At 39.9% G+C, this 144179-nt stretch overlaps 2 protein-coding genes across 4 annotated transcripts; both read left to right on the top strand.

Moving 5' to 3' along the window:
• The first annotated feature begins 71376 nt into the window (after window positions 1-71376).
• On the top strand, window positions 71377-97825 carry LOC113047466 (zinc finger protein 501-like). The gene is made up of 2 exons (XM_026208852.1): window positions 71377-71432; window positions 95210-97825. Exon 2 carries the CDS (start codon window positions 95404-95406, stop codon window positions 96961-96963), a length of 1560 nt encoding a protein of 519 aa, XP_026064637.1. The 5' UTR covers window positions 71377-71432; window positions 95210-95403; the 3' UTR covers window positions 96964-97825.
• A 1934-nt stretch (window positions 97826-99759) lies between these two features.
• On the top strand, window positions 99760-104291 carry LOC113047477 (uncharacterized). 3 transcript variants are annotated; one of them, XM_026208862.1, is made up of 6 exons: window positions 99760-100733; window positions 100822-100864; window positions 101625-101897; window positions 102010-102167; window positions 102496-102570; window positions 102986-104291. In XM_026208862.1, exons 5-6 carry the CDS (start codon window positions 102501-102503, stop codon window positions 103963-103965), a joined length of 1050 nt encoding a protein of 349 aa, XP_026064647.1. In that variant the 5' UTR covers window positions 99760-100733; window positions 100822-100864; window positions 101625-101897; window positions 102010-102167; window positions 102496-102500; the 3' UTR covers window positions 103966-104291. The 3 variants fall into 3 exon arrangements, with proteins under 3 accessions (XP_026064647.1, XP_026064646.1, XP_026064648.1); XM_026208861.1 differs by having other exon boundaries at window positions 99760-100864; XM_026208863.1 differs by having other exon boundaries at window positions 99760-101742; window positions 101834-101897.
• The last annotated feature ends 39888 nt before the right edge of the window (window positions 104292-144179 follow it).

Here is a 144179-nt window from a genome sequence, read left to right as displayed (position 1 = left end):
AGAATATATATCACTAGCCACAACCATACAAGAGTGTCTCTATCTTAAACAGCTGTTAAACAATCTTGACAAATGTCAGTACTCCCCACCTAAGGTATATGAAGATAACCAAGGTACAATAGCTTTAGCAAAAAATCCTGTAAGCAGGCAAAGATGCAAACATGTAGACAGACATCAAGTATCATTTTATTAGGTCTACTGTAAATAATGGTGTAATTAGGTTAGAATATTGTCCAACTAATGAGATGGTAGCAGATGTATTGACAAAGCCTGCAACCAAGTGTAAGTTGATGAAGTTTGCTGCATTTATTTTTGGAAAATGATGTTACATATATTAACAATGTGAGAGCAAGTGGGGGTGTTAACTATGTGCTCTCAGATTGTAGTTTTGTTTTGTTTATTTGATTGAATGATGGAACAACTGTGATTGATTGTTAATGTGGGTGTGCACCTGTAATGTTTCAATAAAAATCACCTTGAGTGAGCGCAGCTGTTGCGGATATGTGCCAGCGCCGATCCAGCACCGCCTGATCATCCCGTTACAGATACGTAACGGGTGCGTGAAACGATTCCGCCTACCGGAGCTGTGCCGGATGTGTTAAGAATCCGCTTAAATCACCACTGGATTGATCTTTTGCCTTATTTTCGGCATTTTTGTCATACTAAAACAACGTGAACAAAGTTAACAAACACATAATTAATGACCACGAATTCATATATTTAATTATAAAAAACGAACAACAAAGTCATGAACAAAGTCAACAATTAACACAAAACACAGTCAACAACATACACATAATTAATGGATAAAAAAACGCACAGGCTATAAACACAACGTGGAAAAAATAAAACATGCACTTAAACAAATTCACTATAGGTGCTGTGGCAGCTGTTTCTGTTGCTGCTCCTGCCGCTGACGCGCCAGTCTCTCGCCCTCCTCTCCTGTCCGCCGAAAGGGCAAACCACCTAGCATGCCTCCATATTTCAGCTTCAGCACCTGGAAAACAGCATAACTGATTAGGATGAATGAGACATTTGGATCAGTGCTGGTCCTACATGACGACAAAACAGGCAGACGTATATTGCATTTGCTCAAAATGAAGATATGCCCATCCTTCTTGGCCTAATTCTATAACAATTTGTGCATTAGTTGATGGAACTGTAATAAAATAATAGCCTAATAATAAAAAAAACTGGTCATGTAAAACTGAATAAGACAAATTAACTATGTAACCATTGAGGTTAAGACGTAGCCCCAATTAGGCCTAGTAATAAAAAAGAATAAGAAGAATAAACAGAAGGCATTATTGTTGGTGTATGCTGTTTTACGAAGACGTCAAAACTGGAAGAATTGAATCAAAAGAAATCTGTGCGGGAAGGATCGATTGTCATCCTCTTTTGTATGTCGTTTATACTCGTACTTCTTAGCGAGTAAAAGTAGGCTACTTCACTCATCTCCCTACTACTAGGGCTGTCACTTTTGTGAAAAAATCATTTTCGATTTTTAAGACATAAGTGTTTATTAAATCGATTTTCCGTGTCTAAAAAAAAAGACGTTTCCTTTTTCAACCTCGAATAACGGACGAACGTAAAGAGAGCGCTGGAAACGCACAAGTCAGCAATATTTCTTGGCATGAAGTTTCGTGCAGAATAACAGCAACAGGAGTGCAACATTCTCAAAAAAAATATATACAGAGTAGGCTACTGCCATAACAAAAGAAAAACATTGCTGCAGGTTTCAACCGGCTGCATTTATGATTTAGGCAATTCAGAAATCTCCAAGATTATTTTAAATAATGATTCAATCCATTTCAAACAAATTCAAAAATGAAATTTGGACTTGAGAAACAAGCCATGTGTGTTTTTTTTTTTTTATTGAACGTAACCGACACTTAGGCTAGGTGCGCACTAGGCAAGCATATTAAAATGCGCAAAAAGTTTTTTACTCGTCTGGACATCGCTAAGACTAACTTTTAAAATTCAGCACATTAGCGCAAATATATGCTATGATATTAAAAAGTTGATTCGGTTATCCTATAATTGGTCTATTCTGTGCTACACTCATAGCGCTATAGCAGATGCGGCTTTAACATAACACAGACTGGTGCGCAAATAACAGCCTGTAACTGCTATCTACCAAGCAAACAGCATTTCACTTGCACGTTTCACGAGTTCACATCTACGTATATTAATACCGTAAGTTTATGCGTATTTGGCGTGCTGTCCAGGTGGAGGGCTCCGAGCTCGGGAAGTGGCCCGAACCCAGAGTACTCCCCCCGGTTGTGGTAAGAGTAGATGGATCTATAAGTGAGGAGAAATGGGGTGGAGGAGGGATGCTGAAAACGGTCAATGAACAGAGATAGGTTCTGCTGTCATTTATACCTTGTCATGAGTTGATTACTGATTGGTCTCCACTTGTGTTAATCAGGTTAATGAACTGCGACTGTTCCTCCCGAACTTTGTTATAAAACAGCATTTCACGAGTTCACATCTACGTATATTAATACCGTAAGTTTATGCGTATTTGGCGTGCTGTCCAGGTGGAGGGCTCCGAGCTCGGGAAGTGGCCCGAACCCAGAGTACTCCCCCCAAAACAAGAGAGCAAAAGGACAGCCGCCGGACTACGAACCCCCCAAAACGCAGAGATTTGGCGGGCTGACGTTTTTAGAAGTATGGTCATTGACCAGGAGATCTCGCAATGCCTCTGGCAGAAGTAGAGGAGCAGGCAGGTCCTGTTGGTTAATAGTTGAGGAAGAAGCGGTTACGATGTCGGGAAGACAAGCTCCACCGTCTGCCTGCGAGGTGTAATGATATATTGACTAGATGCGTAATGTGTCCTCTGGGAGGCTGAGGCTCGCTGGACAGATAGAGGAAACAAATTATATTCCTGCGTCCACTGGGAGACTGAGGCTCGCTGGACGGGTAGAGGAAATGAATAGGTATTTACTGCGTCCGCTGAGAGACTAGCGCTCGCTGGACAGACATGGGACACCAATAGATATTTCTGTGTCCGCTGGGAGACTAGTGCTCGCTGGACAGGCAGGGGAAACTAATAGATATTACTGCATCCGCTGGGAGACTGAGGCTCGCTGGACAGATATGGGAGACGAATTATGTCCCTGCGTCCGCTGGAAGACTGGGCTTGCTGGACGAAGAACAGGAAGAGATGGATGCATACTGCGTCTGCTGAGAGACTAGTGCTCGCTGGACAGGCAGAGGAAAAATAGGTATTTACGGTGTCCGCTGGGAGACTGATAGCCTGACTACGACAGACTTCCTACTTCCGCTCAATTTTATTTCGCTTCTGTACTCAGTCTGATACAGCGTCAGAGCTTTCGGTTTGCCACCGGTCTGGAAACAGCCGGGCCAATCAACGAGCAGAGGGCGGGCTGAGAGCCGTGACGTAGATGCTAAGCACAGAGTTTTAAATTGTAGGTTAGAGAAATCGAAAACTGAAACGACCGCGGAAATGGGAAACGAGACACGGGATGCAATTCGCTTGTTATGGAGAACATTCAACTCTTTTTCAAACTGAAGCCAGAACAAGAAGAGTGTTTAACAACAGATTTACAGTGGAAGTTCAATCATAGATTTGAGTTCGATGCATGATGTCTGTGCTTCGATGCGGCTGTACAGGCGCATAACATACGTCATAACTAAACGTATCTGATTGGCTTACGGGTAACCAATGATTTTAAACTTCAGACAAGTGCCCCCTAGCGAGAGAGAAAACACTTCTCTATTATGCCATTGCAGACTCTGCTACTTCACTTTGCTTCGTAGACAGAGTCTGGTATTACCAGGCTAGGAGACTGAGGCCCACTGGACAAACAGAGGAAAAATAGATGTTATTGAGTCCGCTGTGAGACTAGTGCTCGCGGACTGCTAGAGACATAGGTATTTTCTGCGTCCGCTGGGAGACTGAGGCTAGCTGGACAGACAGAGGAAAGAAAAATAATAATGAAAATAGATATTTACTGCGTCCGCTGAGAGATTTGTGCTCGCTGGACGGACAGTGGAAACAAATAAATATTTACTGCGTCCGCTGAGAGACTGGTGCTCGCTGGACGGGCAGTGGAAACGGATAAATATTTACTGCGTCCGCTGAGAGACTGGTGCTCGCTGGACGGACAGTGGAAACAAATAAATATTTACTGCGTCCGCTGAGAGACTGGTGCTCGCTGGACGGACAGTGGAAACAAATAAATATTTACTGCGTCCGCTGAGAGACTCGTTCTCGCTGGACGGACAGTGGAAACGGATCAATATTTACTGCGTCCGCTGAGAGACTGGTGCTCGCTGGACGGACAGTGGAAACAAATAAATATTTACTGCGTCCGCTGAGAGACTGGTGCTCGCTGGACGGACGGTGGAAACGAATAAATATTTACTGCGTCCGCTGAGAGACTGGTGCTCGCTGGACGGGCAGTGGAAACAAATAAATAATTTACTGCGTCCGCTGAGAGACTGGTGCTCGCTGGACGGACAGTGGAAACGAATAAATATTTACTGCGTCCGCTGAGAGACTGGTGCTCGCTGGACGGACGGTGGAAACGAATAAATATTTACTGCGTCCGCTGAGAGACTGGTGCTCGCTGGACGGGCAGTGGAAACGAATAAATATTTACTGCGTCCGCTGAGAGACTGGTGCTCGCTGGACGGACAGTGGAAACGAATAAATATTTACTGCGTCCGCTGAGAGACTCGTGCTCGCTGGACGGACAGTGGAAACGAATAAATATTTGCTGCGTCCGCTGAGAGACTGGTGCTCGCTGGACGGACAGTGGAAACGAATAAATATTTACTGCGTCCGCTGAGAGACTGGTGCTCGCTGGACGGACAGTGGAAACGAATAAATATTTACTGCGTCCGCTGAGAGACTCGTGCTCGCTGGACGGACAGTGGAAACGAATAAATATTTGCTGCGTCCGCTGAGAGACTGGTGCTCGCTGGACGGGCAGTGGAAACGAATAAATATTTACTGCGTCCGCTGAGAGACTCGTGCTCGCTGGACGGACAGTGGAAACGAATAAATATTTGCTGCGTCCGCTGAGAGACTGGTGCTCGCTGGACGGGCAGTGGAAACGAATAAATATTTGCTGCGTCCGCTGAGAGACTGGTGCTCGCTGGACGGGCAGTGGAAACGAATAAATATTTGCTGCGTCCGCTGAGAGACTGGTGCTCGCTGGACGGGCAGTGGAAACGAATAAATATTTGCTGCGTCCGCTGAGAGACTGGTGCTCGCTGGACGGGCAGTGGAAACGAATAAATATTTACTGCGTCCGCTGAGAGACTGGTGCTCGCTGGACGGACAGTGGAAACGGATAAATATTGACTGCGTCCGCTGAGAGACTGGTGCTCGCTGGACGGACAGTGGAAACGGATAAATATTGACTGCGTCCGCTGAGAGACTGGTGCTCGCTGGACGGACAGTGGAAACGAATGAATAATTACTGCGTCCGCTGGGAGACTGGTGCTCGCTGGACGGACGGTGGAAACGGATAAATATTTGCTGCGTCCGCTGAGAGACTGGTGCTCGCTGGACGGACGGTGGAAACGAATAAATATTTACTGCGTCCGCTGAGAGACTGGTGCTCGCTGGACGGGCAGTGGAAACAAATAAATAATTTACTGCGTCCGCTGAGAGACTGGTGCTCGCTGGACGGGCAGTGGAAACAAATAAATATTTACTGCGTCCGCTGAGAGACTGGTGCTCGCTGGACGGACGGTGGAAACGAATAAATATTTACTGCGTCCGCTGAGAGACTGGTGCTCGCTGGACGGGCAGTGGAAACGAATAAATATTTACTGCGTCCGCTGAGAGACTGGTGCTCGCTGGACGGGCAGTGGAAACGAATAAATATTTACTGCGTCCGCTGAGAGACTCGTGCTCGCTGGACGGACAGTGGAAACGAATAAATATTTGCTGCGTCCGCTGAGAGACTGGTGCTCGCTGGACGGACAGTGGAAACGAATAAATATTTACTGCGTCCGCTGAGAGACTGGTGCTCGCTGGACGGACAGTGGAAACGAATAAATATTTACTGCGTCCGCTGAGAGACTCGTGCTCGCTGGACGGACAGTGGAAACGAATAAATATTTGCTGCGTCCGCTGAGAGACTGGTGCTCGCTGGACGGGCAGTGGAAACGAATAAATATTTACTGCGTCCGCTGAGAGACTCGTGCTCGCTGGACGGACAGTGGAAACGAATAAATATTTGCTGCGTCCGCTGAGAGACTGGTGCTCGCTGGACGGGCAGTGGAAACGAATAAATATTTGCTGCGTCCGCTGAGAGACTGGTGCTCGCTGGACGGGCAGTGGAAACGAATAAATATTTGCTGCGTCCGCTGAGAGACTGGTGCTCGCTGGACGGGCAGTGGAAACGAATAAATATTTGCTGCGTCCGCTGAGAGACTGGTGCTCGCTGGACGGGCAGTGGAAACGAATAAATATTTACTGCGTCCGCTGAGAGACTGGTGCTCGCTGGACGGACAGTGGAAACGGATAAATATTGACTGCGTCCGCTGAGAGACTGGTGCTCGCTGGACGGACAGTGGAAACGAATGAATAATTACTGCGTCCGCTGGGAGACTGGTGCTCGCTGGACGGACAGTGGAAACGGATAAATATTTGCTGCGTCCGCTGAGAGACTGGTGCTCGCTGGACGGGCAGTGGAAACGAATAAATATTTACTGCGTCTGCTGACAAACTTGTGCTCGCTGGACATGCGGGGGAAAACAGAGCAGATAATATATGTATAGTATATATATATTTATTTATTTATTTATTTATTTTATTATTTTTTTTTATTTATTTATTTATTTATTTTTCTTTTTTTTTTTTTTTTTTTTTTTTTTTTTTCAGCGCGTCCGCACCGCATCGAGTTGAAAATATCTCAACTTTTCAGAATGCCGCAGCGCAAGAATATCAGACCTGAACTAGGAAGTTGGTCACCAGATCACAGGGTAACCAGTTAAACTGCATGGAGACACCGGAGAGCGCCTAGATGTTTTCTCTGAGGTGCTCGCTCATCGCAGTTGTGCTGCCGTGGTACACCATATCGGTTTTGCAAAGGGAACAAAGAGCCATTTTATTTGTCCTCTGTTTAAAGTATTCTCATAATTTTAATAACAGTGGTCTCGGTTTGTGAAGAAAGTTGCATTCTATAATTCGCAGTATGCCATTATGCGAGATGTAAACAGTGTGACGCGTTCACGCATTTCACACGCGTCAATGTATTTTGTAGTCGACGTAAACGATGATGTCGACGCGTCGTTGCAGCACTAATTAGTGGTGGAAATTATGATTCTTTCTAGAGATTCGTTCATTTTCAGTTCATTCACCAAAATGATTCATTCAGATTCGTCCAGTGATGATTTCTTCGTTTTACGCAAAATGTGCCACCAGGCGGAAAAAAAAAAGAGTGTATTATGTCTTAAGTCAACGAACGCGTTCACTTGTTACAAAAGCTGATCTGGCTTTATTAAAATGTGTGTGTAATCGCATTCAATATATAAAGTCTAATTGAGTTGTTCAGATGAACAAAGCACGAGGTTTCTTGCCTAATTAGCATTTTAATTGTTTGGTCAAACAGTTTGTATATTATAAATTCACATCCATAATCGGGGATTAAACCTTTCTTTTACGGTCTATGGATTAAACGTGGAGTTGCTAAATATCAAAACGAGCGTATGTGCACAGTACTGTACCTATAACTGCGCTTTGCATTTTCGAGATTGACATGCTAAGTAGCAGACTAACCCGGTTTACTCTAATTTCGTTCACGAACAAGGTAAGCTATGTGCCAGTTCATTTTCATTCACGAACGACATGTATCCGTTCATTCAGTTCGTTCACGAATGACATGTGTGCCAGTTCAGTAATTTCACTCACGAACGATAAGATCTCTAGATCTAGTTCAGACTCATATGAAACTAGTTCATTGAAGGGCGTATTCGTTACTACATTCAACGAATCACATACTCTGTCACCTCATACTCGAAGGCTATCGGCTCGAGGTTGAGTAATTCTTTGACAGGATGAAATGGTTGTTACCCGGTTCACTGAGCTGCGCATGCGCTGCTTATAGCGCCGCGCTGCTATGGAGGGAGAAACTTCATTGAACGAGAAATATGAGTCAGTGGATAACATGAGCGATTCGTTCACCTAAAAGATTCGTTCAGCTAAAAGATTTGTTCAAAAGAACGATTCGTTCATGGACGACACGTCACTAGTCCTAATGGATACATTTGGAACACTGGTTTCACGTTGTAGTATAAACTGTGGAAACAGAGGCTTCTGAAAACTATGAATGTCATTATACAATGAATATCATTATGTCTGTAAAACATACCAAGACATGATTATGGCAATAACATTAATTGCAGTTATGTGCTATTCACTTCCAAGCAATTCTAAAGATATTTACTTGCATGCTTTTCATATTACAGTCCTAGAAAGACAACAGAATTTTACTCACACTGCTGTCCTGCGGCAAAACGAGGGTAGTGATCACGCCAGTAGATGGTGAAATATGCCCCTAAATAAATTGGTCCTGCCAGAATAATTGAATGAAACTTATGTCTGTAAAACCTCAGTGAGGTTTAAACGTGCACGGTAAGGCAGGTAATATCTTTGGACATTTCCGTGTGGATGATGACTACGTCATAGCCTCATTTAACAACTTTAAGCCTCCTTTCCACAGCACACGGCATTTGGAAACGATTGTCGCATACTGGTCGTGCAGCAACTGTTACCTTGACGTGTTCAACATGGTAAAATTAATAATCAGTGTTGGGCAGTAGCGTCGCTACAAGCAGCGAAGCTAGTTTGACTACATTTCTCAGTAGCTTGGTCGTAGCTTCGCTACTTTCTGAATCGAATAGCTTTTCAGTAGCGAAGCTACTTTTACCAAGTAGTGCGGTAGCTTCCACACAAGCTACATTTCGCAAGCATTTCTGAAGCTCAAACTCAAATCGGGAAATACAACTGCTAATATCGCTGATCCTGGATCAGTAGTGACGCTCTTGTTCGCGTTTAAGGTGGATAGCAACCAATCATCTTTATGATGCATTACCGCCACCTTCTGCTCCGGATGGTACCACTCCTTGGCCAGTCACGCAAAAATTATTTGATGAAATGATGGCATAGGATGAGGTCGGAGAACATTTAATCCCGAGGAGTGAGTCGCCGTGGCCGTACCTCGACAAGTACATGACACTGACCGAGATAACAGAGAGAAAATATGTTTTCAGATGCTGCTTGTAAAAATTAACAGGGTCCCCCTTACGATTATTGTGATATATTGTAATATATTATTTTCCTTTTTATTTCTAATATTTATAATTTAAATACATTTAATAATAGTTAACAAGATATAGGTAATTCTGACCTCGCACCGATAGATCTGATTAGAATACATCACATCCGGTCGGGCGTTCGCCCACGGTCTAATCGTGGAAGTGTAAATATTTGTACGCATCCGAGACTCAATTTGGATCTGAAATTCCACATGCGTATGTGATCGAATCTCCACGCGGCTCCCGCACTACTTTCTAGCCGAAAACCTGTATTTAGCGTCTTCACCTGAAAATGTATTAATTTATGATGCACGGTCTGTGCCGCTAGAGGAGGCGGCCTCAAACTGCGCCTCGGCCGGAAAAGCCGCGGTGAAGGGCTGAGCCGCGGCGGGAAGTGAGAGAGGCCTGCTGCTGCTGCAGTAGGAACTGAGGAGCGGGCTGGTTGGGTGCCTGCTGGAGCTGCGATTCCAGCGCTCAAAGAGAGCCCGGTCTTGATCGGATCGAGCGTGGTGTCGAGCGAGGTAAGCTCGGCTTGCACGGTCTATTGGCCACGACGTGTGGCTTGGCGAGAAGAGCAACTGTCGCGATGACGTTTGATGGTGCTCAACTGCCGTGTTTAATGATCATGGGTGTCAGAAAAAGTAGCATTTCTGAAAAAGTCCCCGGTATGGATCTCCTTGCTGGAAGGAAAATCGGGTCTGTGATGAGAAGACAGACAGCGCGAACCGGGATGCTGAAAACGGTCAATGAACAGAGATAGGTTCTGCTGTCATTTATACCTTGTCATGAGTTGATTACTGATTGGTCTCCACTTGTGTTAATCAGGTTAATGAACTGCGACTGTTCCTCCCGAACTTTGTTATAAAACAGCATTTAAGTAACAGACAGTAAATTAGAATAAACGCATAAAAATAGATGTACATAATAAACACAAAGACACATAAAAACTTACTTGTGGTAGCCTAGCTGGTCAGATAAATCTCCGTTGACAGCTTGGTTTGATGATATTTTTTATTCTTTTTTGGCGCTTCTGATTGAAGTCCGTAGTACGGATGTGGACCGTATCTGCAAGATGACAGTCAAGCGAGACCCAACGTTCACTTGGCACTTTTGGCGCTGTCGCAAAACAGACCTAAAACGGAGCTCAAACGGACCAGTGCTGTAACGGAGGTTATAGCATCACAAAATGTTGCTGTATAGTTTTTAAACACTGATAATATTGCTCAGCTTAAAGACAATGCATTTATCTCATGCTCTAGATAGAAAAAAAAAAAAAAAAAAAAATGCAGACAGCTTGAAAATGTTTATTCCACGGAGTTCTTCACACAGTTTGAGATAAGTATTTCGGATGTGGTCCACATCAGGTAGTCTCTGACAGTCTATGGTCAAAACAGTGTTGGCTCAAATCCGTTTTGCAGATGGGCCAGAGCAGTTTTTAGCCCTTTTTTAAATGCAGTCGGCTCAGATATGTTTCACAGATTCGGGCCACACCAGTGTAGCCTATGTGAAAACAGTATCGGCTCAGATTCATATTGCAGATCTGGACCAAATCAGTCTCAAGCCCCTTTCACACTGCCATTCCGGCAAATACAGGGGTAAAGTGTTCCTGTAATTGTTCCCTGGTCGCTAGATTTGGCACTTTCACACTGCCAGTGATGACCCGGTACATGTGCGTGCTTTCACACACAACCCTTGAAGATCCCGTAACGACACGTGACATCAGCGCGTGACGTGTAATGTACGAGTCGAAAACGCTTGGCACGTTATACTTTAACTGAAGCAAGCAAACGATCTCGGCGTCAGCGCGGAAAGTGAGGAACTAACTGATCTCTGCTTCATTACAGTTTGCACTTATGTTTTCGTCGCGAATGTTGATCTTCCTTCAAAACAGCCGGTAAAAGAGTCGCGCGATAACGCGCGTCATCACTTCGATACGGAATTAGATCTGGCTTTTGTTCACACAGCGCTCGTTCCGGATCGATTACCGCAATGTTACTAGGTCCCCGACCCGGGTTCAATTCGGTAATCAATTCCGGGACGTGGTTGCTTTCACACAGAAGGCGACCAGGCAATGTTACGGGAATATTGCGGGTCCGACGTGCAGTGTGAAAGGGGCTTCAGACACAGCTAATGTCTTTCGGTTACCTATGGGAAAAGTGATCTGGGCCAGATCTGTAAAATGATATAAATACTGAACTGATGAGAGTTAGAATGTTTAAGCTGAAACCTCTATCTGGCACGGATCTGGTTCACAATCAGAAAACGTCTCTAAGATAGAAACGGAGGCAAGGGGCTTAAAACGGATCCGGGCCAAATGTAATTGCTATCTGGGGAGAGAGCGTGAGGTTGCCGCTCGACTGTGACCCGGGGCTGCTTTGCGTTCTCAATTACTGGTTCCGCCACTCTTTATTTATACTACGTCATTTAATCAAAATAATCGTGGTTGACAAATGAAACTTTTGAGGAAAATTACAATACATATAAGTTACATACAGCACAATTGTTAAGACCCAGACATCAAAATTAAAGACTTTTTAAGGTATTATTTCCAAATTAATAAATTCAATGCTTTTAAGGCTTTTTTGGACCCCGCGGGAACCCTGTACACACCCCCACCCCCACGCGCGCGAACCTTACCACCCACCGCCAATGTATGCTCCACCGTTGCACACACACCTATGAGATACCTAACACTATAATACATATTATACACATAATATCCTTTCACCAATTAAGACTTATTAGTTACTCCATAACATATACAAGTAGAACATAAATGTTATACAATTTCTGCAATCACTCCGGACATTTTGTACTGGAGGCATAGCCCATGGAAACTTCTTCCACCTGAAAATCTTGTCAGAAATAAAATTTAACTGAGGACATTCTTTCTAAATAAATAAATCAAAACATTAAATAAATGTGCAAAACCAGCAGTTATCAATATCAAAATCAGTTTGCTTAAAACAAACAACTTTTTTTTTAAATAATTTTCCATGCAAAGTGTTTAAACTTGCATTGTTTAACTTGTTAAAGGTTGCAGATTTGGCTTTTTTAAGTAGTGCATCAGTGAAAGTCTCTTTGTAACAAATGCTGCCTTTGGAGGTAATCATGACTTTTTTGTCACCAGAGAACTAAACATCTCTGTGCTCACATTAATAGATTATTATTAATGTTGAAAAGAGCTGAGAATATTTTTTTTCATGTTTTTTCTGGGAAATAAATTGAAAGAACAGCATTGTTTGTTACTTTTTTTTACAGTTACATTTATTTGTTACATTTATGTTACTTACATCAAGCTTTTTAATGGTATAATATTGCATATTGTTATTGAAACTTCATAATATATTTCACTTAATTATACATTTAGTCAGGAATTATAGTTTGGAAAAAGTCTAACTAGTAAAATGTTTATACGTTATATGAAAACTAGTACAAGTATATAAATAAATAATAAGAGACTTACTCGTGTTTATGATCTCTGCTGAATAAAGTGCTTCATTCTTTTTTTCTGAGGAAATCCAAATCTCAAATACTCAACCATATCACATTTTGGGGTGACTTATATCTTATTCCTCTCATCGCGAAGCAAACAGTAAAATAAAAATAAAAACTTTATTTAACTTTAGAATCTGAATAGAGCGTTCAGCGCGGGGGCGTGGTCGAATTAGAAGATAATGAAGGGAGACGTGAAAAACGGACATCGCGTTGTTTTCATATGGATTACTTTATCACAGAATATTTGTTTTCGGCGGCACTTGTTTAGTTTAAAAGTAGACATGTCAATCTTTCTATAGATATCTCTCTCATGTCTCTTCATTGAGTATTCACTGAGTTACAGTTCATTTTAATGACGTGTTTGTAAATGAATATCACAGCAGACAAAGGCTGCAAACAGCACACCTTCTTTGTTATCTTCATTTTATGTGCACAAAGTTTTGTTGTTATTATGTCTGCATACAACTAAAAGTAGCCGCTATACAGATTCGATTTTGCTCTTATCTGTACGATCAAAAACTGAAAGCGTAATTTAAGTTCTTTTCGGGGTTACCAGGAGAAAATGACTCATAACGCGTATACGCTTTAACTGACTCAAGAGGGTTGAACAGAACACTTCAAAACGAAAGAAAACAGACTGTTCTCTGCTTATGTAACATTAATCCGTATGAAATGTGCATTTCTCTGGCGCGTTCACTACTGCGAAGATCGCGAGACAGCATCGTCAACTTTATCTTTGCAGTCGATACGACATTGATACAGAAAACACATGTTTATTAATAATTATATTCATAAAATATAAAATATTCATAATCATTACTTTTGCCGGTTCTTTGTGACAGCTTTTAGGTGCGTTATTGGCAGGGCCACCCTTACATGTTAGCCTACATGAACGCGTGAACTGAACTGAGCTCGTCACAGCTGGACTGCTTGTTATGATGTCATGTCAAGGTAATTTTTAATGTCCATAAATTCAATTAGGCTAAACATAGCCTAACTGTTACCTTTATCTTGCGTTAATCAGCACCTGACCTGTCTAAAACTTTTAGATTTCAAGCAGTTCCACCACTTTTCTAACTGCCAACTAAGCTTGTGGATAGGAGGGGCAGGTGGGCGGTGGGTTAACATGCACCACTCTGATTGGCCGAAAGCTTTTCACTCCACGTACTCGCTGTGGATCAGCGGCAGAATCAGCGTCATAGATTGCATAGAAACTGAAATCGCCGAAATGCGAGACGCAACAAAATGCGTACCTAGAGAGCAGCGAACCGTACAAGCGTACTTATGGGTCAAAATGCGTGCAGAGTACGAAAAATGCGTACATGTTGGCAGGTCTGCCTTCGGATGCAAAAGCAGCCCAAAAATTTTCGACATTCTATCAGAAGCAGTTTGCTGGATCTTTTCGAATAATTACACCATTCCCCACCTCATTCACCTGCTGGATGATTTTTAAATAATTTCGCCCCCCGAAGCCATACCAGCGGCACATTTCCTTACGGCCCAAAAATTCTTTTACAAACTCGGAATTCCTATTGCTCAAGAGAAAACGATGGGTCCGGCCAAATCCATCGAGTTCCTCGGGATTAGATTGGATTCAGACAAATTCCAAGCATCCCTGCCCAAAGAGAAAATCGACCGAATCATCTTAGTCTCATCTACCCTCATCGACAACCCAAATTGTTCTAAACGTGAACTACTATCCCTGCTGGGACACCTAAATTTCACTTTGCGCATTATTCCGCAAGGCCGCCCTTTCATTTCGCACCTCCTCTCGCTAGCGTCCTCCGTCCCCGCACTAGAGGACCGCATTTCTATAACCCAAGCATGTCGCAACGAACTCAAGTTATGGTTAACATTCCTAAACCAATGGAACGGCCTATCTCTTTTCTACCACCACCTCGTTTGGTCCCCAGACGATATCCGATTGTTCACAGACGCTGCCCCCTCGGTTGGTTTCATAGGATTTTACCAAGGTCGCTGGTTCGCGTCTCCTTGGCCACCACAATTACAGGATATACCTCTGTCCTCTGAATTATTTGAGATCTACCCCATAGTAGTAGCAGCCTTTCTGTGGGGAAAAGAATGGACCACTAGCAGCATTCTGGTGCATTGCGACAATGATGCAACAGTGCATTGCAATAATAAAGGCTGCTCTCATTCGCAGGCTATAATGCCTCTTTAAAGACGCCTCACCTGGATCTCAGTGTGCGACCAATTCATCTTAGTCGCCAAACACGTTCCGGGCTCAGAAAATCAAATCGCTGACTCTCTCTCTCGCTTTCTGTTTCAGAAATTCAGGACGCTGGCTCCAGGGGCAGACAATTTCCCAACGCCCGTTCCTCCATATTCAGAACTGATATTCCCGTAACACATCCGCTAAAACCCCTCCTCGACACATCACTCGACACAATCCTCCAAGCAGTTTCCCCCAGAACCCTCCAAACCTACGTGACCGCGTGGAGATGTTTTAAATCATTCCACATATCCTATAATTTACCATTCCCAGACTTTTCTCTCCTCACAATCACTTCATTCATATCGTACCTTAACAGCATCAAGAGCCTGCAAGTTGACTCTATCAAAGGGTATCTGAGTGGCATTAAATTTTTCCACAAACTGATATATGGCGCCCCCTCACCCGAGATAAATAATTCACAAACCTCCCTCTTAATCAAAGGAATTCAACGATCCCAGCCAAACCGTCCCGACACCAGACAACCCATAACATCAGATATCCTCACCCAATGCATTTACACCCTCCGCACCGGCTACCTGTCTCTCCATATCGCCCGCACTTTAGATGCCACGTTCATTTTACCCTTTTTCGGTTTCCTTAGATGCTCGGAACTCGCCATCACCTCCAAATTCGATCCTAAAACCCACCCCACCATCTGACTTATCAGTCATAGACAACGAAACCATATCATATTAGATTAAACAAAGTAAGACAGATCAAACCAAGAAAGGCCATTTCATTTACATTTTCAAACTCTAATCACCCATTCAACCATTCCAAGCCGTTCTGGCATGCCTCCAGTGGAGAACTTCCCAAGCTAAATCCCATCTCGATCCCCTATTCATAGACGATTCCAACAAACCAGTCACCCGCTTCTGGTTTCAGAAACATCTCGAATCCGTCCTCCAACACTCAGGAATCCCAGCAAAAAACTTCTCAAGCTACTCTTTCCGCATTGGGGCAGCAACCTCAGCAGCTCAAAAAGGTCTCTCCCAGCAGCAGATCCAAGCTTCTAGGAAGGTGGTCCTCAGATGCCTTCCAAAGCTACATAAGAACAAACCGATTCCACATCAAAAAAGCCCACCAAACCCTCATCGAGTAAACCAAAAAAAAAAAAAATAAATAAATAAAAAAAAAAAATATATATATATATATATATATATATATATATATATATATATATATATATAAGGCAGCTTTGATCAGGACTGAGGTTGAGTAATAGATTTATAAAAAACTTTTTGAAAAGAAAAATATTTCTGATACACTCTTACAGCAGTTTAATTTATGGGATGATTTCATCCTGAACATAACGAAAGGTTAGTGAATTTGAACAACTACGCTTTGCATTTTGTACTTTGCAGATATTTTCCAGATTATTTGAAATAAATACCTTTCAACAAGACTATTTGAGGACGTCTGTTCAGGAAGCTGCTGGGTGTTTCGAATTCTTTCAATTATTGTATTAAATCTTTCACCCATATCTTTAATGTAATCTCTATTCGACGACATCCTGATTCCCTTCGCTACAAAGTCAAACCTCATGCCAAAGCAAATCTAGGTGGCTCCAGACGAGTGGGGGAGGGTAGCCCTCTGATTGGCTGTCACTTAACAAGCAATTTGATAGAGAGCACAAAGCAGTAGAAGAAAGCACAGTTAATTTACCGTCAGCTATGTGCAATATTTTTTCCCCATCTTAATATTTAATCCTTGAGAATATGAATTATATTGTTTGTTTAATGCCAATTATATATTAATTAATATTTGATGTACAATTTAGACATTATAGAAAATGCCAAGCCATGTTTGAGATAATAATATAAAATATATATACACACACACACACATACATATATACACATATATAATAAACATCACCCTAGCATAGTGTTTTATAATTTATACAGATAACTGTTATATAAAATGTAATAAAAATTATATAAAAATATAATAACAATGTTAGAATAATATATTACCTTATTTATTACTTATATTAGTGCTTCATCATTCAAGATTCAAAATTGTTTTTGTCATGTACCAGTTATGACACAACAAGCAGTGAAATTTAGGCCTGGAATGATCTTTTTAGACTTTGCAAAAAAAAAAAAAAAATAGAAATGTAAATACAATTGAAATATACACAATATATTAAACTACAACACACATAATTGTGCAGAGATGAAAACAATGTGCAGTGAAGATGAGTTGCATAGCTAGCTTATCACCAACAAGTGCAGTGCGCAGGGAGGTATTGGATAACCCTACACTAGCAGAGTCTCTAAAGTGCAGTGTGTTTAATGTCCATTTTTAGTAGTCTGATAGCATGAGGGTAGAAACGCCTCCTGATCCTCTCCATTTTTGCAGATTGTGGAAGCGTCTGCATGACTGTAGCAGATTAAACAATGGGTTTCCAGGGTTGGTGGAGTCCTTGAGGTTCTTTAAAGCCATAGACATACATTTCCTGGTGTTGATGACTTGCAGAGAGGGTAGAGATGTTCTGGAGATGTGCTTAGCTGAGAGCACAACGCTTTGCAGGGCTTTACAATCCTGGGCTGACCCTGTTTCCATACCACAATGAAATCTCACAAATAAATATACAGGTGTTTCTCAATAAATTACAATGTCATGGAAAAGTTAATTTATTTCAGTAATTCATCTCAAATTTTTAAATAAATTCAATGCACACTGACTGAAGTAGTTTAAGTATTAGCGTCTTTTAATTGTGATGATTTTGGGTCGCATTTAACAAAAACCCACCAATTCACTATCTCAACAAATTAGAATATGGTTACATGCCAATCAGCTAATCAACTCAAAACACCTGCAAAGGTTTCCTGAGCCTTCAAAATTGTTTTTCAGTTTGTTTCTATTCACCTTATTCCGCCCCGCCCACTTTTAATACTTCGCATTTCCGCATTTTGTCATCCGACTTCCGCTAAACCGATACGGCACGTCCGGTTACTAGTTTAGTAGTTGTACGATTGTTTATAGCTAGCTATAAATGTGGCGAAATGACAAAGAACGTTATGTTATAAATTGGGAGCACGATGAAAACGTCTTACGACGATAAAATGGTCTCAAATTGTCCCATCCATCGACGCTGTTAACGTGGGTAATGTTAGACGATATGAAGAAGTGGCCAGAGTTAACCTTTAAATTTAACTGCCCTGTCAGGAGGAGTTGATGGAGCAGCAAGGAAAAATGATTAAAAAAATGTACCGAGGCTTACCAGTATTTACAGTGAGACAGTGGGTCGTGTACTGTTACACAGCGAGGGTTTTCTCGTCTTTTTAAAATTGAACGTGCAACCAGCCAGTCGAGCAGTCTAAACCTCTCAGCGTGGTGCTGGTTAGTTTTGTGTGTGTGTGATGTTAATATACATGAAGTTATAAATGTTTAAAAGTATAATAACGTGTTTGATGACCATCATCAGACTAAGTATTTTGTCTAATAACTTAATAGCACAGTGGAGTAAGGTAAGTGAACGTTTATCAATTACATATTAGAAAAGGAGGAGGCTGGAACTTGGAAGTGAAAAACGCTGTATAGCCAGGTATGCATAATGATTAGGCAGATTTTATTTTACAGATAAAACAAGCCAAAAAAAAGATTATATATCACTTATAAAAGATTAAATGCAAAATTAATAGTTAAGATTGGTTTGGTTTGGAATTGGTAAATTTTACCAAAAAAATATGAATAAGAAAATCAACTTGCCTCTTAATTCTACACAGTGTATATGCAAAAGGTAAGGTAAAGGTAAGATTTGGTAGGTGTACATCAAGTCTAATCAATGAATAAGGTTAATGTCAAGTGTAATAATAATGAATGATTCTGAAATAAGAGAACTGTAAAATCTTTGAAATGTATTTTAGGTTTGCCATGTTCTGTACAGGGCTGAGGGCCTGTAAGCTGCTCATCTGGGTTGCATCACAGCAAGTTACATGTGCCACACAATCAGCAATTCTGTGCCAAGACTGTAGCTAGACTACACACCTTTTATTTTAAGTGTATGCTTCCTCGTCTCAGATGAGTTTCAGGCAGGTGACCTGCTGCTTTCAACAAGATATTTGCAGCTTTGTAAATAAGCAGGAATGAGACTAATTAGGTTAAGGATAGGATATTAGGTAATTGGGATGTGATGTAGAGGGTTTGGGTGAAGACTAACTATATGAAATAAGTTGTTTTAAATCAGTTGTGTTAAACAAGAGACAGACTGTGATTTGTTTTTTAGAACATGGATAATTTAATTTAAGTTGTATAAAATCATTTGTGATGTGTTGATCAGTGTTTGTTGTTTTCAGGAAGCAAGAGACACCTTCTACTGACCATCCTGTAAAATTTCGACATTTAATTTCCATATGTAATAAACCAAGATGGAATTAACTTGCAAACTTGAAATGAGTTATTCCTTCAAATCAGAGATTAAAGATGAAAAAAAAAGATCAAATTAAGATAAATAAATAAAAACTATTTACAGCAGGTAATGTCAGGTGACACTGTAAAGGTTCATAATAACTATTACAGCAGGTAACTTTTGGTGACTTTGTAAAGGTTCATAAAAATAACTATCACAGCAGGTAACTTCTGGTGACTTTCAGCAAGATCAGGGGCATGTGGATCTGATCACCCTCTGATCACAGTTGTCCACTGCATCACTGGCGGTCATCGATACATCTGTGGAAATAATTAAACATTTTTACATTAGTACTTACAATGTATCATGAGAATTAATATATTATGTGACCCGAACTTAGAACTGTGTGTGTGTGAGAGAGAGAGAGAGAGAGAGAGAGATGCATTAGAGACAAAACAGTATACACACTCTTAACTGTAGTGTTCAAACGTAGGTCAGGATCTGAATGAGAAATGAGGCTAGCTGGCCTGTTATCACCTGCAGTTTCTGTAGCAGGAATAATGTTAGCTGTTGTAATGTACTATAATATCTTGTACTACCGTAAATATTAAATAAATAGGTGGACAATGGTAATCATGGAACATTCGTTGTACTTTGTTAACTACCTGTTACTGATCATAAATGTATTCATAGAACGGACTTCATAAATCTAACGTTAGGCGAGCAAACACATATCTAGTTAAGGTTAGCTTACCCGAATCTGACAACCTTTTCATCCCCCAGCGTGACCTCTTTAACGGGACATCGTAGTCGAGCCATTTCTCGGGGTAAGGGTGTTCGTCAGTCGCCTTCCCGTCCATGAAATGGTACGAACACACATAAGAGCGCTTGGGTGGGCGCTTCAAATTTAGCGCCTTCATCCATTTCCTCAGGTGCTTCTCTTCTTTAGGTGGTGGGTGTAAATTGTAAAGTGCACCACAACACTCCGACCGCTTCACAATGTTCATTCACATAATGCATTCACAATGTGTTCGCTACATCGTTGGTGCAATTGTTTTTTTTAATACAATTGTTATGCAGCCCCTAACTGAGCATATATCATACTTCTGTTCGTTCTGTTATCTAGCCAGCCACTAGCTTAGGTACGTTACATCCGGTCCCTCAGCCGGAAGTAAGATGACAAAACGAGTCCAATGGCGGCACCGTTGTTGCCATGGAAAATAAGGTGAATACGCTTCAAAATCATGGGGAAGACTGCTGATCTGACAGTTGTTCAGAAGACAACCATTGACACCCTTCACAAGGAGGGTAAGCCACAAACATTAATTGCCAAAGAAGCTTTCTGTTCACAGAGTGCTGTATCCAAGCATGTTAACAGAAAGTTGAGTGGAAGAAAAAAGTATGGAAGAAAAAGATGCACAACAAAATTCATAGAACCGGAGCCTTATGAGGATTGTCAAGCAAAATCGATTCAAGAATTTTAGTGAACTACACAAGGAATGGACTTAGGCTGGGGTCAAGGCATCAAGAGCCACCACACACAGATGTGTCAAGGAATTTGGCTGTAGTTGTCATATTCTTTGTTAAGCCACTCCTGAGGCGTCTTACCTGGGCAAAGGAGAAGAAGAACTGGACTGTCTTCCATTGGTCCAAAGTCCTCTTTTCAGATGAGAACAGTCCTAGAGTCTGGAGGAAGGGTGGAGAAGCTCATAGCCCAAGTTGCTTGAAGTCCAGTGTTAAGTTTCCACTGTCTGTGATGATTTGTCATCTGCTGGTGTTGGTCCATTGTTTATTTAAAAAAACAAAAGTCACTGCACCCATTTACCAATAAATTTTGGAGCACTTCATGCTCCCTTCCTTCTTCTGACCAGCTTTTTGAAGATGCTGATTTCATTTTCAAGCAAGATTTGGCACCTACCCTCACTGCCAAAAGCACCAAAAGTTGGTTAAATGACCATGGTGTTGGTGTGCTTGACTGGCCATTGTCAAGAGGAGAATGGGAAACAAGAGACCAAACAATGCAGATGAGCTGAAGGCCACTGTCAAAGAAACCTGGGCTTCCAGACCACCTCAGCAGTGCCACAAACTGATAACCTCCATGCCACGCTGAATTAAAGCAGTAATTAAAGCAAAATGAGCTCCTACTAAGTATTAAGGACATGTACCATAAATGAATATATTTTCAAAAAGGTCCAACAGTTCACTAAAATGTTTTTTCTTTAATTGATCTTAAGAAGTATTCAATTTTTTTGAGTGAATTGGTGGATTTTTATTAAATGTGAGCCAAAATCATCACAATTAAAAGAACCAAAGACTTAAACTACTTCAGTCTGTGTGCATTGAATTTAATTAATACACAAGTTTCACAATTTGAGTTGAATTAATGAAATAAATGAACTGTTCCACCACATTCTAATTTATTGAGAAGCACCTGTATATAATAAGCTATATTACATATTGTAAAATTATAATGTTGTGTGCTCTCTTTCACGCCCACTGAAGCCTTGTCAGTAGATCACACTTCGCTGAAGTGAACTAACCCTGAAACAGAAGCCGTTCTGGAGCAGGTTATCTTAAGAGAGCAACTAGGGTTACTTACATACCTGAAAGTAACTTCTGATTTTAGAAACCCCATAGATGTATTGTTTATTATTATTGTTATTATTATTATACATCTGTATGTATCAGCTGCCAGAATTTGTGCCAGGAGTCACAATCCTTTGTCTCTGGTGTAAACTACAATTCTTTTATAAAAAATATTTGATGACAGGTATTATATACCAGCAAGCGGATGCAACCTGAATACGATTATAGGAGGAAAACATGGTTCTTTTGTGGTTACCATGATTTAACTATAGTAACCATGGTTTTTTGGTTTTATTTGTAGTAAAACCATGGTTAATTTTCGTAAGGATCCTTCATTATCGTTTATCATTTCTCATAACATGGACAAACGTCCACAGCAGTCACTTAACTAAGCTGAAAAATAAGAAAAATTACACATGGATGTAACACTTATCAGAAGTGATGCGTTGGGCTTCAAAAATATAACCCACCATGTCTTTGCATTATGGAATAAATGCTTTCTTATCAGACTGAGAATGTTCCAAAGCAACATCCCCAATGAAGTCCCAGCTACGACTAGGAGGAGAGCTGCTAGGCAGAGCATCATTAGGATTTCTTTCATTGAAAATAGCGGGGAGCATCTCATCACAACACAACGTAAGTGCTTTCTGTTTCTAAAGAGACATTAAATGTGGTTATTTTGTGACCATTATTATCATTATTTGTGATATCCATATTTTATTTTCATGAATTTTTTCTCTAAACCGGTACAATGGTTAAAAAACTAGTTGTGCCATTTTCAAAGAATGAGAGAGCATTTCTTCAGAAAATTAGGGAAGCATTTCCGATAATTGGAGAGGGTGGAATTGAAAATCTGCAGAGTTGACAGGAGGAGAATACCTCAATACCTGTTGAGCTGAGCTCAGTTTGCCCTGCAGTTATAAAAGCATGTCCACAGTTTGGCAGGTCAGCGGTATATGTGAGGCTTAAGGTAAGAACAACAAGTTATTCTACTAAATATTATATCCCAAATACATTTTTATGCTATAAAAACAAAAATGTATTTATTTATTTTTGCTGATCCTGCATTGCTTTAACTGGGATGCCATTACTATTGTTGCTATTAATATTCAATTAAAAAGAAAAGTTGTTTTAAAGACTATCCTGCCTTTTATTCTTGACAGAACACCTCCAGTTTGGCTGGCACACAACATGAGAGCAGCAATGAGGTGAACTGTCAAAGCAGTACTATTGTAAGTTTTTCTCACTTTCTTTATTTACTTACATACTCGTTTCTCAGGACCAGAAAACCTGAGCTCTTTGCAGCCGCTGTTATCAGTGATGTGGCTAGAACCAGATCCTGGATCTTTATGCAAATGGAGAACTGGAACCTCTTTTTTTTTTTTTAAGTTCCCAAATTACATTAGACTATTAAATGGTCACTAGGCAGTCCTAACAACCTGGCAACATACAGATCCAACCTCTGACTTCTATATTAAAGCTTCCCAGAATACAGTTTTATTGCTCACAGGATGCTTTTTCATATTTTATGGGGCTAGAGCTCATTAAATATCAAATTTGTTTCAGATTTTTCTCATTAAATTGCTTATGAGAAAAAAATATACCGGTACACAAACAAGGTAATTGTTAATAAAAGAATAGAGCTCTGGAATTAATGCGGATAGCAAAGTATTTGGTTTTCGGGGGAAAATAAATGTTTTGTGCTCATCAGGAAGCTATTAGTATTGTAACTAATTATATTTCATTAAAAATAAAACTTGTTTTAAAGACTATGCTGCCTGTTTGACAGAACACATCCAGTTCGGGCTGGCACACAACATCAGAGCAGAAATGAGGTGAACTGTCAGTTTATCTCAATTATGATTCTTCAGAAATACATGATCAGTTTATTTATTACAATATATCCCATATGAAATGCTTAAGACAAACCACCTCTTTTCAAACTGTGACTGTTTTATAAAATATTCATTCTAAAGTGTAAAATATAAACTTTTTGTCAGTCAGCAAGAACAACAAAATAAAAATACAAATCTGTATTCTGATTTAGTGTAATTTTTTTGATAGGATCCAATTTGTGGAACCGTAGAAAATGTAGGTAATGCAGGAACAAGTAGCAAGGTAAGTAACCAGCATTCTCATTATCTATCAGGTGAAACATATTTATTTGTAGTTTGCTATATGCTTTAATTAAAGCATATTATGTTCTCAAAATAAGATTTTGTTTTGGACTTTGTGATTAACTTTGAATAATGTTATAAACTTAATAAATGTAATCATTTTATTTATCTGTTCATTATGTTTAAAGGATCATCAGCGGCGCCAGTTTGAATCCTTTGAACAAAGGCGAAGACAGGTATTTATTTATTTACTTTTTTCTGTTTTAATCAAGTTTTCCTGTATATGATATAATGTGTGTGTGTAACATTTATTTTTTTTTTTTTAAAGAAAATTGCTGAAAGGAGGGCACATCTATGTCAAATTGTTGAGCCGGAGCAAGGCTTTGCAATACAGTTTCAGTACCCTGATGGCATCAGGAAAACAAGGAAATTTGTTGAGTCTCAACCAATTCAGGTATTTTGTGTTAGCTAATTTGTAAGTTCTTTCTGCACATTTAGTATATTCAGTGTATAGTTCTGATTTGTCATTTCTATATTTGCTCATGTGTTGTAAAGGATCTGTTTGCCTTTGCTGGTTCAGACGACATGGCCAGTGAAGTATTCCGTGTACAGCTGTCCTGATCACCGAACACTTTACTTAGTACTGTTGATGGTAGCCTCTCAGATCATGAAATTAGTAGGCCCTCAACCTTATATGTGCTTTGGATGTCAGGTGTTCAAATAGAGGTAAGTTCAACTTTAAGGCCCCATCCACTACTGCGTTTTAGTTTAAAAACGGAGAATTAAAACGAATACGATCTTCGTCCATACCAGCGTTTTAGATGTGTATTAGAATTTATCTCCGTCTACATTAAAACGACTGAAAACGTGGATCACGTGACCATTCTCTAACTTTGGGCATGCGCATGCCGGTGTAAACACAACTTCATTGATAAAATTATCCCACCATGCACTGGTTCCTCCCGGCTTAACCCAAAACTGACACTCCATGTACGGTAGATACCGCCGCTGCACACGGGAATTGTCACAGATCGCTTGAATAACAGTTTGCCTCTGGTGCATGTAGGCAGTTATAGCATTGTAAAATGCAGAATTTACTCGCACAACATCTGCTAGCATAGATATACGCCATGACTGATGACACCCAATCATAGAGCCGAGAGTGAGCCTCTACTATGTCATCGTTTCTAAACTTCTCCGTTTTGGGTCTCCATTTTTGCTGTATTAGTGTGGACGGGAGGTGCAAACGTAGCAAAAGTTGCAAAAGTAGTGTGAATGGGGCCTAAAACATCCGGGGGTTTTTTAAGTGCAAAAACAACAAAAATGAAATAATTATAATGCATTTTAGGAATTAATTGCATCCAGTGTTGAATCTTCAACTGACCAACTGGTTGCTACTCAGGACTTAGGAAGCATCCCAAGTCCCCTCCATTTCAGTGATCAGGATGTTGGCTTCTACCCCTGCCCTGTTCCAGCTTTCTCACCACCAATTGACAATTCTTCACCATCGTCACCGCCATGGTCTTTGATTTCTCTTTTCCCTTTACTATTGCCACATCTCCTAGCCCAGTGGTCTTCAAACCTGGTCCTGGGAACCTGCCGCTCTGTACATTTTGTCTGTATTTTTTATTTTACATATTTGATTCAAATCAGCTTGTTAAGTGGAAGCTCCATTAACTGAACCAACTGGTCAGATAAGAGATAAATACAAAATTTCCAGAGCGGTGGGATTGAAACCGATTGTTCTTGTTTGTAAAAATGAAGATTACACACAGATTTACTAACAGCTTGCTCCAGCGCAAACCATCTTTTGGGGTCACAAAAGTACTGTCAGGATTTACCAAAGACACGCAGTGAAAAAAAATTATCAATTTATTGGTATTTGTGCCATTATTTAAAGGCCAGAAAAACGTGACTCATTTTGCACCTGCTTTGTCACACATACATGATTATCAGTGGCTTTGATGTGGTGTGTTCAATAGATCATCGCTTTCCACTACCAATGGCACTTTTATGGATTTGTGCTCTCACGCTAATTTGCCCTGTTTAGTAAATCTGGCCCTAAGTTTAATACAGTTTGTTGTGTGGAATTGTGTCTAGACTAAGTAATGCAATTAATGTAGTTATACTAAGTTATGCATTTTTTTTTTACTTTACAGTGAAGTTTATGCATTAGATTCTGAAGATGAGGAGGATGTGGTGATGTTGACCTCACCTGTTTATTCTGACAATGAAATTGATGTAATTATGCATCCATACCTTTAAATAAATTATACATTTCTATTAATTTATAATAATAATAATAATATTTTTTTTGTTATTGTAATGACTTAGGATGACGTTTCTGCTGCTGACATCATCAGAACATTTCAGAGGGAAAATCTAAATTTGGAAGAAAGGGTGATTGTAGTGGCCAGAAGGAGGAAAATTCTTCATAGTGCATGTACTGCACTGAAAACTAGCTACTTTGCATGGCACAAATCCCCACAAATTGAATTTGTAGGTGAAAGTGCTGATGACTATGGGGGACCTAGCAGAGAATTTTTCAGGTTGGTCTTAACTATTTATCATATGTATGTAATAATATATTTATCAAATATTATTTGATGTCAACACACCATAGCATAGAAACTGGTGCCATCCTGTGTCTCAATTATCAATTGAATATGGTTTAAAATATGACCTCATAGTACTGCAATATCAATATTACAGTAATATTGTGGCAGTGTTCCTCTTGTTGCTTGGCCAACAGTTTTGTACCCTGCAATGGACTGTTTTCTTTTTCTTAGCATAAGCTTTGTGATAATGTGTGTGTGTGTGTGTTAAAAATGTCACAGTGTCTGGGTTGTTGTTCCCCGGGGTTCCACTAGATGTCCTCCTTCTCACGGTGTCTGTCCCAGATCACTTCCTGTTCCCTTATATGGTCACCTTCCTCCTTGTTGTGTAATTGATTGTTTCCCCAGCTGTCTCCTGTTTCCCCATTATCCTTCTGTGTATAAATACCCAGTCTGTCTTAGTCTGTGTTACGGAGTCCTTGTTCAAATGTTACAGTTATTCATGCCCGTCATTCTTGTCTTGTCTTGTCTTGTCTTGTCTTGTCTTGTCTTGTCTTGTCTTGTCTTGTCTTGCCTTGCCTTGCCTTGCCTTGCCTTGCCTTGCCTTGTGTTAGTGTCTTGTTTATGTTTTGTTTTGATCTTCTGGTTTTGACCCTGCCTGGACTGTTTACCCCTATGGATTATCCCAAATAAACGACGTACCTGCAAATTGGTTCCTTCTCCTGTGTTTCCCGTAACACTAACATGACAAAAAATGTAACTTAAATCAGTACTACATGACCACAATTATTTGGTGTAGCCGTGTATGAAATTTAAAAAACATATTATGGTTAGCTGGCCACTATTATCCAAATAAAACGTGACAGTCATGTTTTTTTTTATTTTGCTCTGATAATTTGCTTTACAATTATTATTAATAAGCACAAAATGTATGCTTTCATTTCCATATCAATTCAATTATTTAATTGTATTTGGGCTTCAGTCAAGAACAGTTTCTGTCAGACGCGTCTGATTCGAGAACCGAGGAGGGCAATCATCCCAAATGAAGTCATTACGTCGAGCGCAGAAGAACCGGTGAACCGTTTTCTTCAACTGGTTCTTGACTTGTGAATGAGTCAGTCTTTTGTTCGTTATCTGGCTCGGCTCGGTGTTCATCTTCAGTTCTCTCTTCACAGCAGTTCAGTCAGTGGACTGTTTGAGTGCATGCATTACTCCGGGATATTGGTTTGTTTGAACTCACAGGGAGTGTCAGCCATGTTAAACAGGTTAACAGCTTAAGTGATTTGTGGATTAATGTGTATTGGAGACGCGAACCGTTTTAAATGATTCAGTTCAATTTGGTGAACTGGTTCAAAAAGATCCAGTTACATCGAATGATTCGTTCACGAACCGGATATCCAGACTGCTTTGATTTGAACTCTCTCTCACAACAGACACGGAAGAGAAGACAATGTTGAATAAAATCGTAGTTTTTGCTATTTTTGGACCAAAATGTATTTTTGATGCTTCAAAATATTCTAACTGACCCTCTGATGTCACATGTACTACTTTGATGATGTTTTTCTTACCTTTCTGGACATGGACAGTAGACCGTACACACAGCTTCAATGGAGGAACTGAGAGCTCTCAGACTAAATCTAAAATATCTTAAACTGTGTTCCGAAGATAAACGGAGGTCTTACGGGTTTGGAACAACATAAGGCTAAGTTATTAGTTAAATAATTTTGATTATTGGGTGAACTAACCCTTTAAAGTGTGGCCAGAAAAGGCCAAAGTGAAATGCATATGTGTGTGTGCCTGACATTATGTGTTGATGTGCCTGACTATGTGTTTTTGGGTCGCTGGTGGTGGAGGACTGTGCTTCTCCTCCTCCTACCCCCCTCTCGATCGCCAGCCAAATACAACCAACGCCTCAACCATTGCTCCACCTCCTGGTTCGTAGATTCTCTGCATCCAGGATTTCTCCGAATGGCTTCTAGAAACAAACAATTAAAATATATCATGGCAGGTTTCAGAGTTTAAATAAGACTTTTTAAAGGCAAGTAAAGACAGGCAATGCCATTTAAACTTAAATTTCATTTAGGCCAATCAAGTTAAGTCCCATTCTTTTGTTAAATTTATGTGACAGACTTAAGGGAAAGGATAGCATAATTTGTTCATACAGTTTCTTTACCACTATAAAGTTAAACAGACCAAGACCTTACAAAAGAGAGGTATACATAGCTTGACAAGCCAGACTATATCATAATGTTTAGTCCAGCCACGAACGATAGACTAACACCTCTTTCACACATTCATGGTTATTTTGAAAAACTAAATACATTTATCTGCATTTATGTCCTTTGATAAAAAAAAAAGATTTGCCTCTAAAAACGGTGGCCACTACACTGGAGGAGACTTTATTCACCCTGTATTGAGGGGTGGCAGCTCATCGAAGTGACTAGGAAGCTGGTAAATGAACCTTAAAATGTTGCCTGGTACATCTAACCAACACTTTTACCTGTAACAACATTTTTGACTTCTAGGCCCTGGAATGATGTTTTGCCATGGAGGCCTGTCCAATTGATTTTGCAGGCCAAGTCATTCTGAAGAAGCATCTTCGTGACCCTCCACACAGTGTCCTTGAGGGTCACTCCCCCAGCAAGGCCCAGTGTCAGCACCTGGAAAACAAAAAACAATTTTTTTTTTTTGAAAATATGAATGTTCATTGCAGAGAAAGCAAAAAAAAAAAAAAAAAAGTTCAGAAAAAAAATCCTTCTACTAATGATAAAAGTTTATTTTAAAATTATTACCAAGTCCTTTCTCTTCTCTGGGTTTGTCTTAATGTCGCGGTCCAGCGCCAAAAGAGACTCAGCATCCCTCAACGGCAGGAAACTTCCGTCCATGTGGTGTAGGTGTAGAAGAGAGATCCTGAACAATCTGCAGCAGATTTCTTTGCATATCACACATCACCTCCTGCTTGGCAATGATCTCTCGTAGTCAGAGCCGGATTAAATAAATGGACTACACTAGGCAGGCTGCATTTTTTGGGCCCCCCTCCATCGATGTTATTTATGAATTGAAATCTGAAACTTACCAAAGTTACTAATAAAAGTTAATTCACATTTTACATAGCCTAGTCTTTGGTTACAAATTGGTTGTGTTGTATATTAAACAGTCTATCAGACTATTTTTTGATATTCATTATGTATACGCCATTACAAGGCTCTATTAAATGCTATTAAATTATAGGGAAGTCATGGCCGCAGGAAAATTGTAGGTGGGGGGAGTGCATGTACAGTGCTCTCTCCACCCTCAATACCACATCTTAGGTGCCCTTGAGCAAGGCATCGAACCCCCAACTGCTCCCTGGGCGCCGCAGCATAAATGGCTGCCCACTGCTCCGGGTGTGTGTTCACAGTGTGTGTGTGTGTGTGTGTGTGTGTTCACTGCTGTGTGTGTGCACTTCAGATGGGTTAAATGCAGAGCACAAATTCTGAGTATGGGTCACCATACTTGGCTGAATGTTACGTCACTTTCACATTCACTCATCCATTGGGAGTGTCATTGTTAAGGCAGTAGTACCAGTAAATAACCAATAGGTGTCAGTAAACTATGTAAACAGAGCAAATAAGATAATATCTTAATAGATAAAGATTATATTATTTGCTCTGTTTACATTTAATCAACACATTCAATTAAGATTTTCTGCAAAATGCAATAGCTTACAACAGTGGTTTTCAACCTGTTGCTTCCACTATTCGAGCTGGCTGATTGGTTTAAGAATAAACCACCAATTTATATTTTTCTTGCATATGCTACAGAACAACAAATTCAAACATGAATAAATGGCTGTCAACATGTTTCCTCCTGACCACTTGCTCTGCTGACTGTCTACCCGATGCCGAGCTCTGCCTGAATCTGGTTTTCCCGTTTTGCTGAGCAGTGCAGCCAGAGTTATTTTCTGTTCGTTGCCAGTTCATTATAGGGCTGTGCGATTAATAGAAATAGTCATAAAATCAGAACCAATCAAATTGCAACAAAACAGAACAGACTGGGCATATGCCTAACTCCAGGTTCACACATTGTCGATGCGCCTTTTTTACGAGCCCATGTTAATGGATCAGAGCGTTCACACTGCACGCGCTAAAAGGCTAGAAATAAAAACGTGCGAAAATAATTAATATCTAGCACATGAACATAGATTGAGTTGTGAGCGCACAGGACGCAGTTTGAGTGACAGGAGACATGTTTTAAGTGCGCAAACTCTCTCCGGGTTTTCGGGCCGTGTCTCCGGGCCTGGCTCGACCTCTGGCTCTGCTGACTCGAGCAGGTGAAAAAAAGTGAAAGTGACATTGACATTCAGCCAAGTATGGTGACCCATACTCAGAATTTGTGCACTGCATTTAACCCATCCAAAATGCACACACACAGAGCAGTGAACACACACACTGTGAGCACACACCCGGAGCCCGGGGGAGCAGTTGGGGGTTCGATGCCTTGCTCAAGGGCACCTAAGTCGTGGTATTGAAGGTGGAGAGAGAGCTGTTCATGCACTCCCCCCACCCACAATTCCGTCCGGCCCGAGACTAGAACTCACAACCCTTCGATTGGGAGTCCGACCCTCTAACCATTAGGCCACGACTTCCCTGTGTTAACGGTTCACAGCTGTCAGACGGCTGCCCAACAGAAACTTCTGTAAAGCCCCCCGCTGTCTCTTCTTTTGTTTCTCTTCATTTTTTTCTTTTTACGTTTCGCCGCACCCGAAAGCATCTTGAATGTTAGCCTACTCAAAACACACCTGCCTGCTAGCTTTGTTGTCCCGCTCTGACCGCCGCTGAGGTCTCCTCGGACTTAACTGGCTGGCGCCTCTATATAAATACAGTCATGGGCTGGCGTTTATGTGACGTAATGTAACAGTCTATGGTTAAGATAAACATCGTCACTATTTTTAGTTAATTAATATATATTGATATAAATTGTAGATAGGACATTTGTACATTTTATTTTTTATTATTATATATATATTTTCTTTTTGTACCTCTGTCTGGGCCCCATCCCGCCAATCGGGCCCTAGGCACGTGCCTAGTTTGCCTTTGCGTTAATCCGGCTCTGCTCGTAGCAATGTTGAAACCAGAACAAAAACGGTTAATTCCTTGCCAGCTGTAACATAGAAATGTATTGTAAATGGAAATAGAGCATAAGGTCTCACCAGAGTGCAGGTCCATCTCAGAAGCAGCATGAGGGGCAAGATGGAATGGCTCAGGAGTTCCATGGTGGCGAGACAATTGAGAGGGAAGATGGTAGGATGGCTCAGGAGGTCCAAGGGCGTGAAACAGCTGCAGAGAGGCAAATTGACTAGCTGGTGGAGATATTTCATCTGATGAGGAAATGGCATCACGCAACAGTGATGGCAGAGGTGGAATGGAGGGGACCTTAGGGAGGACTGGTTTGCGCGTCACAGGCTCCTCATCAGACTCCTCCTGACTCAAGAGGAAGCGCTGGTTTGGTCTTTGAAGAGAGAAAACTAAAATTTACAACCCTACAGCAGTGTAAGGCCCATTTACACTGCCTACTATGAAGTAGGGCTGCAACTAACAAAATTCTAAGAAAATTCTTAGAAATGTGGGCGTGTACTCTTAAATTTAAAGAAAAAATCCTAGTAAAGAAAAAAGTAATTCAGAAAGCATCTTAAGCCTTAAAAGAGGTCTTAAGGTCAAACTTGTTAGGAGCACAGACGAGGACTTTTCAGAGGCTTAAGAGTTTCTTTAGCAGAGGAGAAAATGGCAGAAAGACGAAGAGGCAGAAGAAATGGGTTGCAGACAATGGATGACAGTGAGTTAATAAGACACTATAGATGAGATCGTGCAGGGATCATGTTTGTGACTGATCTTATTAGAGACGTGCTAACATCTCCGACACAGTGCAGAAATGCCATAGCGCCAGAAATTAAAGTAATCACTACATTATGATATTTGGCAACCGGGAAAATATAACAATGTAATAGTGATGATTTGGGTCTGTCACAACCTTCTGTAAGCAGAGTGATCACACAAACAATTACAGCACTTTCAGAACATCTTATTGTGTCGCAGTTCATTTCGTTTCACTGGACATTCCCACCTTGCAGGCTCAAAAAACTGCATTTATGAATATAGCAGGCTAATAGGTGCGCACGAGCAGGGGGAATGAACCGTTAATAGTTTGTGCTATACGCTCCCATGTCTGCTTCTTGTCCCTTGCTGTGAACCCTGCGTTTTTGGCCACTTGACTTCAACGCTATGTTTTTGATTGTGAACTTCAGACACTCTACGGATCACCTGAGTTAGAGGGCTGTGTGGTTTCCTGATCATTTTTTTTTAATGTACACAGGTAATTTTCAAATGGAAACCCAGAGATCACATCTAAATGACCATGAATCTTTACATCATCACTAAGATGAATCAACCCATATATATTGTAGACAACAAACTCAGGACCATACAATTTACTAAAGTGCTCCACAAATGACACAAGTAACCTTTTCACAAAACCATTTAGAGCTGAACAAAGGCGGGGATTGGCTAAAATCGAGATGGCAACTGATAGCAGCATGAAGTTGTTATACATTTCCTCAGGTAACACACCCCTAAGAACAAGAGGACCGGTGTACAGAAGGAACTGCCTGAGTTCAGTTGCCTTCCACCTTAGTCTTTCTGCCAGACTCCTTGGCTTCCTAGCAAATTCAACTGGGACGAATGCCTTCAAACTTACCAGCTTTTCAGAGATCTCCTGCATGTCACGACCCGAACGACGACACCGAAGAGGGCCAGAACTGCCAAACCACAAATCTAAGAGCCTCCTCATTACTCCCAAACAAACCAAATGCATATAATCATGAGGAAACTGACTGACCATTCCGATACCAGTTTCAAGTAGAGGGTAAACTGCTATGTGATGTTCCTCATCTGTGCCCCTCGCAAATGACTCATCAGTCCTATCAGGAGCACTTACCTCTGGGAATGTCATGCGGTGACTAGTATAAACACCTGGCTGTAAACACTTATCACATCCTGCATAACCTGAATGGCCTTTCACCTGTTTGATAAAGGCTCTAGCAGGAGCATCACAAATGACCAAACTTACCTTCAGAAACAAGGTTTTTGAGCCTATGACAAATCCCTCTCTCAGCATTGTCAATTCTTGAACAAGGGCACCAAGATAATCTTGCAATGAAGTGGGTTTAGTCTCACCACAAAACAAAGCAATTAACAGTGGCCTGCTGGAAACATAATCTTTGTGACGCAACATGCCTAACACTGGCCAGAACTGAGTCGAGGAGCTCTTAAACAGCGGCGATCCATCAAAATTAAGCTGCAACATGAAAACATTTCTATCTGGAAATTTGGACAACAAATACTCAAATGTTTTGCGAAACATGTTCAAAATACCAAAATAGAAAAACACCCCACCAGCCAACCTTTCCAGAGTGTACCTGGTTGTCGTTTTTAAAAGGGTTCTCCCGTCCTTTGGAAGAAAGGGGTGATGCACTCTATGGATGGACAGAAGAGCAGACAATGGCACTAATGAAACACCATACTAAACAGCCCAGTTAGACAGAGCAGTGGACAAATCTAAAGGAGGAGAAATCTCATCATCCTCCTCATCATCTTCAAAGACCTCATCCTCACTCACGTCAGTGTCCATAACTTCACCAAAGTCACTCATTGTGCTCTACGACACCTGTGCAAAGACTTCTTTGTACCTGTAAAATTCTGTCATTTGTCCTTTTTATGGCTCGCTTGCGCATGTTACTCCACTGGGACCGCTCTATTGTGAACTGGGGAAAACCAAACACAAAACATTTGTTAATGCTACTGATTTAGAGAAAAGGGAGAAGAAAGCTCTATATGCATGTCTTGAACAGTGTATGTCTCAAGTAGTCTAGGCTTTACTGTAGGGTAAACCTTAGTCACATAATAAACAACTCCACTGCTCTTTTGATTTATTTGTATTGAAATTTGAAATCAATTCTTTCAAATTTCAATAAACATACGTTGATCAAGGCACACAGTGTTACACTGGCCAAATAAAAAAGCTCCATTCAAAAATACTTAGAAAAGGTAATGAAAAATATTTCCTGTTGAAGCCTGCAGCTCATTGATAATTTTATTCCATGTAAAAATCTGTCAGGCTCAATTGTTGAATAAGATAGAAACCGTGCAATGAACACGGGAAAGACAATTTTTTTGTTGGTGAGGATAAAAACTAAAACGTCTGGACTTCTACGCAATTGGATAGCACCATGACTGTCATCGGTTTAGTGATCTTATACCACCTATATCAGATACACCGATGTGATTGGCTCCCAGCAATACAAGTGGCAAAAGTAATGTGCATCATTTTTCATTGCCAGAGTGTCTCGCAGCGACAATTAAAATTGTGCTCTTGCGAGAACTCTGGAGTTTCCAGGGTACAAAAAGGCTGTGGTACATTGATTTTCAAACAACTCATAACTGCCAACTTTTGAGTTTTGCTTGGAGTGAGATTTTTTTGGGGGATATAAAAAAGAAATCTTGCATCACAATTAGTGTATTGTGATTGTCAAAACATTTTAGTATCTAAACTGAATTTTATTAGGTTTAGTGACAAAATCTGGTAAGCTACGTTTTTTATTATTGCTTGAAACAAATTTAAGCATTTCAGTTCAATTCTTGTGATTTGATTTAATATTGACTAATTTGGATAAATATAAGGTACACAAGATAGGAATTTTTTCTCAAGAAAAAAAAACCTCACCTAATACTGTAAACATACACATAGCCTTATCAGCTTGTAGTATTAAAAATAATTCCAATTAAATATAATGCGTTTTTTATTATAATAACAACATTAATGATACAAGTAAAAATATAATAAATGTGTAATATAATAGGCTACACATATTTAGCTAAATACTCTATAGCTACTTTTTTTCTAGCCAACTTACGTGCTCTAGCCTATATTATGGTCATTAAATTGCTTTCCTGAGGTAGGCTAAATGTTATGTGACAATTGTTCTCCAGCTGTTTTATTGACCCTTTCCATAAAATTGACAGAATCTGAGATTTTTTAATATCATAAGTAAGCTAGTGCCAGAAGCGTGTTGGCTGCTTCGCGTTTTCTGTGTCTTTACACACCAGAAGCGTGTCTGACGTGGCGCTGGCGCGCTGCTGCTGCTGTAGGTGACATAGAGGGAGGCCGCCTAAAAACCAGGCTCCTGTCTTCATGACAACAATATAAACTTTTTTTTTTTTACACACCTACTGTTAGGACACCATCAACAGTATTGACGGCAAAATAGAGTATGTTTGACAGGTGCAATATTTGAAAATCTATAATAATTTATTTTATTTTTTTAATTACATTTATGTCTGAATTTATGCCAACCTATAGACTTTCAAAAAACAAAATGTCATGAATTAATATGTATTTGTGTACAAAATGACATGTAAACATATTTTCCTAGTATATTTTGCTTTGAAACGCTTCCGACACGTACGCGTGTCGCGTGAAAAATAGGCGTCGGTTCTATTTCTAGCATGCGCGCATTTTCCGCGTGGCTCGAGCCGCACCTGAGATGCGCATCTCACGCAGGCGGTGTGCAAGCTCTAACCTGTTAACATGGGAGCCGAATTAAAAACAGACACGCCACGCAGCTGAGACGCTTGCGCCACGCATCCAGTGTGTCGCCCACCTGACACGCAGCAGAAACGCCATGCAGCCATGTGTGTCACCGGCCTCACGGTGAATGCATGAGAGTTCAAGCGCGAACTTTGCCTGATCTCATGAAGGCACGGGTTTCTATAAAAGCCCAAAACTAAGTGGAAAACATGTCAAACTCAAATGTATGGCTGGCGCATCCCTCATGTACACTAGTAGGCAGAATAGTAGGAAAATGTCTGCCTGCATTCTTTCGGTGACCAACAGACATAACGACAGCGCCATTTTGACCACGCCATGCGGTGTAAAATAGATACGAAGAAGTGGCTTTTATACGGATTTCTTCAAACAACCATTGAATACTCAAAAATTGTGTTATTATAATACAAATAAACTGCCTATTCATACGCCATATGCAATTTTCTCATCAAATTCCTGTCATCTAAAGCTGCCATGACAATCTGCCTGGTGCTCACGAGGGAACGTTAACGTTAGGGCGCGAAAAAAAAATCTACTTAAGACGTTTACATAGCCTATGCAAAAAAAAAAAAAAAAAGGACAAGAGTTAAAAAACATACAGAACACAACTTACCTTACTTTTACTTGGCTCTTGATAGTCACCGGTGAAATCTCTGTCAGGAAATGTACATGAAGATTTGGTTTGGTCAAGAGAAACGGCTTGGTTAAGTGCTGACGCTAAGGTCTGGTACAACCATTCAAAAACCAGACAGTTTATACTTATCATCATATCATACTTAACTTACCACCAATACATCAGGAAATATAATTAGGTTACTGGCTATTTGCAGGACAGTTAATGGATTTATTAAACAAAAATAAATCATAGTTCAGCTTAAGCAACACACTTTACCTCAACGAAGTTCAGGTACAGTCTGAGGATGAGAACTGTCCGACTCCGTTTAAAATGGCGCGGCAGCAAGGTCAAAGGCTAAATCATAAATGCTTTAATGAGTTAGTTTTTACATACTTAAATATCATGTATAATTTTTATGTATAAGTTAATTATGGTCAGACCCTACCTTTACATACATTAAAAAAATTGTGTAACCATGTCATTTCATAAAATTAAAATCCCCATTAGAGGATATATATATATATATATATATATATATATATATATATATATATATATATATATAAATATATATATGTAACCTAAAGTTAAATGTAATTTAAATCATAATTACATACATTTTATTAGCTATCCATTAAACATCCACTGGTATTGTAAGAGGACATTTTTCCTTACCATGTAATGATTTCAAGTTGCATTAAGTCAGCCATAGATCGTGCTTTCTTATGCATTGTGGACATACCGTAATATTCAAATCTTCATTGTGGTTAGAAGAAGCCAGCTGCACGCAGTCTGAAAATGTTCGTTGGCAGTTTGCTAAAAAATTTCTAAGAGCCATGGTTATGGCTGTTGACTTTTGAATCTGTAGAACTACCGTATGACTTAAAAAAGGGCATGACAAATCATGACATAAGGCTGACATCACATGCAACGTACCAATGCATCATCCTTTGTGAACAATTATAATGTCTGATGTTTGCATACGTGCATACCAGTATACCTTACGACATCCTTCATGAATAAACATGACGTCCGATGTTTACCAGAGCCGTTGAAAAACATCTATGTAGTATGTACTGAAACTGTATATATTTGCTTAGTGGTTCCACTTTATGTCGTCTTTTTTTTTTTTTTTAAGCTGTACATGTGGAAAGTGCAGTTTGATGACAACATCGCATGTTGTTTACTTGATGTGCTTACGCGCCAATAGCTAAGTTAACAACACAGAGATATTTGAAGCAGTTTTACTCACCGCCTGCGGTTCAAACACACGATCGTGACCCTTTTTCGTTGGGATTGCATCATCCTTAAGAAATAAACAATACACAAATCCGTCATCAAACTGGGCCTTGTTTGTAAAACAAGCATCTTCGAAATGCAGGGAACAAACAAAAACACTTGCACAACTCCGTTGATGCTCTGTAAAAATAAACTCCATCCACTGGTCCCTTAATGCTGTTTCTCTTTTGGTAATCTGTGCAGGGTTGTCTTGCCCTGGCAACCAAAAACACACTCCTTTTGTGACATTTTCGCTACGCTCTCGCTCTGATCAGTGAATCGCTCTGATCAGTGAAATGTGTGCTCAGCCTCGCTATACTGGAGCGCGCGCTCTTCCGGCAGAAGTGCCTTAGGACCCATATAAGGAAATTCCGCTCCATCTAACGTCACACAGAGCCATACTCGAAAAAAACTTTACGAAACTTGTGACAAACCGGAAGAGTTTTTTTTGGAACAAAAATACTCCTTCAAACCTACAACTTAATTTTTGAAACTTTGTCCATGTTTAGCATGGGAATCCAACTCTTTAACAGTGTAAAAAACTCAGTATGCATGAAATAGCATTTCATTTATTATCTGTTTCATGTATCTATTATAAAATTTATGTAGTTTTGTTTGTTTGGCTGTTTCCTTATTAAAGTCCAGAATTTTGTCAAGTTTTTCGTCAGGTGTCGTTTTAAATTATATGACGTCATTACATTGCCGTCTTGCCACCAGCCAATCGCTGCACTGCTGATCATGGTTTCTGATCAACTTTGTCGCTAGATTTAGCGACCTTTGGGGAAACATTATTTAGTCTCTAAGACTCTCAGGTGCTGCCGCATGAGCATGAGGTCTCTCTTTCCCAGCAAGGGCCTCTATCCCTCTCACTGCAACTGCTGTGTTAAGCGAGCGCAGAGAGGAGCAGCACTTTCAGTTTCCCTCTCTGTTTTTTTCACAAATCACACCCTGGTATAAATTGAAGTGTTACTCAAATTATCAAGCTTGTAATGTTAATACTAGAAATTCTAAACAGCAGTCAAGTGTGGTAGGCTACAAAGGGTTTAATTTATGCTTTCTACAAGATAACAGACAATTAATATTAACCAGTGATTACGCAAGTAAAATTACAGTTAGCTTGAAACGAGTCACTTTAAATAAGAAACTGGGCTGACATTTTTTGCATGTATTTTTGTCTTGAGGGATCAAGCAAACAAAGGTTGTACATGATCAGGTTCTAAAGAGAGTTTGTGTGTGTGTGTGTGGTTATAGTTGTGGTTGTATTTGTATTTTATTATCTAGTTGGACGTGAGCCGGGCGAATAGGATAATCGCTGATATCGCCTACACTGGAAGGGGGGCGACTTGACAAATCCCCTTCAGTAAAATGATTACTCGTTCTATTTCTGAGTGAAAGTGACATTCAGCCAAGTATGGTGACCCATACTCAGAATTTGTGCTCTGCATTTAACCCATCCGAAATGCACACACACAGAGCAGTGAACACACACACACACACTGTGAGCACACACCCGGAGCAGTGGGCAGCCATTTATGCTGCGGCGCCCGGGGAGCAGTTAGGGGTTCAATGCCTTGCTCAAGGGCACCTAAGTCGTGGTATTGAAGGTGGAGAGAGAGCTGTTCATGCACTACCCCCACCCACAATTCCGTCCGGCCCGAGACTAGAACTCACAACCCTTCGATTGGGAGTCCGACTCTCTAACCATTAGGCCACAACTTCCTGGCATAGCTCTTTGTAACAACGGTCGCGTCTGTGTGACATGGTCAATGGAGGGCCCAGTCATGGCATCTAACATGAACATGAACATGAACTTGCAATAAGCTGCTTTTTTCACTGACCGCGCGTGCATCTGATGTTGCTAAAAATTTGAGGATCCCTGATGTAAATTCACATCATTATGCCACCTAAAAAAGAGATGGACGAAATTAAAAAGTCGTTGGATTCCTTAACAGAGGAGCTAAACGCAATGAAAGAGTTGCACAAACAACCTAGAGAGACCTCGATGACTGAGGATATCGGAGAAATCAGGAAGTCACTTGATTTTTTATCAGGTGAAACCAGCGCCATTAAAGAGCAACAAAAACAACTCCTACATCTGATGGAGGAAGTCAAGGAGCTGCGAAGGCAAAACGCAAAAAAGGAAGAAAGAATCACTGACCTGGAAAGGAGGGTGGATGAACTGGAGCAGTTTTCCAGAGTGAATGATGTTATCGTGACTGGCCTGAAAATTAGGCCCCGGTCTTATGCCAAAGCGGTGGCCAACACCGGTGTAGAGCCTGACGAGCAGGACATAATCTCCGTGGAACAACAGGTGGCGACCCTCCTAAAGTCCAGGGGAATAACGCTGGACGTGGATGACATTGAGGCCTGCCACCAGATCCCGCGGAGGAGAGACAGCGATCCGCCAGCGGTAATTATGAGGTTCGCAAACAGGAAGAAAAAGATTGATCTACTGAAACAAGGACGAAAACTGAAGGGGACTAATGTCTTCATGAACGATCACTTAACACGGAAGAACGGGGAAATAGCACGCAAAGCCAGGATCCTGAGAAAGCAAGATAAAGTCCAGAGTACTTGGGTGAGGAACTGCAAGATTTTCATTAAGCTAAATGGGCCACCGGAGGAAGCAAAGGTGTTGGTTGTCAGAAGCGTGGAGGAGCTAGCCAAATATGACTGAAAACGGGGGTGACATCTCAGAGGTAACATCAAAACACTCTTCATGTATACAATAACATCCGCTCAGATCAACCCACAAGAGGTCACTGAACACAGTGATTATGTCCCAGAGAATAACATAGATCCTGACACTATGTTTTTGTCAGATACTAACATTGACTGCCGCTACTATTCTGATAATGATTTCAATGCTGTTAACACCAAAGGGAAGCTATCATTAATTCATTTTAATAGCAGAAGCATGTACACAAATTTCAGCAGTATCAGAGAGTATTTGCAACAATTTATTAATCCCTTTAATATAGTAGCAATATCAGAAACATGGTTTAATGAAAGAAAAGGTATTGACAATTTTGAATTGGAAGGTTATACCTTAAATCATGTGAACAGGAAAAACAAAGCAGGTGGTGGGGTAGCTATATACGTAAGCAATAAACTAAAATTTAAAATGATTGAAAAAATGTCAGTATCAGTTGATAACTTACTTGAATGTGTAACAATTGAAATAATTTGTGAAAGGAAAAAAAATATTGTAATTAGTTGTATTTATCGATCACCGGGGTCTAGCATTGAATTATTTACAGAATGGATGGAGAGATCATTCTCTACCATGAATAAAATATTATTTATTTGTGGTGATTACAATATTGATCTGATGAATCATGACAACCATCATGCCACTGATGAATTTGTGAATGCTTTGTATAGTATGAGCCTCTTCCCATCTATCTCCAGACCCAGTAGAATTACCTCTCATAGTGCAACACTTATTGACAATATCTTTACAAATGCAATAGATCAAACCAAAGTAAGTGGTCTCATGATATCTGACATAACTGATCACCTTCCAATATTTGTATTGTACAATGACAACTACGAAAAAAACTATGAATCACAAAAAAATACATATAAAAGGGTACTAACTGAAAAGACTATTGTTGCTTTAAATTGTGAGTTAGCTAACCAGGATTGGACCAAAGTGCTTGAGGAGAATGATGTGAACAGGGCCTACAATACTTACCTGGAAATATTTTGTGCACTATATAATAAACACTGCCCTGTGCGTCAATATAGGAGGGAGAAACAAATACTAAAGTGTCCATGGTTAACACAAGGACTACTTAATGCATGTAAAAAGAAAATAATTTATACAAACATTTTATGATTCAAAAAACAAAAGAATCTGAAGAACGGTATAAAGTATACAAGAATAAACTGATAACTATTGTACGAAATAGCAAGAAATTATACTATGAAAATAAATTAAATGAGAATAAAAGTAATATTAAAGGAATTTGGAATATACTGAACAAATTGTTAAGAGACAATCGTTCAATCAACGCATACCCTGACTATTTTATAGATAATGACACTGAAAACTATAATATGAAAAACATTGTCAATAAGTTTAATGATTTCTTTATAAATGTTGGTCCTGAATTAGCGGCAAAAATCCCAGCAAGCAGTAATAACATAATGGTGGATTCAGCTATAGAAAGGAACTCTCAAACCATCTTCCTCTCTGAAGTGAGTGAGACTGAAATCATAACTATTGTGAATAAATGTAATAATAAATCCTCTATGGACTATTTGGATATAAATATGAGATTAATAAAAAGAATAATTGATAATATTGTGAAACCCTTAACACATATATGTAATGCCTCATTCCAAACTGGAACTTTCCCAGACAAAATGAAAATAGCAAAAGTGTTACCACTATTTAAAAATGGAAGTAAACATATATTTACAAATTATAGGCCTGTCTCTCTGCTGCCACAGTTCTCAAAAATATTGGAGAAAATGTTCTATAGCAGACTGGATACATTTATTGCGAAGCATGAGTTAATTAACGAGGGGCAATATGGATTTAGACCCAAAAGATCAACCACTATGGCTATTATTGATGCTGTGGAAGAAATCACCAGTGCTGTAGACAGCAAAAAACATGCTGTTGGAATCTTTATAGACCTAAGGAAAGCATTTGATACCATCAATCATTCTATCCTTGTACAAAAAGTAGAAAAATACGGTATTCGGGGAGTAGCTGGGAACTGGATTAAAAGCTATTTAGATGAGAGACAACAATTTGTTAAAATGGGGGACACTGAATCAAAATGTATGAGCATTGTTTGTGGGCTGCCTCAAGGGTCTATACTGGCTCCCTTGCTATTCAACTTATATATTAATGATATATTTAAAGTATCAGATTTATTAAAAATTGTATTATTTGCTGATGATACCAACTTATTTTATTCCAACGATAACTATAATAGACTTATAAAGGATGTTAATCAGGAATTAGCCAAATTTAAAACATGGCTGGATTTAAACAAATTGTCACTCAATCTAAGTAAAACAAAAATGATTATTTTTGGCAATTATAAGGAAACTCCGGAACTACTGATACGTATAAATGGTATTGAAATAGAAAAAGTAACAGAAATTAAATGCTTGGGAATCACAATAGACAACAAATTGAGCTGGAAATCACACATTGGACACATACAAAGGAAGATATCAAAAAATATTGCAATCATAAACAAAGCTAAGTACGTTTTAAATTACAAGGCGCTGTATATATTGTATTCCAGTCTGATTTTATCATACTTAACGTATGGAATTGAGGTCTGGGGTAATAATTATAAGAGTTCCCTGCATTCCCTTGTAACTCTCCAAAAACGAGCAATCAGAGTTATTCATAAGGTAGGATACCAAGAACATACAAATATACTGTTTTTACAAAGTAATATGCTTAAATTCATGGACTTAGTCGTTTTTTATACTGCACAATTAATGTATAAAGCAAATTGGATCCTACTACCTGCAAATATTCAAAAACTATTCATAAAAAGAGATAGCTGTTACAATTTGAGAGGTTATGGTCATTTTAAAGTACCGGCTTTCAGAACGACGAAGAAAAGTATGTGTGTGTCTGTGTGTGGTGCCAGGCTCTGGAATAACCTGAGAGCCCAACTCAAGCAGTGCCCATTCATTTATCAATTTAAATCAAAGTATAAACAAGTTATACTGTCTAAGTACAGGACAGAAGAATGTCCTTAGGTGTAGAAATGGAATTAGCTGCAGAGCAATCTATTTATGTTGTATTTTTTTTGACTGACAAACTAAAAAGATAATATAAGTTAATCAAGATAATATAATTAAACTATTTATAATTATAAACAATTGTGGCCAGTAAATGTATTGAACTCATAACAAGTAAGGAACAAAAGATCAAATTAAAAGATTGGTGACTAGCGAGTTTTTTTTGTGTGTGTTTTTTTTTTGTACTTATTGAAGATTCTTCTTTTTGGAATTAGCAGAATGATTGTGAGTTAATATTGTTGATTGTACTGTCACTGGAATAGGACAACACTAATATGTGGCAACTGTCTTATCGATTATAGTAGATACCTACGGTTTAAATGTAAAAAAAAAGGGGGTAGGCGTTAATAAGCTTAAGCTTCTGCCTACTCCTTTTGAGCATCAGATCCACGGTTTTATTTATTTGTTTTAATGTACTTGATCATCTGCGCATGTATCCTTTTTGGTTTCGCCTGTTGTGTTGTGTTGATGATTGTTAGTTGTTACTATGTTGATTTTGTGGAATTCTGATGCCCAAATAAAAACATATGATGATGATGATGATGACACACCCGGAGCAGTGGGCAGCCATTTATGCTGCGGCGCCCGGGGAGCAGTTGGGGGTTCAATGCCTTGCTCAAGGGCACCTAAGTCGTGGTATTGAAGGTGGAGAGAGAGCTGTTCATGCACTCCCCCCACCCACAATTCCGTCCGGCCCGAGACTAGAACTCACAACCCTTCGATTGGGAGTCCGACTCTCTAACCATTAGGCCACAACTTCCTGGCATAGCTCTTTGTAACAACGGTCGCGTCTGTGTGACATGGCAGTGCTTTAAAAACTCTAGTTTTCCTCATTTATCTGCTTGCTCCGATTGGCGCTGCGTGGCAGCACGTAATTTAAAATGTTGAAGATTATATAGATGTCGTATAGAGGTAAAGAAGAAGGCTTATTAACAGCTAAAAACATTTGATCGATGCTACAATCTTTCACAGACGTCTCCGCAACGTACCTGTGCTATCAGGGATGAACACGAGTAGACCCAGCCAACATTTCCATGTGGGTTTTTTGTGGGCTGTCAGTTGGGCCCTGCATGGGCAACCCAAATGGGACCCATACATTTTTGTCCATCGGCTCCACTTGGGCCCCATGTGTGTTAACCCATAGGGGCTCATGATGGGTCCATAGTGGGCTCCAAGTGGAGCCCATGTGGGTGTTCATTAGAGGGGCCCACATGGGTCCCAAATGGGTTCTAATAACTGGGCCCAAGATGGGCCACATACAAAACCCTTATGGGGCCCAGATGGGTGATTACACTGGACCCACAAATGTCCCTTATATGGGGATTAAGTGGGACCACAGTGGGTCAGAACTGGGCCCCATTTATATTTCTTTATTAATTCCTCTGGATAAAGTTAATGTGCTAATATGCAATAAAACTCTAAATTAAAATGTTTAATTTACCAAAAAAATTGGTGCTAAATACATTTTAAATTACATGTTAAAATATTTCGAATGTGAAGAAAATGACTTCAACTCAGAATCTCTAAATCACATTTTTTATTGTGTAAAACAAAATAAAACAAAACTGGATAAAAATACGGTAACACTTTCTATGAAGCCCATATTTATAATACATTAAGGCATTATAATGAATGGGTCAAAGACGAAAAAGTGTTTAAGCATAAAAAAAAGTGTAAGTGCTTTAAACTGTTGTAGTCAAAAATGCTAAAAGTTTTCTGTTTTATTTAATTGCAATTTTGTTTTTGTTTTTCTGAGCAAAAAATAAATATCATACATTTTGCCCTGATTTACAGAAGACACCCAGTAAAATGTCATTCAGTGTAACAATCTTGTCAGGCATATTTACAACAAAAATCAATTAGACTAATTACTTTCACCCCAAATACTAATGAGTTGTAATTTTAAATTTTTAACATTTGCCTCTATCCTAGGTTTTGCCCATTTGTCAGTAAGAATTTTGTACTAATTTAAAACACTGAATGACAATGTAACATTAAACATTATTTCAACCAAATTTTGACATTTTATTCTCCAAAAACTTAAAATTTAAAACCTGAAAAGTATACATTTTACTTACATTTAATGTGCTTTTTATGGACACAAAATCACTTTTGTACATTTTTCTTGATGCGGACATCTTAACGTCTTTGACCCGAATGCATAATGTATTATAAAAAAACTTAGAATAATTTATATCAACTAAGGAATAATCATAACAATTACAACACACTATAATACATAATATAATTCATGGTTATAAGTTTAAATAAATAAAATAAATAAATTTATGCATTTAGCAGACGCTTTTATCCATAGCGACTTACAGTGTATTCAGGCTATCAATTTTTACCAACCTTGTGGTAGCTTGCTTGCTAGCGCAACGCTCTACCAGATGATTATTTATAACACAATGAACAACATATTAAATCCACTTAATTTTCAGTATAATGGGCTGTGTATTATATCTTCACATTGTTTATGATCTGCACATTATATTATTACAGCTTGTGAGTGGTTAGATGTTGAGTGTTATTTGAGTGTTTTTCTGTGGAGCAAATGTTAATTGATGTGAGCTTAATACTCTTAACTGAAAAAAAAAGTTGACACTTGCCAAGACACCTATGTCAGTTTATCTGTTGGTTGACCATCAAAATAAAGTGTTAGCATATATTTACAGCAGCAGACATAGTAATACTCTAATGACCTCTAGTTGATATAGTTGCAGAGTTACCCAACAGCTGTCTAAGGGGTACCATCAAAATAATCAAACTGATATTACAATAAAAATAGTTCAAAGCAAATGTGTCATATTACAAATTCATCTGATCTGATATCTGATCTTATGGCTGTTTGAGAGAAAACTTTTTATTTGTATTATTATTACTACTACTACTTATAAGTGGTCTTTGACCGCTTTAAGTAAAGTAGCATCAGAAAAATGGCAAGATATGAGACTTATAATACATTATAACTATGAGAAATATAATCCATTGTAAAAGTGGATGCAACGTGTTCATTATGTTATGAATAATCATACTCTTAAAAGCTATAACCACAATTAAGTAAATATATTAAACCTGTTCTTATGAATATTCATGAGATGGTCCAACATATAAGTTGCATTATAATGCATTCCTTATAATGCTTTAAGAATACCCTTATAATGTATAATGTATATGTGCTTCATAGAAAGTGTTAATACAAAAATACTTGAACAGAACAGGATGAAATGGTATTATTCCTGAGCCTGTGCAGACTTCCCAGCTTCATACCTAAAAAAAACATTAAAGAAAGAAAAACAGAAAAGGCAATTATTTTAAAATACTACTAAAACCTTTACAAAAGCATTAAAAAGCATATGTGGTTATAATGAAGGTGTGCCAGTACTTCATATTTTTGCCCAAGTGAAAAAAATGTCACTTAAAGGAATAGTTATACTACTAAAGGTAATATGAACAAGTTAAAAACGACACTATTCAGTTTAGAAATATAATTTTAAAAGTACTATTATTTTATTATTTTGTTATATATTCAGTAACACAAATTATTGCTTCACACCAACAGCTTTATTCACAATTCATCTTTTATTTTTCAGAGCTGAACTTTAACAACACAGAATTACCAGAATATTAACCATATTTCATCAAGGAACATAAATATAGCCTATAAGTAAAATCATAGATAACACATTTTGCCAGTGGAAAAAAAATGGTGTAAATATAAAAATAAAAGTTTGAAGAGTTCATGTACTTAATTAGTAAGACTATACAACAATATTCAGAGAACATATCATCTCAAAACATATAAAATGGTCTTCTTTATGGCGACGACTCTTCCCGTCTGCCTCACGATGGTCAGCTGGTCAGTCACCACCACTGCGGGGGGAAATGATAGTTAGCACGGCTTAACTGATAAAACAAATGAGATGACTTCAAGTGTTTTAAAGTTCACCTACCTGTACCTATTTAACAAACTCGTACGACTTTTAGATCTTCACGAGTCTCCCTATTGGTCTGCTGGTGCCACTGTGGGAGGAAAATACTCGTGTACTGGGAAAGTGAGCAAGTAAAAGAACTATTCGACGAGTCTCCCCTCTGGTCTGACAGCCGCGCTGTGGGAGGAAAAAGTTCAAAACATGTAAATGATCAGGATGCAGGGGTGGGTGGGTGTGTGTGTCTGTTGTTACATTTAATACCATGTTCCATACACTTTTCACCCTTTGCCGCACGCCAGCACGCATACTTTGATTTTATGACGAAAATTGACATCTACCGGATCAACTTTTTTTCAATGGATTATTTTTAACTGCAGGGACAACACAATATCAATGAATAAGAAAGGTGAGTACTTTTTTATTTGTTTAAAATTTAAGTTTATTGCTACTTTAATAAGCTAGAGGACCATGCGAGCTAGGCTTAATTGTGTCGTGATATTGATTATGGCATGTGGGTTAAGCATGAACCCTGTGAAAAGTAAGTGAATAACGTAACCATATATTTCTGAAGACAAAGAAGGGTAAACAATTTGAACTGATTTAAAATATTTAATAATTAACAAATGTAAAAAGTTCAAAACATGTAAATGATCAGGATGCAGGGGTGGGTGGGTGTGTCTGTTGTTACATTTAATACTAAACTGATTAAAAAAAAATACCTTAACTGGAAATTAACGTTCATTTCATGTGCACTATTTACATTGTGTGTGTATGTTTACAACTATTTACATTTAATACTAAACTGATAAAAAAAAATAAAAAAAAACCTTAACTGGAAATTAATGTTAATTTTCTATGTACACTATTTACATTGTGTGTGTTTGTGTGTGTGTGTGACTTGTGTTTTTATGTGGACAGACAACATTTATGGTAAAGCCATTCAGTGTCTGGCACTTCCTCCACTTCAGCGCACTCCAGGTGGAACCACAAATGGCACAGGTCACACTGGACCCATTCATCAATGGCCTCATCTCCTGATCACCACTCTACGGCAGAGAGCGCAGTGTTCTCCATTTTCAGCAGGAGGAGGTGGCTGGTTCTTTTGCTTTCTGGCCTCCTGGGCTTTCCTTTTTTCCTCCATATTTTTGGCCATTTCTTCCCTGCGCTTTCTCTTCTTTACTTCCTTCTCTTTCTCCTCAGTTTCTTTTTCTACCAGCAGGTTGAAATACTCATCGCTGGTGATGACACGGGCTGCCAGCGGAATGCGACGCCTCACCTTCTCCTTCCTCTCCAGGGCTGGACTCATGAGGACGTTAGCCAGACTCTCTGGAATTACACCTGCTGCCACTAGGTAATTTTGGGAGCCACTATATTAATTTTACAAGTGGGGCAAGGTGTTTGAGTGATATCCGTGTCAGTAGGTGATGCGATGGATGGTGTGGTGGGAGCGATGGATGGTGTGGCTGCAGGGTGGATGGTGTGGCATCACTTCCATCTACAGATGGGAGCACTCTCACCACCTAAGAAAATACAACATATGTGAAACTTATTAAAACACTTGAAAAGAAATGGAAGTAGTTTAGAGGATGAATTACCATTGTATTAATGTCAAAAATACTTGGGTTGTGTCCACAGCATCCCTGGACAGAGGAAAAATTCCAGCTTTGCGAAACCCAGCCTGGATGTTTTGGGCTGTGACAGCAGTGGGGTAGACATGTTTGAGGAGAGATTAAATCTGTCTCTTCCCCACAACAATGTCCCCTCGCACCAGACCCATCCTGGAAGCCATGGTGGAGAAAGCGGTCTTCAGTGGGTTGAAGACTGCAATATCTAGGGGCTGTAGCATGTGTCTGGTGTGGGCAGGTAGGCAGAGAATTGCAATCTGGTTTTCTCTGCAGAACATGATCACATCTTTTGAGATATGTGTCTCGTGTTGGTCCATGATTAAAGTGAGTGGTCTCTCCTCAGGAGCAAATCCAATGAAATGGTGGAGCCATTTCAGGAAGAGCTTGGAGTCCATGTAACCCTTCTCCTGGATGCCATAGAGGGCGTTGGGGGGCCCATCCAGCCTATAGGTGTTACTTGGGAGGCAGCCGGGGTTAATGATGAATGGTGGAATGCTGTCTCCAGCTGCATTCACACAGCCGAATTATGATGAGGGTTGTGCACATATTTATTTTTTTGTAATCCTGGAGGGTGGAGTGGGGAATGCCAAATTTTTTGCTGTTTCTCTTAAGCTTGCTCCTGCCCTTACTTCCTCAACTGCCTCATGAATATTATTTTTTCTTTCCTGACATCTTTCTTTTGCTTTACTGACTTTTATAGTTGTTCCGATTCCGATACTAGTATCGGAAATATCCCCGATACCACAACAAACTCTGGCATCGGCATCGGCGAGTACATGAACCCATATACCGATCCGATACCATTTTCTTAAACGACCTAGTTATGACCGCTAGCTTTGCCTAACCGCTGCACGGTTCTTCTTCACTGCTCAGAATGCATTGAAAACACAGGAAACAATCCCTGTTTAGAGCAGCGAAGAAGAAATTAAAACACGTTAGCAGCACTGATCTATATATGACTGGATCGCTCATCGCGTTCTAAACTGCCAACAGACAGTGAAGCCGCTTCTATATTATAGCTCAGTGGTTAGCAGTACGTCCGCTGTTTAGCAGTATTTCAGACTGGACCAACCAGACAGTAAAACGGCGACTAGGGATCCCACAAGTACTGCCACTTCACTACCAAGTCGGAGCTAAAAATTTTAAAATGTGATGATACCAGCATCTCTGTAGTACCGGTAGTAAGTTCGAGTATATTCTTTACCCGCAGCTCCGTTCAGTCGCTTCCGTGTTAGTCTAAGCGCAGGTCTCCAGACTGTAGCCAAATATATACATTAGTGTCTGTGAATATTAATCTGCAAAATACTATTTAAATATTACTCCTGCAAATTCTACATCTCTGTGGGTGACGGGCGCAGATGCGCAGGAGCTCGCTGTTTTGTAGTCTCTGCCGTGTGTCACTATATGAGGACACAAATGCATAAACCGTCACTTCATGAGAATTTATCGTTTCATTTGAGAAAACTGTTCGTTTTAATGTGAGTAAATTGACAATATATTAAGCTACTGTTGTAGCCTAAAGTAGATTTAGCTATGTCCATGTATTAATAATAATTTGTCTCTATTAAAAATAATAATTATGCCTCTACGTTTTTTTTACTTGTTTTGTTGTAAAGAGATTATCTGATTAATATATCGTTCTTTATATTCCTAGACTTATTTCTTGCAGTTTTTTACACAGTTATATTGTAAAACTAAGATACCTTTTTTAGTTTGCGGTGTTAGATTTTTGGCTGCATTTGAAGTTCATTTTGCTTAAGAAAATAAATAATATTAATGTCAAATTCATGTCAGATAATAAAACTGATGTAATAAATACAGTAGTTCACCATGTATTTGTTCATGTTTTATTAAGGGATAATTCTGAAGCACACCATAAATTAATTCTAGCAATTAACACAGGGCTAGTTGTATATACAACTGTATATACAGAAACACACCCAGGTATCGGATCAGTACTCGGTATCGGCCGATACCCTGAGCCCAGGTATCGGAATCAGTATCGGGAAGAGAAAAAGGGTATCGGAACATCTCTACTGACTTTCCTTTTGAAATATGATGTTGTTAGTCATGTTATTTAGTTGAGTTAACCTTAAATTAAAATGTTAATAAAATTTGTTTATTCACAAAGCTTTTTAACTTTTTAACTTGATATATGTAAACTCATTAAATAACTGAAATCTCTGAATATCCTTTCATAGTGTTCACGTTAAGTTTGTTAGGTTAACATTACGTTAATGTTAAGTTAAATAAGTAGAAAATTTGCTAAAGAAAAAACACAATGAAATGAGTTTTAGTTTAATTTGTTAAAGCATGACAATTAAAAATTATAAACATTAAATGAAAGTTAAGTTAACGTTAACTTATTTGATCCTTTATGAATATAAACATCATCACGCAGGACGATGGGCAAGCCGCGTCTTTTGTCTGCCTCAGGTGGAGGAGGGCGCCAAGTGGTCATTGCCCACAATTGATGTTTAAATATTCCCATTTCAGAGCATTTATTCAACAAGGGTCTCTGTCGTGATCGAGGGTGAAAGAGGGGGAAATGAAGATGACACAGATATATATTTGATGTTTGACACGGAAGTATTTATTCAGCAGTTGGCGGTAAAAAGCAATCTTTACGGAACATCGTTGTGTATGGAACATGGTTAGTCTACGTTACATGTTAGGTCAGGATAAATTTATTATTCATGCAACAATGCTTATTACTGTAATAACGTTCATTAAAAAGCATTGATATATGGATGATAAGAACTTGCTCTCATGAATGTTTTTATCAGGATTTTACTACCAAACTGAATGAAATAGCATAGCATTCTTCGTGACCAGAGTTGCATATTTCATTCTGTAACCTATAAATTTTATGCTCTCCAAAAATACACTTATAATATCAGGATCTGGTAACACGATGGAGAAGCTACTCTTTATCAAGGCCCGTTCGTGAACAAATAAAGTAACTGTCGTTAAAACATCTGGAGTCTTCTCGTTTGTTTGATCAATTAAGCCGTGCTAACCAGCATTTCCCTCCCACAGTGGAGCTGGCTGACCGGCTGGACCATCGAGAGGCAGACGGGAAAAATCCTCGCCATAAAGAAGAACTTAACACTTTTATATTTACACTAGGGGTGCTCCGATCACGATCGGCGATCGTTATGCGCATCTCGTCAGTAAAGCCGGTTCTCTAATCAGCGGTTAATTCCATCAGATGCGTGATTTCACATAGAGCAGATGTTACACAGAGCCATTGTTAATAGAGACGATGCACAAATCCACGTCATTTTCAACGTTTTTTGGCGCATCTTCTCAGTTAACAACGGCTCTGTGTAGTAACAGCTGCTCTATGTGAAATCACGCACCTGATGGAATTAACCGCTGATTAGATAACCGGCTTAACTGACGAGATGCGCATTAACGATCGGCCGAGGAGGATCTTTGGGGTAGGCTCTTGAGAGAGAGAGAGAGAGAGAGAGAGAGTGAGTGAGTGAGTGAGTGAGTGTCGGAAGGCTGGGCTGGACTGGACGAGAGATGGCAGAAGGAAGTGACGGTTCAGGAAGTGAGTCAGGAGAAATGGATGTAGGTGGCGGGAGTTACGGAAATTGGAATACAGGTAGGACAAATAAGCGTAAAAAGAGCGTAAAATCAGATGGGGGTGATAGTAACGGGAGAGGAAATGTAACAGAAAGGAAGAGAGAGGATTTCAACATATTAATAAAACTTGCGCAAGAGGGGGCTTCATTTGGCGACTGGAATCCAATATAGCTAACTAAATCCATAAGTAAAGATATCGGGGAGGTAAGGAGTGCTAAAATATTGCGAGATGGATCATTATTAATTATATGTAAGGATGGAGAACAACAAGGAAAAGCAATTAAAATTAACAAAATAAATGGCAAGAAAGTGCATTGTTCACTGACGAATGACAGAAAATGGGTCAGAGGAGTAATCACAGGGATTCTGGTAAATGTAACAGCAGAGGATATTAAAGGAAATGTAACAAATGCAAAAGTGAGTGAAGCCAGACGTCTTAAAACAAACAGAAATGGGATTAGAAGTGATAGTCTTTCTGTACTAGTCACATTTGATGAGAAAAGACTCCCGGAAAAGATTCTTATTGGATATATGTGTTATGAAGTGAGGCCCTATGTTCCCCCACCTCTTAGATGTTTTAAATGTCAGAGGTTTGGACATGTAGCATCCGTGTGCAAGGGAAAGCAAACATGTGGTAGATGTGGTGGAAACCACAAGTATGGCAAATGTGCAGAGGGAACGAAGTTAAAGTGCTGTAATTGTGGAGGAGAACATAGCGCAGCTTACCGTGGTTGCGAGGTTAGTAAAAGAGCGGAAGAGGTGCAGCGAATCAAGACTACTCAGGGAATAAGCTACGCAGAGGCAGTGAGGAAGGTTTCAGGAGACATGCAGGTGATAAGGCAAAGTGACACTAGAAATCAAGACGTAGTAAAATGTGGAGGATGTAATAGGTTGAAGGAGGAAACTCTGATTGTGAACAAGAATGATTTTGTATTCTTTATGGCAGATGTGGTCAACTGTTCAGCACAGACAAAAAGCCGAAATGAGAGGATAAAGATTATTGTCAAATCAGCTGAGAAGTACCTTGATGTGAGAGGGCTGCTCTGGGAAACAGTTAAAGACATTCTTAATGAAGATAATCAGCCATCTCAGACATGTGTTGGATCATCTTAATGGTGTTAATTCTACTTCAGTGGAATGCAAGAAGCTTAATTTCAAATGGTCTAGAGTTTAAAAAGTATATTGATAAGTTGGAAGAGAAACCTGATGTTATTTGTATACAGGAGACATGGTTAAAATCACAGTTGGATTTTAGTATAAAGGGATATAATGCTGTTAGGAGAGATCGAGAATCTGGTAGAGGGGGAGGTGTGGTGACATTCATACAAAATGGAATGAGTTATAAGGTAATACGTATAAGCACAGAACATGAATCAATTACAGTTAAGGTATGGACTTATAGAGGTAATATTGACATAACTAATTATTATAATCCGTGTGGGGAAATAAGTCTAGAATCACTAGAGGAGGTTGTAGGGGTATTAGATGATAATGTGATATTGTGTGGGGATTTCAATTCACATAGTTCACTTTGGAGCAGCAGTAAGACAGATTTAAATGGTTTAGTGGTTGAGGAATTTATAGATAATCACTGTTTGGTATGTATTAATAATGGGGAAGGAACACGATATAATAGTATGCAAAACACAGAGGCAGCATTTGATTTAACACTGGTGTCTAGTGAAATAGCAGGTTTAAGCACATGGAATGTGATCAAATATACTACAATAGGAAGTGATCATTATCCTGTGGTAACGAAAATTGGCATGGAAGGTTATTATGAAAACGGAAAGAAAATTCTTAGATGGAAATTGGGAGATGCTAACTGGGAAGTTTTCCAAAAGATTAGTGCTAGTAGATTTTGTAAACTTGAGGAGGAAAATCAGACAGATGTAAATATAATTAATAGTAAAATAGTTAAGGAGATTATTCAGTCTGCTGAGGAAACTATTCCTAAGAGTAATGGAACTAAACGGACTAAGAGTGTACCCTGGTGGAATGATAACTGTAGTAAAGCCATAAAGGCCAGGAATAAAGCATTTAGAGAGCTCAAGAAACTTCATTCTCAGGATGCATTGATCCTGTAACGGCGCTAATGGAGGACAGGAGACAAATGCAAGTACGAGTAAGTTTATTAGAAGTATGATGATGATGGAAGGTCGGAGAGTAACGCAGGAACCACGGTGGCAGCACAGACTGGTGAGTTGAGACGTGGGGTGCGTTGAACGACGATGACAGCGGTGATAATCCAATAGTGGTGAGTGTATTCCAAGCGTGAAGACAGGATCCGACAGAACGGCGACAAGGCAAGGCAGGAACAACACGAACACGACATCAAACACCAGGATCTACAAACAACGATCAGACAAACAGGAAACGAAAGACAGGGTGTTAAATAGTCTGTGGGAACTAGCCGCACCTGCCGCTGATCAGTCGATCAGCGACCACACCCACATGAAACAATCAACATGACGTAACATGACTACAGCTGGAGACGGTGCATTCACGAACCGTGACAGTACCCCTCCTCCTAAGAACGCCTCCTGGCGTCCCCAGAATCTCTTACCTGTCGATTGTAATCATCGATAAGGGAATGATCCAGGATGTCCCTAGCAGGTACCCAACTTCTCTCCTCTGGACCGTAACCCTCCCAGTCCACCAAGTACTGAAATCCGCGTCCCCTCCTTCTAGAGTCCAGAATACGATTAACCAAATAAGTGGTCTCCCCATCTACGAGACGCGGCGGGGGAGGGACCGGGGTAGGCGGATTAATGGGAGAATGAAATACAGGCTTTATTTTGGATACATGAAAGGCGGGGTGAATTCTCCTGTACGTCGGAGGGAGGCGGACTGTCACCGGACTAATGATCTTGGTGACAGTAAACGGGCCGATAAATTTGGGAGCCAGTTTATTAGAAACGGAACGGAGAGGAATGTTCTTAGTAGAAAGCCACACCTTTTGACCCACGACGTATACGGGAGGCCTAGACCGGTGGCGATTGGCTTTGGCCTTGGTGCGCGCCCCCACTTGGAGTAGAGTCTCGCGGGCTCTGGTCCAAGTGCGGTGGCACCTCTGGACGAAGGCGTGAACGGAGGGGACCGCAACCTCGGATTCCATACTGGGAAAAATTGGTGGCTGGTACCCTACACTACACTCAAAAGGAGATAGGCCCGTAGCAGATACTGGTAAGGTATTGTGGGCGTACTCCACCATAGACAATTGTTGGCTCCAGGAGGAAGGATTCTTGGAGACCAAACATCGCAACACCCTTTCCAAATCTTGGTTGGCTCTCTCGGTCTGGCCATTGCTCTGGGGGTGAAACCCTGAGGACAGACTTACAGTCGCTCCTAGTAATTTACAGAATTCTCGCCAAAATTTAGACACAAATTGGGGTCCCCTGTCAGAAACCACGTCTATCGGGAGGCCATGTAAACGAAAGACGTGGTCTATGACGGTCAACGCTGTCTCCTTGGCTGAGTGCAACTTGGCCAAAGGAATAAAATGGGCGGCCTTCGAGAACCGGTCCACCACGGTTAAAACAACCGTGTTGCCTTGGGAGGGCGGTAATAAAATCTAGTGCGATATGGGACCAGGGTCTCGAAGGTACCGGCAGCAGTTGGAGTAACCCATCCGGGGACCGGTTGGAAGCCTTACCAGTGGCACATACCGAGCAAGCCAAAACAAAATCGTGAATGTCGCGAGCCATAAGTGGCCACCAGAATCGTTGCTTGACTAAAAATCTAGTACGGTTAACCCCTGGATGGCAAGCCACATTAGAGCAATGTCCCCACTGGATAACGTTGGACCTTAATCCCTCCGGCACAAATAAGCGGTTCGGTGGGCACCCGGGCGGAGGCGTTACCCCTTCTAAGGCCGTTCTGACCTTCGATTCGATCTCCCATGTGAGAGTGGAGACCACTAATGTCTCAGGAAAAATACACTCGGGAGTGGACGGGCGTTCGGAATGGTCAAAAATACGAGACAAGGAATCGGGTTTGATATTTTTGGAACCTGGGCGGTATGAAATAGTAAAATAAAAACGTCCGAAAAAAAGTGCCCATCGAGCCTGCCTGGAGTTCAACCTTTTGGCGGTGCTAATGTACTCTAAGTTCTTGTGGTCAGTCCATACTATAAAAGGAACCCCCGATCCTTCTTACCAGTGTCGCCATTCCTCCAATGCCATCTTGACTGCCAACAATTCTCTGTTACCAATATCGTAATTACTTTCTGCAGGAGATAAACGATAAGAAAAATACGCGCAAGGGTGGACCTTGTCGTCTAAGGGAGAACGTTGGGATAACACCGCTCCTACCCCCACCTCTGACGCATCGACCTCCACCACGAACTGCCGTGTGGCATCAGGGGTAATGAGAATTGGAGCTGAAATGAAACGGCTCTTCAGTTTCGCAAACGCAGCTTCCGCTGTGTTTGACCACCTGAAAGCAGTTCTGGCAGAGGTCAAGGCGGTCAGAGGCGCGGCTAGTTGGCTGAAATTGCGAATGAAACGCCGGTAGAAGTTAGCGAACCCCAGAAACCTCTGTAGGGCCTTACGAGAATCTGGACTTGGCCATTCTACCACAGCCCTAACCTTCTCGGGATCCATGCGTATTCCCTCAGTCGACACGATAAACCCCAAAAATGGAATAGACTGTGCATGAAACTCGCATTTCTCCGCCTTGACAAAAAGCCCATTCTCTAGCAACCTCTGAAGCACTCGTCGGACGTGCTGCACATGTTCCTGGAGAGAAGAAGAAAAAATCAATATGTCGTCCAGGTAGACATAAATGAACTGATCAATCATATCTCGCAGCACGTCGTTGACGAGTGCCTGGAAGACCCCTGGGGAGTTGGAGAGCCCGAAGGGCATGACCAAATATTCAAAGTGCCCTCTGGGGGTGTTAAACGCGGTCTTCCATTCATCCCCCTCCCTGATCCGAACCAAATGATACGCATTGCGTAAGTCCAGTTTTGTGAAAATAGACGCTCCCTGCAACCTCTCAAAGGCTGAAGACATCAACGGCAAAGGATAAGTATTCTTTACCGTGATGTTGTTCAGCTCTCGGTAATCAATACAAGGTCGCAGTGATCCGTCCTTCTTTCCCACAAAAAAGAACCCCGCCCCCGCAGGAGAAGAGGAAGGGCGGATGAATTTGGAAGCTAGAGAATCAGAAATATATTTCTCCATAGCCTCCCTCTCTGGCACAGAAAGTGAATAAAGTTTGCCTTTAGGCGGAGACTTACCTGACAATAACTCTATGGCACAGTCGTAAGGACGATGCGGAGGAAGAGAAGCAGCTTGAGACTTACTGAACACTTCCTTCAGGTGGAGGTACTCAGCGGGCACGTTAGATAAATCCACCGCCTCCTCCTGTAACACAGACACAGACACAGACGGACAAGCAGACACTAAACAAGACTCATGACACCTTCGAGACCAAGAAAAGATGGAATTAGAGGACCAGTCTACTTTGGGGTTATGGAGAAGGAGCCAAGGGTGCCCGAGGACAATGGGTGCCAGGGGAGAGTCAAGGATGTGAAAAGAGATAGTTTCGGAGTGGTTGCCAGAGGTGATGAGTGTGATCTGCTCAGTGCTGTGAGAGATAGTGGGGAGTTGCTGTCCAGTGAGGGCATGGACCGTGATGTGGTGCGGCAGGGTTTTGAGGGGAATGTGGAGCTTGTGTGCAAGGTGACGATCCATAAAGTTACCTTCTGCCCCAGAGTCCAGTAGTGCCTGACAGTGGTGTGTCTGTGCTGACCACCGCAGTCTAACCGGAAGGAGCGTAGATGATGGTGGTGATGAGGTCTTCTCGGCAGAGATCCCACCCGATAGTAGCCTCATGCGTACTACCGGGCTTGGCCTTTTACTGGACAGGTATGGGCTTGATGTCCGGCTCCCCCGCAGTACATGCAAAGGCCCAGGGATCTCCGCCTCTCCTTCTCCTCCCGGGAAAGCCGAGCTCGCCCTACCTGCATGGGCTCGTGATCGTAGGTGGGGCTGACCACGTCTCCGCCGCAGAATCGCCCGTCTGCCGGGCCCCTGGATGGGGTGTTGAACAGCCCCCTCCTCTCCATCCGAGTGAGGCGGGCATCCACCCGTAACGCTAGATCAATGAGTCCATTAAGAGAGGGGGGCAGATCCAGGGCGTAGATCTCCCTCTGGACGCGGTCAGCCAGCCCATGCAGGAACATGTCCCACTGCGCCTCCTCGCAGTGGCGGTTCTACATTGAAATACACCCTGGGCGAGACCCCTTTCGAGCACCCCCCCCCCACACACACCCCACCCCACCCCACTGTGAGGGCCAGTTAGCAGGGTCGGTTGACAGAGGCTCATCCTCACCAGTGAGGAAGGTGAGCACAAAGGCCACTTTTGCCCTCTCGTTGGCGAATGTCCTGGGTTGCAGGGCAAAATGCATATCACAGCGGGTTAGAAATGCTCTACAAAAGCTGGGCTCACCCGAGTATGCTTCCGGGATAGGAAGACGCGGTTCCGGCTGGGAGGTGGTCACTGGTGGTACCGGGAGAGCGGGCGGTGTGGGTGGCGCAGTGGGCGCTCGAAGAAGATGGAACTGCTGGGTGAGCTCGGACACCTGCGTCACCAAGGCTTGGACCGCGCGACCAGTGTCGTTAAGAGTCCTCTCCTGGGAGTCCATCCTCCGAACACTGGCGCTGAGAAATTCCTCCAGAGATGAAGCTTGAGTACTCGCTGCCTCCATGATGGTCTGATCGTTCTGTAACGGCGCTAATGGAGAACAGGAGACAAATGCAAGTACCAATAAGTTTATTAGAAGTATGACGATGATGGAAGGTCGGAGAGTAACGCAGGAACCACGGTGGCAGCACAGACTGGTGAGTTGAGACGTGGGGTGCGTTGAACGACGATGACAGCGGTGATAATCCAATAGTGGTGAGTGTATTCCAAGCGTGAAGACAGGATCCGACAGAACGGCGACAAGGCAAGGCAGGAACAACACGAACACGACATCAAACACCAGGATCTACAAACAACGATCAGACAAACAGGAAACGAAAGACAGGGTGTTAAATAGTCTGTGGGAACTAGCCGCACCTGCCGCTGATCAGTCGATCAGCGACCACACCCACATGAAACAATCAACATGACGTAACATGACTACAGCTGGAGACGGTGCATTCACGAACCGTGACAGATCCAGTATAAAAGGGCCCAGGCATTAGTGAGGAGGACAATAAGAATACAAAAAAGAACCTTTTGGAGGAAATACTGTAACACTATTGGAAGGGAAGTACAGCTGTCTGATGTGTGGGGCATGATTAAAAGAATGGGGGGGATTAGAAGAAATTATGAAATACCAGTGTTGGTTACTGGTAACAAATTGGCGGTCAATAATTTAGAAAAGGCAGAACTTCTTGCACAAACATTTGAAAGGGTTCATAGTTCATGTAATCTCACAGATGAGGCTAGGCAGTGTAGAGAAAGAATCATAATGGAGAATCCCAATATAACAGAGAAAAGGGAGATGACAGGAGAGTCGTTGGATCTACTGTTTAATATGTTTGAATTAAGAAGAGCAATTATGGGTGCTCGTCAGACCACTCCAGGGAAAGATGGTGTATGCTATGGAATGCTGGGACACATGCCAGATAGTGCACTGGACAAGGTGTTGGGTTTGTTTAATAAAGTTTGGGATATTGGCCAACTTCCGTTAGATTGGAAACAAGCAATAATAGTGCCTATTCTAAAACCTGGGAAAGATCAGTCAGACCCTTCTAGTTATAGACCTATTGCATTAACGTCACACTTATGCAAAATTATGGAAAGAATGGTCACAGATCGTTTAACGTATTATTTAGAGAGTTAAAGCTCTTCTGTATCCATATCAGAGTGGGTTTCGTAGGGGTCGGAATACAATGGACTCAGTATTGTGCTTAGAATCAGACATCAGGAAAGCACAGACTAACAAAGAATTATTGATAGCTGTGTTCTTTGATGTTGAAAAAGCATATGACATGCTCTGGAAGGAAGGATTACTTATTAAGTTGAAGTCACTGGGTATTGGAGGTAGAACATATAATTGGGTTATGAACTTTTTGTTTGACAGGGAAATTCAAGTAAGAGTTGGCTCAGAATATTCCAGTGTATATAAGGTGGAGAATGGCACTCCGCAAGGTAGTGTGTGCAGCCCACTGCTATTTAACATAATGATAAACAACATCTTCTCTCAGCTTGAACAAAGCGTAGGGAAATCCTTATACGCAGATGATGGGGCTCTGTGGGTAAGAGGCCGTAATGTTTTGCACGTCAGTAAGAAAATGCAAGCTGCAATAGTTAAAAAAGGAAAATAGGAAATAGGAAAAATGGGCAAATAAATGGGGATTCAAATTGTCTGTAGAAAAAACAAAGGTGATTTGCTTCTCAAGGAGGCATAAAGTCAAGCCGATTTCCATGAAGTTGTATGAACAACCACTTGAGCTAGTTAAGACAATCAGATTTCTTGGGGTTTGGTTTGATGAGAAGCTCACATGGAAAACTCACTTAGACAAAGTCAAGAACAAATGTAAAAAGGTCATAAATATACTTCGCTGTCTGTCAGGACAAGAGTGGGGAGCAAGTAGAAGAGCCCTACAGAATATATACTGGGCATTAATGAGGTCGGTTTTTGACTATGGCTGTATAGCGTACATGTCAGCAGCTGAATCAAATCTTTAGAAATTGGATGTAATACAAGCTCAGGCTTTGAGAATTTGTAGTGGATCTTTTAAAACTTCTACTGTATCAGCAATGCAGGTTGAAATGGGAGAAATGCCATTAGGAATCAGGCGAGTAAAATTAATGATGGCATATTGGGTTAGTATCCAGGGGCAGTGTGAGTGGCATCCTGCCAAGAGTCTTTTAATAGATTGCTGGGAACACAATAAGACAAATTTCATGAGTTTTGGGTGGATTGGTGATGCAAAGGCAGAAGTCATAGGATTAAGACAATTAGATTACAGCTCTACAGTGATACAGTCTTCAATTCCTCCCTGGTTATTCCCAACACCATATGTAGACCTAGACATACAGCAGGAATTGAAGGAAATGTCAAAGAAACTTCCTGAAAGCAGAATAGTACAGAATTATTTTGATTTGCATTTTGCAGATTCCATGTTTATATTCACAGATGGTTCCAAAGATCCTGATACAGGGCGTGCAGGTGTAGCCATTTACATCCCAGCAAGTGAGTCATATATTAAGAAAAGAATATCGGATAATGTGTCAGTATATACCACAGAATTGATTGCAATATTATTGGCCCTGCAGTGGATAGAAGAGAGAGAAACAAATAACACTGTTATTGCATCTGATAGTTTGTCTGCACTTATGAGTATTAAATCTGGCAAAAAATTATTTAGATCCAATATCATTAATGATATATTCATTATGTTATACAGGATGAAGCTAAAGGGGCTATCCACATGCTTTCTTTGGGTTCCTGCTCATGTCGGCGTGGAGGGGAATGAGCAGGTGGATATGCTGGCCAAAGGATCACTCAAAACTAAACACGTAGACTTAGAAACCCCATTAAATAAAGAAGAAGCTAAGTCAATTATCAGGAAGTATGCACAGTCCGTTTGGCAAGGGTATTGGGATAACAGTGAATCTGGAAGGCATTTATATCATGTACAGAGACAGGTTGGTGCTAGGAGGATGGTGGGCTGGAAACAGAGGGAAGAAAGTTTAATAACTCGTCTGAGAATAGGTCATACAGGTCTAAACCTTTCATTGTATAAAATAGGTAAGCACCCAACTGGGAAATGTACTTATTGTAATCAACCAGAAACAGTGGAACATGTTCTTCTTCAGTGTAGGAAATATAATATTAATAGGGAGCACCTCTTTCAGTCACTACGGAAGGCAAAAATCATGACGTCTCATTGTCAGGTCTCTTAGGGAAAACAGCAGGTCAGATATATTGTTATATAATTAGGTTTCTTAAAGAAACTGAATTAATTAAAATAATCTGAGTCTAATAAGTATTATTATTTAAATATTTGTTTTATTTATTTATTTATTTATTTTATTATTATTATTATTATTTATTTTTTTTTCTGCTTATTTTCTCGCTCCACACTCCAGTCCAGTTAGTGGCGGTAATGCACCGTTAAATGGTTTGCCAACCGCCATTAAACACCAGAAGAAGAAGAAGAAGAAGAACGATCGGCCGATCGTGATCGGAGCACCCCTAATTTACACCATTTATTATCCACTGGCACATCCGACACGTTTGCCCACAAAGATAGCATTTTTAATCTATTATGAAGCAGAGGTGCCTGTATAAGCTCACATTAAAAGCGTTTTTATTGAAGTGAAAATGTTATAATGGGCGTTTGAGTTATACGCAGAAACATTCAAAAGCACTGAAACTTGTTTTAAGCCTCTGCCCAATGAATGTATAAATTAAACATCCTACGCTTGCTAAGTAAACTGCCAACATTTAAATTAGTTTCATTAAGTTTCATTATAGTGACTCCCCAGCAAACACAGAACGTTGTGAGGACGTCGCCAGTTAGTCGTCATTTGGTCAGCGCGACATTACTTTATGGCAACGTTGTGAGGACGTCGTGGTAAAGTTCAATTTTTTTAAAATCTTGGCTAACTTCGTGGGCACGTACTCAAAAGACGTCGCTAGTGAGTCCCATTGGGGACGTTGTAGCGACGTGGTCAGCTGGTCTTCAGATAACTTATATTTAACAAATATTATTGCACTAGATGTATTATTATTATTAAGATACCATTTGAACAGCATATTCTTTGGGAAATATACAAAAAATTAATCAAGCATGTTAAAAGAAAAACTGTTCACTTTTTTTAGGTCTTTACCATAGACTGTATAAAAACAGGTCCTTACTGCCACCAGTTGAGTCAATGATTCAGTGAGTTCCTTATAAGGAAATATATTTGTTACCACCTAGTAATTTAAATGTATTATTTATTGCTTTAAAATGAACACATATATTTATCATCAGGGGAAGAGACAGTCTGGGCAGCAGCAACAAGACAACTATTACAAGTAGAGATGGGTTTCAAGAACTGGTACTAATTTGGTTCCTGACTTGTTCGTTACTGAAAACATTTACATAAGGTACAGGATCAATAGTGCTGCTATCAGTATTCTTGTAAAATTGATTCATTACCCTTTAGACACAACCACATATCCTCCAAATCATCTCTGCGTGGATGGCAGCAAGGATCCAGGATCAAGAGATCGTTCTTCATGGAGACTGTTCCACAGGAAGCAGTTTATCCTGGGTGAAAAACTAAACCTGGTTGTTTCAGCATCACTCCGGCAAGACTAAATACTTTTAAATTGATTTCAGTTGGTTATGTGTTTCAGGTCATCGCGCCTAAAAACGCTTGGAAAACGCTAGGCACGTCTTCTCCTTTCCAAAGCGCTCGGGCCTTTGCTAAGCAACCATGACGTGCTCTCTCCATGAAGGCGCGGAAATTTCAGCAAAGGATAAATGGATTTGCAGCTCTAAAAATCGCTTGCAGTAGGCTAGCTCTGCTACTAAATTTATTTCAAAATTGCAATCCATATACAACTATGATCAGCTGTTCCTTCATCTTGGCTGAGCTTTCAACGTTGTTACGGGAAAGGATGAAGCTGATTGGTTAGTTCTTGGCACATGACCCGCGGTGCGCTTGCGGCATTCTGAAAAGTTGAGATGTTTTTAATTTTTGCTGTATCTAAAACGTACCGAACCGAACCGTGACATCAGTGTATCGTATCGAACCGAACCGTGAATTTTGTGAACCGTTACACTCCTAATATATATATATATATACCGGCGGTTGTTAGTCCATGACTACCGTGGTGGTAAAAATCAGCCACCGCCACAGCCCTACGTTAACCTTAATGCTGCAAAGTCTATTGCAGTAACACCCAGTCACTGGTATGACAGGATGTGCAAAAGTGTGTGTGTGTGTGTGTGTGTGTGTGTGTGTGTGTGTGTATATATATATATATATATATATATATATATATATATATATATATATATATATATATTTTACAGTAAAGACCAAAAGTTTGGACACACCTTCTCATTCAAAGAGTTTTCTTCATTTTCATGACTATGAAAATTGTAGAGTCACACTGAAGGCATCAAGGGCTATTTGACCAAGAAGGAGAGTGATGGGGTGCTGCGCCAGATGACCTGGCCTCCACAGTCACTGGACCTGAACCCAATTGAGATGGTTTAGTTGTGAGCTGGACCGCAGACAGAAGGCAAAAGGGCCAACAAGTGCTAAGCATCTCTCGGGGAACTCCTTCAAGACTGTTGGAAGAGCATTTCAGGTGACTACCTCTTGAAGCTCATCAAGAGAAAGCCAAGAGTGTGCACAGCAGTAATCAAAGCAAAAGTTGGCTAGTTTGAAGAACCTAGAATATGACATATTTTCAGTTGTTTCACGCTTTTTTGTTATGTATATAATTCCACATGTTTTAATTCATAGTTTTGATGCCTTCAGTGTGAATCTACAATTTTCATAGTCATGAAAATAAAGAAAACTCTTTGAATGAGAAGGTGTGTCCAAACTTTTGGTCTGTACTGTGTGTGTGTGTGTGTGTGTGTGTGTGTGTGTATGTATGTATGTATATATAGACGGTTTCATCGGGCACACGCGCCTGGACCTAAGTTAACTTCCAGTCTGTGTTATGTATATCGGTCTGGCTGCGGTGCCTTCTACAAGCGCAGTTTAAGTCAAGGTAGACTGAAGTTGGGCTCAGGTGGTTGTGCTGCGGGATGTGTTTCCCATACATTTATTTATTTTTGGAGACTCGCCACAATTTTAAAACTGATCGATTTTCAAAAAGGCTTCGTTGAATAAACATGAGTAACGTTATGTACTGCACGTTTAATAATTCCTAACATTTATATGTTTAAATATCAAAACGAGGCACAGGTGTTTTACTATCGCTGTATTTCTGAAGAAAGACTTGCATGTTATATGCCTGATAAAGCAGCGTGTGAGCGTAGCTCTGCTTTGTTTACAGCTGTTACTGGGGAAACCTCTATTTCTCGCACTTTATGTCTATGCTTTAAAACATCTCCTGCTGGCAAAGGATGAATTTGCATTTTCATCAAGTCCGCCTGATCCACGCAGCAAACATATTTTGTTTGTTATCAAAAAATATCTACTCTAGAGGGACTTGGCTGTTGTTATTGATTCTATTTGGAGTCTACCGGAAGTTAAGTTAGGTCCACAATACGGGCACGCGCAGTAATGTTTGTTTATATTGTTGCCGTTGAAACCGTATATATATATATATATATATATATATATATATATATATGTATATGTGTGTGTGTGTGTGTGTGTGTGTAAAATACATTTCTTTTGAAATGTATAGCACAGCAATGAAGGCAGCAACATGTGGTAGATGGGACAGAACAAGAATCTTTCATTGTGCTAATGTATTATAATACGAAAGGGAATGGCTCCTATACAGCGTGCAGCACGTAAACACAACCAGTGCGCAGAATGATGCACTTGAAGCAACACAGAGTCACAGCGTGAAGCATTACTCATAGAAATGTTCAAAACACCAAAGGAAGAGATATTGTTGTGTATTATATGTGTGCAATATTTTGAGCCTTTTCTTTTAACAGTTTTAAATCTCAGTTATTGTGCACTCTTGAAGAGAGTTTCATTGTTTTGACTGTAGTAACTAGGGCTGGGACGATACGCTAATCTGCCAATTCAATACTATCCCGATACTTGTGTGCCGATCCAATATATATTTATAATTATATATATATATATATATATATATATATATATATATATATATATATATATAATTTAGCATTGTGATTATAGTTATATAACAGTTGCAATTTGTGACTTATCCAAATTGTCTATAAAATGATGTTTGTTTCTGTAGATTTGAGGGAAAGGGTTAGGGTTAGGGGTTAGCAAGAATGCATAAAATTGAAGACCAGTGGTAGAGAAGACTTTTGTAATTTTACAAAAGATTACCTTTTTTTCAGTGTTTTGAACTTTGTGTTTTATAAAATAATCATGAAGAAAAAATTCAACTTTCCAGAAATGCTAAGTTTTCTTCCCCATCATTTCTAATATGGGGTGCGCTTCCCTAAAACCAACTTTGGTCAAAAAGTTCCTTCGTTACCAATAGAGTTCAGTAGAACTAACAACCGTAGTAAGCTAACTGCAGATGTGATTCACATCATGTACGTCATGAGCAGATGCACACTTTGATCATAGCAGCAATAATGTGATTACCGGTAGGTGCATGTAAATGCACTGATTTGTGATAATCAGCAATGTTTCCCGATCAGCAAATCAGTATATGAAAAGATCATGTGACACTGAAGACTGGAGTAAAGTTACTGAAAAATTCAGCTTTGCCTCATAATTATTTCAATAAATATGTTAAAGTATATTCAAAAAAGAGTATGAAAACTTATTTCTTTCTCTTTTTTTTTTACAATTACTTTTTTTTTTTTTTTTTGATCAAATTAATCTAGCCTTGGTGAGTAGAAGAGACTTCTCTTGAAAACCATAAAGAAGAGATTCCAGATTTTGACTGGTTGTGAACATACATGAGCAACATTAACAAGATGATCCTCCCTTTCAGCTCAGAGGATGTTGACAGTGCAGGCCCAGGATGAAGAAGAGGAGGAAGAACACATTTAACAATTTTCTCATAAACTTTCCATGTGTTATAATAAAAACAATGAACATGACTACAGTAATATGCTAAATGTTATTAAAAGATTCCAGTTTGCAAGAAGTCTGAGTGTCTGACTCTACACTAGAGGAACTCTTTTCTGAAGACGATCAGGTGCTGAGAAGGAGCCTTGTTCTACAGCAAAACACTGCATCAAGCCTCCTGTCCTTCCCTCAGAAGAGCCTGTCTTCTGCTGCTGGGGTAAGAAACACACTCTTCCTCTTCTCTATCAGCTGTCCTGCACCTAACTCTGCCTCCTCAGCACTGTCTGAAAGAGTCTTCTCCACAGTCAGTAATCAGAGATCACAGAAGTCAGTATGCTCATTTTCTTAAAAACCTTTGTTTTTTCGGGTGGGACAAATAATACAAGAGAGATGCTAGAAATCTTTATATTGTTCATTTTTCATATTTTTATGCTTTATTAATGTTTTTTTTTTTTTCTGAGAAGCTCAAGAATTATGGTTCTTTGGTCATTGCTTTATTGTTTAGGTTTATCCTCTGATAGTGAGCACAGAGCCCTGATCATGACATGCAAGAAAAAGAAAGAAATCATGTCCATGATTTACTAATTTGTTCCCTCGATGTACTAAAATGTGCACGATTACTTTTACATTTCATTGATTTGCTAAATTGTATGCACAATTTACTAATTCGTTTTCTTGATGTATAAATAGTGTACACGATTTAGCAAATCGAGGGAATGAAATAGAAAATCGTGCGCATTAATTAGCCTAAATTTTTTCCTGCATGTCGTGTAATTAAAGCACATCACCACTAGACATTTATACCAGGAGCCTCATATACGACGCTCACAGTTTTACTTTGTGCAGTATCTCTGTGCAGTATCTGCGGAATTGTTTCATATCTATTTATCATGTATTTTTTGTTGCACTAAATTATGTAGAGTTGTATCAATAAGTTTACTGGTAATTATTTATAATTTTCACTGATAATGTCATTAACTATGTCCCCATCCTTAAGACAAACATTTTCTATTGTTTATATTGTGTAATCTATGAATTGATGTGTTTAGTTTTCTGTGCTCATAACTTAGTAACATTTTGCATGGTTAAAGAACAGGTGCAATGTTCAAAATGTTTTGGCTTAGTATTTGTAGAAAGTAGTGCTGAATAAATATTGATTTGTGAATGAATGCAGTGTGTTTTTGTCTATTTTATATTAGAATGTAATGTTTTTGTATTTGTTTGCATTGCATGTATGTAATTAATGTATTAACTTTGAATCCCCTATAATTAGATTACAATTAGATTTCATAAGGTTTATTTTTTGCACCAGAGATGGATTGAGTTTATTAGTTCTTTATGCATTTCAAGGTAATGGTGAGGTGAAAATATGAATTACCAATATGATCCTGTAATGTCACGTCCTCATAACGTGCCAGTTTGGTCGGTAGGACGTACTCATCACGTTCCAGCGACGTTCCACTATAACGTCGCCACGACGGATATGGGAATCACAAAGTTACGTCACTGGAACGTTATTTGGTACGTCGCTGCGACCAATATTGTACTTTATAGTAACGTCCTCATACCATGCCAGTTTGGTCTTCAGGACGTACTCATCACGTGCCAGCGACGTTCCACTATAACGTCGCCACGACGGATATGGGAATCACAAAGTTATGTCACTGGAACGTTATGTGGTACGTCACTGAGACCAATATGGTATTTTATAGGAACATTCTCATAACGTGCCAGTTTGGTCGCTGGGACGTACTCATCACGTTCCAGCGACGTTCCACTATAACGTCGCCACGACGGATATGGGAATCACAAAGTTACGTCGCTAACGTAACTGTGTTAGCTGGGTCTGCCATTACTGTATTTTCAAATATTTAAAAAAAATATGTACATCCAGTTATATAACAGCAGCAGTAATTCGGCTAATATAAAGTGAAATATAATTATCTTACCTTGATAGTCTGTTTGTCCATAGTCTAGTTTGTCCATTGACACGCAGGCGACCATGTTGAAGTGGAGAGTAGCAACCGTTTTCTTTTTTTTTTAAATGAGAAGTGGCGGGAAGACACGCAATGCCAATCATCGCATGACTCAATGACCGCATAACACAAGTGCTTTTTGATTATAAGAAGAAAAACCCCTTTGAGATACTTATAAATAACATAAAATAGGATTATTCATAAAATAAATAATCTTGTATTGTTACATTATTATATAACCCTAAATTATATAAAACATGAAATACATACAATTAAATCAATTTAATTGTTATGGTTATGTAGCTACCCATAACTGCACAGAAAAAAAAAATTATATAACTATAAATATATCCTAATATAGCCCAAATGTGGCCCATCTGGGACCCACAAATAAACTTTAATGGGCAGCCTAACTGGGGCCCACAACTGTATCCAAGCTGGGGCCCACAACTGTATCCAAGCTGGGGCCCACATTCAGCCCATCAAAGTGCCCACTCTGAGCCCATGCCCAGTTGACACCCACATAGCCCAGATAAATCCCATGTGGGGCCCACATGTTGGCTGGGTTGTTGTCAAAATACTCCGTCATTTTTGGTCATACAGATAAAAGTAATCAATCTTTCGACGTTTATTTGTGTGCACTCCGAATAACAACGAAACTCAGTGCTTCTGTAAAATAATTAGGCTATATACACATTTTAATTTTTTTATTTTACTAAAGTTGTCATGCTGTGATCTGTAGCCTACTGTATTTTCTTTCTTTTGCTGTAACTGACAGATTCCAGCCAAAAAATATACAGTCCTGGAGTGGGCGAGAACGGGAATAATTCTTCTGGTTTTGGGACGGGACGGGATTTTTTTTGCGGGAGTTGGACGTGAAAATCCACTCCCGTGCCACCCTCTGGTTTGCAGATGTACACTCCAGTCCAGCGGGAGGCGCTAAACACATACGTTTGTTTGACAAACACCATTAAACCTCAGAGGAAGAAGTGTTTCACCGCGCTCTCTGTTGTTGTTATGTCGGTGTGCGGCCTTAATACAAACTGTTAGATATTTTTCTAAAAAGAAAAAAAAAATACAGTTTTTGAATCAGTTCAGTAAATACCTGTAATATTCTCATCCTCACAGCCGTGGCTAAGTTTTGAAGCGAGCAAGAATATCTGGAGGAGTTTATCATCTGAACTGAGATCTGCTGCTGTGAAGATGGAGTTTGTGAAAGAGGAGAGAGAAGAGAACACGAGTGAACCAGAAACTTTCACAATAAAAGACGAGGAACCAGAAACCTGGAGAATAAAAGACGAGGAACCAGAAACTTGGAGAATAAACGACGAGGAATCAGAAACCTGGAGAATAAAAGACGAGGAACCAGAAACCTGGAGAATAAACGACGAGGATCCAGAAACCTGGAGAATACAACACGAGGAACCAGAAACCTGGAGAATAAAAGAAGAGGAACAAGAAACTTTGAGAATAAAAGACGAGGAACCAGAAACCTGGAGAATAAACGACGAGGAATCAGAAACCTGGAGAATACAACACGAGGAACCAGAAACCTGGAGAATAAAAGAAGAGGAACAAGAAACTTTGAGAATAAAAGACGAGGAACCAGAAACTTTGAGAATAAAACACGAGGAACAAGGAGGTTGGTGTTTATTCTTCATTTATCTTTAATGAATGTTTGTGGTAAATTAGGCTTACAGAGATTTTTTTCTGGGTATTTTTGAGCCCTGGAGAATTTATATGTGTGTGCGTGTAAATATGTATGTATGTGTATATATATAAGCATATTAATAACTTGTGATAACACTGCAACCGGCACAATCTGTGCAACAATAATATGCTGTGCTGCATAGATGTAGTCTACATGTTTGTGTTTTTGAAAAAACGTTTATTTATGGTTAGTGAAATTTTTTTTTAAGTCACTGAAATAAGGCCATGATACACATACAGAACATTTGTTCACAAAACATAACAATATTCTGATGTCATGATAAATGTTGGAGTAGGAGGGTGTATTTAGTCCAAAAGTAGTCAAATAAAGCATGCGCGTCTGTAATAAAAAGTGCCTCACATGGCTCCGAGGGATGAATAAAGGCAGGGCTGCCAACTTTTGAGTTCATCTTAGAGTGAGATTTTGGGGGCGGGGATTTGTTATGGGGGAGGTATTTATGGAGTTGCGTGGCTTGGTGTGGAAAAAATACAAACACCAAATCACTGCAGAAGTGTATTAAGTATATATTGATTGTCAAAGTATTTGGTATATGTACAGAATTTCTTGGGAGATTTAACATTTAATTTTCACAAACATTTTACAGAAATAGGATTAACATCCATACTAACACCACCACCAGTCAAATATCTGGACATGATTGATGAGTTGTGATTGATATAAACAAAATCTTTTTAATATGGGATGTCGTTGAACTTGACATTCTGTTTTTAGAAAACAATAATTAACATTAACTTCTAGGCATGTCCAGATATTTGCATTCTGGAAATGCTTTTGTACTGTTTTGTTATGAAAAAGTTATGTAAAATAACTGCTTAGTGCTGCAAAACAAACAACTCTGCCAATGTTAACTCAATCATATATAAACTATATAACAGCATATGCCTATTAGTCACTAGCCTAAACTGGACAGAGACACGGAACACCCTGTAACTCACTGACCTGCCTGCGTTGAGAGCCTTGCGTGGGACTGTTTTCTTAAACCCTCAACCCCACGCTCCCGCTGAATGTATGACCAGGTGTATGAATGCATAAGCGACCGACATCAGTGTGTGCAAGTGAATAACATCCAATCTGTGTTCAGAGCCACTTCGATGGGAGTGCCGCAAGGGTCTATTTTGGGACCCTTGCTTTTTAGCATCTATATAAATGACCTCCCTACAGTGTGTTCGGACGTTGATATAATCATGTACGCTGATGATACGGTTATCTTCACTTCTGGGGAAAATGAGCTGGAGGTTGCTGACATATTATCAAAAGAGATGCAAAAAGTTGCACAATGGTTACATACGTCTTGTCTGACCTTAAACGTTGATAAAACGGTCTCAATGTTTTTTTTCAAATAAACGTAAATTACAAGTAACTCAAGAAATTCAAGTAAATGGACAAACAATTAAAAATGTAAATGAAACAAAATATTTAGGTCTAATACTCGATTCGAACCTTGGTTTTAAAAGTCACATAAAAAATCTTAGTAATAAATTGAAATTTAATTTGATGAACTATAAACATATTAGAAATTCATTAACTACGGAAGCCTCAAACATATACCTCAACACTATGATTGTCCCACATCTTCTGTATTGCATGTCTAATTGGTCTCAGGTGTGTAAAACATCGTTAAAATTACTTGAATCATTATATAAAAGGGCCATAAAAATCCATGATAAAAAGCCTCGCCAGTGCCATCACTGTAAAGTACAAAGTAAATATAACATTTTGAGTTTTGAAAACCTCATTAAATATAATCAAATTTCTGCTTTATTTAAAATTATTCACAACATCGCTGCTCCCCCCTTGAGAAAATTTGTCACATTAAATTCGGAGAGAATTTCTAGAGCCACACGGTCGACAGTCAGAGGAGAGTGCAGTGTTCCAAAATGTAGAACCACATATGGTCAACAATCATTCTTTTATAAAGCAGCGAACCTTTGGAATATTCTTCCAAATGAGATTATCTCATGCACAAACTATAGTACATTTACACGCCTGTCCAAACAGTGGTTATTATTAAAGCAAACCTGTATGCACTGAATTGACTGTGATATGAGCGATGTAAATTCTGAGTGAGTGAGTAAGTGAGTGAGTGAGTGATAGATTCCTGAAGTGGAGTGTGTTTTTATGATGTGAGTAAAGTAATGATTTTATGTATTGTTCTGTATATGTTTTATGAACTTTTGTACGTAGGGCCTATAACATCTACCTGTCCAGGGACTGCGGGTTGAAATTAGCATTGTTTGCTATAACCTGGCACATGACATCTCTTCTTTTTTAGACTAATGTTTTTTCTGTGCATTGTCCCTGATCAAATAAAAAAAAAAATAATAATAATAATTCAGGCCCACCCACTCCCGCAATGTTTGGGTCCACTCCCGCGGACTTTAAATGTAGCCTACACAAATAGGTAGGCTACTCAGACTAAATATTTGTTCAAGTTAACATCCAGAATAACCGATTTTAAACATGATTGCATTTAAATAATATGAAGTAACCGATGCTAAACCAAAGCACCACACATGGCTAAAACATTGGGTATTTTTTATTAGCGTTATAAAAAAAATTAAACCGTTAAAACAAAACCAAAAGCAGCTCCTCATTTTTTAAACACAGGCTAGGCCTACTGTATAGACATGCACCAAACATGAATAACTTTAAAATTAAATGAACACTTTGTTTACTTTTAGAGAACTTTGAAAATAAGCTAGATATAAATTTAACAAAATAAATACAAAATAAAAAACATAATACTATATATATACAATTAGGTCTACATGAATTTTATGTAAATTCTTGGTTAATTGTCTAAAATAATGCATGCTGATAAATAGCAATTTTTCAAAACAAAATTCTTACATTCTTCCTAATTTTATTAATTGTATTAGGCTAATTAAAATGTATTTTATTAATAATAATCAAACCTTAGCAAGCCTACCTGAAATGCAAACGCTGAAGAAGTGTATTTGATTTTCGTTCACTTTAAGTTTATTTCAGTGAAAATAGCAGCTGTTGTTGTGCAATAGAACATTCAAAACAGGCTAATTAAAACACAAACACACACACACAAGATTAAATGTGCGTAGATCTTTACAAAATACACCTAGATTATGAAGCCTGTGAAAAGCACACACAAGATAAAATGCACTTAAAAAACGCATAGATTAATGAATGGGTTAAGCGAGCAGAGCGGAATCTCCAGAAGGCGCTCAGAGCTCTTCAGGAAATTTTAGCACTCCGATCCTCTCACGTGCTCTTGCAATGCTCAAAATAAAACACATTTTGTTGCGAAATTTTCTGACCGCCCACTCCCGCCCGCAGCAAACGTAAAACTGCCCGCTCCCACGAGATTTGCGTTGGGTCCCAGGGGTCCCCAAACCCATTGCAGTCCTCTACCTGCATTCACAATTCACTAGGTGCAGATGGGAGGGAGAACGGCTTACAGTTTATGGGAATAAAGTATTTCCCTCACATTTGTAAAAAAGAATTCACTACGCTGTCTGTCCTGTCTCTCTGTGCGTTGCTTTGCGAAATCATGGCGCAATTTTTTTTTTTTCCTCACTGCTGCACGAGTCTGCATGAGAAATGGGGGTGTGGCGTCAGAGCGTGAGATTTGGGGTCGATTGCGTGAGTCTCACGCTGAACGCGTGAGAGTTGGAAGCTATGTGTAGTAGGGTTGTGACGATAGTATCGTGTATCTACGATAGTCAGAGATATCGACATAAGCAGATTTCTGTCAGTAGTCAAGACGATATTAGGCTCATTTTCCTATTGATGTATTAGATTATAATAATAACTTTTTTTTGTATTAGGTGGCTTTTAATTCGGCTATCAAACTGCCCAGCTATTTCACTTCAGCACCGCATTTCACACACACACCGCACGCCGCAGGATAGTAATTGTTGTAGTTGCTGAAGTTGTCCGCTTTGACTCGTAGAACTCGTTAAATCCATGAAATGAAAGAGACTGAGAATGAGGAGTTGTTGTCCAACACATTTAATAATGGCTGCTACACGGCAACGCGCTCTTCTCATTTCTGAAAGATTAACTCTTTCTCGTGTTACAAATAAAGATAAGACAAAATAATAACAAGGCGGCAGAGGGAACTTTTCCATAATAGTTCTCACATAGTCCTTCTCTTAAAGACTGATCACTTATAACACTCACTATGTAGTGATGACGTAGGACTACGTGAGAATCACCATGGATAAATTCAGTCTGCCACCTTGTTATTATTTTTATTCACTCCGCACTATAATGTGAAGCACGCAAAATACATAGTTTTGGCCGCTATGAAGTCTCCATCCACAAACGGACATAGATCGTCTGCAGATATAAGGTATTTCTTTAGCTACACTAGGTTTCTAAAATAATATCCTACATCAACAATTTTTTTATACATTTAAAAAATGTTTTTAATATTTGTATTTTTGTTTTTATGTTTGAGCTTATTTATCTCTATTATCATAACAGTCTGAGTTAGGGCTGCACGTTATTGGGAAAAAATGACAATGCGTTATTTTATTTTTCTGCTATATATATTGCGATATGAAATCTAATCGAATTTTTTCTTACAAACAAAAATGGGGTGAGCACACTTACATTATCATTTTAAATGATTTAAACCGACACCATCATGTCAATTGATTAATATGCAAGAGGGAGGGACAGCAAGACAGCGCTCATGTTGTTTGAAGACGGTCTCGCACGTGCTCTCTCTCTCTCTCTCTCTCTCTCTCTCTCTCTCTCTCTCTGCTCTGTCAAACTGACAGGACTTAAAAACACATGCTAACGATAAACTTTCACTCTATGATGGTTAATTAAGCTGTGCAATTAATTCGTGAATCACATTCGTCAAGGGTTGGGGAGCAGCTGGCCCGCAGAGTTAATGAATAATGGATCAACTACGACAGCTTACATTGCACATCCTGCGATGTGACTATCGTGGATTCGTACATCGCGATATCGATGCTTAAACGACACATCGTGCAGCCCTAGTCTGAGTAATTCTGATTGTTGAACAGTAAACTTTGAAGTGTCAGCTTTGTGAACATATGTTGATTATGTATCTAGTCAGAAAGAATCATGAGCAGAAACCTTTTTATTTTGTGTATGTCATTTCTGTCTCCATGCCGAAAAATGGGGGGTGACTAGTAAAGGGTTAACAAGTAATCTGAACGGTCTATATACGTGTAGTATTTTAATCGAGCCCTCATTAGCTGAGTGTAATGCCACATTTATGTTAGAATGCATCTCATTCTTGTTTCTGTGGTGGTGCGTCGAGCTCATCGTGAGGCGCGCAGTCCAGAGCGCTGTATGACTGATGCAGCAGTTCAATTAAACTTTACTCCAAATAAATGAACTTACCTGTTTTGAATACTTTATATTTAACATTTTCGTTTATGCCCAATATTAGTGTTAAACTGCTGGACTTTAAATTAAATCTAGTATTGATTTTCACCATTGACTGATTTTGTAGAACATTTAGACTGATAACTTACGTGCGCAGATATGGCAGATTTGTCACAGGACGCGCGATATGACAGCCGCGTCTCACTATATATGAACTAGCTATTTCAAATACAGTATTTTTATATTTAACATTAGTTTATCAGTATGTTTGAAAGTATTTTTTTCGATTATTGGTGATTCCATAGGCTCTATCTCGTGCACATGCGCAGTTACACAAAATAATTGTTATGACAAGAACAAAGATTTTCTCTTGCTCCACCCATGCACAATAATATCTTTTTTTGTCGATCTCACGGGCTTACGATATGACGATTTGAAAAATGACCATATCGCCCAACACTATCCTGTAGCGAATCAATGTGTTTTTGTAAGAAAAACATCCATATTTTAAATGTTATAAATACTTTTTTTTTCTCACTTCTGCTGGCTTTCATGTATTCAAGCCGTTCTGGGCAGATGACGTAGGACACGCATGCACTTGTGTTTAGTGACGAACATGGAAGTGGATGAGAGACACCAAAACAAATCGCTGGACACTAATTAGAAGCATTAGCCTAATTAGGAGGATTTCAATCTATGCCAAGAAGAGACTAAAGTAACTAGGAACTAGGGACTTTGGCCTGGTATTCGGTGTGTTTCCACCACAGGAACCAGAAACTAAATAAAGTTCCAGGTAAAAAAAAATGCACCTCAGAAAGTCCCTGCTGGCGAGGTAGTACTTTTTCAAAGTTCACGCAGCATTGGTTGAGTTCAACCCCCATTTATTCGGATTACCTTGAACCTTACCTCGGCAAGATCTTCTGATATGTGCCGCTGGCTCTGATGTCTCTTAAAGGGTTAGTTCACCCAGATAGCAAATTTATGTAATTAATAACTTACCCTCATGTTGTTTATCTTTGGATATTGGATATTTTATATTTAGTCCGAGAGCTCTCAGTCCCTCGATTGAAGCTGTGTTTACGGTATACTGTCCATGTCCAGAAATGTAAGAAAAACATAATCAAAGTAGTCCATGTTACATCAGAGGGTCAGTTAGAATTTTTTGAAGCATCGAAAACACATTTTGGTCCAAAAATAGCAAAAACTTCGACTTTATTCAGCATTGTCTTCTCTTCTGTGTCTGTTGTGAGAGAGAGTTCAAAACAAAGCAGCTGGATATCCGGTTCGCGAACGAATCATTCAGTTCACCAAATCGAACTTAATAGTTTTAAACGGTTCGCATCTCTTATACGCATTAATCTTCAAATGACTTAAACTGTTAACTTTTTTAATGTGGCTGACACTCCCTCTGAGTTCAAACAAACCAATATCCCGGAGTAATTCATTTACTCAAACAGTACACTGACTGAACTGCTGTGAAGAGAGAACTGAAGATGAACACCGAGCCGAGCCAGATAACGAACAAAAGACTGACTCATTCACGAGTGAAGAACCGATTACAACTGTTTTCGGATCACCAGTAGTTCTTTCGGACAGTTCGATTCTATATTCTATTTTCTATACAGAATTCACACCCTATACAAATTCCACAGCTGTACAATTTTCTCACCTTATACTAAATTTACCATATACAATAGCCTACTCATCTGGAATGAAGGAGCAAACATTCAGTGTAAGAGTAAAAAAATGACATAACATTATTTAATATTTATTCTACGGGGCCGTTCAATGCTTGAATCTGATTGGCTGACGAACGTTCTGAGGCGTGACATTATTTTCTGGGAAAAGCATGACGAATGTAGTACCAGGCAGCTCTCTTGACCGCATTACAGTTCCATATCACTTCGCATAGTAAAACTGTAATAACGGAAATTACAGGACTAACAAAAACAACAACATGACAGACGATTTTCCAAAAGTACACATGACATTTCTCACTAGCGAGGTAATAACAGCGATGTTTAGAGACGCTGCTGCAGTCTAATTCACACAAGCTCTCTCTCTCTCTCTCTCTCTCTGTGTGTGTGTCTGTCTCTCTCGCTCTCTTTCTAATAACTTCATTAATAACTGCATTATAATACTATCAATGGCTCAAGCCTCCAATACCAGCTTTAAAATGACATTGTGAAACCAGCTAAAGAAGCGTTGGATGAGATGCGGAAGAAATAGTCCTACCCACAATAGCGATTAAGTACAAAAACCGAACGAATCCCTTTAAATATATCATCTGATCGATGTCTTGAGGTGTGGTAACCGTGGTATAAGCGGAATAATTGACTCCGCTTCGAGTCGTGACCGAATCACCACCTCACCTGTGTGCATTATTTTTCTAATAATTCAACGGCCCGTCGTCAATTATTAATTAACTTACTTGAATCACAGCTTAAATAGTGTTTTGACATCGACAACCCAGGTGCATTTTACCTCAAACTTGCGTCTAGTTAACTTTCTAAAGTAGCAATCGCTTCTTGGGTGGACATTAACACACTGACAAAATTATATTCAGAATTAAAAATATTTTTATACCACTTTTTAATGTGATTGTGTAATGGTTTTCACGAGATACCAACCTTTCGCGAACTTGCTTCCAACACTCGTTCTCATGGAGACGCGGTGTGCACGGAGGGGAGGGCTGTGCGCGCGCGAGTAACGTTATGTGAGAGAGACGCGTGAGTGAGAGACGCAGGGAAATGAAATGCAGCTGAACGTTTGCTCTATGAAAGACATTGACAAAGACAAAAAACTAAGGTCATTTAATATATAATTTTATTTTAGTTAGTTTTGCCAAACACACATTACAGTTTTGGTTATTTATCGTTTTTTTGTAATGCCTCGTTTTTATTTTTATTTCAGTTAACATTTTTTTTCCCAACTAGTTTTCGTTTTTTCGCTCGTTTTCGTTTACGATTATAACATTACTATTACTTTTCCGACAACGTTGAGTCGTCTCACCCGACAACCGCAACAATCTCCTTCTAGGGCTGCTCATGCAGGCTCAGCTCAGGTGCCGGTCGCGTGCAGCGCTGCAGCCACGTAAAGAGAGTTTGCCCTTCCCCTACCGACTTTCACTCTCGGAAGGGTGCACGAATATGGAAGTGAATGAGGCTTTGCGAATTTTTTTATTTTTTATTTTTTTTTTTATTTTTATTTTTTTTATCTAGGCCTACGTGAAATTTTGCATCCATTGTACGATTTTTTTGTATTTATTTTTTTTCCACCTCGGAAGGGCAACGTGAGTCGAGAAGGACATATGGGCAGTTGCCCGGGCAACCTGAACAACCCCCCTGTGCACGTCCCTGATGTAAACTATTCTTTGTTGTCTTCTCCTGTCAAAATAATGGAGTTCATTTAGAATTATTCATATTCATTTTCGAACAAGCAGAAGACATACCGGTTTCTCCGGTAGTGGGCTGAGCTAATGCGCAAATGGCAATTTCATTGGCTGGATTTTTTGATTTCAGCAAATCAGTTTGACCGAACGCAGACAACGTGATCAATATTCATGAACCCACCAGCTCATCAATTCATAGTGCATTGTATATACATTAGTATGATAGTAGAATGAGTAGTAGTATTATCTTTTAATAATAATTAATATGATCTATTACTATTTTTTTTGCAGAAACCCTCAATGGCCAAAAATATCTTAAGCATCACCACAAGCATGCATTTTTTTAATGTATGTGATACTGCTACTACTGTTGAAAAAATTTATAAAACTTTATTTTTTTAAAGAAATAAATCACAATATTTCTTACATGTTTTAGTTTTAATAGCAAATCCCCTTTATTTACCAAAAATAAAATGTTTGCATTTCGTAAATTAAAAGATAAATAAAATTTTGGTGTAACTTGTTTACTGTTTTTCATAATTATATAACTTGTAGAAAAACTTTAAACACAATTGTAAATAAGTAAAAGAATGGCATTGGTTTTATTTTTTGTGCTAAAAAGGTATATATTTTTTATTAGCATATTTTTGTGTTATCTTTGGTATCGAAATTGGTACTGAGAACCGTGGATTTTCACTGGTATCGGTACTGAATAATGAAATTTTGGTACAGTGACAACACTAACCTCTAGTATAGTATATAACAGGGGCACCAGAACTGCTGCTGTTAGTGAGTGAGTGAAGTGATATTCAGCCAAGTATGGTGACCCATACTCAGAATTTGTGCTCTGCATTTAACCCATCCGAAATGCACACACACAGAGCAGTGAAAACACACACACTCACACTGTGAGCACACACCCGGAGCAGTGGGCAGCCATTTATGCTGCGGCGCCCAGGGAGCAGTTGGGGGTTCGATGCCTTGCTCAAGGGCACCTAAGTCGTGGTATTGAAGGTGGAGAGAGAACTGTTCATGCACTACCCCCACCCACAATTCCGTCCGGCCCGAGAGAATGTGGGCTGTAGCACTGTACTACGATATTTCTTCAAAAGCAGATCGTGGAGACATTTTTATCGTTCATGATCAAAAATTGTCATATTGCACACCCCTAACGCCAATGTGCATTTTCAGTACGCATTCAGTGCTGTTTGCGAGAGTCACGACAGCAAACCACTGACTTGTCTATGGTAACATAGAGCGATGAACTCAAGCTGCTATGTAGTTTGTTATTTTGTAGTAATAGCAAAAAAAAATTGTTGTTTGAACAGCAGAAAAAGTGTAAATGTAATATACTTTGTGCCAAGAGCCAGTATGAAACATTTTACTGGTTATTTTAGCTTTTTCCACGCAGCTTTCAGCGGGTGAGACTGTTAGTATTAATAAATGAATGTGAATGAATGAGACAAGCGGGACATGCTTGATATTAAAAAGACAGAATTAAACTCAAAGCCGCCAAACAGAACTCAATCTGCTTCTGACGGGATGTTGTCTGTGCGAGGTCCGAGTGGAACACTTAACATCAAAATCGGCCAAAACACGGAGTCTCAAAAATAAGTTTACATCCCGACCGCTAGATGGCAGTCTTCATCTCTGAACGACAGTGAGAGTAACAGGAAATACTAGCATTAGGGCATGCCATTAATGTTAGTATGAATATAGCTATTCACTGCTAGTAATGGAGGATGAAAAAATTGTCCCTGTTCCTAGTACATTGTACAAAGCTGAAGTGTGCCATCATTTGGGCTTTTGTGGTAACGTCCAACGCGGGACCATGGTGACGGCGCTGCCTCCGTCCCGCCTCGTCCCGTCTGAAGAGGGGCTCGCATGGGACAAGGGGGGGGTTAGGGTCGCAGTGCACAGTTGTACAGTTGGGGTGGTGCTTGCATCATGGTTTTGGTGATTCCACATAGAACATAAATTCAAAATAAAAAACCTGTAAAATCCAAGTGGAAAGTCTGACAACTGTATTGGATTGCGTTAAAATGGTTTTGTTTTCTTTCAGAATCATTGCCCTTTTTTATTTATATTAAGCAGAATATTTTGTTTAGATCAAAATGTTATGACATTGGATTTCTTATCATAAAATACATTTTATAGGTAATAAACATTTAACTAAAGGATTCTGGAAGCACCTTAATTCCCAGCACCCCCACCCTTTACTCGTACTGCAAAAAAAAAATTTTCAATAATGTTGAATGTTACAGGGACTGACTATTGCAAAGCAGATCCCACTGTGTTCAGGTAAAATAATTTTTATTTACTTATTGCTAAGGTTTGCATATATTGTTGTGTTCTTATATCATACAGAAGTTTGATTGCTTCATATAATAAATAATTGTTGTTAATAGTGTTCATTGTCTGTTTGATTATGCCTTTAATTGATTTTTCCCTTCATTTGTGCCACATGTACCTAAATTGACAGTCACCACTAATAAGCAACTTCTAAATATTGTAGAAAATTTTTTTTCTGTAAAGTTGTTAAAGAATTAAGCGCTATACAAAAAAACTTGAATTGAATTGTGTTCTTAATGACCGCTTTCCTGAAAATATATCCTTTTCCTAAAATAAGAAATATCCCAATATAGCATCTTGCTGACAGAATTGCAACATTTCGTATCGCAACCCCTGTATCGTGATATGTATCATATCGCCAGCTTCTTGGCAATACACAGCCCCAACATGCACCGTGCATTAGTCTTCAATCACTCAGTGTCTCTCTCTCTATTCTCTTCAACTGTAAATGAACCTCAAAGTAAAAGCCCTCCACAATTTATGATGGTTAGTTGCATATTTGTGTATTTTCCATGAAGTTACTATTAAAATGTTGTTTTTTTATTATTATTACATTTTATATATATTGTTATTATTATTATTATTTTTTATTATTAAAATTGACATTTACATGTGCCCAAGTAAGTGATCAAGATGGTGGCGCGTCCACACGCAGTGGCTTCTCTCTGTCCCAACAGAACAGTGTTTTCGTGTTTTATGTCTTGTGAGTCACAGAGTTTTTGTACGTCGTCATCGCGTCTACCTGTCTGTAAGCGCGCAGTCGAGAGTTTCTGCTCGATGTCGGCAGAACCGCATTTTTACAGTTAAACTCCGAGCATGCGGAACAGCTACGGGATCTAGGTCTGCTACGGGGACCTTCACCATCACCGACCCCCACTACTGCATCTCGCCCACAGCGGAGGCGCCACAAGCGGTGTGAGAGGAAGCAGAAGAGGGGAAGCGCGAGGTATCCGGGCTAGGCTAACGGCTAACCCACACAACCCATCAACCCCACCATCATACTGGCAAACGTACGCTCGTTGGACAATAAACTGGATTACATTCGATTACTACGCTCAACTCAGAGGACTGTAAGAGACTGTTGTGTTTTTGTGTTCACGGAAACATGGCTCAGCAACAGTGTTCCAGATGGCGCTATTCAGTTTGACCAGCTGACATGCTATCGAGCGGACAGAGCTCTCGTCGCGGGAGGAAAAACCAACAGCGGGGGGCTTTGTGTTTACATCAATGACACGTGGTGCCGCGATACTGTTATGATCAGCAAACACTGCTCACCCTTGGTGGAGTTTGATTATTTGCTGGCCGTTGTAACTGCCGAGGGAATATACTGCTATACTGCCCATTTCAGTGTACATTACCCCGAAAAACAGTTGCAACAGGAACGATGCACTAAATGAACTGTACCAGCACATCAGTGAGCAGCAGACAGCACACCCTGATGCTTTTCTCATCATAGCTAGGGATTTCAACCATGCTTACCTAGTGTGTTTCCAAAAATACACCAACACATTAACTTTCCAATACGAGGTAATAACATTTTGGACTTTGTTTACACCACACAGAGAGGAGCTTACAAAGCCCTCCCCCTCCCCCACCTCGGAGCTTCAGACCACATCACTGTTATGCTATGCCTGCATACCGACCACTCATTAAAGTCGCCAAACCAGTTCAAAAACAGATTAAAGTGTGGCCAGAAGGATCATCAGAGGTTCTTCAGGACTGCTTCAACATAACTGACTGGGACATGTTTAAGCAGGCTACCACATGCAATAACACCACTGACCTCCAGGAGTGTCACTGCCTACATCAACAAGTGTATTGATGATGTAACGGTCACAAAAACCATCACTGTCCGGTCCAGCCAGAAGCCGTAGATGACAGGGGAGGTCTACAGACTTCTGAAGACACGGAACGCTGCCTTCAGAGCTGGAGATGAGGTGGGCCTGAGAACAGCCAGGGCCAACCTGTCCCGCGGCATCAGAGAGGCTAAGAGACAACACATCTAAGAGGATAGCTCATCAATTCAGTGACAGCAAAGACACTAGGATCCTGTGGCAGGGGATACAGACCATTGCGGACTACAAGCCCCCACCAGGGACCTGTGACAACAACATCTCTCTGCTAAATGAGCTGAACACGTTCTTCGCTCGGTTTGAGCAACAAAACAGCACCACTGCACAGAAGACTCCACCTCCTCCCGGCGTCCAGGTGATGACGCTGACCCAAGACAGCGTGAGGTGATCCTTCAGCAGGATCAATGCCTGCAAAGCTCCGGGTCCTGACAACATCCCTGGGTGTGTACTGAAAGACTGTGCAGCAGAACTCACTGATGTCTTCACATACATTTTCAACATATCACTGAGTCACGCTGTTGTTCCCACATGATTTAAAACTACCACCATCATCCCAGTCCCAAAGAAGCCATCTCCATCCTGCTTCAATGACTACCGTCCTGTTGCACTTACCCCCATCCTCATGAAGTGCTTTGAATGGCTAGTCATGCACCACATCAAGTCTGCCCTCCCCCCCTCCCTGGACCCCTTCCAGTTTGCATATCGGTCCAACCGCTCGACCGATGATGCCATCTCCACTACCCTCCACTCAGCACTCACACATCTGGACAAAAAGGACTCATATGTCAGAATGCTGTTCATTGACTTCTGTATAGCATTCAACACAATCATCCCTCAACAGCTAATTTACAGACTGATCCAACTGGGGCTCAACACTTCGCTGTGCAACTGGCTGTTGGACTTTGTGACTGGAAGACCCCAGGCAGTACGGGTCGGCAGCAACACATCCAGCACCATCACACTGAACACTGGGGCCCCCCAAGGATGTGTGCTGAGCCCCCTCCTCTTCACTCTGCTGACCCATGACTGCACACCGTCACACAGCTCCAACCTCTTCGTTAAGTTTGCGGATGACACGACTGTGGTGGGTCTCATTAGCAACAAGGATGAGACAAACTACAGGAGCGAGCTGAGCCGCCTGTCCGGGTGGTGCAGTGACAACAATCTGTCTCTGAACGTGGGGAAGACGAAGGATATTGTTGTAGACTTCAGGCGAGCACACACTCAGCACGTTCCTCTGACCATCAACGGTGCGACTGTGGAGAGAGTGAGCAGCACCAAGTTCCTGGGTGTGCACATCACAGAGGAGCTCTCCTGGACTGAAAACACAGCAGCACTGGCCAAGAAATCAAATCAGCGTCTCTACTTCCTCCGCAAACTGAGGAGAGCCAGAGCCCCATCCCCGATCATGTAAACCTTCTACAGAGGCACCATCGAGAGCATCCTGTGGAGCTGCATCACTGTGTGGTATGGCGCCTGCAATAAGTCCTGCCGAAAGACTCTGCAACGCATAGTGAGAGCAGCTGAGAAGATCATTGGTGTCTCTCTCCCCTACCTCCAGGACATCTATGGAACCCGTCTCACCCGCAAAGCCCTCTCCATCGCAGGTGATCCCACACACCCATCACACAGCTTCTTCAGTCTGCTGCCATCAGGGAGGGGACTGCGGAGTCTCCAGGCAAGAACCAGCAAACTGAAGGACAGCTTCATCCACCAGGCTGTCAGGAAGCTGAACTCGCTCCCTAACTTGTTAACTCTTCTGCCTCAAGCACCACTGAACTATGACCCCCCCGGATCCCTCCCCCACACTAATATACAATGACAAGCACCAGTCACTTTGAGCAGCTTTGGTCTGCTCACTACCTCATTCTCCATGGAACTGACGTCATTCCACTACCTCATCAGTCAGTTTAATAATATAACTGCTCTTGAGCCCTTTGCCACTTTAATCAGACTTAATAAGCTTTTGTTTTTGCACTAAATAATCTTTTATTTGCACTGTTGTTCACTTCATTTTATTATGTCTTTTTTTAACATTCCCTTATTGTATAGTTGTATCTACATTTTATATTTTGATCTAGATTTTTAGGCTTTAATTTTAATGTTATCTGTGTGCACCGGGGGTCTGAGAGTAACGCATTTTCGATTCTCTGTATGTATGTACTGAACATGTGGAAGAATTGACTATAAAGCAGACTTGAACTTGAACCTGAACAATCCTCCCGCGGATGGTCTCGAACATTTGCAAGTAATGCCACGCCGCGTCGTCCGTAAACTGCATTTGCAGCTTTTGGCCGCTGAGTGGCGCTTTAACCACAAGTTTTCAAACAAGCACATCAAAGCACATTTCTCAAATAGACGTCAGTTTTTCCTCTCTGATGTGTTACATTTGACGGCTTCAGTCACGGAAAATGAAAGAAAAACACTATAGTCAAAATATTTAATATATTTAATATGTAATCATTGATACAACCCTCCCTTCTATTCAAGAACTGTACTTATAGAGAGTGAGAAAAAGGGCTGTCAAAATCACTCTGGACCCCCCTCACATCCAGCACACTCCCTCTTTGAAGTGTTGCCATCTGGTCGACGCTACGGAGCACTGAGCACTAGAACGACCAGACACAGGACCAGTTTCTTCCCTCAGGCAATCCATCTTATGAACAGCTGATAATAACTGTGGAACACACTACACTTTATATTTATATACACATACTTAGCGTACACTTACATTTTTTGCACATAATATACATACATAAATGCTCACTGTAATATACCTGCCATACATTGTCATTTGTATATTGTCATTACTTACCCACCTATTTGTATTTTTTTTGTATTTTTTATTTTTATTTTTTGTTCTGTCGCTGTTATGTTGCACTGCGGAGCTCTGTCACGAAAACAAATTCCTCATATGTGTGAACATACCTGGCAATAAAGCTCATTCTAATATTCGCAGATGAAAGTTTGGTACTTACGAAGTCATGTGCATTTCTTAGCACAAATTCAAGCAGGATAAATGTCAAGCCTGTGCCTGAGCCTGTGCTTATATTTTCTCTATGCTATATGGTATTAAACCATATTTGAGATTTTATACATTTAAAATGTGTGCAGTATTATTTATATTATATGAATTGTGTTATATTCAAAAGAAATTGTGGTTTACTTTGCATTGGAGCATTAAAAGTGGTAGCCTAATTTAGGGGGGTAGTCTTCATGGATTAATATGCAATGTCAATTTTTTCATATATTATGCCTATATTTAAATTTATATTTTAAAATTCCTTCAATAAAACAACATGCATTTTTGTTATTTGTTACCTGTCCTTTATTTTGACAGATAACTTCTTGGGAAAAAGACATTTGTCTGTAAACTGATTAAGAAATTGTTGCACGTTTAAACGTGAAGCACTGTATAATTTCGTTCACATTATGCCTAATTAGCCTAAAACAAGAAACAAATAAATTAAGCTTGCACGATTTAGCTAAATCTTTGAAACTCTAAAGAATGGACGGATTAATAAACCATCCTCACGATTAAACTCAAGTTCTCTCCTTATAATCAACAAAATGCACACGATGTAAAAAAGAACTTTATAATTGACAACTTAAGTGATTTTAAAGGGAGCCTTCTTGCTTTTAGCGCTGGGCGATATCATATGGCCTAAAAAAAAACTGATTTATGATTTAAATCTATTTTAAAATCAATGTTCAAATAACACATAATTTTTTCAAAACAAGTTTTAATTTAGTTATACATTTAGAACTGAGACAAGATGATAAAAAACTGTAATGTTATTACCTTAATGCTGGAAAGACCTTTTATTTTTTTTATTTTTTTTATTTTTTTTTTTGTTAATACTAGCCCATCATGCATCTAACCATCCACTCGGCGTTAAGAGCGGTTCAGATTCAAACTGGCAGCTCCGCAGTGACTCAGTGTCATGGACAGAGGACATATATATATTTTAGATATATTTTCTAGATATCTATAATATAGATATATTTTCTAGTCTATATTTCCATCTCTTTATGGCGCTGGTTTAGTTTTTTTTTCTTCTTATTAGTGTTGCACGGTGCACCGATACTTCAAAAGTATCGCGATTCTCGGAAATTAAAAACCTCACAGTACCTACATTTATTAGGATCGATAATTCAAAGAATGACTGCGTTCCAGATTTTTATGAGACATATTTCATGATGGTGTGTGAAACGCCCGCTTCCAGTGCCTCCCTATGCCTCTCCTCACGCAAGCAAAAAAGCACTAGAGCGAGATGGCTGCATTAGGGGCTTTACTGAAGTGATTTGGCTTTTCTAAAATTTGTGCATAATCACATTAAATAGTTTAAATAAGTTGTTCAGATGAACAAAGCACGAGGTTTTCTTGCATAATTAACATTTTAATTGTTTGGTAATAATATATAATATTCACATTAATCAGGGATTAAACGTGGAGTTATGTTCTGTATGCTAAATATGAAAACGAGCGTATCTGCACAGCACCTATAACTGCACTTTGTATATGCTTATTTTTGATCGAGATTTACATGCTTGGCTCACTGACCCTGTATACTCATTCATTTCGTTCATAAACGAGATGTATCAGTTCAACTCATTCACAAATGAGAAGATCTCTCGATCTCGTTCAGTGAAGGGCGGATTCGTTCACTACATTCAACAAATCACATGCTCCGTCACATCTTGAGTAACTCTTTGACAGGATGAAACGGTTCACAGAGCTGTTCATGAGCTGCGCATGCGCTGCTAATAGCGCCAAGCTCGCGCGCTGCTGTGGAGGGAGGATCTTCAGTGAATGAGAAATATGAGTCTAGTAGCAAAGTATCTTCCGTGATGTCCCCGATGTGCGGGTCGGGTTGGGTAAAGAAATGTTACTTTATTTGCAGGCTGGGGCGGGCCAAATAATTTCATAAAAGCGTGACCCGCGGGTTGAAAAAAAACCCGACCCGCGCATCACTAGGCTGCATGTGCGAGCACAAGTGATACTGTGGCCGCCGGTCCACGACTGTAGAAAAACATGACGCTCAATAAAGATGATGCTCATTAAAGCTCACTGGCTGAGTTTTCTCCTGTGAAAGAAAAGGTTGCACAACTGACAGAATAAGTTAGAATATCTGAGATATTGCTGCTATATTTTATTTGCTTTTTTTTCTTGAATGCCATTTCTTAAATTGATATTATTTTTCTTTTGACATTTAATCTTCTGAGTTCAGAAACATTGTTTAATATAAACGTTGTTCCTATTTTTTATTCAAAGTTCAGAATCAAGATAAATTTATTACTCTTGTTTCTTATGATAACTGAGATAATGCTGCTAAATTTATTCTTTCTTTACCTTGAATGTCATTGCTCTATTTTATTTTTTATATTTTGATATTTCACATTTTGTTCAAATGTTTAATATATCTGCTGTTCATATGTTCATTTATTAGTGTATTATATAATTAGAATATTGTCCCAGTTTTAAAATAAAGCACATCAATGATATTTGAGAACGTATTTTCCCCTTTCAGGAAAAGTATCGAAATCGCAATTCTTGATTAGGTATCGGTATCGAAACAATAATTTTGGTATCGTGACAACACTACTTCTTATAGCCTATAACTTATTTGTAAATAGAGCAGTCACTGTCTGTGTCTACACCAGGCACGAGAGTTGTTGTAGGGGTGGGCGATATATCGTTTAGACAATAATATCCAAATTGTTGTCTGGACGATATGCAAAATTGGGATATCGATTATTTCATAATTTGTACAATCGGACCTCCCAAACATGAAAAGAGCTGAAGGAAGTTAAAAAGAAAAAAAAATAACGCACACTATAACCTTCCAAACAATTATATGTAGTGATTTTAGGAATGTAGGGGTTTGTTTGACTATTTTAAATTAGTTTTTGCACAAAATCACGATCGTTCCTCAATAAGTAAGCTGCTACTAATTTGCAATACAACTATGGAGTTCTTACCTGTGTGTTATGACTTTTCTTAGTTGAAGCAACAATCCGAAAACGTAAAGAGTAAAACCGATGTACGATTAATAAAATAGCTGCTAGAAAAGGAAAACTGAAGTTTGATTTATGATTGTTAATCTGTCCCATTACTTTTGGTCCCTTAAAAAGTGGGAGGCACATGTACAAACTGTTGTAATTCCTACACCATTCACCTGATTTGGATGTAAAGCTGAAAGTCTGTAGTTAAAGCACATCTTGTTTGTTTAATTTCAAGTCCATTGTGGTGGTGTATTGAGCCAAAAAGATTAGAATTGTGTCGATGTCCCAATATTTATGGACCTGACTGTATCTATGCCTTCAGATTAAGACAATGTTTAAGAGAAATAGGCCTTTTGTGTACACAGGAAAAGTCTTAGATCGTTAAGTTCAGCTCATGAAAAATGGGGCAAAAATTAAAGTGTTGTTTATAATTTTGTTCTATATATTGTCACGGGGTGAAGAATCACTCGCCAAGAGGTGCGTGAATTAAATGCCCCGGAGGGTGGATTTATTGAGAAGTGTAGGGTGCCTGGTGAAGTGTGCTGATCCGCTTTCTGGTGGCTGGTGCTTCCCGTGTGCTCTCCGTGCTCTTCGGTGCCAATCAAGATGAAAGTGGGTGTCCTGACGTGCTCCAAAGTGTGTGGGCTGTCGGTCACTCGCTGCTTTCTGCGAAGAAATGATAGAAGGATTAGACCAGCGTTGCATTCGGTTCGAGACTTCTCTAAATGCAGCATGTGCTCATTTTGAGTGTGCTGGCTGATGGGGAACAGCTGTGACCGATCAGCCGGTGATAAGGACGTGCAGGTGTTTTGCTTTGGTTTCCAGGGCTATGCTGATTCCTCTGGGAGTGCTTGTCACCCCCCCCCCCCCACCCAAGCGTCGTTCTGGTCCTGTGAAGACATGTAGAAAGTAGGGGTGAAATAAGGGGAGGGTGGGGAATGACCACCAGGGCTTCCTTCTCCACGGCGGCGTACCACCTCTCGGCGGGGGACAGCCTCCTGCTGGTGTAAATGATCGGATGCTCCTCACCTTCTTGAATTTGGGAGAGGACCGCTCCCAGTCCTGTGTCGGAGGCATCCGTCTGCAGCAGGAAGGGGCAGTTAAAGTCCGGAGGCGCGGAGTACCGGCGAGGACGTGAGTGCTGCTTTCACCTGGGAGAAGGCCTCTTCCGCCGACAGGGTCCAGCATACTTTCTCCGGCTGCCCCTTCCTGGTCAGGACTGTCAGGGGGGCGGCTAAAGAGGAGAAGTTGGGGATAAAACAAGGGTAATAACCCGCCAACCCCAAGAAGGCTCATACCTGGGTCTTCGTCTGGGGTCTTGGGGCGGCGTGGATGGCTTCAACTTTTTTTTCTTGCGGCCGGATGAGTCCTCGGCCGACTTGGTAGCCTAGGTACTTGGCCTCAGAGAGGGCTAGGTGGCATTTTCGGGGGGTTTGCGGTAAGTCCTGCCAAGCGACACCTGCCAATAGCCCTTGGTGAGGTCCAAGGTACTGATGTACCGGGCCCTTCCTAGGCGGTCCAGCAGTTCGTCTACCCGAGGCATGGGGTACCCTACGAATTCAGAGACTTCGTTCAGGCGGCGGAAGTCGTAGCAAAAGCGGAGGGTGCCATACGGCTTTGGGACCATCACAATGGGGCTAGACCCTGGACTCCGGGATGGTTCTATTACCCCCAACTTCAGCATTTGTTGGACCTCTTCCTCAATAGCCTGCCGACGAGCCTCCGGGACTCGGTAGGGCCGTTGCTTAACGACGACTCCTGGAGGCGTCCGGATATGGTGTTGAAGCACATTGGTCTGCCCGGGCTGAGAGGAGAACACATCCTGGAACTGACTGACCAGGTGCTGTAGCTCCGTTTTCTGGGCAGCCGAAAGGTGGGGGTTGACATCCACAACCACAGGTGAGGCTCAGGTTGGTCCTTGGTCCCGGGTCCCCACCCATTTTTTCAGGAGGTTGATGTGGTGGAGTTGCTCCGCCTGCCGTTGTCCCGGCTGTCTCAGGTGGTACGTGACTGGCCCAATCCTCTCCACCACCGAATAGGGTTCTTTCCAGGAGGCCAGAAATTTGTACGCGGAGCTGGGGACCAGGACCATGACGTGGTCTCCCGGTTGGAACTCCCGTGATTGTGCTGCCCGGTCTTAACGACGTTGCTGTGCCTGTTGGTCCCTGGTTAGGTGTTCCCGGACTAACGGCATCACTCGGTCGATCCGTTCCCTCATTTGCCAGATGTGTTCGATGATGGTACGATGTGTGGCCGGCTGCTGCTCCCACGCTTCCCGGGCCACGTCCAAGAGGCCCCGGGGGTGGCCGCCAAACAGGAGCTCGAAGGGGGTGAAGCCAGTTGAGGCCTGGGGAACTTTGCGGATCCCAAAGAGCACGTAGGGGATCATGAGGTCCCAATCCCGCTTGTCCTCCGCTGCCACGCGTCTGAGCATTTGCTTGAGGGTCTGGTTAAATCTCTCTACGAGCCCATCAGTTTGGGGGGGATAGACAGTGGTCCTCAACTGCTTCACCCGCAGCAGCCGGCAGAGGTCTGCCATTAGCCGGGACAGCTGACTCAGCTGGCCAGCAGAAACAGCTCCTTGGCGATGGACTTCGCGGTGGCCTTCCACAGGGGGACTGCTTCTGGGTACTGGGTGGCATAGTCGACGATGACCAGGATGTGCTCATGCCCTCGGGCAGACTTCGGCAACGGCCTCACTATGTCCATTCCAATCCGCTCAAAGGGCACCTCGATGATAGGCAGTGGGATGATCGGGCTGGGGGGAGGAGTCCGGGGCAACTTGGCCTGACAGGTCGGGCAGGCTTGGCAGAACCCCTTTACCTCAGCGTCCAGGCCCGGCCAATGGAAGCAGTCGCGGATGCGTTGTGCGGTATTGGCTGCCGCGAGGTGTCCTGCCATGGGGTGGGAATGGGCCAGTTCTAGAATGGTCTCTGTCTTGGCTCGAGGCATGACTAGTAACTTTTTCTCCTCCCCCCTACGCTGGGTGACACAATACAGCAGGCCATTCTCTACAACAAAATGTGGGAGAGGGTGGGGCCGGGGGAGGACGTCCTCTCCATCTATGACTCGCACCTGCCTCCAACAGTGATTGAGTCAGTCATCCTCCCACTGTTCCTTGGTGAAAGAGCCCCCTCCAGTGACCTGTTGTTACACATCATAAAACAGATTAGTAGATTGGGAGGGGGCCTCACCTTCTCTCCCACTGTCGGAGACAAGCAGGGCCGGTAGGCGGCGGGGTCCAGGCAGCCGCCTCGGTACTTGGCGAGTGTCTCCATGCACACAGGTAATCGGTAGGAAGTTTTTCCGGCCGCTTCGAGGGGTGCACAGCCGCGACTGGATGAGGGTGACTGCACTGCCTGAGTCCAACAAGACCTGGAACCATCTTCCATCCACCTTCACCTCTGCTTCGGGGGCTCCCGTCGGCACTCGTTGGTGAAGGATGCAGCTTGCCAGCCAGGCTCGCAGAGGTGGTTCTGCACTTGGCATGGGCTCATCTCGCGGTGGGGGAACCGTCGGCCTGCTGTGATGGACAGAATCCGCCAGCTCAATCGTTCCACTAGTTCTCGGATGTCACGTGGGTTCCTCATGCCGACGGCCTGTCGGTGGGCACAAGGTAGTGCGCGCAGGAGGCGATCGACCACCACTCGTTCCGCTACCTGTGTTGGGGTGGGGCTTCCTTCCAACAGCCAGTGCTGGATGATGCGGCTGAGTTCGGCCGCCTGGGCACGGGCTGGCACCCGGGGCTTGTATTGCCACTCGTGGAACTGCTGGGCGGCGCTCACAGGGGAGAGGCCCAGCCTCGCCAGGATCTCTCGCTTAACTTCGATATAACTGTCGGCACCCGTCAGGGGGAGCGAGAAGTAAGCCCTCTGCTCTTCACCGGTGAGGAGGGGTGCCAGCGCACGTGCCCACTCGTCCTCTGGCCATCCCTCTCGGTGGGTGGAGTTTTCGAAGACCTGAAGGAAGGCTTCCACATCGTCATCGGTCATCATCTTAGGTAACAGACGGGTGGCTTGTGCCCGAGGCTCAGGTAGCGGAACACGCTGGGCTGCGGCCCCCCGGACGGCGGCGAGTTCATCCTCCGTCCTGCCCAGGCGAGTGGCCAGGTGTTCCGCTATTTGCTGCTGTCGGATGCTTACTTCAGCGAGGCTTTGTAAGACGTCCTTCATCGCGTGGACGCGCGTGTCACCTTCCGTGGTGCTGGTGACAGAAACAGGGAAAAAGGGAAAAAAATTAGGCGTTGATCTTGTCGGTGATTCCTCGCTGTTCTGCCCGCATTCTCCACCACTGTCACGGGGTGAAGAATCACTCGACAAGAGGTGCGTGAATTAAATGCCCTGGAGGGTGGATTTATTGAGAAGTGTAGGGTGCCTGGTGAAGTGTGCTAATCCGCTTTCTGGTGGCTGGTGCTTCCCGTGTGCTCTCCGTGCTCTTCGGTGCCAATCAAGGTGAAAGTGGGTGTCCTGACGTGCTCCAAAGTGTGTGGGCTGTCGGTCACTCGCTGCTTTCTGCGAAGAAATGAGAGAGGGATTAGACCAGCGTTGCAATCGGTTCTAGACCATTCTCTGAGTGCATGTGTTAACCGGGTCTCTATTAAATTAGTAAAACACATTACAGTACCATTACAGTAGACAAGACAGTAAAACTAAAGCAAGAAAAGTAAATTGTGTAATTTCCAGATGTTCTCTCACCTTTTAACAGTATACCAAAAATAAATAATTTTTACTTTTTAATTTCAGAGTTCATTGAAGAAAAAGAGGAAAATGAAGAATCAAGTGAAGTTGAGGAGAAAAATCGTGTCAAAACTGGTGGAAAACCTTTGATTTGCTCTCAAACCAAACAGACATATTTAAAGAAAAAAAGAGTTAAGAAATCTTTCACCTGCACTCAGTGTGGAAAGAGTTTCACATTTAAATCAAATCTTAAACGTCACATGAGAGTTCATACTGGAGAGAAACCATTCACTTGCAATCAATGCAGGAAGAGCTTCACACATCAACTAAGTCTTAAGTGTCACATGAGAGTTCATACTGGAGAGAAACCATTCACTTGCGATCAGTGCGGGAAGAGTTTCACACATAAATCAAATCTTAAGTGTCACATGAGAGTTCATACTGGAGAGAAACCATTCACTTGCGATCAGTGCGGGAAGAGTTTCACACAATCATCAAACTTTAAGGATCACATGAAAATCCACACTGGAGAGAAGCAGCATGCATGTGATCAATGCAGTAAAAAGTTTTTATGGGCTTCACTTCTGAAGAAACACTTGAAAGCTCATGCAAAGAAGCAGCCACATTCATGTCATTTGTGTGGTAAGAGTTTTTTGCTTCTACAAAGTTTGAAAGAACATCAGAAAATACATACTGGTGTGAGAGAGTACATGTGCGTTGAGTGTGAAAAGACTTTTAGGTCAGAGAGCAGTTTAAAACTGCATGAGAGGATTCACACTGGAGAGAAACCTTATGAGTGTTCACACTGTGGAATGAGATTCAGTGTGTCATCGACTCTGAAAACACATGATAGGATTCACACTGGAGAAAAACCTTACAAGTGTTCACACTGTGACAAGAGATTCAGTGTGTCATCGAGTCTAAAAACACATGAGAGGATCCACACTGGAGAGAAACCTTACAAGTGTTCACACTGTGACGAGAGATTCAGTCGTTCATCAAATCTGAGAGCACATGAGAGGATTCACACTGGAAAGAAACCTTACAAGTGTTCACACTGTGACGAGAAATTCAGTCATCCATCACGTCTGAAAACACATGAGAGGATTCACACTGGAAAGAAACCTTACAAGTGTTCACACTGTAACAAGAGATTCAGTCAGTCATCAAATCTGAAAACACACGAGAGGATTCACACTGGAGAGAAACCTTACAAGTGTTCACACTGTGACGAGAAATTCCGTCATTTAGCACATCTGAAAAGACATGAGAGGATTCACACTGGAGAGAAACCTTATAAGTGTTCACACTGTGACAAGAGATTCAACAATTTATTATGTCTGAAAAGACATGAGAGGGTTCACACTGGAGAGAAACCTTACAAGTGTTCACACTGTGACAAGAAATTCAGTCAGTCATCAAGTCTGAAAAAACATGAGAGGATTCACGCTGGAGAGAAACCTTACAAGTGTTCACACTGTGACAAGAGATTTAGTCAGTCATCAAATCTGAAAACACATGAGAGGATTCACACTGGAGAGAAACCTTACAAGTGTTCACACTGTGACAAGAGATTCGGTGTGTCATCGAGTCTGAAAACACATGAGAGGATCCACACTGGAGAGAAACCTTACAAGTGTTCACACTGTGATGAGAGATTCAGTCGTTCATCAAATCTGAAAACCCATGAGAGGATTCACCCAGGAGAGAAAGCACATAAACGCAATGCACATGGGACGTGTTCCATTAAGTCTTCTGTTATACACAGTCAAACAAAAACCAACCACAGTAAGGCCCTGTACAGGCGGAGACGCATTTAGCTGTATATGTAAATATTTTGTATGGTATACGTGTTTCGTCCAGACGGATCCAGCATTCGGGGCAGTGAAAACCCAATTTTTTAAAAAAACCAGAGTGGATAAATCTGAAAATGACACCTTTGTGTTTTTGTGTACTGCCAATCCACATATTTTGTGAAACAATGATGTCATCACCCCACATCTCGACCATAGTCAGACACCACTACGTCATTTAACACCAACAACAATAAAGGACTACATGTTTGTGCTCATGCTGCAGAAGCTACTGAGCCTGTAAGCTTGACTAAACTTACTAGTAGAGCAGCACGATATTGAAAAAAAAAAACTCACATCGCGATAATTTTTCTCAGCGATGTATGTTGCGATATGGAAAAAAAGTATCACCAGATGACTTGAACAGCTCTATTTGGAAATAAATAAATAAATGGGGTGATTTTATAGGTGAATAAATCAACTAAGAAAATAAGCAAATTACAATAATTGATAAATATAATAGAAAAAGGATACAAATGAAATAAAAATAAATGCTTTATTTTCTTCAGGTAAGTCGAACTGTTACTGTCGGTTACAGTTAAGTTTACTACGTTACTGCTGCGTTACATTGCTGACAGAATGCAGTGTTTATAATCTAGAGATTGTAAAGAGGATGTAGCACACGCACTGTCAAGTCAAGTGCCAGTGGATTACAGACTTGCTCCCGCGAGACCCGATGCAACAGAGCGGCGCGGGACAAGACTCGCGTGTGTGCAGGATGCAGGAAAACAAAATGATATATGGGACTCCCAAAAAGTAGAAATATCTAAACATAAAATATCTAAAACAAATAAATTGTTATTCATCTATTGCTCAAAAGCAAAATGAACTCAGAAGCTCTGTATACGTTTGCTCCTGTTTATCATGTATATTTTATCTATTTAGGCTATAACAGGCAGACATGGGGACTTGTGACTTGGTGACTTGGACTCGAGTCGCTATTTTTATGACTTGAGACTTGACTTGGACTTGGAAGTTAAAGACTCGGGACTTGACTTGACTTGAGAGACGATGACTTGAATGACTTGAGTGTTAATCACATCATGTTTTCGGTTTAAATATAAAATATATAAAGTATTTTAAAAAATAAAGTTGATTACTCCGCTGGAGCGCAGGCTGAGAACAGCGTCGGGACACTATGACTATCATCAGTCATGTCCTCTCTACCTTACGCACACCACGCCCACTTAGATCAGATATCACATCACATCAACATGTCAGCCTGAGGGTTATCGACGGTAATCACTTTTGTCTTCAATAATTCGCGCCTAAAAACACGTGGAAACCGCTTGGTGCGCCGCTTTCTCCTTCTTTCCAAAGTGCTTGGGCAGTTGCGCCCCTGAGGCATCTGCCATTGCTAAGCAACCATGACGAGCTCTCTCCGTGAATACGCGGACCTGCGGTGCGCTTGCGGCTCTCTGAAAAGTTGAGATGTTTTTAACTCGATGAGGCGCATCGCGACCGCGTTGCTTCCATTATAAGCGCATACCGCGCGCCTACATTGGAAATAACGAACTTGCGCACACAAAAGACGTGCTATGTGAACGCCCCCTCACGATCCGCTAGCAGGCCGTCAAAAAACGCTAGGGCTGGGCTGGGCTAAGGGGGCTTAAGCCCCGAATATTTTGTTACCTTGTCTTTCTCATGGAGCAAAACAATTAATCAGAAAAACAAATGTGAATAAGACTACAGCTGCCGCGATTACCTAATTATGAGAAGTGCATATTACAGTTTTATATATATATATATATATATATATATATATATATATATATATATATATATATATATATAAATACAGTGAGGCTCAGAAGTTTGGCCACCCTTTTGCAAGTTTTGGCACCCTTTTGCAGAATCTGTGAAAATGCGAGTAATTTTCAAAAAATAAGAGAGATCATACTAAATGCATGTTATATTTTATTTAGTACTGTCCTGAATAAGATATTGTACATAAAAGATATTAACATTTAGTCCACAAGACAAAAAAAATGCTGAAATTATTAAAATAACCCCACTCAAAAGTTTGGGAACCCTTGGTTCTTAAAACTGTGTTCTGTTACCAGATGATCCTCGACTGTCTTTCTGTTTTGTGATGGTTGAGCATGAGTCCCTTGTTTGTTCTCAACAGTTAAACTGAGCAGCAGTCTTCAGAAAAATCTTTAAGGTCCTGCAGATTCTTCAGTTTTCCAGCATCTTTGCATATTTGAACCCTTTCCAGCAGTGTCTTTATGATTTTGAGATACATCTTATCACACTGAGGACATTTGAGGGACTCAAACACAACAATTTAAAAAGATTCAAACATTCACTGATGCTCCAGAAGGAAACAAGATGCTTAGTACTAAATAAAATATAACATGCATTTAGTATGATCTCTCTCTTTTTTTTTTGAAAATTACTCACATTTTCACAGATTCTGTAAGGGTGCCCAAAATTTCGATAAATGTAATAAAGTTTAATGTTGTATGTAAACTGTGTTTGAGAGAGAGAGAGGTGTTCAGAGAGGAGTCGGATGTTTAGCTGTTATTTGTTTTATGGACTCAATGTTGAAAATGTAAAACATTTCAAACACTGTTGGTAGAAGTGAAAAATAAATAATTTTATGAAGTTACAATTTTGTTTGATTCCATGATGTTTTTTACTGAACATGAGTATTTACAATGCAAATCCAAATTATTTTAATGTACTGACAGTTACGTATATCTTTTAACTTTATTAAGATCAGATTCTGCAGGTAAAATTACAATAATAAGGTGACTTGACTTGGACTTGACTTGACATAGCTTGTGACTTGACTTGACTTGACTTGCCCAAGAAAAAAATTATTGGGACTTACTTGAGACTTGAAGGTTAAGACTTGAGACTTACTTTAGACTTGCACATGTGTGTATTGGTCCCATCTCTGATAACAGGTATTGATGTGAGATACTGATCCAAAAGCACACCTTTTGTTAAAATAAGTTTAATTTCTTCCTTTAATATTCCTTTAATAAAGCGAGTTTGTCATTATTGTTGCGGTTTTCATTTAAAATAAATAAAACATTGAACCACAAACTAAGCATTTTTTTTAAAGAGGGAAAATACCTTTTTATTTTGGATACAATATAAATTTTATCCGTTTTTGTTAATAAAAGTAAAAAGCCTTTAAATGTCAAATGAGAATTTGTACCATTGTACTATTTTATTGCTTGTTTTAATTAATGGGCTAACAATGAACCACTAACTACTACAGTTTTAAAGAAAGGGGAAATCCAAAGTCTTTTAAAAAATATTTTTTTACAACGCAGATAAACATATTTTCCTTATTCATTTTGTTAATAAAAGTTCAAAGTGTAATATAAGAGAATTTGTCATCCCACTGTTTTAGCCTGTTTTGTTATTAATAATAATAGGCTAATAATGAGCCACAAACTACACCGAAAAAACTATTCGTTGTCTGAACAACCATTACTTATAAAAGTAAATATATTAAACACAAAAAACGTAGTATTTATAACTTTTCAATGTCTACCTAACATGCATAGTTCATGTAACGCAAAACCATAAGTTAAAAAGTGAACTTAAGTGTATGCATAAATAAAATGAAAGAAAATAAGTAATGACAACCACTTGTACAATTATGTTAAAATTAGGTAAATCTAGCACAAAATTTTAAGTATTTGACTGTGAGCCACGTGATATGCGGTTTCCAGCCAAGGAGCCATTTTGTGAAGCACAAGTGAAGACAGTGAGAAGTGGTAAGCTTGAAAACTAAGTATGATATTAGATTTTGGCGATTTACCATCAATGAACCCCTGTTTTGTGTGTGTGTGTTAATGGGTGAAGAAACGCATTCTGAAACGCAACGTGATGTAGATGCTGAAAAGAGGTAAGCGTATAACATTACTCGTTTATTGTGTTTGTGATCTAAAAAGGAACTTTTAAACTGAATATCTGAATTGCTTAAAATAATGCTTCAGTAATTAGAAATGTGTTATGAATACTTATGAAAACATTGAGTTTGTACGTGTAAACCCATTCCAGGATAATAATAAAAGTTCGGTCACAATGTTCTCTATAAGTGGCAGTCCGGGCCTGGGCGCAGGTTAATTTTGAGGTTTGGTTTATATTACATTCTAAAATATATGCTACATGTCAATATGATAATTAAGTAATGGTGATCTCTATTCAGACACACAAAATTTTATTTCTCAATGACAATGATTCTTCTGTCTAGTAAGCCTTTGAAATTATGATCACAACTGTAAATTTAAACCTGCATTCCCTCTGCCGCTGATCCGAAGAGAGCACTGTTAACGGATAAGGTTGATACAAAATGTGCATAGCTGTGGCTCTTCAGGACCAGGATTGAAAATAACTTTGTTTATTTAAAGAAAGTCATTAATCAGGCACAGTGTTAGGATGAGTAAATGATGAAAACATTTTGAGTAGATCAACCCAAAAAAAACTCGTCACTGTAGAAATTTTAGATCATTGTTGTGGTGTATAGACTTTCCATCAACAGTTTCACTGTCATTATAGAGGAGTTGGTCAAATAATGTCTTCATTCACAAACTCTATGGAGTCACTGTATAGTTGTGATTTTGTGTGTATGCACCATAACAAGCTGCATTTGTTTTACTTTTCAGTGTGGACATGTGGACAGGGCTGGTGATTGCTATACGCCGATTTCACGCATCCGCCATTTTGAAATCAAAAGCGAGGCTCCAGTGGGAAGAAACCCGGAAGTATTGCCTCCAATCACAGGTATTGCGATGTCGTATTGTTGTGTACCAGGCTGTACATCCTATCAACGGAAAGGGTGCGATAAAGATTTGTCGTTTCATCGCTTTCCGAGTGATCCAAAAGTCTGCCGTGAATGGATTGTGAAAATAAGAAGAGATGTTGGACCTTACTTTCAGGTAACTTAAGCGAAATAATGTTACCTTTAATAATCTAGCTAGCGCTAGCTCTCCCAGCGTCACGTTTCACTCAGTTATCAAATGCATGTCAATGTTGTTATTCTCCCATAAGGTTACAGACAACACAAGAGTATGCTCCAAACATTTTACCCCGGACTGCATTGCACGATCGCTCACTGGTTTACATAAACTGAAACATGGAAGCGTGCCAACTTTATTTACGTGGAGCTGTGAGCTGAAGCCCAGGAGGACACTTGAGCGACATCAGAGGTGTGTGCCGTACACTTCTTTTTTTTTTTTATATTCAAATTCTCTTTTTATGTTTAATTCAACCTTTGCTGAATAATAAACAAAAATATACGATAATACTGTAATATTTTATCATATTAACAGATGTAATTTGTCCGATTGCATAACCTAACCAAAGTGATATGAATTAATTTAGTTTGATGTCAGTTCTTACGGTCTTAAGGACATATAAAACTGTTCAGTGTCAGATCTTAATCAATTGTTGGCAAATTTTATAGATATTACAGAAATCCTGATTTTTTAAATGTATGTCTGTGACAACTTTATTAATTGTGATTTTCCTACCCAGTGTTAATGATATTGAAACATTTGAGGAGGACGAAGAGGAGAACCATTCATTTTCTGATTAGAACACAGGAGAACAGTGAGTTATCAATCTAATGCCAACAGAGTGAAATATGTCATATATAGGCATGATAGTTGCTGCATAATGAATCAGTTGCTACATTTACAAGCACCCAAATAATGTTAGTAATGGGATAAATAGCTCAAATACCTTGCACACTTGCAGTGCTGGGATGAAAGTTTTCTAGAGCCCTTTTATAAGATCTCTGTGAACAAGATACAAATTTAGGGTTCATATAAACAGAATCTGAAATCGGATTGGATTTATTTGGATTGATGGAAATTTGTGTAAACCTACACAATGACATCCTTGATACTTATTTTTTTTCTTCATAATTATTATTATTTTTTGTCTCTTCTATCCTTAAACAGATCTAACTGTGGTTTTGGGGCACTGCGAGACCATGATTAACTGGAAACATCTCCTTCCACAGAAGAGCAGCTGAATGCAGCACAGAAGGAGATTGCTCGTCTGACAAAAGAAAATGAAAATTTGAGAAGTCAACAGTTTTGTCTACAAAGATTCCAATGTGAGCCCAAGCTGTTTTACACTGGATTTAAAGACTATGAAACCCTCAAAACACTCTACCAGTCCCTACAACCTAAAGCACAGTCTCTGGTGAGATGGACTCAAATGCAAAGACTTAATAAAACAGAGAAGACTGTAACTGCTGGCTTTCAGGCCCAAGACATGGGTCTCTTTGACCAGTTTTTCTTGTTTCTCTGCCGTATGAGGCAGGGGCTTCTTTCCGCAGATTTAGCAGTAAGGTTTAATATCTCAAAGGCCACAGTCAGCAGGATATGTATAACTTGGGCTAACTACCTGCATTTCATGCTTGGTACACTACCGTTATGGCCAATTAGAGAGGCTGTAGATGAGCTAATGCCACCATGCTTCAAGAAGACCTTTCCAAAAACACGTGTTGTGCTAGATTGTACTGAGATCCATATTCAATCAGCAAGTTCAAAAGTTCTGAACACCATGACGTACTCTCATTACAAGGGAACCACAACTTTGAAATCCCTGATCGGCATCACACCCTTTGGGACAGTTAGCTTTGTAAGCAACCTGTACACAGGCTCCATCTCTGACAAGGAAATCACCAAAGAGTCTGGCATACTCAAACTGCTTGAGCCAGGCGATGAAGTAATGGTAATCAAAGACCTCCTTACTGACATCAAGGTCAGTCTTGTAACCCCAGCCTTCACAAGACCAAGCGGACAATTCAGTAAACATGAAATTACACATACTCAAGAGATTGCCCGCTTGAGGATACATGTGGAGAGGGACATCAGACGCATCAAGGAACATCATATTTTTGATGGTGTCCTACCCCTTTCACTCTGTGGTTCAGTCAACCAGATGTGGACTGTTTGTGCTCTATTGACAAATTTCCAAGGACCTCTATTTTAAATATTTCATTCAGAAATGAAAATGTGCTGGAAAGAACTCAGTTTTTTTTTTTTTTTTTCATTAGAACAGATTTAGATACCTTTATCATTACACCATTTGCTCAGTATCTTGGGTGGCCTGAGTACATGCATTTTAAACTATTTTATTTGTTATAGTTAGACTATTAATTTACTCTGGAAACCTACATTTTAGCTTACAGTTAAAAAAAAACAATGTACATAAATGAGTAGTCATTTAAATGTTGCAACTTTGGTTTACTGTTTTAATTTGTACAGTAGAAGACATACAGTGGATTGAATTACTGAAATAAAAATATATATTTTGTACCCATTAGCTTTCATTGGTTTTAATCTAGAAATGATTCTACAACTATACACATTTATTTCATATTTGTATATACACTACAGTGAAAACATTTTATAAATAGCAGACAATTTTTGTTTTTAATGTAGAAATTAGTTGTCATAAAACTGTACATAAATTTACTATTTTAATTATCTAATGTGTCCATTGACTGTTAAGTGTGTTAGTGTGTGTGTGTTACTCACTAAACACAGATTAATTTATAAGCACAGGTTGGGCAGCCAGTAGTTGAAAAAAAAAAACAAGATATAAGTCTAACTTATTTTTTACAAACTCTTACTTCTCCTCATCAAAGTCAATGCGCTCTAGATGGAAGTCATTTCTGGATTTTAAGAAAAAGTCACACCAGGTCATCCCTGTTATTCCCATTTGTCCAATCATTTGAAAATGATATTCATGGCTAGTTTTCAGAGCAAGCGCACCATCTTCTTTTACAGAAAGGTATTTGCACTCTAGTACACTGTCTACATCAGGACACTTGATTTCAAGCAACCCCAGAACACCAGTACTGTCAACCACCTTTCGATCAGGAGATGCACCTAAATGGGGGGCATGAGGATTTATGACAAAGCCACAAGGGAAAACACGATTGCCAGTTTCCTGCTCATATTGTGCAGCTGCATCTGGCTCCAGTTCCAGGCCTCTCTTCATGACTTGTGTCTGCAATGACCTTTTCTGCTTCTGCATACTGGTGACAAGTGTGCTGAAGTCTCCAACTCGTGAGACTATTCTTTTAAAATTTGATGATGTCAGACGCTGGGAACGAACACGGTGCCATATCTTACTGTCACTTTGTCCCCTGGTTTCTTTCTCTAGTGCCTCGGCATCAGAGGGAGTAACAGTCATACCTCTATAGAAACTACTCTCCTTCTCGTTGAAAACTGTTGAGTAGGTGCACGGTTGTTGTGGCAGAGGAAACGGTGGGTAGTGATCAGTAGTTGTGGTGGGTAAGCCAATGGCTTGGTATGTCAACGCTGATCCATGGGGCAGAAGTCCAAATTCAGATTCAACTTGGTCCACTGGATATCTCCTTGATGCCAGCAGCAGTTTGTGCATTTGGCTATTGCTTCCAATTTTAGCAAGATTTTCGCAAAGGTCATTAGCAAACTGGTCACTTGGTAAAGGGGTTGGAATAGGACAGTAGATGTTGGGTATGATTCCATGACAAGATCTTTTATAGGATGTTTGTGGTGGATCAGCTGTTGGTGGCTTTAATTTAGATATTTTTACTGTATTAATAGGTTTGGGGGCTAGACCCATAGAACGTGAAGGAACATGCCATGTCTGTGGTAGGGAGGTTTAACTAACATTAGGTGGAAGAGACTTGTATGAGAGTTTTATATATTGTGCGAGGGTATACAGTAACCCAATCTGATGATTGCAGTGACCTAGACCAGCTTTGCAGTTGCACTTTGACAGGCCAACAATGAAGGAACCTTCAGATGGAAATTCCACCTGGAAATAAAGAAACAAAAGAGGAAAGTCAATACTTATTTCAAATAATAACAATATCAAAGTCTAGCATCTTGTGGGAAGTCAAGGAACACTTTAAGAACATTTCCCCCCAAAATTGGAAAGGTCTGCTGGTTGTAGGAAACAACATGGTAAGTTGACATTGGTATAGTGATTGTATTTTTGTTGAACTGTTGATACTAAATGTTGGATATATATGCAATATAAATACATCTAAAATATAATTTATTCCTGTGATGCAAAGTTTAATTTTCAGCATCAATACTCCTGTCTTCAGTGGTCACTACTGTGCCGATTTGGTGTTCATTTATTGATGGTGCCTAATTAATTATAATGGTTTATTCTTGTTCTAATTGTCAATTGCTAAAACAGTTTTTTTTTCTTTGCTTAATATTTTTTTGTGGAAACTTTGATACTGTCTTTTATAAACGGAAAGTTCAATGGACAGCACTTATTTATAATTGAAATGTTTTCTAACATTATAAAATGTCAGAAATTCTTAATATTTTATACAATTATTATTGTGTGAATAAATTAAAATTTAAACTCAAAGAGACAGGATAGTTTGCACATGACCTGATGTTTTATTTGGACCTAGAAGGCGAGACGAACATCACGGAGCGCTAAACTCTCCTGCAGTGTGTGTTTCATTCATACTCGAAGCAGGAGGGCGCCCTCGCGCAGAAAATCATACTAGGAAACTCCTAATATGGGCAACAGCGTCCAATTATGGCTGTATGAAAACAGTTGTTTTCGCAGAAAAACCTTTTATACAGTCTATGAGAAAAACAGACACAATTGCGACAATATGTTTTTTTCAAGTCATCTCCAGCAGGTGATAAATAAAGTAAATGAAAAATGCTATTATTACAGTATAAAAACTATTCTGCCTTATTGTGATTGAAAAAAGTGTTTGTCATTTATAAAAAAGTCATTATTATTTGTTATTGTCCAGCAGTTATAGATTTCTAAGCCAATCAAAAGCTAGAAATTAGAGAAAAATTAAAGTTGCCTATAGTATCCTACCAGTCAGAAGTTTTGGAACAGTAAGCTTGTTAATGTTTTATAAAGAAGTATCTTCTGTTCACCAAGCCTGCATTTATTTGATAAAGTACAGCAAAACTACATTCTGATATTCTGCTAAAAAACTAAAAAACTTATTATGATAATGTTAAAAACAGCTGAGTATATAATATATATATACTGACTCTAAGCTTTTGAATGGAATAGTGTATAATGTTGTGAAATCTTTTTATTTCACATAAATGCTAATCTTTGGATCCTTCTATTCATCAAAGAATGCTGAAAAAAATGTGCTCACCTGTTTTAAACATTGATAATCAGTAAATCGGCATATTAGAATGATTTATGGAGGATGTTACACTGAAGACTAGAGTTATGATGCTGAAAATTCAGCTTTAAATCACAGGAATAAATTACATTTTATTATTTTTTTATTTTTATGGTAAAAATATTTCAAATAAATGCAGGCTTGGTGAGCAGAAGAGACTTCTTTAAAAACATAAAACAATCTAACTGTACAAAAACTGTTGACTGGTAGACTATATAGATAGAAACGTTATATTGTAAAGTAATGTTATTTATATGTATTTTTTTTTATTTTTGGAAACAAAACATCTAATTAAGGCTAGGTAAATCTGGGTATCCTCTGCATAGCTGTGATTGGCAATTTGGTTCTTTCTCATTATTTGACTTGGTGGGAGCATATAAAAGCTAAACAAGAACGGTGCAAGAATTGAGCCTTGTGGGACTCCACATGTCATAAACCAGGGTTCCTCAATAGGGAGCCCACAAGAGAAAAATATTTGGCCCATGCTAATTTAAAATAAAGTGGCATGAAAATTCAAATGTAGCATTAGAAAGTGACAATAACTAACATCGTGTCTACAGTGGATGCAAGCGGCGCGTTGCCACACAACAAAATTCAACAGAACTTATTATAATCAGTGATGCGGTCTACACTTGATGCTACACAGCACGGCACGACAAATACCCGACAGAAAACTGCTGAATCATTCTATTTATGACATGCTTTCACAAATTAAAATGATTTGCAATGCTTTGTCTCATACAGTGTAGATATACGATGTGACAGCAAAACAGGGTGAGTGTGATGTAAGAAAAGTGGACACTGAAAATAAAAAAGTGACATGACATACAGCCAAGTATGGTGACCCATACTCAGAACTCTGAGGAAGTTTGGAATGAGCCCCAGCATCTTCCTGAGGGCAGTAGAGAGAGCAGTCTGTGGGACGGGTGGCTGAAGTCACTGATGATCCTTCAGGCTTTCCTTATACACCGCCTGGTGTAGATGTCCTGGAGCGAGAGAAGCTCACCTCCAATAATGTGGCTGGCAGTTCGCACGACCCTTTTCAGAGCTTTACGGTTGCCAGCGGTGCTGTTTCCAAACCAGACAGTGATGCAGCTCATCAGGATGCTCTCTATAGTGCAAGTGTAGAATGATCTGAGGATGCTGTGGCTCATTCCAAACTTCCTCAGCCGTCTCAGGAAGAAGAGGCGTTGATGTGCCTTCTTTAGCACTGCATCAGTGTGTGTAGACCAGGTGAGATCCTCGCTGATGTTAATGCCGAGGAACTTGAAGCTGCTTACCCGCTCCACAGGGATAGGGATTTTTCCCTCAGGCTATCAGACTAATGAACAGTCAGAACTAATACACCCTACAGCATACTCCCACAATATGGAACACCACACACTGCCCTTTAACTCCAACAGTTCAACACTGCTTTTAATACAATACCCTACACGTTTCCGCTGGATACCATCCAATGCACATCCATGACATTTCTTTATCCATTTCAAGATCACTCTGTTTCATCTTAGCATATTTTTTTGCTTATATAAGTTTACATAATGTGGAACGTGTACATTCTGTGTATAGTGTATAATGTTTAGTGCTAACTGTATGTATGTACATACTACGTATAATATGTAGTGTTAACTATGTATGTCTAATAGTACACTGTGTGTACTGAGTATATGTATGTGCATATTGCACGTTTTCACCTGTTGAAGTCTGTATGGTTATATGTTAATTGTTTCTGCAATTTCTGGAGCAAGCTCAAAAGAATTTCTCTCACCAAGGCACATGTGACTTGACTTGACTTGGATCATGTGACGCTGAAGACTGGAGTAATAAAAATTAGCTTAGATCAAAGAAATAAATTACATTTCACAATATACTCCGGTAGAAAACTGTTAAATTGTAATATTTCACAATATTACTGTTTTTTACTTCCTTTTGATCAAATAAAGCCAGCCTTGGTGAGCAGAAGAGACTTCTCTCAAAGATTTAATAAATCTTACTGACTCCAAACTTTTAACGGCAGTATAAATTACAAATATGATGTTCCAGCAACTGAAATGGTACTGTGGCATGTGTATTCCATTCTAAAGAGATGCCTGTTCCACGAATAATACTTTTACAGGGATCACATGAAACACTTCATCAATAAACTGATTTTTGAGAGCATTAGTGGCAGTGTGTTGATTTTTGTTTATTGATTGGTGAAGTGTATCATGTGATTGAGCACCTGCCTAAAGTTTTTGGATGTGCGTTTATTATATCTACTTATGTTCAAATCAGATATATATAGCAAAATAAGCTCAAATGGGGGCAGCAGCAGCTGTGGTGCTTGGCCTGTAGTGAGGTTTATCAAAGTCCACTAAAGGAAGTAGAACTTTTTGGTATTTTTCTTTGAAATAGCCTTCCTAATAATATTTGGGGCTCAGACACACTTTTTTTTGTTGTTTAAATTAGATTAAAATACATAGTTTAGTATTCACACAACACATTTAATAACCATGCACTCCAGTTATATGTGATTAAATAAATAATATTTTGTCTGAAATAAAATAAACAGCAGCAGCTATGCTAAACTTTCTTTTCTTTTTATTTCCTGTTTCTATCTCAGGATGGCCATCGCAAGGTTTCTAGAGATTACACCAGCTCCAGACTGAATCCAAACTCACTTGTGAAGACTTCAGATGACACCAACGCTCACAAAGACTACAGACAGACGACAACTGTACATGAACACACAAAACATTTGACACACAAAACAAATATTATCCTTATTTTGCCTATAAGGGTAAATTTTCAACCTGCTTTATTGCAATGTCTCTAATATCTGTAAATGAACAATATTTACTCTCTGAGTTATGTGGACCTACATGCCCCCTTTTATTTGTAAGCATCACTCTGCAGGATGATGCTAAATGAAATGACGAGTTTTGAGAAAATGACACAATGCAGCATCTAAATGAAAACATGCTGTTTTGTATCAGTTTTGCAAATAAACGTTATCTTGGAGAAAGAATAAACATTGTTCTTTTAAAAATGTTACCAACATTGTAACAATGGAAAATTGATTGAATATTTTTTTACTTACCCTTTAAAAATGTTGAAAGATAATGTTAATGTTAACTGAACACAAAACTAGAGACTTGTTTAGTAAGATTCTAACAGAAAATATTTTAGAATTTTTATCATGCAATTTAAAACATTTTAATTGCTTAATTATTGTTTGCCTGGTTTTATTTTGTGTCTATGTAACTCTTTTTAAAAAGTTTTTGGCATAAAGTTAGCCTGCGATGCTGACAGCACTGAACACATGACTTTATTATGAACTAGAACTAGGTCTTCCCCAGTGAGTCTCAGTCATCTCTGGCTTTTTAAACTGTAACCTTGAAACATGCATTTCCTGTAAACCTACTTTGAAATAAGTATTGTTAAAAGGTGCTATACTCATACAACATTTAACCATGCAAGTACTGTGGTAATGGTTATTTTTGTTTTTACTATGGTTTTACTGCAAAAGCTATAGTAAAATCATGGTTAATTTTCAAAAGACTACAAATAATCCCTAATTATCCACTTTTGATCAAAGCATCTGGTAAATGTTAATGTATTTGTAGATGTAATATGAAAAAATGAAAATATTAATAAAGCTGCATTTGTTCTTGAGAGTGGTGTGTTTTATTATAAACCAGCGGCGGTAGCCTCGGGTGGTCCGTAACGCCGACCAAAATGCCGGTGAACCGCGTCCACGCAGAGCGGCCGGGATGTATCGTCCCAGCATCGGCCGGAGAGCATTTCCGATCAGAGGCCGACGTCGCGGCGACATCTTCCCTATTAGCAAACGCTCCCTGAGCGATGTCATGCAGATGGAATTTTGTAGGTCGGCTCGACATCAGCACAACGTTTGTGTGCTGTCTGCTATAGCAGTATGAAGTATGAAGGCTGTTCTTGAATTCAATAAGAAGATAATGTGTTACCTGGTATTTTATTTGGTTATTTGATAGGTATAAGCAGCTAAAGCTACTTAAAGGGAAATGTATAATAATTACAATTTACTAGCTTTGCTAATTGAATCATGTCAGCACTGTTGTTTAATTGTATGCTGATATTTTCTTTTATTGTTTATTGTAAGACCACACACATACTGTACATACATGAAGACAGTTAATCCTCTGCTGACTGTCAATAAACCCATCGAAGAGATTTCCAGCATCCAATTGCATTCTTATCGATGCACCACAGTGGTCACTTGTCCCCAACTAGCTACAGTTACAGTCCTAGCTATCAAGTCGTCATTACATTTACTTTTATACTTTAAGTAGTTTTGAAACCAGTAATTTTACACTTTTACCTGAGTAAAAAGCTTGAGTTGATACTTCAACTTCTACAAAAGTCTTTTTAAACCCTAGTATCTATACTTCAACCTGAATAATGAATGTGAATAATTTTGACACCAGTGACCACTTCTACCCGTCAAGATTCATCAGGGTGTGTTTGTAAACTTTGTAAAAGGAAAACACACTCATAAATTTCCATAAGTAACACTAATGATTTTATTATTATTATTATTATTATTATTATTATTATTATAATTACTGGGTATCTGTGATGTCCCACAACTATAAAAGCTGAATAACGTGTAAGCTGATGCCATATGCTCTCCAATAGTAGCAGCACCTCACAAAATCCTGCTGCTGACGATTAACCTTTGTCCACAAACCCTGCTGCCTTCAGTTATGATGCACAGAATTCAGACACTTTTAGGATACAGAGGACTAGGGATGTAATGGTATGAACATTTATCACGATTATAGTGACCAAAATGATCAGAGTCATCAGTATTATTATGGTATTGTTATAATGTGCTGGAAAGGTTAAAAAAATACATTCACATACATCACTTAACCAAGTTTTATATCTAAAAATTAACAAACAACAAATAAAATAACTTTTGCATAATCACTAAAACAATAACATTACCAATGATGTACATATTTTAAATGACAACTTGACTGGCAACAGTTTAATAGCATTCAAGATTTCAAGATTGAGATATATAATGTAAAAGTTCAAATAAAGGTTGAAAAGGTTTAATAAAAAGATAAACCTCAAATTTCAGCTTTTAAATAATGACAAGATATATCAAAATTATAATTGTTAAATAAACACAACAACATTGCTATTAAGAACACTTCCTTTAGGTCAGCAGTTCTCAATCCCAGTCCTCGTGCTCCCCAGCTCTGCAGCAGCAACATTTTCCCTGATCAGAAACACCGCTCCGCAGCTAAATTATTTCACTACGCTAGAAAATAAAATATTTTTTTGAAATTATGAAATTATATTAAACGAAAAATACACGCATAATACTAGAAGAATAGTTATAACATGGATTATTGGAACTGGAATTAAAAAATCCATATTAAATGATTTATTGACTGCTCTTTTAGAAACGTCTCTCTCTACTATGGCAAAGTTGAAACAGAGAGCATATGCTGTAATTTTTCAGTTTTTCTTCATTTCTGAATGTATGCGATCTGTAGGTTACATTATGGTCCCTGTACAAGTAAAAGTTGTGTACTTAAGTAAAAGTACTTAAGTACTTGAGTATCAAAAGCACAAGAGTACATTTTCTAAATATTGCATTACTACTGCCACAGTGCTTACATTTATGTACAGAAACGTCCTACATGGAGTTATAAAAAATGTTAATGTTAATACCTTGGAGAATGTAAAAGGAATTGAAAGTAAAATCAAGTTATTTTCATCTTTTTACTATGTTTCTTTATTTAACATTTCTCACTTGCCCACAAAGCAATAGCACAATGGCAACGCTCTGACAAACCTGTGTTAGAGTTTTAATAGATTTCTTGCACCCACATTTTAACCTGACTGTGTTAAACGCACCGCATTACTCAAGAACAGGGCTATTCAAATCTTGCCCTGGAGGGCCAGTGCACTGCACAGTTTAGCTCCAACCCTGATCATACACACCTGAGCCTGTTAATCAATGTCTTTGGGATCATTAGTGATTTCAAAGTGGATTTGATCAGGGTTGGAGCTAAACTCTGCAGTGCACTGGCCCTCCAGGGCAAGATTTGAATAGCACTGCTCAAGAACATCAAAGCAAATGCTCAGCTTACATTAATGTGTAAAATCGGAAAATAAAATTCATCTAACAATTGTGTGTACATGTGAGTTTCTATATTTTTTTCATCAATCAAATCAATAAACCTAAACGAGCAAAGAAGGCAATATAGCAATGTTCTGACACACCTCTGAACCTGACTGTGTTATACACGCAGCATAGAAGAGGAAATAATAATGATTAAATTAAAAATCAGCTAATCAGTTGTGTTTAGGTCAGTGTACAAAGAAGGAAAAAAATTATTCAGCTCATTTGAGTGACAGTATTAAGCCCCTTTCTCTCACATTGACACACAGCAAAGGCAGGAGAAAATACTTTCAGCTGAATTAACACCATTCTCACACACACAATATATGTGTGACAACTCTGTGTGTGTGTGTGTGTGTGTGTGTACGTGCTGTCATGAAGTCTTTGGTGGAAAACTGAATGTGATTGCTGATAAGCTGTCCCAATCAGTGGCGCCTGCAGAATTCAATCAAGTTGGAGAAGGAAACAACATATTGAGGGTTTCTGAGATTTTTTCTTTTTTCCTTTTTTTCCATCCACACAGAGACACGTTTCTGTGAATACACACAAATTTTTTATCGGATAGTCGCTTCGTCCACACGGACCCGCCGTCTTGCGTTTTCGTCTGGATGGCAAAAACCGTATATTTTCTGAAACGATGACGTCATCAGCCCATGTCTCGCCCCTAATCAGACACCGCTACGTCACATAACAGCAACAAAAACATCAACGAACACTGAATTATTGTCTTTTTATTAACTAACACTAACACAGATTAATAAATGTATTGTTCTGTGTTCGTTTGTGTACCAAGCATAAGATTTATGAGCATAGTCCATGTCTTTTTCTCCATTTTAAGTGTATCTCTGTGGCAGAATTACAGTGCCACATGCTGGTCTGGTATGTGTGCTACATCGTTTTGTGGTTTTGTGTAGATGCAGATATTTCTTAAGACGAGTTAAAAAAATATTGGATTGGGGTAAACTCCTTCTCCGTGTGGACGGGGTCAAAGAAGTAACGGGTACTTACGGTTATGGATAGAAATGTAGCGGAGTAAAGAGTACAATATTTGCCTCTCAAATGTACTTGAGTAAAGTCGTGAGTACTCCCCAAAAATGATACTAGAGTAAAGTACAGATCCCTCAAAATTGTACTTAAGGACTGTACTCAAGTAAATGTACTCCGTTACTGTCCGGCTCTGATTACTATCTATGTGTGCCTAGGCTACCACGCTGACTAAGCTTAACTCTAATTAGACGCACACTATGTGTAATGTTAATTAACAAAATGTATACTTTGCAATCCGGTAGAAAAGACCCCAGCACCCACCTGAGCAAATATCATAATTTAGTAATTTGTTAACTGCTGTTACATTCTTCGCTTCATCAGTTCGAGCGGCAGCAAAACAGCTCGTTAATTCATGACGTGCAATGATGAGGCGGACAAAGTTAGATAATGCATGCCATTTTTACTCTCTCATGCAAATAAAGGTTTGTCAGAGTTACAGTGCACAAAACTCCTGGGAGGACTGACCTGAATTAAATAAAGCAAACTATAAATGTGCTTTCTCAATTTTCTCCTATGGGAGTGTAACAGATATGCATCGATTCATGGGTTAAATTCAAGCCACAAATGAAACTCTGTGTGCACCAAATGCCTGGTCTGGCGCCAGCCTGGCTGGACTTAAATTATTTTACGATACCCATTCGAGCCTCAAAGGAGACCTGAATTCCTTAACACACACACACACACACAAACAAAGAAACTTTCTTAAAGTTCCTTAATTTTTGTAAGTCCTTATTAATATGTATTTTGAATGTTTGTGTATTGCATAAAAATGGTTAATCCTGGGTAAATGGTTAAAGTGCTGACTTATAAGTGGAAATGCTTGATTTCATTCTTATACTTTCTCAAAAAGCCATGTTCTGCAACCCCCACACTCCTTGGCAGCTCACACAGGACCACAGGACAGGAAACCTAATCCTTACAAAAGAATGATAAAATGTACTCAAATGTAGTCTTAATGTATATAGTATTGTTTTTGCGGTACATTAGAGGTTTCCCATATAAATTGGGACGATCTGCAGTGTTATCATGTGTTAAACAAATCTTTAAATGTGTGTAATTCTGCATTTGAATGTAACTTCATGTTTTGATCATTTGCACATATTAATTTTGGTATCTGTGTAATCGTCATGCTTTGACAGACCCATTTATCTAGAGCAAAGTAATATGTAAAGTGTATTTGATCTGGAATAATGAACTTGCTTTAATATTCCTGATGAAATCGGACAAGCCCTAAATCATCAGGGGGTTGTCTCCACCGAGACAAAGGAACTTTTCCCTCCACTTTAGATCGCGGATGTTCATTGGCTGTTTATGCAAAAAGGGGCGTGACCATATCAATCTATAAGAGTTGACCGAACAAGGCCCGCCTAGTTTTTTTTTTAATGTTTAGTTTTAGTTCTTTCTCGTTTCCTTCTGATCTGTGTGTGCTCGGACACGTCGCTCCGCGCGGCCTCGGGCCGCGCTTGGTTCTCCTCCCCCCTCAGCACACGGACTGAGGAGAGGAAAGCCATTTTCATGGCTCATTTGGAAACTTTTCGTTGTTTTCTTTTCTTTTCTTTACTATGTTTATTCAACTATTCGCCTCTCCACACAAGGAAGACGAATTCTGGAACATTGTTTGTTGAACCTTTCAAACACCGCGCGAAGATGAACGAACAAAGGACCACGTGACATCACACGTGCGTCGCCGGTACCACGCTCACCCACTGGGCCATGCAAGTATCGTTTTCTATGGAGATTTAAATGCTGCTTTAAAGTGTTGCTATGATCTGATCGTTGTTGGTTTCACTAAGGTTTACTGACTGATTTTCATACTTGAGCTCATTCTGTGATCTCTCTCGCTTTCTCCATCTCTCTCTCTCTCTCTCTCTCTTTTACTTGGATTCCGTTATGTATTGTAAAGTTTATTGTCTGTATTTTCGTACGCATATTTACTCTGTGTGATTTGTAGTTCGATGTATTACTAGTTGAATTATTAAAAACCCATATATAACATGATTGGCTTGGACTCCACCCCACTCACATTACGAGTCACTGAAGGTCTGATCTTTAGCTACAAGCTTTAAATTTAGAAACTAAATTTATCATAATGATAGGATAATGTTTTCGTGGCCAGAGAATATTTTTCCTTGAATTATAAAAAGTGATATCTTTATTGAAAACTGATAGGTCAATCTGGCTTGCCGGACAATCCACTGTTTGATTTGCAGTAATTTACAGTAAGAGATATCACAAAAACTGATATGAAGAATGGAATATTGACATATTAATGAGTAAATTACAGTGCCCTGTGATTAGTATTGGTATAGGCAATTGAGCTATTTTTCATAATCAATAAAATTTAATGTAACTGCCATCTGAGATATATATTAATCAAATACCTGATTAATTATTCAAATTCCCTATATATCATTTGAGTTAATTACTACGTAAAACTCATTGTTGTTACAGGAGCACAGTGTGAGAACCGGAAAAACACCTTAGCACAAAAGCTCATAATCAATACACCACAAACACATGACTTTGCAACTGGGGATGGAGATTGGGGGGTCGAGGTGATGAAGACCAGGCAATCAGCATCCAGTACAACAGCCATTACAGCACTGGTCACAGGCCCGCTTGCCAGATTGGCGGAACAAAGCGGCGAGGCAAGGGATGGGGGTTAGGAGGTGAGTGCATATCTGTATATGTGTAAGAGTTTGTGTATTAGTAGGTCTGGAGAGTTGCGATTCTCTCTACATGCCTCATCCCGCAGATTATACAGCATCACAGCAAGTTGCCATGGAGACAGCCTTGACAGAGTCAACAATCAGCAGGTGGCTGTGGGAGTGCGGAGGAATGCGAGAAAAGTCTGGCTGCACTGCTCGCCCTGGAGAAAATTTGTTATCCAGCCCAAGGCCGATGCTGGTAGAAAAGCCGAAAGAAGATGAGATACAAGTTGTTTGGTCTAGTAGCCGCATTCCATTTGTCAGTCCCTATGATTGTTCATTTGTCCATTTTTGGTCTCCAATTTCTCCAATTACCTTTCCAAAGCCGCAAGCTTCTCTGTGATGTTATCCATATTGCGGTTAATAGTCTCAGTCTCAATGCTGACCGCTCTGCCCACTGCTTCAATCATGACGGGCAGCCTTGTGAGGCTTTGGACAGCTGTTCCCATCTTCTAAATTTTTTGATAACCCAGGGCAAGGCTTAATCCAGTCAGAATACCTGATATCATGGTTCCGAATAGCTAGATGTCTTCAATGTCCTCCACAGAAAGAGCCACCAGACACACGACCCGCCAATTCGCCCACGCGTCCATGGTGTAGCCAGCTGCGAACCCAACCATAGTTACAATCGGCGTGTCCTTGAGCGATTACATTTTCTCTAAACTGCATTTCGCTCTAGCTGTATAAGCACATGCATTAAGGATTTAGCTGCTAATTGCATTTAGATGCTGCTAATATGCTTAATATTTTGCTCCTACATGCAATGCAAACTGCTAGCATGACACTTTGTTTTTACTTGATTATAGTTGCTTATTTTGGATGTAATTAGAGACCATGCAAAACACTCAGCGATATAGATAAGAAGAGCATTCACTTATCTTAGACATTGATTCCGCTTTCCTGAAGCATGCTGCGAAACTGTTACAACAAGCAATAGTCATATGTTTGAATGTTGAGCAGACAGCTTAATGGCTACCCATACAGGATAGAACCAACCAGCTGTGCCATGTGATGATGTCATTAGGTCAGATTCAGTTAGACCTTTTGGACTGCCTCAAAAAAAGGTACTTAATATAAATAAATTGAGTTAATTGGTATTAACAAAGGTTCGGGAGCAGGGGCACGCCCCAAACAATCAACTGATTTCTAAAAACCTCCATATATACTGGGCCACATCATACTGCGCGGCTAGTCTCGTTTTCTTGAAGGACAGATGGCGCTCAGTATCACTGGCGACAATTGAGGATCACCTCTCATCCTTCCGATCACAGTCTCTTTCCATGCGGCTCCCAGGCTCATCTCGGGAGGACTCTGAGCTGTTCCCAGTCTCCACCCTCTTGTCAATAGGATCCCCGGGCCGAGATCACCATCATCGTTTGTGTGGTGGATGCAGAAACAGAATTCTTGCTCCCCTCGCGAGCCGATTCCCTTATGCTTCCTCAGCGCTCTCATTGCATGTCTTTCAGAATCCAGAGCCAAGGACAAATGAACCACGGTCGCCTTCAAGATGCACTTAAATCCAAGGTATCCTATTCAATCGTGCAGATAACAAACAGTTATTTAAACTATATTCGGTATCAATAAAGCTTCTGTCATGACAAACTTTGAGCCCTCAGCACTTCTGGCAACTCCTAGGGAGTCACTCTCCGTCACATGTGACATTATGAGAATTCTCCTGCACAGCATCAAACTGCAGCACCCCCTAGCAGCAGGCAAGACGTAATTCGAACTGCATTCGTTCAATCTGATCTCTCTTGTCTTCTCTATGCTCACAGTTGGCTTATAAACCAACTTACAAACATCCTTTCATCACTACATCCATTCCTATACCCTTCCCTTCAGCTGATTACAGCAATATGTCTCACAGCCCAAAGACACGCAGGCTGGTTAAATTGAATATTTAGGGCTCAAGCCCAAAGGGGCGAAGAGCCCTATTGTTCTTCTAAGGATTATTCTTCTTCTTCTTATTATTTTTTTTATTTTTTATTAAACCTTCCGGGGGTTTTTGGGGGCCTTAACATGCTCAAAAACTCTTGAAAATTGGCACACACATTGGAATCTGCGGCCATCAGGACGCTGCAGAGGCTGGGACCCGGGCGTGGCACAGGGGCTCTACAGCGCCCCCTGGAACACAGTCAGAAATCTTGAACCATAGCTCACACACACTTGCATGTATTTATATGAAACTCGGTACACTTATAGATCTCATAGAGCCGAACAACTTTCACACTTTATGTCATAGGCTCCGCCCAACAGGAAGTCAGCTATTCAGGGCTGTTTAAAAAAAGCATGCTCTGGAATTTGAAATACTCCTCTGAGGTTTTCAACCCGTTCGCCACGAAACTCTGTGAACATGATCTCAAGACATTGGGGATGAAAAATTGTGAGGGGATTTTTGATATCTCGAACGGTTTGCCCTTGGCGAGGCGTGGAAATTATGGCTAGAAATGAGAAACAGGAAATGTCTAATAACATCCACATACATTTCCTGAATTTGATCAAACTTCATGGGTTTGTTCGTTGTATGATACCGATCGTATATATGTGACTATTAAGAGTCAACATTATAGCGCCACCAACTGGCAGCAGGAAGTGTGTCATTTTCCAAATGCTTTGAATTCAGCATCTTATTTTTACTCTATTTACTTAAAACTTCATCAGAATAATGACAAAACATGGACGATGTAAATCTGTTGTGGGGATATTGATATCTGATATAGTGTTGCCATGGCAACGTGTCAAACTTGAATGTTCTGTTATGGTGAGTTTGAGGCAGACAACAAGCTCAGATTTACATGAAACTCAAAACACATATCAGTATTAGTGATAGCTAGACAATGGCAAAAGCTTTTAAAAGGGCGTGAAGAAGGCACTCTATAGCGCCACCTTTTGTCAAAAGTGGGGGGGTTAGTTTTAGCTACAGACACCAAACTTGGTACATAAATTGTTCTTTTCAAGACGGACAACTTTCTAATTCACAGTCATCAGCTACGACCAACAGGAAGTCGGCTATTTTGATTTGAATGTGTATTTTTGAGATTTTACAGTTGTGAATTAATGCATACTCCTCACAGGGGAAGTACACTATACACACCAAACTTTGTCAACATGAAGAAAAAACATTGAGGAACTTAAATTGCGAATGGATTTTGGTTAGCTTGAACGGTTTTGTCGTGGTGATTTTTTGAAATGACAGTAAAAAGGGAAACATTAATTGTCTTGTATGTTTAAATTGCAGCTTCCAAACACTTCAAAGCATTTTTTCATACAAAGATCAAATCATTCTGAGGAAATATGCATAGTTTCACGACTTTACAACACTGTATGGATAACAGAAAATTAAAAAACTGTCAGACTTCTCAACTGACATGATCTCACTCTGGCCACTCTGTCTGTGTGAGGAAAGGGAGGGGGAGAGGGAGTGTGAGGGGGTTGGTGACTGTGAATGTTTGGTGACTGACAGTGTGTGTGGATTGTAGGGAGGGGCTGTCTGGCAGAGAGAGAGAGAGAGAGAGAGAGAGAGAGAGAGAGAGAGACCTAATCATCCCTTTAATAATCAGGAAAAAAAAAATCTGTATTTTAAATTATTGTTTTTGTTGTTGCTAATGGTGGTGTTTTTTCCTTTCATTACAGGTTAAGAAATCTCTTAGGCCTTATCCTTTTCTGACAGTTTTAGGGATTTAAAAACATCCTAAGAATCCTTATTTGTGCTGCAAATAATAATTTCAAACTCATTTGATACTGACCTATGACAACCTGTGACGTGACATGACATTTATTAATCTCATGGATGTAACAGTAAAACTCTTCAACTGACAGATAAAGCTGCAATGCAAGCAAAACTATTTCACAAATGCTTATAGGTCATTAAAATCATTACAAAACACTTATTAAATTATTTAAGGATTTGGTAACACTGTAAAATAATGTCTAATTTGTTAACATTAGTAAATGCATTGGTAACACTTTATAATAACTGCACTCATTAGCTAAGCATTAGTAAATAGTTCATGATTATAAAGCCTTTTCCCTTAATAATAGTCATTATTAAGCAGTAATACATCTATAAATAAATTGTTCTTGGTTTAAAAGCACATATATTACAAAATAGATTAAAGTCTCAGTTGTCTTATAAAATAAATGAATAAACACAACCCAGCTTGATTCAGAATTCAGAAATATTTATTTCAAGATGCAATAAAAGGAAACTGTACACTTGAATAGCTTTTGAGCGATTTTTGAAGGATTAGCATCACCTTCTCTTGTACGATGGTTTGAGGAATATATCTTCCAGATAGTACTGCCGCTCCCTATATGCAGAGTATGCAGTCTTCGTAGGGCACCAACTCCCAGAGGGGGCACCATCCCAGTTGCTCAAAAAAAACAAAAAAAAAACATGCGCCATTCTCCAATATGTGCTCGCGACCGCTCACACCTCATGTTTGCGGCTGAATGTTCGTAATTGATGGATGGACATCTATGCCTGGGTATAGCACATCAGCAATCCGGCACAGAGAAAAGAAAACTAAAGAAATAAAAAACAGGCATAAAGTTGTCTTGACATTGGACATTCGAGAGTCTCAAATTTAGGGCCGGTCTCTAAAGTTACATGTGATATTGTTATACACTTTTCTAACGTCAGTAGCATTTGAAGAGAATGACTTACAGTCATAAAAACAACTGTAATTGTTCATCTAGGTGACAGCTATAATGCACAATTAATTTGAATGTTTGATATTTATTACAACAAACTGTAAGTCATATGTAAATTATGCTACTTTTTCACATGGGCTCAAATGCAAATTTGAAGCTCAATAGCATTTGAGAAGAAAGACTTGCAGTCACAAAACAATTGTAATGTGTTCATATAGGTGTCAGCTACAATGCACACCTTATACATTTTTTATGAATATAAAAATAAAGTATTACTAAAGTTATATATATATTGTTCTGTGTATGTGATTTCAAAGTCTAGATTGGTCGGATTAACCCTTTAACTGCCGCATCCCTTAAAACTTGATTGTCAGAGGGTTACTGTAAATGCTTATGCCCGCTGGGCACAGTTTTCCCGATGCCACCGGGGTGGCGTTGCACTGATGGCCTGAGCCCGACATTGCTGCTTGCAGCTATATTCTAAATTGTTCCCCCTTGACTTGTATATATTTCTTACTTGTGTACAAATTGATTTATGTATTAACTGATTTTTGCCACGAAATATAGCCACATATGCTGGTATGGCTTAATAAGTATATAAACAAATAATCAGCAAATCGGCTCCATGTTTTCTAATAATTATCTATAGCTACTATTAAATTCCAGATGCCCATTAACTGTCCCTCATGCCATTCAAAACATAGGAGTGACACGTCTTGGTTATTCTCTAGTCTTTGCTCACGCAGACCAGTCGGTCTCCTTCAACCTCCAATTCTATTTCCAAATCTTCTATTCATTCTCTCCCTTCTGCCCTCCCTCCCTCCCTCCCTCCCTCCCTACACCTTGCAACACACCCCGCTCACAAACATCTCTTCATCCCAACATTCTTTTTTTTCACCCTGACTTCAGCTGTTTACAGGAATAAGGCACTGTTTTGCTAATAATCTCGAACAAATCTGACATCAACTGTGTAATAATGTTGTTACTTCTACTCAAATAGCGTTATAACACCACCACAGCTAACACCACCACCACCACGGCGGCACCTCAGGTGGACGAGCTCACAGCTTACAACAGCACCTCCACGGGCGGCACCTCAGGTGGACGATCATACAGCTAACAACAGCACCACCACAGCAGCGCCTCAGGTGGACGATCATACAGCTTACAACAGCACCACCATGGCAGCCCCTCAGGTGGATGATCATACAGCTTACAACAGCACCACCACAGCAGCACCTCAGGTGGACGATCATACAGCATACAACAGCACCACCACGGCATTTCCTCAGGGGACGAGCCTACAGTTAACCCTACCTACACGGCAGCACCTCAGCTGACGAGCCTGTAGCTTACCACACCACCAAGGCAGCTCCTCAGCGGAGGAGCCTGTAGCTAACAGCACCACCATGGCAGCGCAGTCCTAAGCCCATGTCCAAGACCACTGACTGTTTCTATAGCAACCGGGACGCTTCTAATGGCAGCTGCAGTTATGCACTGACTTACAGTTATGCACTGACTTTGGCTCTTTCATTCAGAAGACAGGGTTTCTGTGATTGAGCAACCTATTGAGCATTGCGTATTCCATAGTGTTTGCTTACAGAGACCATCCGGTCTCCTTCACAACCTCCAATTCTATTTCCAAAACCTTTTCCAATTCTCCCCCTCCCTCCATCCATTCCTGCATCTTGCAACACACCCACTCACAAACATCCTTTCCTCCCAACATCCCTTCTTCCTTCAGCCTATTCTACCCTGTCTTAAACTCTCAATTGCACTCTCTCCCTGCCTTCCCCTATCTCCTTCCCCCTCCTATATCCTCTCATCCTTGACCCCACTCCCCGACTCAAAGACATCCTTTCATCCCAACATCCTTTCTTCCATCCTGCTTTCAGCCATTGTCAGGGCTGCCTTTCACCTAACTGCAGATATCTGTGATGGAGCCATGCGAGAAACTCCTGCTCTCATAACCCTATGACACCAGCAGACTGACTTGCAAAGCACCTCCGCACTCCTATCATGAACTCGACATAGTCGACAGGCCACTAGCAGAAGAGGCTGAATTAAATCAACTTATCTTCTCTCCAAGACACTCTCATTCCAACCATTAACCATATCATCACAACCACAGAATACTAATTTACTTAGCAAGCCAAGGAGCTTGGCCGGCCAAAGACGATACCACTAAGTTGCATGTCTTGCCTATCCATCAAGAATCCGGTGATGCTTCTGGGAAGGTGCCTTTAATCAATTGCGAGCCTCATTAGTTTTTCAGAAGCAGCCCTAGGATGTTGGTCTCTCTTTCCGAAGCTACAAAGGATTCCTACTAACAACCACAGTCTCCTTATGTTCTTCACCTCCTCAAAGACTTCATATAGTTGCACCTTCATCTGCACCACCACAATGAGGATATCCACACCAATCTACGTTTCATTGAGCTCTGCCTTCCATTATCAGAGTAGAAACCTCTAAGTCTCACACTTCATCTGAGTTAGACAGATGTACAAAGCGTCAGCTACCAGGACTTCTAGGCCACCTTAACAATGCCATCTGGATAATACCTCAAGGGAAATCCTTCGCGTCAGACATTCTGTCAAAAGCAGAAACCATTCCTTCCCCTATGACAGGGTCAAATTAGATAAACATATGTTCCTGTGGCTCAGTGGTAATGCGTTGTGTTAGCAATGTAAAAGGTCATGGGTTCAATTCCCAGGGAACACACATACTGATAAAAATAAAATACATATTCAAAAAAAAAAAAAATTAGATAAACACGCAATGGAATTGTGCCCCTGGCAACAAATGGAACAACATTTCGTTAAATAATATCCAAATCTCTCATCCTGGCTCCATTCAACTGTATTCTGATGCAAAACCCTAAATATACTTCAACAGTTAATATGGTGACTGCTGGGTTGATTCTGAACAGCCTCTGGAATTCAGTTCCTACCATCCACAGTCAAGAGCAGTCTCCACTGCATAATTAAACATATCCCATAGTCATAACAGCCATCCTTGGGGGTTTGAATAGTACGAATCTTCTCAACCACTCAGACTATGCAGTAGAAATTGAAACCATAAACAAAAAACGATTATGTTTGGCAGTTATGCAATTCATGCATAAGCCCACTTAATCTACTCAACAACAATTCCTCCTCCGAGCAATTCCTATACTAAGACTCCTAATTCTCGTAACCGACTCTTCGTCTAATTTCCCATTTCAGAAGTTAGACTTGGCTCCGGAATAAACATGCATCCCTTGCCGGTCATACAACGGACCAAACATCAAACAGGCTTCCCAAGAAGACATTCTTAATGCCTTGCTCAAAGCATGATCTCCAGGATACCTCTCCGGCTGGAACTGTCTCAAAGCTTCCTTTCCCATCGACCGACCTGCCGTCCATCTACAACTTAATATCTTACACTCACTCCTTCCTCAGATCCCCACTTGATTTTTTTGCAAGGGATCAACTATTTCTATGTATCACCACTGGCTACGATTGCCCAGCTTCTCTCATTCTAACACATTCATATATCTAAAGGCTTACGAAAACAAGAACCTGCGTTAACCATCTAATGCCTGAACTAATCAGCCTCTGCATCCTCTCCGTATGATCAGGCATTCTTAGCTCACACTTAACTCAGCTCTTCCCAACCTTGGGGGTCCTCATTGCCTGGCCTAAATATATGCTACCCCCACGCTGAGTCTCTCTGAACCATCAATTCAAGATGCCCTGATCAACCTGACCATCATCCCATTCCCTTGACCCCTTCATACTCTTTCTACTCTTCCCCAATTTCATAGCTTGTTTGTGGCGTGGTCCTAGCTAGTGAAATACATAAATTAATCGGGGAGGGGGCTAACTGTGGTCCCAGACTTGTGCGTCTTTCTTCCAAGATCCGCCAATACACACTAGATGCGGGAATGCTCAAAATAAAACATGTATGTAAACTATTTTTTTCAGTGACAAATGAAAATTGTTTCCAGATGTCTGACTTTCCTTGCTTTACTTTTGTCAAGTAAGCATCAGCTTTAATTTTCTTCTCAACTTCTTGTGTTGACTCCATTTCTACTACACAACACTGTTCCCCACGGGTCTTCCAAAAAATGTTCTGACCGCCCACTTTCGCCCACAGCAAATGGCAAACTGCCCTCTTACGCAAGATTTGCGTTGGGTCCTGCGGGAGCCCAAATTCAATGCAGCCCTCTACTCCAGGGTCACAAATAAGCATATGTGATGTATTCTCAGGGTGGTGCTAGGTGCTACTGCACATTAAAATGGCATGATTGTATAATCAGCATGAGAGAGCAGCCATATCACCCTGCAGCTCAAGACTGGTTGCCCACTGAAGCTAAGTAGGGTTGATCCTGGTCTGTACCTGGATGAGACACCTCCTTGTAAAACTAGGTTGCTACTAGAAAAGGTTTTGGAGACCAGCAGGGGGTGCAACAATGAGCTGGTGTGTCATGGGCGTTCTGGTGCACTATGGCTGCTGTTGATCATCCAGGTGGATGCTGCACACTGGTGGTAGATGAGGAGATTCCCCCCTTATATTTAAAGTGCTTTGTTTAAAGTGACATTGTTCTTTGGGGAGGTAGATAATGTTAACTTGATATGATAACTTCAGATAATATTTTTTTGTCATGTCAGTTGTAACGGATGATTAAGACAGATATATCCAGATTATATTTTACTGCTTGATGCATTATTGCAGCATCAGACCTGAATGAGCTGGGTCTAAAGATGACCTACTTAATGTGATTGTTTTTTGTTTGACTCTGTAGAGAAGATGATTTATTGTAAAAGTCTTTTCACATTTTAAGCACACATACTTTCTCACACCATTATGTATTTTATGATGTACTTTAAATTTTGTAGAAATGAAAAACACTTTCCACACAAATGGCATGAATGTGGCTTCTCATTTGTATGAACTCTCAGGTGATTCCTTATGTCTGAAGCCCTCCAAAACGTTTTGCTGCATTGATCACATGAGTACAGTTTCTCTCCAGTGTGGATGTTCATGTGTTCTTTAAGGATTGATAATTGTGTGAAACTCTTTCCACATCAATCACAAATGAATGGTTTCTCTACATTATGAACTCTCATATGCTCTGTAAGGTTTCCTTTTCGCGTGAAACTCTTCCGGCACGTGTGCAGTTTCTCTCCATTGTCTTTTCAGGTGATCTGACAGACTGAAAGTCTTGTTACAGTGAACTCTCATGTGAACTCTCATACGACACACAAGACTTGTTCTGTGTGTGAAACACTTTACACAATGAGTGCAGGTCAAAGATTTATTTTTTTCTGGTTTGAGAGCAGCTCAATGGTTTTGCTCCAGTTTTGACATGATTTTTCTCCTCAACTTCATCCAGTTCTTCATTCTCCTTGTTTTCTTCAATCAACTCTGAATTAAAAGTAAAAATGGTTCATTTTCAGGAACTTGTAAAAAACAGAGTATGTAATATTTGGTCATTTTGATTAATTTAAAAAAATTATCAATCTCTGAAATTGTTCCATAAATGTGTTACACTGATCTTCAATTTTATTTTTTTTAAACATTGGCAAAAATCCATGTTTCTATAGAAAGAAACTATAGGAAGGAACCAAAATAAATATAATCAGCAAAATTACTGCCTTGAAATTAAATATTAGAGCTTTCGGACACAGCATATGTGACTTTTGAGTTTTACATTTTCTTATTAAATAAAGCTGACGATAGTGAAACGGTAACACTTACAATAAAGTATGATTTGTTAACAGTGAATGATAAACTAATCTGAACTAACAATGTACAATTCAATTCAAGTTTATTTGTAAAGTGCTTTTTTACGATACAATCATTGCAAAGCAATTTACTGACAATTTTGTTTCTAAAATATTCAGTAGTAGCTTTTAAGCGGTGATTGTCTGTTTATGTGCATATGACAGAAATTTTCAGAAAAATTAATAAAAGACGTAGTCAACCAGACGATGAACATTATTTACAGCAGTTACTATATGATGCAATCACACTTGTAGCAATATTTGTTAGTTCTGTATGTTGTTTCAGGATTAGTTTGGGAGCCAAATGCGGAAAAGCCCTAACTCCTTCAGTGGACTTTGCTATCCTAGGTACTACCAAAAGTCCAGCGTTTGGTGACTTTTATGTAAACTTAGGGAGCATTAGTAGCATGGTATACGGCTAGTTAGGTATGCAGAAGCTAAACCATTTAGGGCCTTATAGGTAAGTAATAATAATTTGTAACTGATATGGAACTTGATAGATAGCCAGTGCAGAGACTGTAAAATTGGGTTAATATGATCATATTTTCTTGACCTGCTTAGGACTCTAGCTGCTGCATTTCAGACTACCTGTAGCTTGTTAATTGAAGATGCTGGCCAATCCACCTTGAAGTGCGTTAAAATAGTTCAGAAGTACATCAGTCCAGTTGCAAACTAGTCTACTAGATTCCATGTACTGTTTTTTGGTCCAATAAGTAATATCTTTGTCTTATCTGAATTTAATAGGAGAAAATTATTGGTCATCCAATCTTTTACATTTTTAACGCACTCTGTTAGCTTAGATAATTTAGAAGTTTCATCTGGTCTCGTTTAGATATATAGTTTAGGATCATCAGCATAACAGTGGAAACTAATCCCGTATTTTCTAATAATATTACAAAGAAGCAACATATATATTGAAAATAGAAGAGGACCTAGGACAGATTCTTGTGGCACTTCATATTGTACTGGTGATAAATGAGATGACTCCCCATTTAAATAAACAAAATGGTAGCAATCGGACAGGTAGAATCTAAACCATCTTAGAGCATGCCCTTGAATACCTGTATAGTTTTGTCGAACGCAGCACTAAGATCAAGTAAAACTAGCAAAGAGATGCAGCCTTGATCTGACAAAAGAAGCAAGTAATTTGTAATTTTAACAAGTGGAGTTTCTGTGCTATGGTGGGGCCTGAAACCTGACTGAAATTCTTCATACAGTTCATTTTTTTGCAGGAAGGAGCTCAACTGAACAGACACAACTTAGACATAAAAGGGAGATTTGAAATGGGCCTATAATTTGCCAGTTCATTAGGATCTAGTTGTGGTTTCTTAATAAGAGCCTTACTAACCGCCAGCTTGAATGGTTTTGGGACATGACCTAAAGATAACTATGAGTTAATAATGTTGAGAAGCGGCTCTTCTGCTACAGGTAACATCTCTTTCAGTAATTTAGTAGGTACAGGATCTAATAAACATGTTGTTGGTTTTGATACAGTGATACGTTTATTTAGCTCTTTCTTTCCTCAAGTTTCTTTCTTGAGAGAGTGAGTTTTACTGTTATACCATGGCATAGTGCATTTTTCTCTAAATTTTTTCAATTTGATGGGGGCAACAGCTTCTAATGTATTAGAGAAAATAGTGCCCATGTTGCCAGTCATTTCATCTAGTTTGTGTATTTATGGGTACACATAGCAGTTTAAGCTAACTCAGGCGGGTTATTTGCTAATCTGTCTTTGGTGGCTGGAACAATATTTCTAACCAGACCCCACATAGCAAATGACTTCTGGCCCATATTTGGGCCACACAATGACTTTTCCCTTGGCCCAAGTACCGTAAGGAATGGCGGCCCTGAAGTGGCCCAGAACTGGATTAAAGACTCGGCCACACATGGGCCATAACCGGCCCGAATCTCAGCTAGTTAATCAGCCTTAGCTGGCCCTGAACTGGGCCAAAACAGGTTTGATTATTGGTGCCAATTCTCAGCCTTAAGTAAACCAGAATCGACAAATCTGAGCACACCTGAGCCTTATATAGCCCAGACCCAATATTTCATATAATTACCTTGTATATTACTATGAACGCAATTATTCATTTTGTGACATGCTTTAATGTAGACACAAACTATGCCAATAAAGTACATTAAACTGAATAGAAAATCAGATTAAAACCCACTCATCATGTAACTGTGCAATAACATTTTTTATTACATTGGTTTTTCTATAAAAAAAAAAAAATATCAACCAATAAAGATTGAGTGTATAAAGTATACAGTCTATAAGAGAAACGTAACAGATAGACACATGTAACTTAAGCATAAGAATTTATTACAGATGTTTCAAAGAGCAGTACCACAGTAGTTCAAATGACGAGTCACTGAAGTTGTAGTCCACGCTGAAAATACTATGCCGATCCACTCCCTCAAGGCGCGTTTCTTATTCAAAACACACATTTGTGAAAACACGGCATGTCGCAATCTCTGACAAAACCGGAGAGAGCCAATGAGCATTTGATATCGCTGCCATAAAACCTATTGTAAAACTTCTTAAAGGCACATTTTTAAATAGTTACTATAGCTACAGAGGAAGGAGATACATATCCCCAATTAATGCGGTTTGAATTTGGATCTTATCCTCACACCAAGCATCACATGGATACAGATTATTTAAATAAAAATAAAATACTTTCAGTATCATTTTATTTAATGCTTGTGCATGACAGCATACTAATAAAAATGATGTGCCCCCACTCTCTATTATAGATCAGTGTGTGTCCCATAGTAAACCAAATAAATTACATGATAGCGCTTAAATACTCTCTCCCTTTCTCTTTCTTTTCATGTAAGGATTCTAAGATTATTTGGACCAAGAATAATAATATAAAATTTAATACAATTATAGTTAAGTGTAGTTTAATGCACTTCACTGATTTGCTTAATTTTTAAATGATGTTTCATTCTGTTTTGACTTGTCATTACAAAGACTACATTTTAACAATACCACATTTCATTAAAATGTATGTAATCATTTAACCATTATCATGCAATATTGTTTTTATCTCGTTTATCATGGGTCACATAATATGCTGCCAGATCTTAGCCTGATTTGGGCCACATATCACTAGACTGATCTGGGGTGCGTATCCCAAAAGCATCGTTAGCCAACTATGGTCGCAAGTTCCGTCGTTACCAACGTAGTTCAATGATTCGGTGTTTCCCGAAACCATAGTTCAAACGAACATTCGCAAACCTGTGGTTAGAGGCATAGTTCGTCGTTAGTTTGCTGTGTCGACATCATTGATTGCGCCGCACCTGGGCTGTGTTCTATTCAGAGTTATCGACCCTATGCCCTATTCCTTTAGAATATTTCACCATCCACTTTGAGGGATTTAAAAGACTTAAAGTTGTGGTTTAAGTTTATTACATAATTCGTCTTTTTTATTATTATTACAAATTTAGTTTGAAACTATATAGCAGTATGGCCCTCATGATTATTCTCCCTTAGAAGTGCCCTCTGAAAGAATTAATCTTGCCGATTAGGACGCAACCATTGTTTCGTTTGTGCGAAGAAACGGTCAGTTTGTCAAGTGAGTTATCTTTGTAAAAACATTCCAAAATACATGTCTCATATAACAATATTGGTAAAACAGTGTGTTAGAGGTTTTTACTTATATAAAATGTTAACACAGTATTTTTATAGTAAATTAATTTTTAATTTTAAATGAATGTACCTAAATAAAGTAACAAAAAAATGTATAAATAAGTGAGTGATTTTGTTGTTTTTACAGAATTAGAATACAGAATACTCTCTACAAATGTGTTTGTGTGTGAATACATATATATATATATATATATATATATATATATATATATACTTATATATATATAGAGAGAGAGAGAGAGAGAGAGAGACAGTATACACTGTTTGCAAAAGTTTTTTTTTTAATGTTTTTAAGTGTTCATTTAATGCATATCGGCAAAGAAACCAAATATTTAACAGAAATTCTGTCAGATTAAACAAATGGTTTAAAATGCAGTGGTGGCTGGATGCTGCACAGGTGACAGGATGTATGGGCGAAGAGGACATGTCTCCAGCAGCCAGCTATAACCAAAGCCATGCTCCCTCTTCAGCCACCTGCAAACTGCAGAAGTGGCCCACACAAAAGCATGTGTGCTTCCATCACCCACCCATCAGGCCATCACCCACCACCTCCATAAATTTCCAACAGCATAATAATTCAGTGTAGCTAACAACTGAAGTTTAAGCGTTGTTTCTTCTTATTGCCCTCTTAAGATGTGAAGCCTGATGTTGAAGGGCCAGACTGGAGAGGGCCTGATGTTGGAGGCCTGGACTTTGAATGCAAAGGCATGGTTGATGCACATGTATCTATATCTCCAAGTATCCTTCCATTGCAACAGGCCCCATGATGCCCAAAACTGTCTCTTCCTCTGTAGGGACAGGAGGAACTGAACCGATACCCCATCAGTCTTTTTTGCTTCCCTCCAACGTGCCACAGCCCTCTGTTTTGTCACACTTGCAAAGACCTTCCACTTATTCCTGACTATGTCTGGGCTTAGTCCATATCCATAGCTAGCATCGTTTATTTTTTTGAGTGATTTCTGCCCAGATTTTATTTTTGACAACATTTGTAATTTTCCAGCTTTGAAAATAGCTGGACTTTACAATTTTCCACCTCCTCGAAAAGAACTGCAATTTCAAGCTTTGAAAATTGGGGTTTTCGTGTCATTTGCATTAACACTTGAGAATGGCAAGACATAAATAGGAAAGAATGAGCAAAATAAGCAATCCACAACAGTACATCACAGTTATTCAAAACCCATCTTTTTTCAATTGTGGTTAAGTAGCCTATCAATATTACATAAGAAATAGTTTTTATCTGAAATTGTGAAATTATTGACATTGGGATCAAAAAAAGAGCACATTTTTAACTCTGTGAACAAACAAATGATTCGTTATTACTCGACTCCTACGTAACGTCATTTCAAAAGCATAATTCGATTCGAAGAAAAGAGAAAATAAAACCAAATTACTGTAGGTGGCGGTATGGTCTCATGTCTCAAGTCAGCCATTAGATCAAAGAAGAAGAAGAACGACGGCTCAAACCAATGTAGTTTGAACTATGGATCTGCGACACAGGTACCATGGTTTCGGGAAACAGTCGTGACTAGGTTGTTCGTTTTCATAATGATGCATCGTACTATGGTGGTTAATCTGCGAGCTACGTCGTTGTACAGGAAACGCACCCCTTGGCCACACTCCTCCCATCAACTATCGTTCCTCATGTTGTTTGCCGGATCCCCGCCGTACCGACAGGAGGCCAGCAGTGCCACCTTGAGGCTACATTTGGACCAAGTCCACTTGCTATGTGGGACGGTAACACTGAGCCATTTAGTTAATATCAGTGATATGCAGCATGTATGATACAAGGAAATGGTCTGTAACATCATTACTTTGAGGTACAATATCTTTATCAGTAAGATCGATTTCATGCAATATAATTAACCCTTGTGGATTGTTCAAATTCACTACCCTTTCGAGTTTAAAACTCAATTAAACTGCTGTAAAAATGTATCAGATTCATATTATTTTAAATTTTTTTTGTATAAATCTGTTAATCAACCTTAGTCCTGATCAAAACTGCCAAATGTTTAAAAAAAAACCAATTAATTGCCAAGTTCATAAATTATATCACTGATTTGGGGGGAAAAACACACAAAATAACTTATTTTCAATATAAAAGTAATTGTGGCTGAATGTTTTTTTTTTTACTTTTTATAACAGTCTTGGGCATGTCAAAGATTAGTAGCAACATTAGCTTTGATTCATTTATAGTTTTTGTGCAGCATTAGACTTAATTTTTTTCTCCCTAATTTGTTGTTGGTGGCTGTTTTCGCCCCATTGACTTCCATTATAATGAATTTTTTTGATTGCAAAGCCATGACACCATGTAATCATGCATTCTTGATTATTTGTGGTTTTCCTTTTTGGGAAGAGGTAAAATTTGTTAATTTTACAGTTGATCACTAGGTGGGACCATTAACCCTTTAGATAGGCCTGTGCAAAAAAAAAGGCTTAGTTTCTGGCTTTTATGATGAAAGACTCAGTCTGGCAGTACACAATGCCAAGAATCAAGTTTTGGGACCTCCAAAAGGGAGCCATGGTATAGTGCCCAACAAATTGGTAAAGATTACTAATTTAGAAAATGTTAAATCTAGGTTCCAATATAATAGTAGACTTTTTGGGGTAATAAAGTTGACATCCAAGAAGCTCAAATCAGGAAAATCAAGTGTCTGAGACATTAACCATTTGTCTTTGTGTTCTTCCTTGAAGCTCAAGGAATTTGCATGCTTTGTTTAAAGTGACTCCAGCTCTACTGTATGGGACCCTCCCACTTGAATGTATATAATCTACAATGTCTTAAGAACAATTTAGACTATTGATGACTACAGCGCCACGCAGAGCATTCTCAATAAAAAATCCTTATGAAGATTACCCAAGAGTCTCCTGGTCTTCATTTCTGAGTTCCCAACAAGATAAAAAAAAAACTGATGTGTCGCAACAAGAATACAGATGGGAAAGACCAGTTGAGGATCTTTTAGTAACTGACACAGCAGTTAAGGGACAGGGAAACAATGAGTGGATTGATGTGAATTTGGCTTTAGATTAGGGATAGATGGCAGTAGTGTTTTTCAGAGTCCAGATATGGTGGGACTAGGGTTTTCAGGCTCTAGCTTGTTGCCTGAGGACGAAGACATGAACATTTCACCACTGATAAACACTGTAGTGTCCTGCCAATATTAAATAGGGAAAGTTTTATTGGTAATTAGGCATATTTTGTTTAAACTATTTCTTTGGAAAGATTTGTTTCACTTTTCTCTGATGTGATTGTAGGTGTCCAAAACTGCACTGGCCACCTAGATAAACATGCCTCAACATGCACAGAACACAACAACATCCGTCACTTCCACAAGATCGCAACGCTAAAATAAAAAAACTTAGGCATTAAAGATAATGCAAACCTAAAGGCTCCGCCAGATTTACTTAGCAGCTGACATTTAATAAAAGAATAATGCCAACATTAGCGTATATACTCTGTCCACATTATGCATTTAAGACTCAATGAATATTTAATTATCATTTGAAAAACCTTTACTCACAGAGATTAGGCTAAGCCTAAATGTTTTTGTGGAGGAAAATGATTGAATCCACTGTATATATCTTCAGCGCGTTCCTGCGCTCACTGATGGTGCATCATTATTCATTCATTATTCTCATTATAAACACGGTCAAAACTTTTCCACACCTCAGACTTTGATTTAGTTGGTGGTGCAACCAAAACGTAATCGCCAGAGTAATCGAAACACATCACACGACCGCTCATTTACCTCGCAAACCGGAGCGCAAACCCGAGCCCGACCCGAGCCGGCGTAAGATGATATAAATTAAACCCGAACCCGACTGAACCTGGGCAAAGATCTTTAGCTCTACCAGACACTGTGACAGATATCTGTGGCTGATTGCTGAATATGAATCACCTGCTGCCAATCAACTCATCTGCCTCCAGTATTTAAACTCTGGGTCTTCAGACATTTTCTGCCAGATTGTTTAGTCTACTTATGTGGTATTGAGCCTCCCCATGTCTTTGGACCAGTCCAGTGTTTGGATAATGTGTTTCTTATGGAGTTCTAATTATGTTTTTTTTGTGTGTGTGTGTGCTTCCTGCATTCATCCTGCTATGCCTGTTCAACAAACTAACCTCTCTGCTCTACCAACATATCTCTGGCCTGAGTGGTTTCCAGCCCATATCTTCTAACGATCTTCAACCACAAAGAAGAGATGGATTGTGTTGCTTGACTTTTGGGTATAAACTAATTTTATTTGCATAATTTTTAGTCTGTGTTCTGCTTTTGGGTCCAAAACTGGGTTTGGTTACAACAGATGTTCACAGATGTGATGATGGCTGATTTTAGTGAGAGGATTAAGATCTTTGTGAAGACCCTGGTGAACTGCTTATACAAGGACCTCCATGTAAAAAAGAAAGACCTGTCATTCAGCCAGATATTTGGAAGAGTGAATAGTGTACACACACTGAAAACATATTAATATGATTTACTGTCATTTATAAATTATAGTGAGATGATTTTAATACATAATGTTTCCTTTGTACAGAACTTTACACAGTGCATTTATGTTAAAATGAAATAAACAACATAATAATGCAGCAGAAATAATTTTTATACATATATATTTTTCTTGTGAATCCCAATGCTCTTTACTGAAATCTGCCCAAATAAACAGTAGGTATTCCACAATAATACAATTAAATTATGTCATATTAATAGTATTGTTATTAATTATATTTAAATAATTATGTATTAATATAATGTATTGTTTATTATTAATTAATCATAATACTACTATTGTATTTTCCGCACTATAAGGCGCACCGGATTATATGCCGAAACTTCAATGAATGGCCTATTTTAGAACTGTTTTCATATATAGGGTGCACCGGATTATAAGGCGCATAGAATAGAAGATAATGCAGTGAAACGTTTGACTTGGTTTGCGTTATACATCCACTAGATGGAGCTGTGCTAAAGGGAATGTCAACAAAACAGTCAGATAAAGTCAAACTTTATTAAGCGTTCTGACAACTCCGTTCACTGAGTTGTTCAAACGTTGATGTGCATATTACGATATCTCCCAGCCTTGCTGACTCTTCTCCCAAACGTGGAGGGGAACTTTACCCTAATTTAGTCTTAAAAACCTAGTAAAAGAAACAGTCTGATACCACTAAATCAAACGTTAGTGCATAACTCAACATTGTTCAGTTACGTATAACACGTAAAGCTCACTTTTTCAGTTAATTCCCCGTCCATGAATCCCTCGATTTCTTCAATGTACAGCACAGTACCGGTGTTTACTGACTACGTAATGCTGCAAACAGTGCGGCTTTGTAGTTTACCAGTCATACTGAAACATTTTATTATTATTAAATAGTTTTTATTGGTTTTTCATACTGAAACATTTTGACAGAGCGCCTTGATCCATATATAAGGCGTATTATATTAAGGCGTAGGATTATAGATTATAAACATAAGATGAAAATCTAAAAGATTAAGATTAAATTAAAGTTTTAAAAGTAGTACCCAAAATAAAATAAATTTATTTAATTTCAGTTTAAATCGTTATAATACATCAGATTATTTATAATTATACATAATAAAACTGATGCTAAATATATATTTGTACATCAATACAAATGAAGAAATTTTAAATGTACGTCTGATCAAATAAGTAAAAAAGGATATGGATTTCTATTTTTCTAACCTCGCTCTTAAATATCTCCTTCTGAATGTTGAGACCATAGACTGTAACGTCACCTGTAGATTTATGAAGAGCGTTTTTGAAGCTCAAGTAATATGTATTATAATATTATTATGCTTAATAAGTTTATAAACATATTTTCAATCTTGTGAGTGCTAATTACATTTGTTGTTATTAGTACGAATTTGAATCAAGGTTCACTTCATTTCTTTATATTTAAGGGGTAAAGTGTTGTAAACTTAACTCTACGCTACACAAGCTGCATGGCTCTAATAAGTTGTCAAGTTACAGGTGTTTAAGATAAGAATTGCAGTCTGCTTTGTATTGTTACCTATTTTTTGGCTAATGTTAATTTTTAATCATTAAGCTTAATCCATTGTGCTGTTAATTTCAGTGTAGGAGCCATATATATATATATATATATATATATATATATATATATATATATATATATATATATATATATATATTTACCTTCTCTGGATAGGTTAATATTGCTATTATTATTCTAGCCACTGGGTGGGAGTGTTGCACTATGTGTGACACGTCACTCTGAGGTAGATATATTTACGGGTGTTAAAATTAGTTAGGAAAGGATGTGGATGGCGAGAAACACAGGGTTCTTACCGTACCTGTGAGCACTCCAGTTACCAACAGCATGACAGCACTTTAATATTCAGCACTGGGTGAAGTATCATTTTATGTAAATGATCCCTTTTTTACCTTTATAATAAACGGGAACACCACCCAAAGAGAGCTAATGTTTTGACTCAGAATTTTCTGCTATGCGTTGAGAACACCATGCCATCTATACCGAGGCTTATAGGATAGCCTCAGCAGACAGTTTTTTAGACTTTATTTTTGCTACTATCACATATATTTTGATGGGGTGAAGAAGTACACGACACAAGGATCAAGGGGAGTTCCCCGAAGGGTGGATTTTTATTGATAACCGTGAGGGGGAAATAGCCAACGTGAGGGGTTTCCGGTGCTCAGTGCTCGGCCTTCTTCTCTCCTTATCTCTTTCTCGGTGCACAGTGCTGTGTGGGTCCGTGAAGTCTGTGTCTGGTGAGGTCTGGCGGTCACACCCTGCTGTCTGGAGAGAAACACAGAGAAATATTAGCCGAGTCTTTTGGAGACATCTCTCACCTCTGTGTTCGTCGGCACAGCTTATGAAGCCCGTCCTTGACGGGCTGCAGGTGTGACCGCTCAGCCCGTAATGAGCAGGTGCAGATGTGTCTTTCTACAAAATAAAACAGTGACATAAACATGAATGTACATAATATTGTGATGCGTGTCCCGAGCTCTCATCAGCGTCACCCTGGAAATGGAGCAGTCACACTAGCAGGTGCAGGAGAGTCCTGGAGTGCGAGGAACCACAAAGTCACCCTAGCATTGGTGTCCTTCGCCCGGGCCATCCACTGCAGAGGGGCGTTGTCTGTTATCAGGGTGAACTGGTGGCCGAGGAGGTAATAGTGGAGCCCCAGGACTGCCAACTTGACAGCCAGTGTATCCTTCTCGACGGTTACATAACGTTGATCCGCTGAGGTCAGCTCTCGGCCGATATAGATCACCGGGTGTTCCTCATCGCCAAGGACCTGGTATTGGATCCATCAGCATCTGCTAGAGTGTTTGGTTGAAGCGCTTGACCAGGCCTTCCATTTGCGGGTGGTATTCGGTGGTGCAGAGCTGTTTTATTTAGAGGAGCTTGCAGAGGTCCTTCCCATCCGCGACCCTCACTTGGGCCCAGCAGTGTTTTAGGCGGTCATCCTCGTGCTGCTCCCGTGCGAAGGCCCCAGCCCCAGTCACCTGCTGGAAGAGGTCATTGTAGAGGTTAAGGTTATGATAGGAAGACTAACCCTCTCTGGGGCTGTCCGAGGCCAGTAGCACGGGGCGCCGTCGGGGCTTCGTGGTCGTCCGATTCTGGGGGCGGTTCCCGCCGGGGCAGACAGGCTGGCTAGTGGAGATGAACAGGTGGTCGAACCCCAGCCAATACCTGCTGAGGAGGACCGTAACTGGCAGATCCTTGATGATCCCGACTTTAATCAGCCAGGCGACGACGTGATAGTGACGTGCCGTGCCATTCCTTCCCTGGTATAGCCCTGGATGCAGGTGATGGGCAGTCTGGCTTTGGGTTCAGGCCGTGGAGGAAGGACAGTCGGCCGGACAAGGGTTGACCGCGCAGCAAGAATTGAGGAGGGCGAGGACCGGTCGGCCATTTATTTTCACTTCTGTCCGGGTGGCCTGCTTTGGAGTTTCCGCGTGTAAGGCACAGCCTGCCAGCCAAGCACGTCAAGGGTAGTGGGGAGCTTCAAGTTGCGTTTCTCCCGTCAGCAATGGTGCCACGAACCGCGCCACCTGGGGAAACAGGAATGGGAAGTGAGCAAAACAACCCGGAAAAAAACGTCCATCAACAAGCCAAGTGAGGTGACAATGGATGTAGTGGGATCCTGGTCAGTAACTTCAGAATCATATCAGATCTGAATCAGAATCAGAAAGAGCTTTATTTCCAAGTATGCTTGCGCATACAAGGAATTTAGTGACATAGGCTTTCAGTACACAGAGACAACAACACACAGACCAAAAAACACAGGCCAGATGGCAAAAGTTCAAAGATGGGGTGACTTGGATGTGAGGGATCCAGGGTGATTGTCTGAGCTCAATAATCCTTTTAGTCTACTGATGTCTGATTTTGTTGCTGAACCAAACCAGACAGTTATTGAAGTACACAGTACAGACTCAATGGCGGCGGAATAGAACTGTTTCAGCAGCTACTGTGGCAGGTTAAACTTCCTCAGCTGGTGAAGGAAGTACAACCTTTATTGGGCCTTTTTCACAATGGAGTCAATGTGACTGTCCCACTTCAGGTCCTGAGAGATTGTGGTTCCCAGGAATCTGAATGACTCCTTTGCAGCCACAGTGCTGTTCATGATGGTGAGTGGCGAAAGTGCAGGGGGTTTCTCCTAAAGTCCACAATCATCTCCACTGTTTTGAGCGTGTTCAGCTCCAGGTTGTTAAATACATTGCGTCAAAGCAACTGAACAACATAAATTTGGAAAACAGTGTCTCAATTATGCAAAATGACAGTTAAAGGCAGTTCATCATTGAATTCAGTTATGTCATCTCTGTTCAGTTTAAATAATGTCTGTGCATTCATTTGCAATCACGTCAACGATATCGCTGTAGATGAAGTGACCCCAACTAAGTAAGCCAGTGGCGACAGCGGCAAGGAACCGAAACTCCATCGGTGACAGAATGGAGAAAAAAACCTTGGGAGAAACCAGGCTCAGTTGGGGGGCCAGTTCTCCTCTGACCAGACGAAACCAGTAGTTCAATTCCAGGCTGCAGCAAAGTCAGATTGTGCAGAAGAATCATCTGGTTCCTGTGGTCTTGTCCTGGTGGTCTTCTGAGACAAGGTCTTTACAGGGGATCTGTATCTGGGGCTTTAGTTGTCCTGGTCTCCGCTGTCTGCAAGAATGTGTCTGCCTCCCGAACAATGTTAGGTAGGTTATTCCAGAGTTTAGGTGCCAAGTCAGCCCTGGAACTTGGAGACGGCAGTTCTCTCAGTCTCTCTCCACCGTTTATTTGTTACCCCCCCTTTTCACCCCTAGATCTCTGTTTTTAAAGGGGTATGTTTAAAAAACGTCAGTCAGAAGTGTTAGAAGTGATGGTTCTTCCATACTTGTAACATGAAGTAGAATTTACAATTTTGGCTATATGAAGTTTGCACAGAACTAAATAATGATCTGAGATATCATCACTTGGCTGAATAATTTCCACACTATCAACATCAATTCTATATGACAGTATTAAATCTAGAGTATGATTTCGACAATGAGTAGGTCCTGAAACGGTCCTGAAACATGTTGTCTAACACCAATAGAGTTCAGAATGTCTATAAATGCTAATCCAAATGCATTCTTTTCATTATCAACATGGATATTAAAATCACCAACTATTAAAACTTTATCTGCAGCTAGAACTAACTCGGATGTAAAATCACCAAACTCTTTAATAAAGTCTGTATGGTGCCCTGTATACAGTAGCCAGTACAAGCATAACAGGGGATTTATCATTAATATTTGTTTCTCTGGATAATGTTAAATGAAGCACCATGACTTCAAACGAGTTATACTTGAAGCCTGCCCTCTGAGAAATCCTGAAAACGTTGTTATAAATTGAAGCAACACCTCCCCCTTTGCCTTTTAGAAGTGGCTCGTGTTTATAACAGTAATCTTGGGGGTGGACTCATTTAAAATAATGTAATCATCAGGTTTTAGTCAGGTTTCTGTCAAACAGAGCACATCTATATTATGATCAGTGATCATATTATTTACAAAAAGTGTATTTGTAATAAAGGATCTGATATTCAATAAGCCAAGCTTTATCATTTGTTTATCCATATTGCATTTGTTTTTTATTTGTTGAACCTCAATTAAATTGTTAACCTTAACTTGGTTTGGACGTTTTTTTTTTTTTTGTATTTTCTAGTTCGGGGAACAGACACAGTCTCTATAGTGTGATATCTAGGTGAAAGAGTCTCTGTGTGCTGAGAATTAACTGACCTCTGTGACAGGAGGAAGCTAGCAGACGGTCGGTTTAGCCAGTCTGTCTGCTTCCTGACCTGGGCCTCAGTTAGTCAAGTATAAACACTAAGACTATTTGCCATATTTCTAGAGAGAAGAATGGCGCCACCCCAGGAGGGATGAAGACCATCTCTTTTTAACAGGTCAGGTCTGCCCCAAAAGCTCGTCCAATTGTCTATGAAACCTATGTTATTCTGTGGGCACCACTTAGACATCCAGCCATTGAGTGATGTCAATCTGCTATGCATCTCGTCACCACGGTAAGCAGGGAGGGGACCAGAGCATATTACAGTGTCTGACATCGTGCTTGCAAGTTCACACACCTCTTTAAAGTTATTTTTAGTGATCTCCGACTGGCGAAGTCGTACATCATTAGCGCCAGCATGAATAACAATCTTACTGTATTTACGTTTAGCATTAGCCAGCACTTTTAAATTTGACAAGATGTCAGGTGCTCTGGCTCCCGGTAAACATTTGACTATGGTGGCTGGTGTCTCTATATTCACGTTCCGTACAATAGAATCACCAATAACTAGAGCACTTTCATCAGGTTTCTCAGTGGGTGCATCACTGAGTGGGGAGAACCTGTGTAATGTTTTGATCGGAACAGAAGAGCAGTGTTTTGACCCACGACTATGCTGCCTCACCGTCACCCAGTTGCCCTGCTGCAGGGGCTCTGCTGGAACCGGAAAATGTACAGAAATCCCTGAGCTAGATGCATCCAAAGCCGTATCTAGAGCCCTAACATTCTTACTGTCCTCAATTAAAGTTTGGATGCGTGTCTCTAATTCTGAAATCTTCTCTGTCAGCCTAACTATTTCCCTGCATCTATCACATGTGAATCCCTCATCAGCGACAGAGATAGATAAACTGTACATGTGGCAAGAGGTGCAAATAACGATAGCAGGCGAAGCCATTACTCACCGTGCTTGATGAAATATTCTTACTGCGGTTGTTTGATGAACTTGTGAAAAACTGGAGCGAGAGAGAGGAGAGGAGAAAATAAAACGCTAATGACAAGCTAATGAGTGCTAACGCTTTGCAGGTGTACTGCACTCACGTATATAAAATAAAAGTGGACGATTAAAGTTACTCTGATAAGATTGATCGATAATATCAGAAATATGGTGTGAATTAAGTTATATTTTACCACAAAAACAGACAGTGATAGTAAGATGAAAATTCTAGAGAAAAAATAAAATAAAAACAGCTACACGGGGCTACGATTAGCTACAGAAGGCCAACAGGAAGTAGAGAAAACACTGTTCAACAGTGACACCCGCAGGCAGGGAGGTTTGAGAGCACAATGAAGTGCATGTAACACTTGTGGTCAAGACTGCTCCAGACAGCCAGCTGCTCAACCTCTTGTCTGTAAGCAGACTCATCACCATCCTGGATGAGGCCGATGACTGTAGTGTTGTCTGCAAACTTCAGAAGCTTGACAGAGGGGTCTTTAGAGGTGCAGTCGTTGGTGCACCTCTAAAGGTTTCTCAGTGGGTGCATCACTAAGTGGGGAGAACCTGTTTAATGTTTTGATCGGAACAGAAGAGCGGTGTTTTGACCCACAACTACGCTGCCTCACCGTCACCCAGTTGCCCTGCTGCAGGGGCTCTGCTGGAACTGGACAATGTACAGGAATCCCTGAGCTAGACGCATCCAAAGCCGTATCTAGAGCCCTAACATTCTTACTGTCCTCAATTAAAGTTTGGATGCGTGTCTCTAATTCTGAAATCTTCTCTTTCAGCCTAACTATTTCCCTGCATTTATCACATGTGAATCCCTCATCAGCGACAGAGATAGATAAACTGTAAATGTATTCATGGGACGAACAACCGTAACCGTAAGTCCAAAAAAAAAAAATTGAGATTACCATGTGACTTCAATGTATGTGTGCCACTTTGTATCCAGAATCACTTTGGGGGGTGTTCGCGCGACCAAAACTCTGAATTTAAAATTGTAAATTAGTCTCACACGGAAAAACCGTTTATGTCCAGTAACGAGAAATGGAGACGCCGGTTGCTTTCATGTCCGCTGCGGACATTAATAGACAAAACGTCGGCAAAAAAGGAGAGCGAACATGAATGAATGAAAGGACAGAGCAAGGAAGTCTTTGAGGGATGCTGGGAAACCATATGTGAACCGGAGAGGAGAGCAAAAACGAGGAAAAAGTCCACCAAAAGAGGTGAGTGAAAAACCGTATACAAAGTATCTACATAAAGTCAGCGGTTACAGTCAGAGGGGCGTGTAGGCTACTGGGCGGCGTCTACACCAGTTCATTCATATAACTCACTCTGTTTAAAGGTTCAAGTCATGAATGGGTCGATATGAAAGCTGAGAAAATTAGGATTCAGGGGACGTTTTAAACATGTCTCTACTCCTTATAACCACGGAGAAATGAATCGAAACGCTTTAGGTGCGTCTGTAACACCAGCCCAGCTGCGTCTACAGTAATGTTAAGCTTGAATTTTTTTTTTTTTTTAACCATTCATTGATTGTGTTATAAGCACTGCTGGCAGAATTTTATATACATAAACAAACATATGTAAATTCATCCCCAATCTTTGAGATGTTTAGAGTAGAATTTGATTGCTTTATGTCTTCACTGAAATTGGTAAAAAAAAAAAAAAGAAAAAGAAAAAAAAGAAAGTAATTGACGTGTTTAAAATATTTTGACATAATTTTTGGATCCCTGTTACCATTTAATGCAACACTTTGTTTTTGTAATATTGTATGCTATGCTATGTTTGTTACCTGTTATT

The sequence above is a fragment of the Carassius auratus genome, chromosome 28, assembly GCF_003368295.1.
Source record: "Carassius auratus strain Wakin chromosome 28, ASM336829v1, whole genome shotgun sequence".
Classification (NCBI taxonomy): Eukaryota; Metazoa; Chordata; class Actinopteri; order Cypriniformes; family Cyprinidae; genus Carassius; species Carassius auratus.
The sequence above is the reverse complement of the archived record's forward strand: the minus strand, read 5'-3'. Positions and strand labels throughout refer to the sequence as shown.

Excerpts from the sequence above, each read along its gene's own strand:
- LOC113047466 (XM_026208852.1), top strand. The coding sequence starts at position 95,404 with ATGAGAGTTCATACTGGAGAGAAACCATTCACTTGCAATCAATGCAGG.
- LOC113047477 (XM_026208862.1), top strand. The coding sequence starts at position 102,501 with ATGATATTGAAACATTTGAGGAGGACGAAGAGGAGAACCATTCATTTT. Across the intron at positions 102,571-102,985 it reads GATTAGAACACAGGAGAACA|AAGAGCAGCTGAATGCAGCA; the intron begins GTGAGTTATCAA and ends CTCCTTCCACAG.